A 144,179-nucleotide genomic window follows, 5' to 3' on the forward strand; every position below is an offset into this window, starting at 1 on the left:
GGAAAAAATAGATTGAATAAACAACAATTAACACATTCACTTTTCCCACATAAATAGTGCATATTCATACACATATATGTTGACTTGTTTTGCAAAGCATAAATACCATTGCCATCCTTGTGTGTGTGATACTTCAATTAAGGTTATCTTGTTCCAGTACTAAGTCCCACAATAGATTCCTCACGGTCTTCTTATTCAAATTTGGCCATCATTTGAGTGGTACTTGGGCAGGCTTCATCTCGTTTCAGTAAAGGCTAGTTGTTTTGTACCTCATGAAGCATGTATGGGACAATGACAGCTTCCTTGTGCTCAAAGTATCTGCTGATCTCACCTGCTGAACTGAAGAACTGTTTAAAATATATTGTCATCTGGATTAAAATTAATTTTGACACAAAAGAAAAAAATGCAACAGACCTGTACTATTTTAGGCATATCTAATTCATTGATCTTAGGAGTTGGCCATCGAGTTCCTTTTAGCAGTAGAAAGTAGGGGGATACCGTGGTGGTCCAAACCACCCCATTTCGTGACAAATACACACAGTATTATTTTACGCAGTTATGCAAATTGAGAGGTTTTTTTAGTGAGAAAAAAGTTAAAGACAACCATAGACAATTTAAGAGAGTTAAGTACAAGTGCTAGATTTAAAAGGGAAGATGCTGTTTCAGGATGCCAGCCATGTTTTACAGCTGTTTTTCCAAGACAGGAACGCAAGGGTCGAAGGGACCATCCAAAATCCCTTGGGGAAAGAAAGGTGAAGTGAATACTTGGTGGCTGCCTGAGAGGAAATGGGGAGCACACTGAAAGAGGGGGGAAAGGAAAAAGAAAAAATGTAGCTAGGCAATCTGACAAGCACAAAGGCAACACTACACAGACTTTGCAGAACATACAAGCGGAGAATAAAGATTCAGGTAAGAGAGAGGAATAAAGATTTCTTGACTTTTTAATGCTTTCCTGCATGTATCTCTGAATGAGTAAAAGACTGTTTGAAGAAAGCCAATTCCACATCACTGGTCATAGGTTCTTAGATGAAGGGGTAATTTTTGCAGTGTCAAATACAGCTGAGTTTATCTTGTCATGCCATCTGGAAGCAAAGAAGTGCAATCATGGGATTCAGTTTAAGATTAAAAGAACTGTGATGATATTCCTGGCTACAAAAGGATGAGAGTGCAGATTCACCCTGGAGCCCTGACAATTTTCAAAAGCTTGCCACCATTTTCATTTATCACATTAAAATGTACATTGTTTCCTTAGACTTTCAGGTTTCAGGTCATACTCCAGAGGAAGTATTCCCTTTTCCTTCCTTATTCCAAAAATTACTAAGGGATGTAACATATCTTCAGGAGCCAAGGCACCAGGAGGGATTAACCACATTGTTAACGCTTTCAAGTTGACTCTACTTACCTTTCACTGCACCATGTAAGTAAGTACAAATGCAGGTTGCAAAGGATGACTCTATCATGGAAGGTAGAATCTATATTCAGTTCCTCAGGCACAAAGAAAATCCCTGCATAGGAACAAGACATATTTGTGGTTCAGTAAAGCATGAAGTTCTCTAGTTTTTGAGCAGTGCACAGGACAATTACAGAAAGAAGGTATAGACACCTGATGACACATTTCCAGGAGGAAATGTGAAAAACATCTTGAGGAGAACCTGAAAATTTTATTTTCGTCCAGGAAATCAGTTGGAAAAGTCTTCAACAATTTTTGAAATAAACTTTGATGTGTTCCACTGCCCAAAATCATGTTTCCACAGAAGCCGATGGCAATGCTCCTGCAGATTTCAGTGGCTATAAAATCAGGAGGTGACTGTTGATACAGAAGATAGTGCTACAGAATTAATTTTGTGCTTGGAGATGCCAGACTAGATTTATTAAGATGCTTTAATTGCTCAGCTGCCATTGGACTAAGTAGAGGCAGGCAGTGTAGTAATAGTCTTCTGTAATATCTGAATCAGATTAGAGGACTTAAAGCCATTGTATAAATCCCTATGATCAACTAATACTTCAGATCACTTAAACTGATCATGTTCATATTTTTAATCTAAGCAGTAGCCTCAAATGTACAATGATTTCTTTCATCCAAGGTTATATGTTTGTTATCTATTGGTATCTATTTTCTTGGTTTAGCTTTTGCTACCTGCAGAAAACTTTGAAGAACAAACACAGCCAATCTATGGAAATGATGCATTTATTTAGACATGTCAGAATTTTAAGGCTTATTACTCTGCTAATTCCATTAACCTTTACTTATCTCCTAGTCTACATTTTTCAGACACCTATTCTGGTTTTCATGGCAGCTTATAAAATACTTTCATTAAAATACAGAAAGGAACTCTCCATCTATCATAGAGGTGTATGACTTTCTTTAAAAAATACAGCCTAGGCTTTGCTAGGGAAGAAGTACTTTTTATCTTTGTGACAGAAATCCCAGCCGACAGCCCTGTTTACGCTACAGAAAATAATGACTGCTGACAGTCTCAAGGACCACCCAGTGGGTTATTTACATTTGAAACATTTGAAATCAACTCTGTTTAGATAATGTTTCAGTTTTGCATCTGGCTTGCCTGCACATGTTGCTTGTATGCTGTATTAAAGTAAGTACATCTCATTGGAACTGTAATCAATAATGTCCAAGTTTCATACTGTCAGCCAGGATCTATTAATGTGAAACTGCTGAGTTTCATGTTAAACATTTTGTTCATTTGGATTTTGGAGCCCAGTTGTTAACAGAAAACTCTTCATGTTTAAGAAAACTGGCACTTTTAAAATGTAAGTGAATAACATCTAGGCTTTTTATTCTGACATCACCCTCAGGAGAAGAATATAAATATAATTTTTTAATATTATAACATGTAGAAGAAAGATATTCCAGGCTACCTGAGTTCCCTTAGGTTTGTTATGTTAGATATCAACAATTAATATTGTTAAATTAAGAGTCGTAGATTAAGATAATCCATTTAGCAACTTACAAATTGAACAATTTTAAGAGATAACTGTTCATGAGATCTGTATTTTCTTCAGTTCAGGAAGTTCTCTTTTCAACTCACTATTTTCCATCTCTTTCTTTTGCCAAGAATATTTCTAAACTGATCAAAAGAAGAATAACTTGAAGGGTGTTGTATTAATCTAAAACAATCATCTGAATATGAAGTTAGATAGATACATATTTTTATCCAGCATCTGTCTTAGTACCAAAAAAGGTAATGATGAAATAAGCAGATAGCTTGAGTGTGTCAAAACTAGCAACTAAGATTAATATCCTGTATTAATGCTCATTACCAAAGTAGATATGAACATATAGTGCTGTTAATTATATCTTTCCCTTTCTTAGATTTTCCATTCTTCATTCACAGTGGCAGTGATCCATAGTTTCAGTTCATGTTCCAGTTTGGAAACTTTTGTTAACAGAATTTGAAATTGTGTCTCCTTGCTTAATTTAGTGGGTCTCAGAGAAAAAAATAATACTTATTTCTGCAATGCAAGTATAAAGCATTTATATCCAGAGATCGCCCTGAAGGTTTGACAACAAAATGCCATTAGGAAGACAGTTTCAAGGAACAAGTTAATCTCTACTACAGACTCCAGAAAGCACTCTGGAAGGCATTTCATGTAAGCTACCTCTCTCGACTGACTGCTTTAGAAAAACAGGTATCTAACTTGGGACAACTTCTAAACCTACCTGAACAGGTACCTGAAAGTAGGTGGCACAAATCTAGGCATATTTTCAAAAACAAAAATGCCGTTTGGATGATACATTGGTTGGTGCTGAATATCCTTCCCCTTCACTATTTTTTTGTTTTCTTAACATTTATCAGCAGTGCAGCAATGAGCGCTACTCTACAGAAGGGGACCTTTGTGTATCAGAAGAAAAAGCCTTGCTACAAGAGGAAAATTCTTGACATCATGAAATACTCTAACTTAAGCTAAGGTAATGTTCCAAACCTTGAGAAGGCAAAACAAGGAAATGGCTATAGGATTTTAATTTTATACAGCAAATTCTTTTTTATGCTATCCAAAGAGCAATTGTCATCAGGAATCTTCAAAAAGAAAGCCTGTTTCCTTTGGCTGCCATGTTCATGACCAGACTCCAAGGGTTCTGTAGGAAAACATGCTGGCAGCCTGCACAGGAATCTGCAAAGAAGGTCAGGGCTGCTTCAGGGCTTCAGTCATAATTGGCTTCAAACATGTGAGATGTATGGGATGGCTTCTTAAATGACAGAAGTAACTGACTGGAGGAACACATAGGTGGTAATACAGGAAAAAAAATACTTAGCATGGACCGATGCAAAGTCAGTATCCTTTCTGCTAGGAATGTGAGCTACTGGAAAGCTACGCTGAGAGCATGTGTTGCTTGAGAGTGTGATGGCCATGGAGAAAATACTGATTGGATTGTTCTCAGAGGCATATAAATACATCAATAATCTCTGCCTTACCCTGTAATTTGATCAGCAGCCTGGCTTCTAGTAAAGTCAGCAGAGTAACGTAGATTTTAAGTAAATGTAGTACCATTTACCGTTTAAAGTCTACCTCAAAGCTACCAAAAGAATCCCACTGATGCAAAATCAGCTGGAACAGGCCCAAGCATTTTCAGCATTGCCAGAAGGAAACAAGGGGTTAGTCTGAAAAGCATGAAATCAGATATGCAGAAGAAGTGATCCAAAACACATCAAATACAACCTTCGGCTGCGAAATCTTAAAGCAGCTTGTCCCGGTTCGCATTTGTAAGAATCTGATGGCTGACAAGAAACCAATTAGACTAAGAGACTGATGTTTTGAATTTCTGCCTTAACTGTGGCCTTAATTTTGACATCAAATATGACAGAAGGAAATTGGGAACATTAAAATACAAGACACACTAAAGGGAATACCAGGCTGAGAGCAAGTAATAGCCTGAGACAGATTTTAAAAGGTAATGGGCAGATCTAGTTTCCACAAAAAATGACCACCACAGAATCTATGACTCAAATTAAAACCAGTACTTTAACAGACATCACCTCTGCTTAAAAAAAAGTTCATTTTGGCCCAAATTTCTGCAGTTGATAAAATCTTACAGAATGGCACCTATTTAAGTGACTTGATACTTCAGTAATCAACAATGTCTCCCAAGCAGCTGGAACTGTCAATCTGTGACAATACTTTTGCATCCAGGTGCTTTATTTATTTCCCTCAACAGCATTATCTAAATTTATTGTGAGGCATAACTCACATTTAATTGCGTGAAAATTAGAGTCTAAACCAATTTAAAACCCTTGGAGAGAAAGAATTGACTAGCATTTGCATTTGGAAAATAAAATTAAAATGTCTGAAAGCATAAAAGACACTGCAAATATTGTGAAAACAGGATGTTCAGAAACTCAGAATTCTAGTAATGTTTGTTGTGAGACCATATATCTGATTTGACAGAACAACAACTTTCATTTACAGGAATTATGTGAGAATTTAGGCTCCCAAAGCCAGTTAACTAGTCTCTTCTTCCCTCCCTCCCCGACTAACTATCTATTTGGTACAGTGGTAAGCATTACTTGGATGTTTAGAAGGAGGCCACAGGAAGGTTAGGTTTAATTGCCCTGGACACTGTCAAACCTAGTCCTTGAGCATTCAGCAAGTCAGATACTAAAAGGCCATGCATAGCACAGGAACAGTACAAGACTGGAGAAGGATACACAGGTGGAAAAGAAGAGGGGAGGGGAAATTCTTTGCTTCAAAATTTCTTAAACAATAAAATTACTTTAACTATGATTATTGCTTTTGTGAATGGAATTAATTGTATTCGAGTAGTTTATGGAAACACTTTGTATACTTAAAGTGATCTTCAGGCTCATACTACCACTACAGACAACGTTCTCAGGTTCAACAAGCAAGCAGCTCCTGGTTCTTCAGCCAGGCAGAAGTTCCCTGTGGTAGACGGCTGTGTTTAGCTCCTCCAGGCACGGCCCAGCTTGCTTTCTCTGCCTCATACACACTTTTGTATAATACAAATTCTCAAGCTGAAGGCTAGAAATATGCATAGGCATGCTAGGATTATTTGCTTTTTCCATATGTTAAACAGAACGTGAACTTTGCCAGGAAAAAGGTTAAGAACCATCGAAGAGAACTCCAAAGTCGGTACTACCTGTAAGCTTTATAAAGGCAGAGGCAAAGACTTAGCAATGCAGATGGCAGAATTCCTCTGCAGTCTACAGTTACCGGCATTTCTATTTCTACTGTTAAGAAAAAAATTGTAGGTAAAGAATTACAGAATGGATCGCAGATATAGAAGAACATGTGGATATCAATCTAGCATAAGGGTTAGCATGCATTAGTTCACACACTCCTGACATCTAAGGAACTATTTGCACTTAATTTTAGATGAAATTAACTAAAACCTTTTCCAGAGAATGAAGCTTGCTATTTCTTTTTATTTATTTTTCTTACATTAGTTATGGCATGGGAAAAGCCCAAAAGGTTTCCTTTGCAATATTTCTAATTCAATTAAGATCAAGAACCAATTAAAAACTCACAAATGCTTTCCCACGAACTTTTAGACTGAAGTGTTGGATAAATTTAGATTCTCAATACAACCTAATTTGATTTCAAAATGTTCTGGCCAAGGTTTTTAGAAACAGATGCCTATAGGTAGGATGCTGCGTTTATATTTAGGTAACGCAGAAGAAACGTCTACATTTCAAAAGTTCTTTGCATCTAAGTACCCACAATAAATCAACATAAACAGCTGCAGTTCAGCTCCCTTTAGATCAGACAATTCTTTTAAAGATCTACTGCAAAGGCTACATAAATGACTAGTTTTGGCTTCCTTATGATCCTATAGGCATAAGCTATGTATAGAATTAGTAGAAATGTACGCAATATGGATTTAAGACCATAAAGTCTGAGACAATTTGTAAAAATCTGGTTTCAAAATTTGTGCAAGCATGATTAGAACTAATGTAGAAATTTATTGAGCTTTTAAAGGAGAAACTCAGTCATTTTTCAAAGAGATGCCAGTACTCAACCCTGAGGAACTTCCGCCTGCCATTCTTTATTAAGGCAAACAGAATGGAACATCGAGGAAGATGTTCAATTGGACTGAGCTGGTCCTTATCCAAACATGGATCCAAAATAACCACCCAGTGAGTGTATGTGTGTGAGTATGCACACATACAGAAAGAGTGAAACAGAACAGTTAATCAGGAAAGACTGGCCTGAGATGTTTTTGTGGAAGGTTCAATAAATGGGAATGTTTGGCCTGATATGAGAACAGAGTGGGATTACGCGTTTCCTTGTTGCTGAAGAACTGGAGAAATTAACCACGATGGAAATTTACACCTACACCTAACAGAAATATTTTTTGTCAGCAATGGCCTGCAAGGAAAAAAAGAATGGAGGAAAATGTCAGATCAAAAGTTTTGCAGTTATACTTGTTACCAAAGTTATTTTTAACATTACAAGTTAAAGTTAAATTACTAGTAAATTAACATATTTTTGCAAAACAGATATTACAAAGAATAGAATCTGAACACACTCTAGTTATGCTTTTGGTCACGTACTTAAAAGTATTGCAAAACGCCACAAATGGACAAAATTATGTAAGCTCTCAAAGAGATGTTAGGAATAAACTGAATAAGGTTTACAAAACTTTTTAAAATTTCTGAAAGCATAGATACCATTTTAAACAGTTAATTAAAGCAGACACATTAATTAAAATGGATGTGGAAAACATATCTGTTGATAACAGTTGTACACTGTTTCTGTCTTAACAACTAGTTGATGAAATGCCTGTAAGAGAGAAAAAAACCCTTCTTTTTCAGTTTTCCCCTCTGCATTTTGTATCTTTGGCTGGTATGAGGATAAAATGAGTACTTTAGTTTTTAAGCTAATCTTAGTGGTTTAAAGACAAACTTTAAAATGTACCATCCTCTCCCATTACCAAAAGCTGAATACTTTTCTTATTTACATAATTTGTTGACAGATGGTTGCCTAAATACTCTGAATATCAAAAATTTTGGAAGCATGGAACTGTCAGATATTATTGGCTCGCCGCTACAAACATGATATAAAACTTGGTGTATTTAATAATTACGGGTTTTTTTCTGAGTTTTTTCAATGGATTCTCCTGGCAAAACTAACAGACTCTGTAGTCAGCTAATGTAAATTATGCTAAATACATATGCAATATAAACCAGGTATTAAGTCTTTTGAAGTTTTATTCTCTGGAAAGGGCGGATTTGAAGAAAATAAGCTGTCATATGACTTGAACCCACATAAAACACAGAAGAAGGAGAGTGAGTCTTGATCCAAAAGCCGATGAGGAGATTGTATGCATTAGGATCTTCCTGTGAGTTGAACTCTTGCTGGATAGACTTGGTAGATAGTCTTGTTACCATCATTATATATTCTCCAGTAAGGTTTTATTGTGGAAAAATAGAATTTTCTTGATGACAGTGGATTGGACAGTGAACAGCCTCATGAGGAAAAACTTGCACCCATTGAACAAACTCAAGACCGGCAGAGAAACTACATCACCTTAACATGCCTAAGGCTCCTGAAATGCCTTCCTACAGGTGATGGAGCTTAGGAGCTAATTCAAACTCAGGTTTGAAATTATGGGTGGAGGGAAAATACAGCTTAGGAGACTATGGAAAGTGTTAAAAGAGGAACAAGACTAACTTCCCTTTATCTTTCTCCAGTTGTAAGCAATCAAAGCTATCACAAATGGATACAGATGGTAAGGCTTTAATCATGGTAGATTTACCTCAAAAAACCATTGTTTAGTCCTCTGAACTACTACGAGAAAAATCTTTGAGTCCACTAGAAACGAAGACACAAATTCATGCTGAGGGTGAGAAAAAACTATTTTCATTCTTTTTGTCCTTCAACTGTGACATTTATGCAAGCATCTCAGTTTCAGAAAGGATGAACAGATACAAATAGCAGGGAAGATGCATCCAAATGCTTGTAGCAGACAAATCATTTGATATTTTATAAAAGGCCAGAGTTGGTGAAAACTTTCTTGCAAACCTTCCATCAGTATGTGTAAATGTGTTAGTGAATACACACCAGCTAGACATGTCAGAAGGAAGATTTTTCGTAGCGCACCTTGCAATACTGATCTGCCAGTCCAGTGACCCATCAGTAATCACATCCTGAGAAAAACGCTTGGAGGTACAACAGAAAAAATTATTTCTGGGCACCATGAAATTCAAAATTTGAAGCCTATAATATGGTAAGCCATAAGATTTCCTCCAGGAAAGAATTCTACTTTGACAACTTAGGATGGTGAAACACTTAAAGTTAAGATGAATTATGATTAAGTTACCTGATGATGTTGAACACAGAGCATACAGTCCTACTAACCTTCGGGAATTACCTTGCTCAAAGCCTACAAAGACTGACAGGAAGTCGGGCTGCCATATACAAAATATAGTCACAAAATAAATACGGAAAGTACCTGTATTTTATACAGATAAATTACTATTGTCTGATTAACTGCACTTCAGCAATAAAAATAGTTGGTTTATATGCTGAAGGTCACTGCTTATAAAAGCAAGATGATGAGTTGAACCTGCTCAACACCGCAGCAGAAGTACTTTGCCTGTAATCTCTGTAGCTTGTATTAAGTATCCCCTTGAGGGAACTCCCATGGCTCCGTAACTCATTTTTTCTCTTCTAGTACAGATACCTGCTGATTTGGTCCTACAGACATCTATCCTCCACTGAAAACCGGATGCTAGGCACCTCATAACTGGTCTACAAACACATTTAATACTTTGTGCTAGAGGCACCGTCTTCTTCAGTATCTTCTCTTTCTTCTGGATCTGGGTCAGGCATCCTGTAGTAAAGGAACACATACATGGACTTTCTTTCATAGAAAAGCTCTCTTACCAGGACATAAGTGTCTCTTGGCTGATTCTGTTTATCTCTAGGTTTTTGTTCCTAGACCTACTGCAGAGAACCTGCTATATAACTACCTGTTCCTTACAGACCTCTTAGTTTACCAAATCATGCAGACTGTCTTTTACTGTAAACCATTTTTACTGTTTTTACAAAAACACTTTTGGAATTAGCCTAAGCCCACTGACGTGGGTTGATCCAGCCCGTGTCAAAGGCATGTAGAATCAGGCCGTAGAGTTCTGTAATGCTTCAAGAAGGTTTGTTTTTGACAACCAATGGCTTTTCTTTCATTAGGCTAATCCACTGAATCTTCTCTTTCCTGTATTATATTTAGATGAAGAAAGAAATGTTCCAGGTATGAGATACGCTTCCCGTTTAATATTTCCCCCTGAAAATACAGCTTGAATTTAGTAATTAATCAGTGCTATCCTGCAGAGTCTACAGACTATCATGAACACTTAGATTAGACAACCCTCATTTTTCCCAGAACTCAGCTAAGGCAGTCCAAGAAACTGAATTTACATAAACAATAAAAAGATTTTAATGTGCAAGTTCATAAATTCTGACAGTTTCATGGAAGAAGACACTTGAGATGAGTTAAGAAGTTTTAAGAACCCTACACAAAGGCAACTACACTGGCTGAAAAAGCAGCCAGCATTCTGGAAATGACTAATGAAGTACCACAGCACAATTCTGCTAGTGGATGCTTCAGCTTGTACTGCATAATTAACGTGCAGCAACAGGGTATAATAAACGTGGGAGTGGTTCTTTGTGAATATGTGGAATATCTAGATGCTGGGTCTATGATATTATTATTAATCTTGTTTACTAAGTCTTGATATTGGATGATTCAGTGTTTTCTTGCTTAATAAGCAACAGATGCAGTCTATCTATCTGAAAGATAGGTAAACGCAGAATTTGCTTTCTCACCTCAAACTGGCAGATGCTACAAACAGTCCTTCTAAAGGCATATAACAACACTTCCACTGCAGCTGTGTAAGGTTATGTAACTCTTTCCAACTGTTTGGAAAATACTTTCTAAAAAAATACCTGCAAGCAGTATGGATCCATTTGGTGATGGCATCTATCTGAAGACAGATGCCATACATCTGTCTTGACTATTAGGCAAAGAATATGAAGGATTTTCATTGAAAGGTAGCAAACACATTTGACTATGGTTTCAGTCTCTTCTGTCTTATTTTGAGTTTGTTTATCAAAAACATGTGGCACAGGCTGCAAGAAATCCAGAAACTTTTGCCAATGAGTGGAATGGAATTATTTTCTTATGATGGTAAGTCTTCCTCTATACTAGGCTTAACCTTGCCATTCGGATGGGATAACTTAAAGCTAAACAGCACTTGATAGATTAGTAGATCATAACAGCAGATCAACTGCAACTTGGTTGCTGGAAAGATCACACATACTAATTTTCCATCTGATACTCTCAGCACTGTTAGAAGAAACAAAGACTTAACAAAACGCATTTTCAAGTGGGGAAAAGCTGAGACTGAAGAAGCATAATTATCATCTTGGCACTAACTCCATATAAGAGGTAAATTCAGCATATCCATCAATGAGAAGGAAACTAAACTGGTTCTCAAAAACTCCAACTCTCATTCTCACCTCTGCTCTGATTTGTCACATCAACTTTCAAGTTGTAAAATGAAGCTGATTTACAAAAATACTGAAAATTAAGTTGAAATCTGAGAATAATAGTGCTATACATTACTACTATATATGCCACAGAAATATTTTCCCTGTCTTACTGTTAATAATTTACTCTATTTACGCTGTAATTTACTCTATGTTGCTCTTTCCTTACAGATTAAACATTAAAAAAATCTTAAATGGGAAGAAGCAGGAATAGTTGTGCAAGCTCACTTGTGAACCAGGCAGAGATTTCTCTATCTTGCTTTCCATTTGTGGAACAAGTTCCTATAAGAATCAAGAGATAACATAAGCTTATATATTTTCTGGGAGGGACTATTCATGCATTTTATTAAACAAACTTTCAGAAGTGCTTAAATTCTTCAAAGATGAGGGCAGCATAAGACAAACTATCAGAGAAGCTGAACTGAGTTGTTTAAAAGAAGGGTCTTTGTATGCCTAACAAGGACAAACATTGGGGACCAGACCTAAAGTAGTTACTAACAAAAATTGCAATGCCTGAAGTGATTTTTAAAACCAAGTATAAAGGTAATTTCTTCTGCCATACCTGGAAAAAAAATCTGTGTTTAGTAAAAGTAAAGAACTCCAACTCAGAGATGGTTTGAAGCAAATTTGAGAGCATTTATTATAGAAAGAGACCACAAATTATAATTTAATAGAAATCAGTATTTTTCCAGCATGCTTACTTTTAAATTGTAATTTTTCCCTCATGTAAAAAATAAATCCATATAGCAAGACAGAACTGAAAGTAGACACAAACTGGAGTACTTTTTATATTGCAAACTGCTCAAAAATAATACTTCATTGCCTACTGTTTATTTAAGAAATAAGTTTAGGGGAAAGTTAATTTCATGTATTTCAATTTTGTGTTAGAATAGTCTTGATCAAGAATCTCATTTTACTAAAATGTGAAAAGTTAAAATATATTTTTCAGTGTAAATATATTACTGCTTCAACATTTTCTCCTATACAAATTTAGTTGTTACTTATGGCAACATAATTGGCTGGAAAGATGCCAGTTTGTCCTCCTATTCTTCCTTCCCACCAGTCAAACTGGGAATCTGTTTTGGTTGTGACTGTGATTTTGTCTCCAGCTTTAAAAGTCAAGTCACCTGGCTGTTGTCCTTCGAATGAATAAAGTGCTGTCACTTCTACTGGATTACTCCAAGAGTTACCTGAAGTGAAAGAAATTAAATAAAAAGGAAATTACCGAACTGCACATACAGTAAGTCCTTAAATACAATATTCTTAAATGACAGTAGAAAACAGTGACAAAGACACCAAAATAATTTATCTGAGCATGTAAAACACTGACGAAAAAACCCCTCCATACACAAAATAAAGATCAGCAATTTTTTCTATATGCCTCATACGGTCAAACAGAGACAGTGTTGACACTTTTTTAGCCAATATCTCAATGTTTATTGCTGTTGAACTTTCAATCCAAGCGAATAACTTCAGTTTGCTAATAATTATGTTTGATCTCAATTCCTTTAACTGTCTGAACTATACAAGGTAGTTGCATTTGTTTAACGTTGATTTAGAAAACAGTTAAATCTCTCACATGAATGCACCTAAAAGTGAAAAAATGGAAGATGCAATGAAAGACTAGTTAAGAGGAAATAATGAAGACGTTTACACAGTCAGGTGGAGAGATTTCAGGATGTATTGCTCCTATGGACATGATGGCTGCACAAATGCTCAAGCATGCAAGATTAAAGGCTTTTAGCATTAGCTGCACCTGCTTGCTGCCAAAACTGTTGCAAAAGGGGAAACCCAAGCTCTTCGAAGTCCACACATTGCAAGTACAGAGCTAGAAAGGATGGTCAGAGAAGCACTGATACAACTTTTATTTGGCAGTCTGTTGTCAACAACTGATACCCACAGAACTTTTCTTCTAGTTGCTTTTATCACTTCAAAAGAAAGAGGAAAACTCCTCTTTCCCCAAGCCTCCCAAATACAAACTGTAGCCAAAACAGGACAGACAGAGAAGAAAAATGAACTACAAATGTATGTATAAACAGCATAGATTTTTTTCCCCAGCATCTGTCAATATATATCTTCATTCCATAGGCCAGTTCTTTCCCTTCGTGATCTGTATTTGTAGCAATCATCAAAGATGAATATAAAATTATTTGCCCATAAGCTGGGAGAGTGTTGGTTGCAGAGAAGTCAAATGTCTTCCTTGATCACACAGTCTCTCTCCCCTGATATCTATATTCATGATCTGAAGTCACACACCACTATTTCTTTTGATTTGAAAACAAAACCAGACAAGAATACCCATGTTTATCAGGTCCTCATCTCTACCAGTTACTCCTACCAAAAAAAGCAAGGAATACAACTTTTCTAAATACCTTTTTTTACTTTTTACTTTTACTTTTTACTTTTTTACTTTGAAACCCTGACAGACTGAGTATTCAGCAATTACATGATTTTCCTCCAAGAATTCAAGCATTTGAAGCAGTCAGAATGATATGCTGTGTTCCCATACAAAGTGTGATTTGAAGCTAGATATTTTGATTGAGGATATCACAGCAAAACCCATAACAATAAAAGACACTTGAACTTTTTACTCCTAGTTTTAATAGAATAACAGTAAGAAAATACTGTGGCTCAGGACTCTTTAGGTGCTAAGGCATGAAAACAGTTATGACTCAGTTGCATATAAAAAGGAAGAGGGGGTGTGTTTTACCCCTGTGCTACATTCAGGTAGCACGCATGGGTAAAAGTGCATTTTATCAGTTACGATGAAGACTACAAATTCTTACACTTTGAGTTCTTAACCATATGTGTTTCCACCACCTAAATGTTCAAATGGACAATCACTCAAGGAGAATTAGAGTTACTATGTACTTATAACTGTCCAAACTATGTTAATATACTTGAAAAAATTAGATCATTGACAGCACAAAAGAAGAGACTGAAAGTGCTGAAAGTGATGGTGAAAGCTTCTTTTCATTACATTCAAGAAGAACGTACACAGAAGAACTGTCACCACCACTTTAATATGCTGGACTTGTAGCAAAGGCAGCAAGTAATAGCTACCTCCTCCATGGCCAAACTTGCATTAAGAGTAAGACTATAATTCCTCTTACAGAAAACTATTGAGTATACTGAAATTGGCTCAGTAAAAGTAGGAAGAAAACCAAAGGGAATCTAGAAACAAATTAAAGCATGAAAAAGTGGAACAAAAGAAGTGCATGTGAGATATTAAAGTGTAGGAGTGCATTCAATGCACCACAATCATGCCTCCAATAATTGTTTGCTCTGTCATATGAACAAGATTGTTTCATGCATTTCCCTTCCCACTTTTTGCCCCTGTGCTTGTGTAACTTTCCAAACATACAGAAACCGCAAAGCACTACAGCTGATTATGAACATTGAGTTCTGTGCCCCTGCCCCATGTGCTACCTGCTATAATTTAAAAACATTTTCCAGCTTTATTCATCAGCTATTTCATAACAACTCCTACTTAATTTTCCCTAGCAGCTCTTTCCCATACTATAGTTTCATTTTATTTCTCACAAAGATTTTAATCTCTGTCCTTTAATTCTGTATTTTTGTAGCATAAAACAGATAAAATGCATATTTATTGCCTCCAGATTGCAGCATCCCATGCCTCATATTTATTTGGTTCATCCTAACAAATAGGTATCTTAAAGGAATACGCTGTTATGAAATCTACCACATATTATAAGGGGGAGCTATTTCAAATTCTTGTTTCCCAATTTCAGTTTTACATAAAAGGGTTTTAAATAAAATTGTTATAGTTAACATGAAGATGGCTGAATGCATATACTGAAACCACATTTGCAGCTCACACAAGATGGTGCTACAGTGCTACATACAGCATATGATACTGAAATAATTGAGATTTATGAGTATGCACACTGGAATAAAAACAAATTACATTGTGGAAAATCCTTAATTAATGGTATCTGAATACACAGAGCACGCTTCTACAAACACAGTGGTCAAAACAGAAATATAGAAATTTTGGCTGAAGATCAATTAGTGCAGCAGCCAGCATACATATTTAATGCTCTAGCATACATGGGTACGGCATATGCTTGGTAACAAACTGCTCTGACCACAATATCCTTTCATTTTTATTCATCTTTACATACCATAATGACTTGAACTTTTTGCTATGGACTACTGCTATGGATTAAGGACTTGATGAGGTATAAACTAGAATAAATTTATGGCCTCTTGGGTGCGCTGCAGTACCAGCCCCAGACTGAATGAGGGTGATAAAACTATCTTTAATTACAGCATATTTACCGCAGAATGAAAGCATTCTTTAGAAAATTGTTACAGAACAGATTGTTACAGTGCCAGAGCCTTTCTTTGACTTTGAGGCCAACTGGCATAGACTGGCACATATATACTAGTAAACAAACGCTCACCATCCAGAGAGGAGACCCACAGCCAAACTACCTACTGGTTTCTATACTGGAGTAACTCCTAAACCGCATGTATGGATTAATTATCTGGTAAAGTGCTAAGTGAGATTAACACCAAGGAACTTTCTAGCAACTCAATCACATAGGTAACTGAGTCATAGCGCTTGGGCCCATGCCTTCACACTGTTTAATTTACTAGCACATGTAGCCAACGTATAAAATGTCAGTAAACCCATAGGCTGATTCTAAGACTGGTTTTTAGAGAAGAAAAGACATTTTACATCATTTTGGGTTCGGCTTATTATGCTTTCAAAAACTAAATCTGAGTTGGAAGACAGAATAGTACAGTCCAGCTGTGGGTCCTAAATTTAATTTTACTGGCATAGATGTGTATATCGCCTAGCTCTGAATGTCTGATGCTAAAGAGCTTGCAGAATAATTATATAAAAACTGTGAAGTGCTGCTTTTGGCCATTGACATAGCAATAAAACTGAAATAAGTTTCATGTGCTTGAGGTTAGTGGTGAGATTGCTAAACATCCACTTTGCAAAATTTGCTAATTGTCAGCAATTAGAGAGCTAGGATGATTTTGTGGGTCGTGTGTGAACCTATATGGTAGATACAAGTGAATTAACAGAAACTATTACTGCTGGTTTGGGGTTCATCTAAACCATATTAAAGAGCTTGTGAAAAAGGACTCTGTGACTCAATTGTCACTGCCAACGAGCCATCCGATCAAGGGTACTGATGACTGACAGGGTAATCCTGTTGTTAACTGTCCATAAATTATGCACTTTCAGCTAAATCTCTACTTTGGTAAATGGACTGTGGGTCTGGTTTCTTTTGAAGTTGAAAGGTTACAACATTGCTTCTACTGGGTTGCAACATACCATATGAAAATGTGATCGTCTAGGTAGATATATTTTTCCTTGAAACTGAATAGTCTCTCTATCTTACTAAATTTTTTTTGTGGAACCTTTAGAATGCATGGCTACAGTTTTTGTTATTTAAAAACCAATCTGAATGAGCAACACATTTAACATACAAACTTCTACTTTCTCTGTATTTTGTAAAGAAGTAGAGAGAAGTGACTGGAACTATCACACAAAATGTTGAAAGTCAGATAAATCTCCAGCATCAGAGATGACAGAAGTTGTATAGTGCTGGTATAAAAGCCCCACCAAAAAGCATCAGCTTACAGAAAAGCTGTAATAGAGTTCTCATTGTTTAAACGGAGACCTAGAATACTAAGCAACCAAATGAATCTTGTTTGTACAGCAGAAGTAAGAGAAAACCAACAAACAGACCAAATGATGGAAAACAACTAATGGATCTAGGCAGATGCAAACATCTACGCTTTCAAAAACAAATATATCAAATATCAAAAAGGTTTATTATCACTAGTACAGTGTTCAGAGGTACTGAAAGCCTTGGGTATTGCTCATAGGCTTAGGAGGAGAGCTGTAACTGACAGTAAACAGACAGAAATCTTAGTTCTTCATCTGTTATGGGACACTGGGCTTTTCTTTGGAAAGGATTAGTATTGAGTTTATAATTAAGAGTTCAGGAAAGAATCCAAAGTAGGCTGAAGAACTAGGTTAATTACTGGGTCCTGCAAAGCTCTGAGTAAAAAATGATAGTTGGTGCCAGCAACAATAAAGAGTTTTTAGAAGATTTTAATGGCCACCCTTAGCAGGTCTGGACAACACCACCTGCTCAGATACGACTGTGAGTGTAAATACTGTGTGTGTACATATATTGATTATACTAAACTTCCTGAAGGATGTTTGCCCCAAATTATTGTATTAAAAAGGAAGACTATTATCAGGACCCAAATGGACGCATTAAAGAGGAAGACAACCATTAGCTTGATTCAACAGCTTTACGCGAGCCAGCAACATGCCATTCTAGCAAAGGCGGCAAACAGTATGCTGGACTGCATTTAGGCAAAGTGTTGCCAGCAGGTCAAGGGAGGTGATCCTTCCCCTTTACTCAGCACTGGTGCGGCCACACCTGGAGTACTGGGTTCAGTTCTGAGCTCCTCAGCACAAAAGAGACATGGACATCCTGGAGAGAGTCCAGCAAAGGGCCATGGAGATGATGAAGGGACTGGAGCATCTCTCCTATGAGGAAAGGCTGAGAGAGCTGGGACCGTTCAGCCTAGGGAAGAAAAGGCTCATCAATGTCTATAAATACCTGAAGGGAGGGTGCAAAGAAGATGGAGCCAGGCTCTTTCCAGCGGTGCCCAATAACAGGACCAGAGGCAGTGGGCACAAACTGAAATACAGGAGATTCTGTCTGAACATCAGGAAACACTTCTACTGTGAGGGTGCCCAGCACTGGAACAGGTTGCCCAGAGAGGTTGTGGAGCCTCCATCCTTGGAGATATTCGAAAGCCATCTGGACATGGTCCTGGGCAACTGGCTCTCAGTGGCCCTGCCTGAGCAAGGGGGTTGGACCAGATGATCTCTAAAGGCCCTCTCCAACCTCAATCATTCTGTCATTTGATGAAAAGCTTCAAAGAAACTTTTGAAACAAAGTTACCTTGAAATATAAAAGCAGCATGAAAATTTGTAATTGGCAGGGAGAGAGTTTGGACTGGAAGAGCAGTAATCTGTGGTGGTGCATTTCTTTCCCCTTCTTTTGGCTGATCTACAAACACGGGGAGTCTCACTAGGCCTTAGTATAAGTGTAGTGAGTTGGGCGGTTAAGTGTCCCTTGACCATACCAGTGACTCTCACACAGCTAAGTCAGGGAGTCATGGGGACCATTTCAAGGACTCCTGCTGTTGGGTAACAACAAAAAAAACCTGAAAGTAGAGAAAACTGTTTCTCTTATAAGAACCTTGAGACATCCTAGCCCTCCCTTGACAACCTTGGAGCACCCCGTATCTGAATCTTAAGTCATTCTCCAACAGCCCCAGAGTATTCCTCATCTGAATCATAACTCAGGTGAAACAGTACCAATGCAGCTGGAATCCCAGTAATTTGGTGATGACTGAAGTCAATCATCTCCTGAACCTATAAGCTGTGGTACTGAGGCCCTTTGAGCTCTCCCAGACCACTGTGGGCTGCGACCAGCATCTCCCTCCGAGTGGGACACCTCTCAGAGCTTGCAGACTTTCCTGTTTGTGAAGATCAGAGGTCTGTCACCGAAAGCTGACGGGACCTGGGCTGATACTCTCTGTTCCTTGAGACTCGACCCTTCACCCATTGAGAAAGATGCCAAAGCATTCAATATGAATATTTTCACTGAACTCGAGGGGCATTTTTAACAGGTGTACCACTCCTGCTTGCTTTTATGTATATCTCTTAGTGCCTTTATGCATGAGTGTGTACTAAATTGAATATTCTATAGCAAGTACATTACAAGTTATTGCTTGTCAAATCTACACTTAAATTACTGCTGTGAACTTTATTCGACTCTGAATGAATCTCAGGCTGTTATTATACTCATAATCCCTTAGATACAAACTGTTGACCAAGTCTGGGACTAGGAGTTGATCCAGCCACACCTAGACTGCAACAGGAGTTTAGAAAGCAAGGGGGTCTTCTCTGAACCTCGTGACTCAACGGGAGGGTCTCCCTTACCCTTTTGACATTCCCCATCTCTGTACAAATCACGAGAAATGACTTCTAACTTGATTTTTCATTGTATATTTATCTTTTTTAACTTACTGCATTTTTAGTCTCTGTATAACTAATTGTAGGCTGATTCTAACTTAGTTTTCCTGCGTGCATTTCATCCATGTATTAAGTAATAGAGTGAACCTTGCCATTGGATGCTGTGAAGTCGCGCTTTTATTTGAATTCCTATTAAATAATTTTTCTTTTGCTTATACCATTGGAAGTGATTTTTAAGTGGTCCAAACCACTCCCTTTTGTGACAATTTGATACAAATGGAAGTCACCTTGCCAGCATCATCTCTGTCTATGCCAAACAGAGCAGCCTCCCTGTCAGACACTGTGACCAGCCTGTGCCCAGCTAGGGGAGCACCAGCACGGCGTGCACCTAGTAGGCAGTCACATCTCTGTGCATATGCGACCTCGTGGTGGGGCTTTGTCAACATATGGATCAGTGGGTTGTAGGGAAGCTGCACAAGCACACATAGAGCTGCAATATGCACATCTCCAACAAAAGGTTTGTGCAAGTAGGAGAACCTGCACTGCCAGAATAGACCCCTCATACTACCTGTGAGAGGGCATGTACATGAATGTAAAGCTTTGTACACGTAACACTCAATATGCATGCATACCTGGAAGTGCAACTGAAACTCTGGAGGTTGCATTTAGAAACCTCAGGTGTTTATTAACTTTTTGCAGTTGTCTAATATTGCGATTTATTTGCTGTAATGCTCAAATTGATCCTGAATGTATATTTCACAGATTACTAGCTAATTATCTGTCATTAGTGAATTAATAAAGCACTTTGATCCTGATTTTTGTTTAAGCTACATAAACTAAGTAGTCTTACCCTGTGACAGTTCTTGCAGAAGTGTCTTCTCCCACAGCAAAGATTAGGGTTCAGGCTGAATGGTGCATGGCCATTACTGAGTTTTAACTAATAATTATAATGAAAGAACTTATTTAACTGCTTGTCTAGTAAGGACGTGTGGTGGTGCATTTCTTTCCACCTCTCCAGGTAAATTTACAAACTCGGGAAGGCTTGCTAGGCCTTAGCATAAGTGCAATAAGTCAGGCAGTTAAGCGACCCTCAACTGTGCCAGGAACTCTTACACAGCTAATACAGGGAGATATGCTGTGTGTCTCAAGGACTTCACTCCCTGGTGAAGGCAGCAGGACGGGAGTAGAGTTTGCAGCCAGTTCTTTCTCATAACAACCTTGAATCTTTACAATCCTTCCCTGACAATCCTGGAGCATCCCATATCTATGTTTTGAATTATTCTCCAACAGTCTTGGAATTTTCCAGTGCAGCTGGGATTCTAGAAATTTGTTAATGACAAAAGTCAATCATCTCCTGAACCTATGAACAGTGGTACTAAGTGAGGCCCTTTGAGCTCTCCTGGACTGCAGCAGGCTGCAACCAGCATCTCCCTCTGAGTGGGACGCTCCTCAGAGCTCGCAAACTTTCCTGTTTGCGAAAAATCAGAGGTCTGCTGCTGAAAGCTGACACAACCTGGGCTGATTCTCTCCGCTCCTTGAGGCTCGACCTTTTTGCCTGTTGAGACAAATGCTGAAGCATTTGATGTGAATATTTTCACTGACCTTGAGGGGAATTTTTAACAGGTGTACCTCTTTTCTCTCTCTTTTACTCTCTTTTATTCTCTTATAGGTATTTCTCTTAGTGTCTTTTTGCATGCGTGTGTACTAAGCTGAATAGTCTATACTAAGTAAGTTACAGCAAGTATATTATAAGTTATTTAAAATTTATACTTAAATTACTGTCATGATTTTTATTCAACTGTTAATGAATTTTAGGCTGCTATTATACTTGTAATCCCTTTAGATATAAACCATTGACTAAGTCTGGGACTAGGAGTTGATCCAGTCACACCTAGACTCTGACAGGAGTTTAGAAAGCAAGGGGGTCTTCTCTGAACCTCGTGACTCAACAGGACAGTGTCCCTTACCCTTTCCCAAATTTCCTTTTACCCTATTATGTTTTCAGTTCCTATATACATAAGTTTAGGTTGATTCTGATTTAATTTTCCTGTGTGCGTTCTATCCATGTACTAAGCAACAGAACAAACCTTGCCAATGAATCCTGTGAAGTTGTACTTTTATACAAATTTCTATTAAATGATTTTTCTATTGCTAATACAATTGGAGGTGATTCTTTAAGCAATCCGAACTGCTCCCTCATTTTTTAATTCCTCCCCGTGACAGAAGGGCAACTATGCATTGTGACGATAAAGCGAGGCCGAGAGCAGGAATTCAAATACGTAATAGAAAGCTAAACTCACTAGCAGTCCCATGAGAAGCTAGGATGGCTGTTCTTTTTTGCAAAAACAAATCAGTTTAGCCTAGGACTGACAGAGCAACTGAGCTACTGTTAGGGTTAAGATGAGGATCAGAGTTTAATTAAGGGGCTGAAGAGAAAGATTCATTGATGGACAAGCAATATCAGCAATGACATGAGGCATTAAGTGGCAAGAGTAAATATCTTACAGGTATTTATGGTTTTGCTGTGCTCCTCAACCAATGAAGAGTTATATCTGGAAACTAAAAGATAACATTAGATCCTTGCAGGACAGGTGAAGCATAGAATAAGAGCAACAAATGTTAATTCTGAGGTGGATGCGAGTTACTGCATTGCAGTCAAAGTCAGATTTAAGGGTGGAACTAGGAGAACGAAATCCAGTCAGCAACAGTTATGCAGCTTCTGCACTCACTGTTAATAGGGGTTTGAACCAGTCCAGTTCCTACAGTGATTACTGCTGCCTGCTCCTCCTCCTTCATCTATTCAGGCATTCAGACTTCAGGCTCATTGAACTATATTTTGGGTAGGATTTGGGTAGGAACTTCAAGCACCACAAAGATACATCTGCTGGATCCAGCACACTGTGCATTTGAATGTGGAAGGCAAGGGGTGGGCAAAGGAAATATGCATGTAGTAAATTCTGAAGGCACCAGGGTAACTACTAATGACAGGGATAGCTTCTGAATTAATGCTAGGGCTCATGATAGTAAGAACTAAAGACCTAAAATTTTGACTTGAGGAATGCAGCAACATTGGGCCACAATGATGCCTAAAGGCAGGCAGAGAAATGGCTTTGAAGTACATAGGTGAATCCCTAAGTTCAATCTGTAATACTCACAAGAGTGGGACGAAAGCTGGATCTGGCAGGGAGTGCTTTTGGTTCTGTTTGAACTCAAAGACATACTTCACCTGAGAGTCAGTGGAGGAATGTAAAGAATAGGCAAAGTGATAGGGCAGGAAATTAAGTTTGAAGCAAGAACTGAATCTACATGAGAGTAAAGGAATATTGAATTTGCAAAGGTCAGAGAGAAGGATGTTGCAACAATTGAATCATAACAGAACAAAGCCTGGACAAAAGTGGAGATGGAAAGAAAAAGCTACATCTTTGAAATGGTACTCAGAAAACAATCTATTAGACTCCTTGCTCAGAAAGTGAGAACTTCTAAAGAAATTCAACTTGAAGTTCATACATGCTCTGCAGTGGTTAGCAACAGGCAGTTTCAGATTCTATTTGATCATTTTTAGCTTGAATTCATAGTTGGTTAACAAAGGAGTACCAGGGTAAGGCAGGAAGAGATGGATCTGGAACAAAGGTAGTTATGAGTTGTCTGCAGAAAATGTTATCTAGCAAATGAAAAGGGACAAAGGATAGCTAACTGGGAAATATCAACAGAAAAACAGAGGGCTGATAAGGACACTTTTGCAGTGACACACTGGAAACATAGATATAAAGGCAATTACAGAGAGAGCCCAGCAATGGAATTCAGGGAGCACAAGTATTACCAAAGAAGACAGAAGATGACAATTAATCTATTACCAGGTTAAGGAAGGATGTAATGGGATTTCTAATACGTGGTTATAAAGAGGTCACCAGAGACATGGAAGTAACTGTTAACATTTACATCAGTGAATGGAGCAGTAGCAAGGCCAACTGCCAGTCTGGCCCCGTGCATGCTATTAAACTCCATGTCTCCAAATCAGAGTGGCTTCATTCATATTGACTACTGGGACAGTCTCTGGCACATGCTAACTTCCAAACTACAACTACTTCCAAAGGACAGCCCGCTACCTTTCCCAGATCAAAATCATACCAGGAACCTGCTAAAAATGTAATGAAACAAATTATAAAGTTTCAGTGCCCAAGCACGTTCCCTGGCAACGTTTAATTTATCAGCACAGATAAAGCCAATGGCTTGAACTGGGTGCAAGAGAAACTGCTTTAAAGAGGGTCCAGCACAGTACTGAAGAACTCCAAAACAACAACATAAAAGAAGATTAGGTATCAGCAATATGATCAACTATGGGCTTTATAAGATGAAAGAGGATGAGATGCTAACACTGGGAAGAGATATTGCTGGATGAGATTGAGAGTTTAAGGTTCAAAAAGAAGTGACAATTTAGGATGGATACTGGGACAAATAGAGAGACAGGGGATAAAACAATGAGAATGAGAATCTTCTGCATCTGTGAAAGCTATAAAGTTGAGAAGATATGAGCTGAGGATGAGTAGAACCATCATAACTGTATCAGTTTCCTCCTGAAAGATATCCAGTATGGACTGGTGAAAGCGGACAGACACTGGCTAGGACCTGAAGAATGGTCTAGTAATAGAAGACCTCCATCCAGGTGAGACTGGGAGCATGTAACTACATAAAGCACATTCTCCGAGCCTTAAATTGGAGTCTGGTGTGTTGCCAGACATTAAACCATCTTTTTGGCCACTCCTCTTTTTGCCCTCATTAGTCATCTGGGGAGGCTGTTTCAGAGACATACTCCCCCAGGTGGTAAGACAGCTTTCTTAATGTCCAGCTTCAAGTAATTCACTACTAGTTTACTTCTAATTTTTTGTCAACATTGGCCTTTGGCTGAAACCTTTCTTTCTTGGGATTTACCTTCCTTATGCTTTTATAGTAAAAAAATGGTTTTTAAACCTTCAGACTGTTACACTAAAAATAACTTAGCTACCTCATATCAGTGACTCCTTGCTCCACTCATTATACTTAATTCTTCTCCACATCTATTCAATTTAACCTAATTTTTCTTGAAAATAAGTAAACAGAATATTAACATCAGGTAAGAGGCCTGTAAGTAACTGACTTCTCACACTCTACCATTAAGTGCAGAGCTGTTTAAATAGAAGGGTGACAGAACCTAAGGAACAGAGAGCTCATTTTGTGGACATCATGGATTTATTTCTGAATGTTAAAATAAGAAAAAAATATTTGGGATGAATCAGCACAGGAGACTGTCAGAACAGATTTTTTGATGAAGACATAGCCATGAACAAAGAAATTGGCAAAGAAAAAATGGAAGGGGAAGGAGACCAGAGAACACTGGAGGAACTGGAAGCCACAGAAAGCTGAGGTACAAGAATGGGAGAAGTGTTAGAGACGTAGTGGAGCCACCCTTTTAGCTGAAGGCTAAGCTGAACCAAAGCTGCAGAATAGGTGATAAAGTTAGACAACACAGAGCTAGGGGTCAAATGCATTTGGAAGAATGATAATGAAGTTAGAAAAACTAACAATGAAGATTGAGAGAAATGAAAATAAAGGGGATGTGCACATAATTTAAAGAAACTTCAATATAAAAAGATATAGATTTTGAATATGAATGGATGTATTCCAAATCCCAGAATTCTAAACCCAGAGCCATATTAGAATTCAACATAACACAATACTGAACACAGAAGTTACTTATTAGTTTGACAAACATTAATCCAAAAAGAAGTCATCAGTTTTTATAAACTGTTTTAGTATTAGTAGGTTTTGAAAGGAGAGAAGTCTCTGCGTACAATAATGGAACCTGTTCCAAGGTTACCGAAGACAAAAAAAAAAAAAAAGAAGCTAGCAAACAGAAGACTAGAGGGATGCAAAGTTAGGAGGGAAAATAAAGATGTCTTTGTGATTAGCGCCTTTATCTGTTCCCTGACTGTAAGAAGAAATACCAGCACATGAATTAAATGGTGCAGCTATTTCAAAGAGACTACAGAAACAGGCCTAAAACTGACCTGTTGATATTAATTTAGAAAACAGTTGAGAACAGCATTAATTAGATTGAAGTCAAAGCACTAATCGTGTGCTGTACGACCAATATGAAGAGAGAAACTGGACGGCATGTTGTCTGATATAATGCTAATTCTTCAGCTCTCTTCTCCAAAGAATTATGAAGCTGAAACTACTAACAGTCTCAGTGATACAGCACCTTTTTCAAGAACAAGGCAAATCTGATGTCTTGGTTATATGTGATCAATCATACTGGGAAGTATCTACCTTTTACTACATCTAAACTTATCCTCTTGGCTTCCATTATATTTTATGTCTATTTCTGAACTATTATGTAAAACAGTAGCTATGAAATGACTTATGAACAGAAAGTTATGCCCCACAGAGATTTTATTTCTTAGGTGAATTGTGTCAAGGACAGTCAAAGAAGCATTGGAAGGGAACTGAGAGGGAGTATGTGGAAGAAAGATGTAAGGCTTAGTGCTGGATTTTTGAGGAAACCACTAATTATTCCTACATGCCAGTTTCCTGCAAGCTGTTCAGTCCTTTAATTTTAAGGATCTCATGCCTTACATCACTACTACATTTTGTAATTGCTTTTAAGTAGGAGTTTTAAAACAAGAATGAGTACTAGTTTTAAATTCGAGATATGTGAATTAACAGTGGTTTTGATCATAATAATTCTAATGAGTCATACTTTAATGAGTTAGAACAAAGAAACAATTGAAGGCACACTTCGTTGATATTCTAAGACAATCTTAGAAATAGTTCCATTGTCTGAAAGCATGTATGTATCCGACTAAACTTGTCTCCTTAGAAACAAAACAATGGAAAACATATCATTTATGTTATGATAACAGTAAAAAATGCAGAGATTACCTCTGAAAACACAGAAAAAGATACTCTAGGATGTAAAGAAATAAAGCTACAAAAATACATAATTTTGTGTTTATTACTACCTACATGCACACATACAACAAAAAATTTTTTTGTTACAACTAATTTTTCAAATCAGAGTTTAGAAAGCAATCAAAATGATGAAAACTGCAACAGAAAACAGTATTCTGTTATTGAAATAGAAAATATATGGCTTGCAAAGGATATGACTATCACTTTGAATATTTCTTCAAATTTAAAAACCTCTGGCATACATGATGTAATTCCTTTATTAAAAAGGACTCGCTTATTTACTTTCTAGAATGTAAATAAAGAAAAAAATATTTCCAGAGTGATGTTATAAAATATTGAAACAACATTGCCTCAAAATATCCACTTTATGACCACGTGCAATAATAAAAACATGACGGATACAGTATCTTATTCCATGTGACTTTTGGAAAACTGGCATCTTGGAGATTAAGACCTCATTAGGTATAGTTCACTGGATACTTATACTTTGTAATGTTTTACGGATGTAGAAGTTTAATGCAATTAATTGTCCATGCTTTGATAATATCTGAATTTTGAAGCTTTACTATTCGTCAGTAGTTTCTAACAAATATTGTTTAGGTAATGTGAACTTTGGCTCAAAGTTGGGGCTCAGACCCAAAAAGGTGATGTGTTCACGTTCGCAGGTAGGTTGCACAAAAGCTGAGGCAGATTACCAGATTACCTAGGTTACGATGTCATGATAAGCAGAAACAACATACCTTATAAAGTTAAGATTCACTTACTGGGTACTTATTGGGCAATGTCTGTTCTCAGGCTTTATCATTCACTATGCCTGGTGACAGGCCTTAAAGCAGCATCATCTTTGGAAAGTGACAACTGGTCCGTGTTTAAAGACTTAAGATGGAACCGAAGTAAGGGAAGTCAGAGAAACTATGAAAGGAAGTACCATATGAGTTACTACACAGAGAAAAAGAGGGCAGTAAATTAAAAGATGTCATGGCTTTCTTTTCTCAAGACAAGATAAAACATCAGCCAGTGGGGGCTGGCGAAAAGGGATTAAAGCACAAGCATATTGTAGTATGTTACGCACTGGGACTCTCCGAAGAAATTAACTTTTCAGGTCCTGTATGGCAACAAAATATTACATGTGCTAATGCCCACGTAGAAGAAAAGTCTCCAAGCAACTCCCATTCAGAAAGAAAAATAGTAGCCCAACTGTATCCTAAATACTCTAAGTCATGAAAATAATTTCAGTTCTTGAATCACACCAACATACAGATCAGTTCTGTTTTCAACCTAATGTGCTTCATTTTGCATATTCTTAGATCACACCTCTCAGCCTTTAACCTAAGAAGAAAGGGTTTTATCTCAGCTTCTAGAGCAGAACAGACATATACCTACTCACAAATTCCATTTTAGTTGTTTCTGGACAAATTACAAACCAAGTATTTGTTCAATCTTACTAGTGAAATCTCAAATGTCCTATCAACATTAAACTATTAATTTCCTTAATGGCCTTTTTAATTTTGTTTTTTAAATGTAGACTCACCTCAAAAAACCCTCAGCATACACAAAACAACAACCTCAGATCTCACTGAACAGATGTTTGGGAAGGCCTAAATATGCACGGCAGATTTGACATTTTATACCTTCAGGTACTAATCTGCTATAATCAGATATAAGCATAAATCTTTCTGTACAGATACTTGAAGTATGTCATATGCCACCATTGATCCAATTAATCTCCAATAATGCTCATCTGATCAAAGGTCAGGAGACATGATATTCAGCAAATCACGCTCAGAACAAATAATCTCTTGCCTTAGCTGTTTTCTTGCCACTAGCTATGGCTTGTTTTGGGTAAGTAAACAAAACCACTTGTCTTTGTCTACTTTCTGAAAAAAAAAGCTTCTCAAGATTCTCAAAGTATTGAAATTCAGCATTGAAATCTTAAAACAATTCCTTCTTCATCACTGAAAAAATGAGGATGGACTTTCTGGGGTAACTGAGCTTCACTGACACTGCAGTAAAGCAGTACCCTTTAAATGCTCACACAAATGCCTACTTGTGCTATCAGTTACACAAATACGGTCTGAAGAGGGAAGGTGGGCACCAGTTTGTTTGTTCCATTCTACAATCACTTACAAGGCAAAGAAGTATCCTATATCCAGAAGACTTGATGTCTGTTTTGTTACAGCAGATGTAGATTTAAGGCAATTTCAAAACATTCAAGGTACCTTGGACAATATCAAGGAAGGCCGGTATCATTCCAGGAACTACACTCTTTAATACCTCTCGGAGCTAAATGTACACCCCAGTCCTGGAAAGGAGTGCAAAACCAAATGTAAAGCCCTCTTCCACTTCCATGGGAACTGTCTCAGTAAACCCTATTTTCTGAATTAGTTGCAGAGCTAGATGTTATGTATTACTTCAACTAGGTACTTTGTCCAAGTTTCCAGTGTTACAAAGTCCTCCCTCCAGCTGATTTCCAGAATAACTTAATACCTGTGTTCTCCATTAACAAAGAAACGGTGGCTGGAAAAATATATTCCATCTTTAATACCTGTTGTTAAAGACAGTACAAAGCAAAGTCAGCCACAGGTGTTCCGTACAAGGTATGCTACTCTCAGTTTTGCTCCAGAGCCTCAACAGATAAGAAATTCACCATAAGCTGCAAATCTGTATGCATGGAATGGAGGTATTATATACATTTTTATAACAGACTCATAAAATCCAGAAAAAGTATTTTTGACCTCTTCCACATAAGCTGGAAATGGACCATTCAAAAGCAGCTTCCATGTCACCAACTTGTGACACTACTGAACAGTGTCACAACTAGCAAACAAAACCAGTGGTTTTATTGGTGGTTGAAACAGACCTGACTATATTTGAAGTTTAAGTTACTGTGCAAATTAAGCTCATTCAGTATGAAATATTTCACTGTTTTTCAGTTTCTGGCCTACTAGGGAACATGCTGGCTCATCATCTTCATCTGCTGATGGAATGCTTTCTATCTTTGTTTCAGCACACTCAGCTTTTGCATTAAAGAAGTGCCTTTTTTGTCAAGCATCTGTGGATGTATTTGATATTTAGGATATAAAAAACCCACCTCCTGCTTGCAAGAGTCAATTCTGTAACAGTACTTTTGCTGATTACTTTTTAGATTTTTCTGCCTTTTCAAAAAACATTTAAATTTTCATTCAAACTGAAATGGTCAAATAAACTATATCAGTGTCAAGGGCTTTATTATGTTCAAGACTACATTAATGCAAATAATGCCTGTGCTAAAATCATACTGCAAAAGCTGAGATGCAAAAGCTGAGATGCAATGCTAAGCATAACCTTCGTATTCTGAAAAGTACAGTACAGTAACGAGAACTGAGCACTGTTTCATTCAGGTCAAACTGACAATTTAGGAATGATTTGCAGATCTTTTATTATGTTGACAAGCTTCTCCATGTTTCCTCTACACATACTGAGTTAACCTCTCAACCTGAATACCCTGTCTTTGCATTTTGCTTCTCAAATCTCTGTACTGTCAGATTCAAAAGTTCTGCTAATGTGTTATTGGCACATAAACTAGTTCACTTAATATAAGTCTTAGCCTCTACCACAGTCTGGGAAACAACCTACAGTCAGAAAAAAAGAAAAAAAAAAAGTAGTAAATCCGACTTCATTCTATATAGGTTCTGCCAGTTTCTTAGGGTAATGTTTTGTGAAATACTGATTGAAGATTTTTTCAGCCTTGCATGGAAAAAAACTTCTCTGCACTAGTTAGAAAAAATGGTTTAAAATAATAAAATTATATGAGACAAAGGTATCTCATATGGAAACATACAAAATAATATTATTGTATAAGGCCTCATTTGAAGTACTGTTGACAATACTCATCACCTATGTTTAAAACTGGACGAGGAACAGGATGACCAGGAACAGAAAGCCTGTTTTCAAGAGGAAATGAAAATGAGCTTCACAGAATAAAACTCAGATGAAAGAGGTTACTACTACCAGACAAATGAGTAAGACAGAAAAGTATTTTAGCTGAAGAACAGGAAAGCATGAGACAAAACCTATTTAATCTTGCTAAGAATAAATTTAGATGAAAAGCAGAAAGAAATTTCAAGTCATTAAAAAGAGAAAGATTCAGAAACTGCTTTCTGTAAAAAAGGCGGACAAGTATCTCCTAACTATTTTAATACAAAGTCTACCACTTTCATGATAACATATATATATTATGTGAACACCTGCAACATATAAAAGACTCTTGCTAACTTTAGTTGGGTCAAGGGGCTCAGGGGCTGTTGAAATCTATGCTAGGATTTATTCTTGCCACAATTACTTATTCTCATTGCTGTTATGCTACTCTACCACCAGTACAGCCATTATTAACTCTATACCATGGGCTCCATCAGCTTATAAGTTCAAAAGGTATTCAACAGACGTTCCGTTCCTCTGCCAAATGGTGACCCAAGCAATTGTACTTCCACTTACAGTATCCCATGACACAATCCTGTATCATTTGATCAGTGTAAACTGGCAGGACAAAGGTAGATACCCCTACTTTATCACAGAACAGCTTCAATAAGAGCTAGAAACAGCACAGACCCATGAACTAGAGACTAAACTGATCAGTGCAAACTCTGCAACTTGCAACATCCACCTTCATGAGGATGAAGCATCTTGGACTACCACCATCACCCAACCTGTGTTCACATTACGCTTCCCAGGCTAGCACAGCCAACCTTTGCTGAATACTCATTACATCAGCCAGGTCAAAAAGTACACAGTTATGATAAAGTTCATGAAATGAAACAGCAAACAGTTCTTCAATTTTCAGTTAAAATTTAAGAGTGGTATTGATGGTATTCTTCATAATTTTATGAACAAGATGCAATGCTACATATGCTTTTAGGTCAAGTGAAATATTGGATGTGTAGGAGCACCTACAAAAGAAAAAAAGCGTATAGAACTACATTTGTGAAAAAAAAAACAAACCAACAAAACAAACCAAAAAAAACCCAATCAAAAAAACATCCCTTAGTTCAAATATGAGGAAATTCTGGCTTGCAGATGGGATTCAGCCACAAATTCCAATTTGTCCAATGTGCAACAAACATGAAGGCAGATTTTTCTCCCAACAGTACCTCCAAACTTTCTCTGCTGTCCCATACCTAGCTGTACCACTAATCTCAAATTCTTCCTCATCCTTCTGTAATAGTTGACAAATGGTCAAACTGGTGGAAGGAGTAGGGAAGAGACAGTCTGAACCTTATGGCAGGGACCAATACATGAAATTGTGTACCAGACCAAGTTTCTCCCTTCTATTTTTACTTAACAGAAGAGTTTTCTATTTTCTTATTTTTTATTTTCTTTTGACACCTTCCTTGCTAAATAGCAAAGGATCTGCTAAGAACAGAAACATGCACAACTGAGAGGCAAGGGGGAAGAGGGGTGCAAGTCTCACAGTGTATGAACAAATTAATAATACCTCACTTCCTTTTCACAATTCAACACTTCCTACAAGAGTAGAGGTTGTTTCCAGCTGAGCTTCTTAAAGAAAAAAACAACTGGAAAAAGAGTATGTAAAGGTTGCCTAATATGGCAATGAAATTGTTAATGAGAAAGAGAAACCCAACAGATTTATAACCGGAGAAGCCTCAATGAAATCCTTGCCAGACCTCCCCATGAACAGATAAGAAGTTTCTTGAAACCATATCTTTTTGTAAAAGTGAGAAGCATTACTACACCACTTATAAAACAGTTATTTGCCATACTAATTCAGTTTATATCAGTGTTTGCCTTACTGATTTATTTTTGCAAGACCCTCCCATTTCTTATTCAGGAGCTGACAGTTTTTCCACAAAATGTGGATGACCTTCTTAGGTCAATCAGCTGGCTGATCTGCATGATGTAATACTGAACTAGCACAGCCAAGGTAGATGCAGGACCTGAGGTCCCTCCATGACAAAGAACACATCACTTTTTGGGGAACCATGGCACTTAATTTTACTGCTCATGGAAAAATATATTTAAAGTTGTTGTTCCATCAGGGTAAAAACTAATGAAATCCCGAAGAAAGGAAAGTATTATCAGAGTCTTCCCTTAGCACTTAGTATAAAGTACATGTTCACTACCCTTCCAGGAATAGATATGCAGCATTTCCTCCCATCTCCTTCCTGCCTCTTCACCAAAGATAAGGGGAGTGTTGGGAACTATATGGAAGTCAGGAAGTTCTCAAACATGCAGTTTTAAGATGTCATGAAGTTTCTTGGCCCTGCTGTCAAGATGGATCCGTAAAGCGTCACCCTACCATTGCTGCAAAACGATCTCCATTTCTTAGGTCAGTGTTATCTTTTGCCTCAAGCCAATCAAGCACAGGGCATTCTGCCGCAGTCTGGATAGAAATCCTGTATATCTGTCACTTCCTTGAGGTACTTAAAAGTCCTGTTTGGCTTCTATTAGTATTAATGAAGCAGAAGGTCCCACATTCCCAATGGCTCTTCTAGATAGATTGATGGGAAAGCAATTTAAACTTGCCTTTGTCCTTCTACTTGAACAATGCAGAAAGAAAATATTACCTAATGCAGTACACAACTTTGAAACCACTTTCTAAACATATCTTTCATAAATACGCTAAAACATTAAGCTGCATGCTTTACAAGGGCCTCAGATAAAAGACTTTAACCTATACCATTTAACGTTTGTATGTTCACATGAACATTTCCACATTTTAACTGATATGAATCAGAATTATCACCTTAGTGGTGCTTTACACTTAAAAAATAACCATAGATTGCACTGGGATTTTCCTATGATTTAGCTCTAATTTCCCAATTTTTTTCCAAGCCATTAAAAAATGACAAGAAAAAATATTGTTCCCCATGCCAGTATATCTGGTTCTTATTTAGCATGACGGCTCTCTGCCAATGCATACATACATCAGAAAGACCCCAATTTCATCCTAGCATGTCTGACCTCAATCTCTCTGTGCCTTGTTGTATTTTGAGTTAGCTGATAATACGCAGCAAGTTATTTGTTTCGGTATAACCAGTGAAGTCCTGCATGCTACATATTTTCCTCTCAGCTTGCCACAACATAAGCCATAAGCATCTTGATTATCTGACTTATTACATTCACAATAGTAATAGTGTGATCCTAGTAAAAGTGAATCAGGGATAAAAATAGTCTCAAAAATAATTTCCTGGGATTTCCTGGGTTTGGTTAGTATTAAGAAAGAGCTCATAATAGCCAGAAAATTAATACTGTGGGGGACCACCAGATGGATGTTTTATTTTTCCGGTAACTAAATATAAACATGTCACAAGCCTTGCCACGAAAAACACAAAAATAGACAAAGCTTAGCTAAAACTCTTAAAAACACACACACAAAAAAGGTACTTTAGTTACTTTCCAGGGGGTTAACTTCTTCATGTTTACTAAATTAGTAGACAATGTCATGAAGGATGACAGATACATCATCTATCTCACTTTGTAAAAATTTTCTAAAACAAATACCTATTAGTCACACTGAGCTGTCTTATTGATTTTACAGTTTATAATCTGCTAGAGTTCCTCCTCAAATTATAGTATAGAAAGAACAGATTACTGCACAGCTTGCCGAGGGTTCTTGCTTACAATGTGAAATAGTTCTACTTGATCCTACAGCACATCTCTGCCTTTCTTGGAAAAGGAATAATTCATGAACTGAAGAATGAAAAGTAGCTTTTTTTCAGTTCCAAATATACAGCGCACATCCACAGCACCTAAAGATATATGAACACCCCTGATTTTATCTGAGTTTATTTTAATTAATTTATCCAGTTTTCAGTTAATTATTGAAATCAGTATCTTTTATTCACCATCAAAAATTCCTACTCCACTTCCCCATGAAGACACACATGGGGAGAACAATTTCATTAACTAGTTAACTTCCTTATCTACAAGGAATGAGTAACAGCACAGAAATATCACAGGAAAATATGGGAAATTCAGCTGAAAGAATGGCTTCCATTATCAGCACTCCATCAGGTGGAGCAGATTATTTACCTCCAAGTTCTCATACCCTCATTAATGAATAGACTTTTAAAAGTGTACAGTCTAATGCCTATGAAAATGACTTGGGGCTAACATTTCTGAAATATCAGCCAGTCTCAGTGACACAAATAAATCATGTTTCTGTGGATGATTTAATTTCCAGTTCAAAAGCAAAATGCATTTTTCCCCTCATTGTGAACCACAGAGTCTTCCTCCATCCTTAAAAACAACAGGTTTTGGATTCCTTCTCCCTTCCAGGTCTATGCAGATGGCATGGTACAAAACACATTTTATAACCTTACTTAACTAAAAATTAAAAGCTTTTGATTGATTTTTACTACAATTCAAGTTGGCAAATGACTCTTCAGAATGAAGACACCATTTTAAATCATCTTGATTGAGGACAGAAAGAAGCAAAAATTGCAATATTGACAATATTCTAGAAAGACAGAATTTAAGCATATACTTCTGACAACAAAGGAAAAGCAAAAATTACAATAAAAATGCCCAAGTCAGAAGTCGCTCATGAAGAAGAGATTTGGGCACATTGAAGTTTCTCTTATAGTGTAGTTGTCAGAATTTTTTTGTCAGTGGGTATTTCTAAATGTGGAACTGCATAGCTGATATAAATAGTTGTATGTCAGATTTCCAGTTAATTTGAGTTGTTCTAAAATAGTACTAGTTTTTTTAAAACTAAGTTAAAAGAAGCGTATCAGAAAAATGAAGTGATTGCTTCAACACACATTTAGCAAAGCAAACCTATTTTAAAGTTGCAAGCAGATAAAGTGACGCTCTCTTCCAGCAGCTCTAACTAAAAATTCCATTGTTTCACTACACTGTGTTTAAACAAGCTCAGCAGTACACATAATTAGAGGTATAAATTAATGCAGAACGAGCTAGAATGGTGTCCACATTCCAGGCTATATTTTGTCTTTTCCCTGAATTTGATCAATACTATCCTACAGGGCAGCAGCTCTAAAAATAACAAGATCATAGAAGTCAGATGGAAACTGAACTGCCAAACAGACATGCAAGTAAAATAAGTGAAACAGGAGGTGAAGTCACAGTAAAAATAATGCTATTGCCCTCAGAGAGATGCAAAGCAGATTTTTTTTTAAAGCTTTTTATGTAAGAAGCAGTCTACGAATTCTTAGTCCATATAATTGTGTTGTCTTAATTAACATTTACATTTTTAACTGGCCACAAAAAAACCCATAACGTACTAACAAAAAGAAATTCACATACAGACCGTCAAGTTTCCTTGACAAAATACAATTCAGGAGGCATGAAAATCTGTCTTTGAATTCTCACAGCAAACAGATTTTCATAGATCTACTGAACCATCTGGCATTCATAGATTACAAAATGAAACATTGAGATCATCTCCAAAATCATAGAGAATTGGGCCAGACTTGATTCCTGGAGAACCGTAACCATGAAAAGCAGCATCTCTGAGAGGGATTTAGTTAACACAGAGTTTACCACAACTTCATGGTACCACCTAATCAAAAAAGGTTGACATTGTCTCAACTGTTTTAACATAGAGTAGCAGTATGTAAGAAGGTTAAAATAAATAAATGAATAAATAAATAATAAAAAAATGGTAAGGACTGGAGTTTAGTCCAAATTCATTATGGCTTTTAGGAGCCCAAATCTTATTGATCTCAATGAGCTCACATCTTAGAATATGCTATTTGTAGCACTGTTTAAAATTTGAGAGGAAAGAGAAAATGACTTTTGACAAAGAGCTCATCAATCTGTTTAGCAATCAAAAGAAAGATGAAGGAAGATCAAAAGGCGATTTGATTACAGCACAAGTGTCTCAAAGGGAACAAGAGTGGAACAAAAAACCCCCTCTGGGTAGGAAAGGGCTCTTTAATATAGTGAAGAAAGCCACAACAAACATCATTGTCTAAAAGCTGCAGACAAATTCATATGGGAAGGCATGAATTTTTAATAATGAGGTTGACAAATCACTCAAACCATCATTGAAGGAAGGAGGGTTTTTTTAGCTTCTTAAAAAGGGTGACAAATTTCTCATCTGCCTCTGTGTCTTCATCAGGCTTGACATAGCACTTCTTTCAGTATGGAAGAATACAAATATATGCCTAATGAGGTAGTAACAATCTGTTAATATTTTCATATTATTTTCAAAGTGAAAAGTTTCTGCTGAAAAAACTAGTTACAATTCATATTTTGTTTTTTTTTTTTAAAGTGCTACTGCAATCGAGTTTGGGTGTGATGTTTTTATGAACAATAGTCTTAAGAGTTCAAAGTCTGCAGATAGATAATTTATTCAGTTCAAAAATCAGAAGAAGATGGCACACGTTTTCCCCACGATAAAATTAAATTAAAAAATATTTAGTTCCAGTACTTGTGGAAGGTACGAAAGCCAGTGTTTCTGAGAGAAATTGAAAAAAACCCTTGAACACTTAGGCTTTACAGGCACAAGTTCTTATGAGTTTCTCAAGCAAATCATGACTGCTAAAAAGATGCAAACAGCATCATTACTTTCTCCAAATTATGACAAAATACTTGCAATGTTACAAAAATAACTGCTTTTGTGTTTACAATGAACATTTTGCTTACAGTATTGTAGCCATAGACCCACCCTCTTGTTCATAAACATTCCTGAAAGGAAACACATTACTGAGCAGAGGCAGAATGAAACACTAAGCAGCAAATATGCATTTTCAAGGCCAGAGCACTCAAGCCCATGATGATTTTCAACAATTGTGAATGAACAGTGAAAGAATAATGTTTGGATGGAAGAAAGTTTTTTGCATTTTCATCCCCATTCCTGCCTCAAGTCTGTTTCCTGATTGCTTCAGCATCTTGGCAATTTTAAGTGATTCTTTTGCAAACATGTGAACCAGTCCTTTTCTGATTAGCTGAGCTGAAGTAAAAAAAAAAACTGACTTCTGATTCTGAAGAAATTGCCTGTTAATGATTCAGTTCTCACCAATATTCACTTTAACCCAGCTCCTGCTTCTACTAGCAGATTGCTACTCCTGCTGTTACCAGTTCAGTTGGGAAACGACACCACTGCAACATTTACAGAATTGTATAGTATTCAGCAAACTGTTAGGAAGATAGACAGGTAAGTCAAGTAACCATTTATCTACATTTTTGGTTACTTGCTGCTCCATGGCAGAATCCCAATCAGAAACAACCAGAAATCATAACACAAATGAAAAACTATCATCTAGGATTAGATATTCTAGTGTGACAAACTATCAATGTAATGTATCTAAAAACCCCGTCCTAATAAAATAAACTCTCCTGAGTCTACAATGCCCAAGTAGTCCACTAAAGTACCATGGGTCATTTATATTACAGATGTGGTACAGAACTCTGCAGAAACCTTCTATCCAGATAAAGTAAAGCTAGATTGTGGCAATAAAGCTTGGAAAGACAGTCAGCCCTTTTATTAGATTATACAACATAGAGGGGACAAGTAGAAAAATGAAGATACAAATCCCTAATTCTAGTAAGGGAGAAGGCATGAACTTTCATACTCATAAGCAGATCTAATTTCTTTATCTGAACAGTCTCTAGAAAAACCTCTACTACTGTAGAGACTTCATACTTCACTGAATCACAATAACTGTATCAGCTATGGGTTGGTTTTGGGTTTTTTTTCCCCAGAACTGTAAAAGGTTTCTGCAAATTACCTTTTTTTTTTTTTTTTTTTTTTTATAAAATCTGTGGTATTCCCAAGTTTCTGGAAACATTTTAAAGCATTACTGAACCTCATTTTACAACCAAATGCATTACCTTAAGTATTATTCAGTTACATGAAAACAATCTACTTGCATCTGAGTTCAAGTATCACATTATCAGTTTAGAAAAACACGTTTTCCATTTAACATTCTTCTTGCATTTGAAATAGGTTATATTACATTACCTATCTAGATAATTCAGGTCTACATAAAATAATTAAAATGCTTCATCCACAAGTCTAGCTCTTCTTCCATCTAATGAGAAGAATTAATGTTTCAATCTTTCTACTACTTTTGTAATTGTTGCAAAACCAAAGCCTCATAACACAATACCAACCTCCTCCCTCCCTGCCCAAAAGCAAGTCCTTACTACTGGCAACGCAGACAAGCTTGTTGCTCAACATCAAAACCTACTCCTGCACCAGCCATTATACCTAAAATGTAGCTTTCTATAGATTAGTTTCATGCACTCTTCTATTAGTTATCTAAACCCTTTTTTTAAAAAAAACTAGAGAGATGTAAAAAATGTTGAACCTTTTTTTCAGATCACTGTAGAACACCCATTGCAGCAACTAATCCTGCAATAAAGATTGGCTAGTACGAGCTATAGCTGCTAGGCAGCTCTGTTGAAATCATCTGGACTATAAACACGCAGGAAGAGATTATTGACAGGAGGTATGGCATAAGGGGGTCCTCCTATTTCACCACCCAGCATTAATATACCCTTTGTTACTGTTGTGAAAGGGACTGCAACTCTTTCCTGGCCTCCCATCAACATGCATGTAGGCTACAGTATTGAGACACTCAGGGGAACTGACTTCAGCCTTGATTTTTCCCTGTGATAAGAACAATTCTTTAGCCTTTAGAAACATACAGTACTTCTGTGGATTCAGATAGCATTTGAACTGCTACCTATGGAAATAAAATCCACAATAGAAAGCAAAATATACCATGCCAAGCTTGTAAGGTGAACAAAAATTTACCATGAGATAACATTCCTTGCAGGAAGTGTCATTTACACAAGATCCTACTGCCTCTTGCACTTTTCAAAGATAAGCTCATATATTTCTAGAAATCGTTAGGAATCCTCAGTAGTAGACTGATTGAGTATATTTTGATTTCAAAGAATCTTGAAAGCCAGCAACAGATGGCTCTGGAAAAGTTTTACCTTGCACTTGCACCTGAATGGAAGAACACTCCCTTTAATATAGCAAACGTGTGTGCAAGTTTTCCCTACTGCTTTAGAAACCTCTTCTTAGTTGTTCAGGTTTTTTTTTTTTAAGACTGGGAAAGGTTAGTTTTAATGGCCAGAAGACCAATTTTTCTTTCTTTTTGGATGACAGCTACTGAGTACAGATCACTAGAGTAATCATTCTTTTCCTGGTAAAAGTCCTACAGCACAACAGCAAATTTTGATTCTCAGGAAGTCTGATCTGCAGAAGTCGCATCAACACCTTAGCTTAAGATCCTCCTATGTTGGTGCCCTCAACAGACACACACATCAACAGATTGTATGGAGAGAACATATGAAGGAGAATGTAAAGACAATGACACATATTAGTTTATCTTAATTTTTAGTGAAAAATCTCCAATTACATGAACCAAGAAATGAAAAATACAATAATGATTTTGGCCTTCAGAGTTTAAATACTGTGTTAAATCACAGTACTCTGCCTGAAATAGACTTTTTGCTGTGCTCTATTATCAAGCTTGATTTTAGCTCCATTTTCAAAAGTAAAAAAGAGATCTTTTGTTTCATTTTTTTTGAAGTGCATGCAATTTGTGAAAATGCTTGTACATATTCACATATGTATAAACATATACATATGTATATATGTAATATGGAATGCCTTGGTCTTCGTTTTGATCCAAGCAGAGACCACTAAAATGTTTATTTATCAAATGAACAATATATTTCATGGGAGGAATAATTTATTTCACTCACTTTGAAACAGCTACCAGTCTTTTACCTGTGAAAGACAGGACTCCTGGTGGAAGAGAACACTGTAGCAGCCAAATGAATATAACTGTTTTTATAACAAAATTTCTTCCTATCAGATCACAACTTTCCAGATGATGGCCCCCACAGTTCAAGAGTTACACTGCAAATACTACAGAGTAGGTGTCTCCCGTTAGAGCTGAAATGGCTTTAAATTTAAGAGAATCAGAATAGAACAACAAACAAGTAGTATCTTTGTAGTATAATGCAGAGTTATCTCAACTCAATACAAAAACCTCAAGGAGTATAACTGCAATGGAAACTTGTGTTTATGCTAGCATAATCAGATATGACCTGTGGAAGCACTTTTTAATTAAAGCAGGAGTTATAGTACCTTGCATAAGGACTTGGACACAAGCTTGTTATATCAGCTTTCTTTTTCACTTCAATTAGGTGGTAACATAAAACAGTTTTACTACTTCCAGTGCATTTTTCAGGCTCACTGAATAAAGCAAAAGAACTTTTGCTGTTCAGAAAAAGAACATCATTGTTGGAATGTAAAGCCAGGGAGTAAGATTCACTTTTATGAAATATTTTCAGGAGACCATACAAGAGCTGAATCTCATTTTGACACATGGACAATAAAGAAAAATACGTATGGCCAGATACTGTTAGATGTCTTCCAAACAACTTCTAGGACTTCTCAGAATCCATGCTGTATTAATAAAGTATGTGTAAGCTTAGTACTTACCCACAGAGGCATAATCATTTGGAAGTTCAGGATAAAGTTTGTTTGTATTCTTTTTAGCTGAAAGAGAAAATAAAGTAGCAAGTTATATGATATACTAACATATATTGTTATATTTCATTACTGCTTTTCTAATCCATGTTCAATAGTTATAAAACGATCGCAGTTATCTAAGGAACAGTACAGAAGAAAGAAATAAGGACTTCGCCTTATATCCTTGTTCAGGGAAATAAATCATGTTAACAACAGGAGCTGCACAGTAAAGTCTCACTTTAAATAGAAGCACTTTGTTAGACAAACTGTTACAGAGCCAAAACTCTGCCTCCTCTGCTCTATTGTAAGACCTCTACCTATTAAAAGATAATGACAACCTAAACCAGGAACCAAGTTTTCTAGAAACCAGAAGTTTCTAGCAGTAGGACTAGCAGTTTCTAGTAGGACTGTTCTGTTTACTAAGAAGTTTCATCATACCATGGGGCTTCTACGTATCCAGTAAACATGAATGCTTCCTTTGAACTATTACATGCTTCTGTAACTATACAAACGCTATTTCTATAGCAAATTTGTCAGAGAGAAAAGCTTTGTTAATATAAAACAAACAAAACCTTTACCCTTTATTGCTCGTGGCACTATCCCAACATGCTTTTAGTGTTTGCCCAAGGAAGACCATTAACAAAATATTTTTAGAGACAGCTGCTACTATAATAATTACAAAACATTCATTAGTTTTAATACTCAAATTTTATATAGAGAATAAATTAATCATTATCAAAATGTTTTTAACCTGGTGGTGTTGGTCTAACAGTGGGTTTAGGTGGCTCCGGTCTCGATGATGGTCTAGCAGGTGGGTCATTTACCTAAAATGTATAAATTTTTATAAAAAAATGGCATCACACCTGGAAGTAGATTGTAACTTCAGAACCTAGAAGTATACTGAAAGTTATACTGAAAAAAAAATACAAATCACTCTTTCTCCACTGAAATTGTATGAACTTGGGAAGCACACTAAAGAACTAGTGACATACACATGACTAAAGTAATTCACCATGGGTTTAACAAACATGAAAGTAAATGACTGTCTATCAGTAACATCAACACTGACAAGAAAACATCTTCTACACTCTTAGTATTATATTGTAAATGTTATTGAATGGAAGACAGAAAAAGTAGAAAAATGAGGAGCATCCACTTCAAACCTGGTATGCTCATTATCTGCAGATTAACTTGATTAGGAATAGCTGAACAAACTTTTCTAAGCATCGCCTCAGATTTGATTATGCACTATTATAAAAATAAAGATATACTTTTTTATTCTGGAGGATGCAAAGCAAAACTAGCAACATTCTTGTCCAGAAGAACCTACCACGGCACTGCTTGAATGAATGTATTACTCACATGCAGGATCTGCAATGTGTTACGCCTTCAAGCATCCAATATAGAAGTTAAGAATGCCACATGAACATCAACATTACCACTGCCTAGGAACAGTTGAGGAACAGAAAAAGCCTGTGTGAAAAAGAGGTGCACAAACCCTTCTTTGTTCTCTTACAGCTTTTCCTGGATTATGTTTTTGCTCTTCATTTTCATATACTTCAGTGAAAGATGCTAGAGTTTCATAAAGATCTTCTGCTTGAGCAGGAAAAGGCACATCACCAAGCAAGATGGCACTAGCACGAATATCCTGCCCATAAAACCTGATACAAAAGAAAATACGCCAGGTATTTGATCATCATTACATTTCAATGTCTAGATAAATTCATCTTGTACAAATGTTCCCCGTCCCTGGCCCTGCATTTCTCCTACTGATCATCTATTGAGAAATGACAGAAATAGTTCAACGCTGTAAATTTGCAATGATAAGTAATTGTAGCAGACTTAAATGCCTTCCTACTACCTTATTTCAAAATATTATTCACCAGTAGTATTTTGTTCCTGGTCAGGTGGTATGCATCAGCTAGACCACCTGAAAGCCAATCACACAGCAAACTGAAGAAACACACAACACTTTTGCAAAACATTGTAATAGATTCCTTAATGATGCAGTAAAATTCCTTAATGGAAACATTGGAACCTCAATTTTATGAATGGAGATATCTAAAAGTTACTGACATGCTGTCATTAAAATCAGTGTTATTCTTTGCTGATATTAGCAGAATCAAGGTTTTCATAAACACAGAACATGTAAGTGCAAGACACTCAAGAGGTTCCTTTCCTTTGATTTTAAAATTAATAGGCTGCACAAAGGAAGCAGCATTCCGTAAGCTGGGTATTTTCTCATACTCAGTGATTCTCTAAACCAGATTGTTTTGAGTGGCCTAAAAGAATATTTCTCATTATGCAGTAAATTCCTCAACACCTGTCTTCTACAATATCGTGCTGGGTTTAGATGGCAAGGTTTTGGTAAGGGGTGGGACTGCATGGGTGGCTTCTGTGAGAAGCTGCTAGAAGCTTCCCCCATGTCCAATAAAGCCAATGCCAGCTGGCTCTAAGATGGACCCACCACTGGCCAAGGCTGAGCCCATCAGTGACGGTGGTAGTGCTTCTGGGAGAACAGATTTAAGAAGATGAAAAAAGTTGCACAATAGCAACTGGGAGAGAGCAGTGAGAATATGTGAGAGAAACAACGCTGCAGACCCCCAGGTCAGTGCAGAAGGAGGGGGAGGAGGTGCTCCAGGTGCCGGAGCAGAGATTCCCCTGCAGCCCGTGGGGAAGACCCTGGTGAGGCAGGCTGTCCCCCTGCAGCCCAGGGAGGTCCATGGTGGGAGCAGATCTCCACCTGCAGCCCAGGGAGGACCCCACACTGGAGCAAGGAGATTGCTCAAAGGAGGCTGTGACCCCATGGGAAGCCCGTGCTGGAGCAGGCTCCTGGCAGGACCTGTGGCCCCATGGAGAGAGGAGCCCACACTGGAGCAGGTTTTCTGGCAAGACTTGTGACCCCGTGGGGGACCCACGCTGGCGCAGTCTGTGCCTGAAGGACTGCAGCCCATGGAAGGGACTCACGCTGGAGCAGTTCATGAAGAACTGCAGCCCGTGGGAAGGACCCACGTTGGAGAAGTTCATGAAGGACCATCTCCCATGGGAGGGACCCCACACTGGAGCAGGGGAAGAGTGTGAGGAGGAAGGAGCAGCAGAAACAACATGTGATGAAATGACCGTAACCCCCATTCCCCGTCCCCTTGTGCTGCTTGCGGGGAGGAGGTAGAGAAGTTGGGAGGGAAGTTGAACCCAAGAGGATGGGAAGGGTGGGGGAAAGGTGGGTTTTTTATATTTGTTCTTATTTCTCATTATCCTACTCTCTTTTTAACTGGCAATAAATTAAACTAATTTCCCCAAGTCCAGAGTTTTTCTGCCTGAGACAGTCATTGGTAAGTAATCTCCCTGCCTTTATCTCAACCCACAAGCTCATTGTCATATTTTTTTCTCCTCCCATCCTGTTGAGGCAGGGGAATGAGAGAGCAGCTTGTTTGGCATCTGGTGGCTAGCCAAGGTCAACCCACCACAGATATATAATCTCTAAATATTCAGCATCATCTCAATACCCATTGCAAGATGTCTAAATTGAAGAAACCTTTGCCCCTCAAGAAACTCTAAACTCAGCACAGTATGTTCTCACAAAAAACTTTTTCCAAATTGAATGCATCCTAGTTAATTTTGTCACTATGCCTACACTGAATCTTCTAGACGTGAAGAGAACTTACTTGCGATTTGTTTCTTTCCTTTCAATTAAACAGGTTCCTTCCAGAGATACACCTGCAAACAGTCCTCGAGATTTGCAGTATGTATAGACAGCAGCAGAGCTTCTCAGGGCAACATCCCCTTCTAAGTTTCTAGAAGGAAAAAAGGTTTGGTTGACATTCTTCAATATGGCTTTGCAACATGAACAGCAATTGTCTTTTTATATTAATCCTACCAAAAGTCAGCAAGAGTTTCACTTCCCTCTGTTTTTACAAACTCTATTGAATATGTTCAAGTGGGTCAGACTTGAAATCCATTTTCAGTTCTTATTTCAGACAAGACCCAGTACAAAGTAATGAAGTTGTTTGATGAGGTTTCCTCTGAACCACAGAACAATGTTGCCTTATGTGAATGCTCCACATTCAGAAGTCTGAAAATGATTAACCCATGTTTTAATCACATTTTAAAATGATCTGATTATGTTTGTGGTGATTTGGATTTCCAATCAGTATATCCAAATCCTCCTTGATTTTATGGTGCCCAAACCAGCACAAAATATTTCAAGTAAGGCCTTATCAGACCTCAATAAAATTGGAAGATTACAATTTTTGCCCTGCATGGGATCACATAATATTTTAGGTTTGAAGATACCTCAGGCAGTCAGCTAGTCCAACCTCCTGCTCAAAATGGATACAACGTCAAACTGAGATCAGGTTGCTCTGGGCTTTGTCTAGCCAGTTTTTGAAGACTTCCAAGGATATAGATTCCACAGACACTCTGAGCAACCTGTGTCAGTGCTCAATTATACTCATGTTGAAATTTTTTTTCTCATATCCAGTCAGAACCTCCCTTGTTTCAATTTATGACTACCATCTCCCACTGTCTTGCCATGCACCTCAGTAAAGAACTGGGGTCTGTCTTCTTTGTGAACCCCTGTTGGGAATGAGCCTCTTAGAAGACCTCAAGATCTTCTCTCCACCAGTTTAAGTAAGCTGAGCTCCCCTAGCCTCATTGTTCACGTGCTACATGTCCCTGGTCATCTTGGTAGCTGTTCACTGCGTGCACTCAAGTTTATAAACATCTTTCTTGTACTGCAGGGCCAAAACTGGACACAATATTCTAGCCATAGTCTATGAAGTGCCAAGTAAAGGGGAACAATTGCTTCCCTTATCTACTGGTTACAGCTCTGTCGATGCAGCCCCCCGCACTGTTCGCTGCCTTTTCTGTCAGGATGCACTGCTGGCTCAGCTTACTGTCCACCAGGATCCCGGCACCTTCTCAATAGGGCAGCTACCCAGCCTGGCAGGCTCTGCCTACATAACTGCAGAGAGTTCGTTCAACCAAGGGTGCAGAACTTAGCATTTGTCCTTGTTTAATTTCATGATTCCTGTTGGATCTTTCCTCTACACTGTCTAGGTCCATTGCTCTGAATGGTGGCCCTACCCTGAAGTATATTGGCTGCATCCCCTGATTTGGTGTCATCCACAAACGTGAAGAGGATATTTTGCATCTTTTCCTCCAGGTCACTGATAAAAATATCAAGCAGGGGAGGTCCCAGAAGAGTCTCCTGAGGAATTCCACAGAAACCTGGCTTCTGAGTACAACATGAATCATTTACCACTATTCTTCAAGCCTGATGATCTGGCTTTTCACCTATTTGCTAGTCTTCCCCACCCTGACACCTAGGCCACAATGTCCCAGCTTGGACACAGAGACGTCGCAGGACAGCATACTGAACGCCTTTGCAAGGCGGATGACATTCACTGCCCTCCTCCCCTGATCCACAGATCTCTCTCATCTGTGGAATAGCTATCATCTTATGCTTTTATTTCACCAGAAAAGATGAAAAACTTGCAGTATAAGCTTCATCATAAAAAAAATAAGAAAAAAAAGGCATAAGGAGGCATATGTTCCATGAGCAAAGTCTGAGGCAACTGGGCTTGGTAAGGCTGGAGAAGACTTAGGGCAAACCTAACAGCAGCCTTCAAGTATCTATGAAGAGGGAATCAAGAATATGAAGCCAGGCTCTTTATAGCAGTGTATGGTGGAAGGATAAAAAGCTATGGACATAAATTGAAACAAGAAAAATTTTGAGTGGATGTAAGGCAAAACTTTTCACCATGAGGGCAGTTGAACAGTAGAGCAGGTTGCCACAGAGCCTAAGCAGTCTCCATCTTTGGAGGTTTTCAAGACCCAACTGGAATAAAGGCCCAAGCAACCTGATCTGAAGTCATAACAGACCTTGCTTTGAGCAGGAAGTTGGAGTAGAGACCTTGTAAGGTCCCTTCCAAGTTAAATTATTCTGTGATTATATCATCTCATCCTTCATAGTAAGCTGGCTTAACCACTTGAGGTTTAAAAGTAATTATTTGGTGTATTATTTATTTACTGCCAGGCAGATCTGTGGTGACAGAAAGCACAGACCCATAGGTTAATGAAAATAATAGTTCAGTCAGGCACAGTAGCACCTGTGCTCTTTATTGAGCCTAGCCAAGCAGTCTCCTGCAAAAAGAGAATAAACCTCAGAACACTTTCCTTCTACCAATAAATGCCTTTAACAGGAAAGAAAAAAAAAAGAAAAAAAAACCAAAGCAACAAGTGACTGAAAAGGCATAATGCTACAAGAAAAATGTGGTCCAGTCAACATACAGGTTGCCCAGGTTGTTTTGTAATGTATTAAAAAAAGCCACGTCAATGTTTATATATAGTTAGTTAAAAACTATATAAAGACAGTTAAAAAATTATCTTCCATATTTAATTCTACCCCATATTAGTCAAGTATTTTACTCACCTCCCCAGAGGTCCAATTGCCACAGTAAGATTTCCTCCAAGTGTAAGATTCCCTCCTTTGGCAAAAGCTTCTACTGCTCTTTCATGATTCAATATTATCACTAAGTCTGAAACCTATAAAATATCAAATAAAAGTACTATGCTTTTTAAGAAGAAAGCTAGAACAGCACGGGAGAAGTGTCTTCCATTTTGCAGGAAAACAGGTGGGAGTGTCAAAGACAATTCCCTTCCACAAATGAAAACTAGCTCCAGATTTATCAAGGTTTTAATTCAAGTGAGAATCTCTCGTTCTCTCAGAGAATTTTCTTCCTTTCTTGTAAAGGATTCTTTTGAAACAGTTTTCATAACGAAGTTGATTCTTTTTCTGGAAGGTATTTTGAAACCAAAAATCCTTTCACCTACTTTTTAATCAAATTTGACTGATTTTTTTTTTTTATATTTTTTTTTTCCAACTGTTGATATGGTCAGTATGTGACAAACAACAGCTGTAACAGAAACCCTATTTTAATTCAAAATTTCCTAATTAACAAATTTTTATTTTCTACAGCTTTTGCAAACAATTGTGAAGGCGTTTTCCGATATGAAGAGAGATCAGATTAAGAAAACCATTTTGATCCTTCCATACCTGAATTAATAACAGCAAGACAGAACTTAGTAAACAAAAATTACCATCCAAAGAATAAACACCAAAAAGGATACAGATTTTCCTGTTATTGACAAAATTTTATTTTTTTGACAGAAAATTAGGAGTCTAATATATATACACATATAAAGTGTGGATATATTTACATTTTTATATATTTATATATTAATATTTACTTTTTAAAAACTTGAATATATGAGATGTAGCCACTTTCTTCAAGAAACTATTAAACCAAATAACTGAAGAATGAATAAAGTATTTTTGAAAGATTCAAATGCACAATGGAAAAAAAAAGAAAATCACTATTTTTAAAAGACTTTATTTGCCTGGATTGTGACACAGAATGGATGTATCAAAGAACTTCTACTACTGTTTAAGGTGATGCCTATTACCATCAGTACTGTAAAACTGTAACTCTCATCGATTGGAACAAATTTCAATAAAAATCTCCTACAACTCTCTTCCCAAACTAGAAAGCATTTTAAAGAAGGAAAAAGTCTTTCAAACACAAGCATGATCCTATAAATATTACTCTATCTTACCTTAAATCTCAGTAAACACCCTACATGTATTAAAAAAATGTATTAAAAAAAAACCCAAAACACACTGCAGCAGTACCAGCCTGTTCAACAGAGTAGATTACACTTTTGTACCTTACTGCGATGGATTATCTTTTCAACAGATATCTTGACTACCCAAGGATTACTGTGCCTGATCTTTCATCTGAGGAACTTGACTGAAAGCCAGGTTCAAAAAAAACTTCCAACTTACCCCAAATTCCAAACAGTGACAGCAGGGAATACAAGAGGAAATACCAGATTATTTGCAAAACAAGGCTGGCCCAGAAGTATTACACACAGCATAGGAGAGGCCTTTGTTATTAGCCCCCTGGTAACCTCCACCCCATCCCAAACAAAAGATGGCTGACATGAGTAGTTTCTGAATCATCCAGGCATGGAGAGAGAATGTCTTTCAGGATGCTGCTACCTCCTCTTACCCATTAAGAAGATGAATCCACAGCTAAAGCTAAATGAATCCATAGTGGGAAAACCTTCAAGGAAAGCATTTAGATGAATTTTAAAATTGTTCTTCAATTTGAGGTACCAAGTTGTTCACTATGACTTCTGAAGGCTGTGATTTCCTCCTTCCACCCATAAGTACCGACTACAACTATGCCAACTATAGTCTCTCCTACAGTAATAAAATTCAACCAATTTCTACAAAGTTTAAGTTTATATATGACTAAAAGAATGCTGAAATTGGACTCTGGGCTCCTAAGCTACTTAGGTATTTCTGAATAGCATCTCTTCTCTAGAAGAAATAAATAAGATTGTGTTATAATAATGCCAGAAAGGAAACAGTATTTTGTAAGCTGACTAAAATTTCAAATGAATGACATAATATTGCTCAGAAAAAACACCCTCTCAGAAATTGCTTCTATTGAAATTATTTGAGAAAGTATCAATTGTAAATGGTTACATTATCTATAATATCAGATGATTAAAGAAAAAGTTTCATAGATTAATCAAAGCACGTGAAGAGTGTTTCATTGTCATAAAAGCAAAAAAAAAAACCACCCATCCCCAACACTGGACCTCAGACTCAATGTTTTGTAATGCATTTAGATCCTGTAGTCATGAAACCCAAAGAAAAATCCTTACAAAAATTAATAACTGTGTATTCACATCCTTCTTTAAAAAGTGCACAGCAATAATGCCTGAGATCACACAGTGAACAATGAGGATACAATAAAATATTGATCCATTGCTCATTATGTGAGTGCTGGCTGACTGGCTGCCAGGACAGGGATTGCTGGTTAGTTGTAGAAGACGCACTGGGGGCTGGCATGGACCACCCAGATCAGCTATGCATGGATTCTTCTGAAGAGCAGAATGGCCATAGTAAGAGATCTTGTTGGCAGCATACTGTTACTTTGATTTTCTTTGGGAATCAGCAGAATGAATCTAAACAGAAAGGAAAGAGATGGACAGGACTGGAGGCTAGGGTAGGAAAGAGGAGGAATGACGGAAAAAAAAAAAGGGTGAAGGAACTGTGAGGAAGAGGAGACGGGAAGCAGAGGCAGAGTGCTGTCAGGGCTCAGAACAACAGATTTCTCTGAACACACTGAGAGTCCCTTACTTAACCATTTCTGCTGTCTGAGAACTGGCTAGTTTTCTGTTGCATTCCTTCAGAGAAGGCACCATCAGTTTTGGTGCTCCCAAACTGAAAGGTGAAGTCAGTAATCACAGGTTAGTTTGAGCAGGAAATGCATGAAGTACCATAAGATTAGCCAGGCTCCATTTTACTCCACCTTCAATTCCTTTCACTGTTTCTTGCCAGATGGAGTCCTTGTGCTCTTTAACAAAGCATTTGATACAGCATTAAGTATGGAAGCTTTCTGTAAGGGAAAAATTCAGTCTGCTAGAAGTGAGAAATTTGAGGAAATAGCTGTTATATCACTTTCTTTCATTTAAACTCTCCAAGCAATTAGACCGATAGGATCAAAACACCTATTTTGTTTGTCTTGTATAAATGAATTTTATAATAGCTCTTTTACACAGAAAAATAGATTCTACTATCTCACCAACATTTAGATCTTTGTCAATGCATTTTAATTTCTTGCAAAAAAGTTACCAACAAGTATTTCAAATCCAAAATTATACCTCAATTCCAATTTCAAATCCACCACCAACGCCAGCAATTCCTATTGCAGAAGGAGCAGACCAGGCTGTCATGCAAAACAAGACAAGTTTACAGAATTTTTACCACGTTACAATAAATACTCATTTTATTATTACAGTTAAAAAATGCTAACAAACTCTTTATTTAAAACCATGTTCAAAACCACTACAATGGAATCACATAACTATACTGGTTTAACCCACAGGAAGGAATTTAAGAAATACAAACCCTTGTGATCTAAACAAATCTTTGTTACAAATTATTTATCATACAGTTGTCCATAATTGGATATAATTAATTCTTCCAATGAGTTTTAAGCTATATGCTTTCATATTTCATCCTTTTCTATAAGCATTTACATCCAGTCAAAAGTAGGCACAAAATTTTGAAAACAGCTTTCAAACCAAACATTGTCACACACTGGCTTGACTCCTCACACATCTCACATTTTATGTTATGAAAAGAAATAATGAAGAAAAAAAATTTTTTTTTCCCTTTTAATTCTTCCATGAAGTACAAAAGGAAAATATCCACTTACTTCCATTAGGAAGACGAGCTAATACAATTCCACTTCCGCCTCGAGCGGTCACCAAAAATCCAGCTTTTATAACAGACAAAACTGCAAGGCCTTTGGCTTTAGCTATTACATGAGCTGAAACGGCAAAATCATTTATTCAGGATCTTGTAAGAGAAGTTCCAAGAGAAGGGGAAAATAAAACTTTACATTTAACATATATGAGTCAAATAATCGAAGCAAAAGCTTAAAGAAAATGATGCCTCCACTCCACAGTCAACCACAAAGCTAGTTACAGCTCACATTAGCCTGTGCCAATCTCTATACTGTCACAACTGCTTCACCTATCCTGGTTAGCTCGTACAGAATTAGTTTGCTTATTGCCACGAACATTGCGTGTGAGTACCCTTAGCAAGATAAAGAGGCGGTGAATAGTTGACATCAACATCTCTACAGATTTTTGGAGGACAGGAGTCTGAATTTAGATCAGTGACACACAGCAGCCTAATCAGCTCATATCATTAGGCAGTGTTTGTGGCAAATAAAGTGTCATCATCCTGCAAGTCTTATTGCAGACCTTCTGGAACATAATAGTTATAAATTCAAAGCCACAACCAGCAACACCAGATGAAGGAAGACACTAGGAGAAACACAGAATAACAATTGCAAAAATAAAGAAGACAGCAGCAAATAAGAGTGCTTAATCAGTATCAAAGGAGAAATGCACCCTGATCTCTTACCTTCAACTTATTTTCATCTAGCTAATTCTAATAAACACAGATATTCAAGAACTAGAGCTACTATTCCAGGATCTCCCTTAAGAACTGACATTCACAGGGTGAGCATGAGACAATCCATCTACTCCAGACGGAATCCTTCTTGTGCAGATACCCTGTGGTTGTAAACATGCAAAAGAGCTCTCCCAGTAAGTAATGTCTGCCTAGGATACAAACTGAACCCCTTTACTTCCAAAGCGTTTTCTCAAAAGCTATGGCACCCCAGATCTTCATTTCTCTCTAAGTTATGGTCAGTGAAAACAGAGGGAATTGGTAAAGAGAGCATAATTGCAACACAGGGGAGTGTTGGAGGTTTTCGCTGAATCAAAACATTTTCTTTACTCACGGGGTATGATTTTATCAGGCCCATTTCTGGAAGTTATTTCTGTAAATTCTCGTAATATTTTAGCTGCCTTTTTAGCTTCTGACTTCAGGTTGGAAGGTATAGGGTTATTCACTGTAAAACATGAAAGAAATAAGAAATTATATCTATGGACAGTTCAAGATAGCTCATATAAAAATCAAACAGTGTGATTTGTATGGGAAAAGTGATTCTTTACAAATAAAGAGTAAACCAAACAAACCAGAAACAACAAATATAAGAAATTATCTTCTGCATCAAACCCACATTTTGTCTCTGATGGCTGTAACAGAAGACACCGCTTAGGAAGAGCACGCAAGCCTGGTTCTTTTCCACAATCTGTTCCCCTTGTACTTCCTCAGAATCCACACTGGTAACAGCAAAGATGTTGGAGATGCATCCTCAGTTATTCCTGTCACTATGTATGTATGGGCTTGTTGCATATGAATTTGTCTAATACCTTTTCAAACCTGCTGATACTCTTCGCCTCCAGAACTCCTGCAGCAGCAGTTCACTACCTGCTACTTAAAGAAATACTTGATCTATTTTAAAGCAATCTACTAGTTGCAGTGAATGCCTGCTAGTTCAAGTCATATGAATTCTGGTGAACAACTACTGCATTCAACTTATCCACTACCTTCATGCTTTTATAAATAGCCAGAGCCCCCCAGCCTTCTCCACTTCTTCAGGAGTCCCAGCCTTCTTAGGCTCTCCTCAAGGTAGTTGCTCCATCACTCTGATCACTCTAATTGCTCCTCTCTGTACCAGCATCAAGTCTGCTGTCCTTCAAACCAGCAGCTGTTGACCAATGAACACTAAAAGCTTAACGTTTCTTCAGGAGACTTCTCTTACAGAGCTAAATTCGCAGCATGTTCTGAAAGTGAACAAAATTCTGTTTCAGACCAAGAAATTTCCTTTAGAAATCTACTTCCTGTTGAAGGGCTTATCAATATTTTATCTCCAATGCAATTCAACATACGCACCTCCGTAGATTTCAACTGAGGAAAAAAGCAGGCATTAGGGATAGATTATGTTTGCTTTATAAAGGTGTAGACTACAGTAGCAAACACAAAAAATCTTGACATTTACCCCCCAAATCCATGAGATCATAAATTCTACGGAATAGCGATGATTCAATTTAGATCTACCTGATCTGCTGTCATTAATCACTACTGAACAGAATTAAGTATCATGTTAAGATTCTGCAACAGTATACATACCACTTTATGTATGAATAGTAATGTTTCACCTGTAGATTTGCAAAAAGAGGCCCTAGTGCAGATAGAAAGATATGAGTTGGTCTTAATTCTTACAGCTACTAAAACCCCTCAAAGCTATCACTTAAATTATTCTTGTTTTCCTGCCTGGACATATCAACACCTACCATTTCTAATCTTACCAGCAACAAATTCTCCTAGTAATACATGAATATGTTGTCAGGCCAAAGATGCATCCAGCCTTGCGTCTTGTCTCTGAAAAGAACTAGTGACAGTATTTCCATAAAATTCCACTGTTCTTAAATTCACAAAAGCATAGAAAGGACCGTGCACAGAGAAACAACTTTCAGTCAAAAGTGGCCTAGTTTTTTAACTGGTGTTCCCTGAACATTCATTTACATCTTTACTCTGGACAACATTCCCACCCAAAAGCATTAAGGTGAGGTCTAAATGCATTTTGAGATTAAATCAATGAAGCTTGGAGAGCAATTGAGCTCCGACTAAGTGAAATGCCTAGTGGCAAGTCAGCCAAGTTTCTGTCCAGGCTCCATTGACCAGAATAAGAATTACATCTCTACTTTTCAAAGTTAAGTATATTCCTCTCGTATGTTCTCCAAGAAAGAAGGAAGATTCCCAGAAAAAACAGAAATTTTGACAGCTGAGTCTCTGAACTATCATCCCCATGTGAAAGCTCGTAGCCACATTTGGCTTTTGTGAAAATGCAGCATGTATAACTTTGGAGAGTTTGAAGCGACAGCAGACATCATAAGGTTCTTCAGAAATATCGGCCTCTCTGGGAGCAGAAGGAATAGATGCATAGAACGCAACAGACTCTAAACCGCATTGCAGTAACAAAGGGAAGACATACTAATTCTCTCTCCTAATCATCCCTTCTGTTTTCAGAAAGTTAAGATGATGGCCAAGTCCCCATGTGTGAAAGGATAGGGAAAGGCGAAGCTCTAAACTTTTAAGAGCTCAGGACCTTCAGAAAAAGCTACTGGCATGTGCAATTTTCTCTGGCTGCTATGGCACTAAAATTGTAAGCCAGCTTGCAGGAGTTTTGAACACACGTTTCTTCCCTGGTTAACCAGGCTGGAACCTGGCTACATGGACAGAGCACAAAGAGAGGCCAGTGTAGCCCAAACAAAACATTAACGGACAATTGCTTTTGGTAGATTAACAAACCTGGCTGGAGCAAATGTCTCCATTACTTTTGTTGGTACTTGACATTGCATTTTCAAGGTCAAAGGGGAAACACTACGAGCATGTTGTAAGAGAAAAATAGGAAGATTTTTGCTTTTGTATGGAGATACATTGAGGCAGTCACAAAAAACATTGCATCACCGTTCTTCTGAAGAAGGCATGAATAATACACACTTTCAGATAGTAGAACTTATAATTACTAAATAATATTGTAACACACAGTGCATGTCCATTTGCATAACCAGGTGAACACTTTTACATGTAAGATTTCATTTAAGATATTTTATAAGTCTAGAGACCTAGAAGTCTACAAACAAGAAGAGATGAGTAAAAAAAAAAAAAAAAAACAAAACCAAAAAACCCCCACCACTTTATAGTTTTCATATGCATTTTCAGATTCAGAATTGCTTCAGAAAGATTTGATGGTTACCAGAAATCAGGGTGTGCATGTTTATGTGCACGTAGGAGTTACTATTTAATTGAAGACAATCCAAAGCTGAACTTCATGAGCCAGCAAAAGTAATACTGTTACTGCGCCACTGTCCCTTTAACTCTCAATACATAATCGGTTTCAAAATCAGGTTTTGGTCACACCTTGGGGCAGGAGGGAAGATGTCAAAGTAACCCTTTTCAGTGTTTACTTTGAAAGTTTCACAAGATACCTAGGATGACTCCATGATTTTCCTACCTGGCTTATTTTTATCCTGGTGTTGCTATTTAGGAAGAAATTAGGAAGAAATTTTTTATGATGATGAGGATGGTGTTTTTACAAACAGGCTGCCCACAGAGGTGACAGACGTCCCATCCCTGGAAACATTCAAGGTCAGGCTGGACAGGGCTCTGAGCAACCTGATCTAGTTGAAGATGTCCCTGCTCATTGCAGGGGGGTTGGACTAGATGACTTTTAAAGGTCCCTTCCAACCCAAACTATTCTATGGTTCTGTGATTCGTCTGTGCTATGATTCTAAACATATATTCCAAAATGCAAACTTTGCATAGAAAAACAGCATTACTCGAGCAAACTAAAAATTACATATATCCACTCCAACCCCTCTAAAAATGTATTTTTTGTGCCACATGGTGTGGGATTCCTTTATTACCAGGGAACAGGGGAGATGGAGAGAGATTACTCATCTAGCTGTACATTGCAACAATAAGCAGGAGAATAACCTAACTTCCCATCCTCAAAATAACAGCAGAAACTTCACTTTCTCCCTGTATTATTTGTTTCCTACATCAACATTGCTTCTGCATTCTGCATCCCCTGGGTATCTACAGAAATTCACACTTCCATTGTCCCTTGCTTTTTCCCTTTCTGCCACCGACTGAAGCAATGGAAGATTTTTCTGGACTAAGAAACAGCAGGGGGATTTGACAACAACGTTCTGCCAGTTAACTGTGCATGGAGCCAGATTTGTGTGCTTTCAGAAGAGGACTAAGAAATGGGTGATATTTCTAAAGCACAGTAGAGATACAGAACGGGGCAGAGGGAATAAAAAAAGGAAGAGGTTAAAGCACTGCCAACTGAAGAGCTCAAAGCTACATCTTGTAGAGAAGGGTTGCAAGATCACTTACATCCAGATTTTAGTTTAGACAGCAGCAGGTATGAAAATTAAAGTGACTTTAATTGGCAAGCAAACATGGCACAGAAAGGTTTTAGTAACAATGGACAGGATCAACAAGCCAACTGATCAAACACTTCCATTGCTGCAAACCAACACAGTTACTCAAAGTGGCTACCATATGATTCTTTCCATAGGGGCTCATTTTGAGTTCCTTTATTTACTTCCATAATGTTACACAGATACTAAGGAAGTGGGCAGGATGCCTACAGGGGTCTTGAGGAACTGATGACTTGTTTAAAAAAAACCCACCAAACAACAAGCCTACACCCTAACCTTAATTATGTATAATATGATGCTTGATAAAGCCTGGCTGGACTCCCATTTTGCTAAAATTGCTAGAGCCATGGCAAGGAAATCTAATATTTTTATCACTGAGGAAAGGGGGAGGTTTGGCTTTCCCTCTTAGGCTATGCCACACTCAAGATTTTGTTGACAGTATTCAATTAAACAGGGATACAGACAACAACCAACACTAAAAAGGCAAAGTTTAATGGTTAGCTATATAGCATGGGTAAGGCCTCACTCTTACTATTAAATTTTAGATTGGTTTTGTAAAACTTTGTCCAAAGGCAAAGAACATGATGCGTTTTCAGTAAAAAAAACTAGTAAAAATATGTCAAAAACAATTCAAAACTAGATATTTACTTTTAAAAAAAAAAAAAAAAAAAAAAAGACGTACACGGAAGTTTGCACTATGAAATGGTGGTAATTGTCCCAAAATACAATACAAATAGGATGACTAAAAATTGTAGTGAAGGTTAGGGACAAAATCTTGTTTCTACTTATTTTAATCACTGTATAAACAGACAAAACCCTAAGTGGGATTTCTGTGACATCAAAAATGGTTTAAACCTCTATTCACCTATCAAATTGTCCTCCTCTCCCTCAAGCTTACCTTAGGATTTGAACTGTAAAATTATTTTCTTAAAAACTGATTTAATATTGCAAGTTTATTGAACAGATATTATAGAAATATCTGTGTTTTAATAAAATTACTGCATGAAATATTTAGAAAGAAGCAGAAGTTCCATGTTCACTTCACCCCTTCAGTAACATAAGGAATAATCCTGTAGCACTGTCTTCACTATTAGCTTTTAACTATGCATATATAATTGTCTGTTTTGTATTCAAGTAATGCTCAGGGAAGAGGTAACCAGGAGCAATAAGACAATAATATCTATCAGGAGGATATACTGACTGATGGATTTGGAATGCCATGACCAGCGAATGCCCAGCTGGGAGAAAGCTTCATTTGCACTCCTGCTTGTTGTTGAAAGAAGAAGATATTGAGCGTATGTGAGTCAGCAACACAAACCCCATGGGGGAATATCACACCAAAATTGATTAACTGCTTAATTTGTAAGCTGATGAGGCAAGTGCGTCAGCCTCTCATTTACATTCTGACTAACAGTAATAATGTGTTGGCTGAACATTTGGTGAAATTATCTAAGCAAGGTGTAATAAAGAATAAATAAAGCCTTTTTACTTAAAAGCTGTAAGTAATTCTGATATAATCAAAATTCTGCTGAATATGAACACATGAAATAAAGCATGGTGGTGTTATGAGAACCTGAACATCAAAAGTACAGTTTCAAAGAAGATTGCTGCTAAAGTGGAGACAAAGTCTCACATGCAGATTTCATACATATGTTGTCCATGTATGTATGAGCTTTGAAGTATTTGGTGAAAGGTGGTTTGGGTTTTTTTCTGGTTACAAAAAGAAGAAAAAACAATGGCAAACACCTTCTACAAGCCTCAAACAGTAATTCAGTCTTCATTTTCACTTCACTAAAAAGTTCAGAAACAGCACAAGAATGCATTAAAGCATAAATGATTTGCAAATACCCATGGTTATAGCAGCAACATCAATGCTAAAAAGCTTGTATGAACAGAGAAAATTCAAAATTATGATTGAGAACATTCATAAACATGAGAACTAGCATAGTGAAGAAAGGTTAAAGAAGAGCATCTAATGGGAAAGAGAAACCTGAAAAGCAAGACAGTGCAGTGTTGGAAAAGAGCCTAAACAAGAGATTTCAATTCAGCATTACAATTAAAGAGATGAATGTAATTTTGGTTTCACAAATGTGTAACATTGTGGTACTGTGGTAGCCAGCTCCAGCCTTGGGATTCATCTGGTATTTGGAATTCCTAGAACAGCGTGCAAGACGTGCATCGTAAGCATTTTGCCTAATCCAAGAAAAAGCGAAGCGATACAGAGCAGCGGATGACAAGCAGCAGACTATGTTAAACATGTCTCCGTCAGTCTCCCTCCATTTACTACTTCCAACACTTGAAGCCAATGGTAGACAGCAAAGCAGTCAGGTGAATGAGATGTCAGGAAAAGATCTGTGGCGTCCAAGGAAACAGTGGCAGAAGTTGAAAAGGAACCTGGAGGAAAAGGATGGAATAAAATAAAGGCAATAACTATGCCCTTTAGTTGAAACCCAGCAGACTTCTGCTGTCAGAGCCTGAGCTCCTTACTCCTTGTTTTCGAGCCAATAGCAACAAGTAGATATTTTTTCCTTGAGACTCCAAGGCGCATGAAAGAGGCAAGCCTCAGAATGCACACTTTGATCATCCTGAAAGCACTAATGGCATGGCAAAAAGGAGTCTAGGAAAGCAGTAGCAGGGAATGACAAAGTAGCAATTATTGACAGGGAGGTTCATGGCAATTATCTATGTTGTACAATTCTGCCATAGGCACCTGGAGAACAGCAAGGGAGACAAACAACAGAAAATACATCAGCATAAGGCAATGGAAGCAAAGTTGAAAAGGAGATAACAGGGTCTCTCTGTATACCGAAGCCTTATACTAATCTCATGTATTTCTACCATGTTCCCCATCACTTGGATTCCTGAAATTTTACCAACTTTCATACAGTACTGTTCCTCAACAAGCTTGGTGCGAGTAGTTAGTGCTATGTCAGAGACAGTAAGAGTTATGTCAGGGTACAAGTACTGCAGCAGGAACTATGTGGCCTTGCAGAGTGGCAGCTGAGCTGCACTGGAATACTCAAATGTGTGCTTTCACAACCCTAAAGGTTTTTGTACTGTGAATTAATATAACTACTCTTTCCTCCTTCCCCACCCTGGATAACAAGAAGTTTACTGGATGGTACTGTATTAAGCTGATGCTGGTAGTGGTGGGGGAGGGAAAACAGAGCAGAAAGGTCTGCAGAACCTGTAGCCTTCAGCATACAGAAGACAAGGAGTTGGAAGTATTTTAAGGTTTACCTAGGACAGATGGAAATATAAGAACAATCAGATTTTTTCCTCCCAAACACTGCATTGGAAGGAAGTGAAATGGTGCTTAAAAATAAAGCTGAAAATTACCCCCCCCCCCCTTATCCATATTAAAACCAGCCTGTTTTTTCTTGTTTCACCTGCAATAACCTGCTAAAGTTAGCTGCCGATGACAGCCTGTGCACAAGAAAAAACTCGTGAGCATACTAAAGTTACAACTAAACGCAGCCTTCAAGAACTCAAATGTGAAAAAGGAATGTCACATAACAGAAGACAGCACCTTCTCTAAAAGGAAAATAGCCCAACAGTTATATTTCTCAAAGAGGAAAAATCTCACAGACATTTCTATCACGACATAAAGCCAAGATATTTACAGTATTTTGAAGATTTTTTTTTTTTTTGACTAAATTGGGGAGAGGGCTATAATAAGAAATCATTCTTGAATTTATGAAGCTTACATTTCCAAAATTACATAGATATATTTATATATTTAGATCACAGTAATTTGAGGGGGCGGGGGGGGGGGGGGAATGACAAATGCCATTTTAAAGATTAGTGCTTCTGAAAACCTGTTTGGAAATCTTGCATTGTATCTGTATCCTTATTCCAAGACAGCTAGGAAGTCAGACAACAACAACGAGAAATCCAGTCATCTATATTTGGATTTTGGTATGCAAATACACAGCACGAAGCCAACCCAAAACCTACAGAATCACAAGTCTTTATTCAAAGTAGAACCACTTTGAACGTAGAAGCCCTTCCATTGACTGAAATGAACTAATGGAGATAGAGAGCAAACTTCCTTGTTTGTTCTCAACTCTGTAAGCCTGTGTTTTTTGGTTTTGGGTTTTTTTAAAAATATTACTATGAGTTATGGAAATTAAAATACCTCTAAAGATAAATCAAAGGAAGCCAGTATTATTGGAAGCATGTAATTGTGGTAACTCTGAACCTGGAGAGGAATACTGCCTCAGTCCCAACCTGGACATATACTACTTTTACTACTAACCCGTATTCCAAGGCAAATTGCTCTTTGCACCTAACTTTGGTTCAGGGCTTTCTGCTGTGACTTATTTAAAGTAGAAAACTTCTCCTTCCTTGTCAAGTTTTTAGGCTGTTGTCCCCTTAGCAGAGGGATTTTGTAAACTCAAGCTTACAGAGATACAAACCCTTCTGAAAGCAAAGCAAAATTTATTTGATATGCAGCAAGTACATAAAATAACACATCCAAAAATAAGCTTAGCCTCTGCACCTCAGAATTATTTAATCTGAATAAACTGAATTATACGAAATGTGGTAAAAGTATTTATGCCTGTTAGCTATGTCAGTGAATATTGTCATGTATAGTGTCCAAAAACATACAACATTTTGGGTCAGCTGCTAGTGTTGACAAGCTGCCTTTTCAGATTTTACTACCGATTATGAATGCACTTCTAGACCATGGGAGCTCACTATTTTTTGTATGGAATATCCATTTTATTAATGCTAAAAAAACTCCACAACATGCAAAAGCCCCCATGCCCACAGTTTCATTGTGTGTATATTTTTTTTAATCACTTTTCTCAACAAAGAGGAAAGGACTTAACTAATCCAAATGCAAAGTATATCTCTTGGTAATTTAATGGGACATCAGTCCTCAATGCCACTTTGAATTAACTATTTTCTTGAGAAAAGTCAAAGAATTAAAAAAAACCAAACACCTGTAACACACAGAGCCACCCACATTATCAAAGGCATTTGATGAGTTGGGTTCCCAGCAGTTTTTGTATGGAAGTCAGCCTGGAGGAAATTCTAATTTGAGATGCTGAATTTTCTCTCATCTCCTAGAAAGTTGAACTTTCTGATGAGAGCTGTAATACATGACGGCAAAATGATACTGACATAGGTGAATGACACGCTTTAAAAATGTGTTCCCTTTGTATATGCAAGATGTTTCAACTAGGTGACACCACCTTATTTCTAAGGAACTGTATGGCATGTGAAGACAGTCGCTAACTGCCTGAGGCACAGCTGAATCAGAGGATTTGTTCCAAAAAGCATATCAGACATCTGTTCAACTGCACTGGAGGCAGAGCAGCGGAACACCTGTAGCTAAAAGTCTTCAAAAATCCTTGTAACTTTTAGCAATTACAAGTATGCTTAAATCCCGAGTCCACCGTTCTACGACTGAGTTGTAGCCTTTGCACTAGGAGAGAGAATAAACACAAGGTGCATGGGGAAGAAATCACTCAGTTTGTACAAAGATAGTCAGAAAACAGTATTTTCAAGAGTATAGAGACAGTGGTATGCTCTACAACAAGCACCAAAGGCACAGTTACCCTGGGGGTTGTCTGAGACTAACCAGTGAACTCTTCCAAGAATTTGTACTACAAGAATTGCAGGCTCTTGCTCAAAACACCACCCCACCTATCCACCCTGCCGCCCAAGTCCTGGGAAACTGTCTATCTGAAACCCTTTTAGCAAGTCTTTCATATACACTTATTGTAATATGTTTGATATGTAAACAGTTGGTACCAAAGGGGTTGGGTGCTGCCCACCAAGCAAGATAAGCAGCATGACCGAAGCTAAATCAGAGCTAGGAATTCAGTTCTGCCTGTCTCTCCTCATGTTAATACAACAGTTGGTACGATACGTGAAATTTAGACACGGGAGGTAAGGGGAAAACCCCAAAGGTAATCCCAACTTTGGCTTGCTAACTCTACTTTAATTGCAAAAATACACTTCAAGGCAATCCAAGCAGGTAGACAAGTACATTAACCTTTGCACAAGAAAGCTTTAACTAAAACAAAGCTGTGCTTTTCAGAAAAAAAATCCTAAAAACCATCTTGTTTATCTTCTCGCCAGGGACAGAAGCATAGAGAGAGCAAAAAATGTAACAGACTACAACCCCAATGTGCACTATACAATAGCCCTGTATGCTACAATGATACATGAAAAAAATATTTGACTACCTTAACAAAATAGAATACAACCATTTCTTGCAGAAAATATTTAACACCTCTATCAGTAAAACTGTTACTATCATTCTGACCCGCTCATTTCCCCATTGCATAGATGTTCCAATTCCCTATGCACATGCATCTAATCTAAGTTACTAATTTCTACAATGAATTAATTTCTACAATTAATCACACAAGAAACAGTTCTTCAAACTAAAGGGAATAAACATTTTAAAAAAGAAGTGTAAGTACTTGATATTTATTAATGAAGAGCCTGAAGAGCCCTAGTTGTACCTAAGCTCTTAGATTGTCTTGTTCACATAGTGTTTCTCTCCTACTAAGCCCTACAGCCTACTCTCCATAGCAACTTTGCATTACAGGCTCTTTTACAACAACATAATGGATGTTTAAAAAAACCCCCAAGTATAGAGAGCTTTCACATCAGAAATAGTAATTCTTAGTGGTGAGAAACCACGATACAAGACAAAGAACAACAGTGAATTCCATTAGAGTTCATTTCAAAGGTATGAAGTTGACATTAACTGAAAAAGGTACAGACTGTAATTCTCCTCCACTACTGAGGGCTGAGAACGTAGAACAACCCTTAAGACAACAACCCTGCCCACTCCCCTCCCCAAGACAGGGAAACATGAAATGCTTCCATCTCAAAGTTAGAGCTAGGCACGTACCTACATGTAACACAGACACACACAAATACTGGATTTTATACGAACTCCAGAATGGCCTTTCAAACCACTCACTTCCATGCACAGCCTCACTTTCCCCTGACCCACAAGTGCATAGAAAGGTGGTGGTGAATCTATTTCCTATACTGACACCTCAAGGCACTCCACTTGATAGAAAACAGGAGTAAAGGCACTCTACACTGCTCAGGTTATACAATATGGCAGAGCTACAGGCAAGAATTAAACAACCGACTCATCTCGCCCTTCTTTCCTTCACCGAGGCCACATCTGGTAACTGAGCAGTGCCACGGCCCCTTTCTGTCTTCACCACCTTGCACTCCTGACACCTGCAAGCAGACCTGTGTGACAGCAGAGTGCTGCAGTGCATAAGGAGGGGAACGCTGGAGAGAGAATCAATCTTTCTGAGTACCAACCATTTCCATTGCAAAGTAAAATCAATAGATATTAAAAAATGCAATTGCACAACTGCATTTATAAAAATAGTGACATACGCAGGCCAGCATATGAAGTTGCATAAAAGGCTGCACGCTATTTGTTCCATTCCGCAGAAAATATATTGTATAAGCTCTTCAGGTTATAACTGTTAGTCAGTCATCATTTTCATTTGAAAGTCACAGATCTGGCACAAAATTTAGAATCTGGGATTTTTATTTAACCTCCAAAGTGCCGCGCTTTGACTGAAAGGCAAGACAAACAAGTCTTAAAAGCAACAGAGGAATCCAGTCCTGGCCACACCCGGCCACCTCGGGCCGGCGGCCAGCGTCACAAAACCCAGCCAGGTACGCGGCACGTCCCATCAGGTGAAGCCAGATAAAAAAAAAAAAGAAAAAAAAAATAGTTAAGCTCTTCTGGAAAACGAAGAGTGCGTGTGCTTAACCTCACCAGCAGCCTGGTGAGGCCAACACCATACTAAACGCTTCTTAAATTTCCCCTTGGAGGATGCACCACACGCCGCAACATCGGGCGAGAAGGGAAATTAATGGGGAAACCAAGCGTTGCTCGCAGTGTCAGAGCACGCTCGCTTAGTTCTCGGGGACAGCCTGACCGGCCCCGGGCGCCAGATCCACGGGGCAGCACCGGCCCGAGCGGTCCGCCCGGGGCTGACGGCCTCGCAGCGCCCCGCGCCCTCCTGGGGGGCTTCTGCACCGACGGGGGAGCCGGGCGGCTCCCCCCGCGCCATGCCCGGACAGCCGTCCGCCCACCCGGGAGGAGGAGAAGAAGGAGGCGGCGGCGGGCAGGACGGAGCGGGCCGCCGCCACCTCAGCGGGGGAAGCCCCGGCGGTTCCCCCGCCAAGGAGCCCACCTGCCCTCCCGCGGGGATACTCACTCCTGCCCGGGCCGGGGCACCCCCGCTTCGCCTCGCCTCGGCTCGCTTCTCCTCACGGCCGCCGCCGCACTGGGCCGCGCCGGGGCGGCCCCGCCGAGCCGCGCACCTGCCGCAGGTGAGGCGGGCGGGGCCGAGGCGGCCGCCAACCGCCCTACTGCCCGCCCGCCTGCCTGCCTGTCTGCCGCCCCCGCGCACGCGTGCAGCGCGGCGCCGTCCCGTCCGTCCGTCCGTCCGTCCGTCCGTTCCCCCCACCCCCCCCCCAGCGCAAACAGTTGTGCTTGGTAGAGTTTCACAGTTCGCCCCTTTTTTTCCTCAAATCAGGCAAAAACCGCAGCCGGCTGTAACGGCCGGTGCCGTAAAGCGAGGCGCAGGCGGCGCGACAGGCGGGAAGGTCCCCTTCCCGCGTGCCTGGCCGGCCGGCCCCGAGAGAAGATGGCGGCGGGGGAGGTGAAGTCGGTGCTCTTCGTCTGCCTGGGTGAGCGGGGCCGGGGGAGAGGCGGGTCCTCCTCCCGCCGCTCTTCGGTCAGGGGCGTCGGGAGGGCGGCGAGGCGAGGGCCGCTGCCGGGGGAGCGGTCCCGCCCGGCGGGGTTGCGGGTGGGCCCGTCCCGGCGGCCGCAGGCGTCCCGGCCGAGGGGGGCTCTGGGGATGTCTGCCTTCCCGGGCAGGGCGGGAGTCGTGGCCGGGAGGGGAGGCAGGAGGCGGCCTCCTTCTCCTTCCCGCTTGCTTTTGTGGTGGCTCGGGGCAACCAGTGGGCAATAACACGTGAAATCCAGCACGGGTAGAGGCGAAGGCTGTGTGCGGAGAAGGCGGCCGCGCATAAGGGTCCAGGACCGCCGCTCCAGAGCGGTGGCTGCGAGTAGCCTTCCGAAACGGGCTGCTCGGGGCTTAGCTTCTCGACCAGCGGGGAGGGAATGGAGAACCCCCCCCGCCAGTCTCCCCGGCGACACGGCGGCAGCCCGACCTCCGGGAGGCGGGTTGCGGTTCCCGTTAAAAAGGGAGGGAAAACGGTGACAAGCGTGACTGAAGTTGACGGAGCAGCCTCTGTAAGAAGAGGGAAAATATGTAAGGCCTTGAAGTAAGAAGAACTTGGTGGAATGCAGAGGTGGTGTTGGTCTATGAAATCATGGCCTACGTGAAAAGGCTGTGACCTTTTTGAAGGGCTACCTAAATGAAGAGCTAGGAAACAATTTTTATTTTTTATTCTTTTTTAAAAGGTATTCTATGTGGTTAAGTTGTGCATTTCATGTCATGAGAACTGATGGAAACCAGACGTGTAAATGAGATCAGAAAGAGTTTGGATGCTTTCCTGAAGCTTAGGACAATTGATTACTGATAAGCAAGATGATCTTCTGCATCTTCACAACCAACGAATTGCTAACCCGACTACACGGATTACAGGGCTGTGCCCCATTTTGTACATGCTTTCTCTAAACATCTGCTTCTGATCCCTTTGGGGGATAACAAGCTAGATGGCTCTTTTCTCTGATCTAGGAGGGCTTTTAACATTATCTGCTTCCTAGCCCTTATAATCTTACCTATGTGCTGAGAGTTGATCCCTGCCAATCCTTGGCATTTTGCCAGTTTGGTTACAAAACCATTGATTAAAGTGGGTTTTTTTTGCTATCTGCTTTTCTGTTGTAATAGGAGAAATGCAAATTAATTGAATAGCAAAACAAGAGCTTAGTTTTGTGAAATATGTTCTGATGTTTACCTTACAGTAAAATCAGCCCCTAATCATAATTTAGGGAAAACATCCTTCAGTAAGGGATTATCAGTTGCTGTATGTTTGGGATCCAGTGGCCTAGACAAATGTTTTTGTATTAAAACATCTAATTAATATTGTCATGGTTTAACCCCAGCCAGCGACTAAGCACCACACAGCCGCTTGCTCACTCCCCCCCCATCCAGTGGAATGGGGGAGAAAATCGGGAAAAGAAGTAAAACTCGTGGGTTGAGATAAGAACGGTTTAATAGAACAGAAAAGAAGAAACTAATAACGATAATGATAACACTACAACAGTAGTAATAAAAGGATTGGAATGTACAAATGATGCGCAGTGCAATTGCTCACCACCCACCGACCAACACCTGGTTAGTCCCCGAGCGGTGATTCCCTGCCCCCACTCCCACCAGTTCCTATACTAGATGGGACGTCCCATGGTATGGAATACACCGTTGGCCAGTTTGGGTCAGGTGCCCTGGCTGTGTCCTGTGCCAACTTCTTGTGCCCTGGCTGGGCACGAGAAGCTGAAAAATCCTTGCCTATAGTCTAAACATTACTTAGCAACAACTGAAAACATCATCAACATTCTTCTCATACTGAACTCAAAATATAGCACTGTACCAGCTACTAGGAAGACAGTTAGCTCTATCCCAGCTGAAACCAGGACAAATATGCATCCTTCTTTCCAAACACTATGTTCTAAAGGCAGTAGTAATCTTCACGAAATGATTCATATGTATCTATGGGTGATAGGTAAGCCCGTGATGGTGATTTGCACTGTAACGTTAAAGTTCCTAATCCAGTTGAGTCTCTGAGGAACTGTTATTAGTAGATGATAATGTCATAATTTAGGTATGGAGTGAAATTACTAAGTTTGAGGAAAGGGCGAACAAGCCAGGACTGATGTTTAATGAGATGGATTTTTTTAAACAAATGTTGTAAATACCTTTTACATTTCCTTTTCTATGTTACTGGGTTATAAAAAAAATAACCATAATGGTATGTGGCATGTGACATAAAATCTAATTGACGTGACAAGCACTTCTTTTTTCAGTCAGATATGTACTCTTCTCAGTTAAGTTTTGAAGGCAGCTTGTTTCTTCTTCCTGCTTCATTTGCTTAATTTTATTAGTCTTGAAGAGCAATGCTTATGCCTTAATAGATTTTTCCTCCTAAATTTTATTAGAAATAATACTTATGGTTATTGCTGAAAAGAGCACTAAACATATTTCTAGAACTGCATTTATCTGTAGTATTCTGTGCTGGTTAACAAAGCACATTAGTTCTGAGGTTTGCCACTTTCAGTGAGAGCTGATCACTGAAAGTACAAGCCTTCATGAAAAAGATTTCTTTCTACATTATTTTGAAAGAAACCTATTACTGAAATATCTGTTGACTGTGTTCTTTGTAATGAGATAAGAAGATACTCATTACACAACAAAATCAATCTAGTTAATGTGCATAACTACATTAATGATAAGGGTTCTTCATCGCTGAGAAGTAAATGAAGCACCCAGCAACATATGTAATTACAGTATATGAAAAGGCACCGGGCAAGAATTTTTTTTCATTTAAGGCAAAGAAACAATTAAAACTGGAGGTGAACCAAAACGCAGTTTGCTCTTTTTACACCTACGTAGTTCATCTAATTAATGGCTGAGCTCCAGAAATGAGCTTAATATGATACTGTGTTACATAAGTCAGCCTCTTTCTTTCTGATGACTTGTCCACTGTAAGATAACAAGCTGCATGGGCATCTTAGACTAGGCATTGGCTTACTGATCTCCATGTGTGGAGGAACAGTTGTAAGACAGGTGAACAATAAGCAAAGTGGTTTTGGCTGGGTCCTCAGAAAATTGATGCTTGTTGTGAAGCACTGACTATGAGTATTGCCATCAGAGATTTAGACTGCATAAAATAATTCCTAAAATGACAATTATTGGGTATGAGGAAATTAGTTTACAGAGAGTCTTGAGTTTCCTAGTTCAGTTGTCACAATCCATTATATGCATTTAGATATAGCGAAATACAAGGTTTCATGGGGCAAAATGCCATTTATAGCAGCAGAATCGGAAAGCTATAGGTTGGATAAGGCATTGAAGAAGTCATGGAAAACTTATGTAATGAGGGTTCTTAGCAAGATGACAAAAAGAAATAATGCCATTTTTTGGATAAAGAAGAGAATGTTAGATGAATGTAAGGGAAGTACCTTTATTCTGTGCAGCATTGGTAAGCTAGCTTTAAGACTACGATGCCTTATTTAATCTGTTTCAGAATGATGCAGAAGTACTAGAGAGTCGAAAGCATGGTTGTAAAAGCAAAAATAAAAAAAATTGGAAAATAAGATTATAAGGTCTATGCTTAAAACGTGTTAAGAGATCTTGAGCAAAAATTGAGTTCTGCTTAGAATTATATACACACACATATGCTAATATCAACTTCTGAGAGAAATCTCTCACTGTGTGTTGGTAGTGGGGGGATGTATGGAAGTTAGATGATACCATTTAGGTAGCTATATACTTAGGTTTTTCAGATAAAGAGTGTAAGTATTCAATGAAGTTGACTGTGAAGTGAAAGGCCAGGGAATCTGGACTAAAATCAGAGCCTTGAATGGTTCCTTACAAAGCTACCTGAATGCTAAGTGTGACGAGATAGACTTAACTGGAAAGATCTAGGACTCATGATGAAGTTCAGACAGGAATCTGGGTAAGGAATGGAATAAAGTGAGTAGTGAGTTTTAAACACTCACTTATGAAGGGGACCTGATGGATGATGCTGTATTGGGTTTGTGTGGCAAGGGTTTTTTTGGTAGTGGGAGGGTTACAGGAGTGGCTTCTGTGAGAAGCTGCTAGAAGCTTCCCCCATGTCCAATAAAGCCAATGCCAGCTGGCCAAGGCTGAGCCCATCAGTGACAGTGGTAGTGCTTCTGGGAGAACAGATTTAAGAAGATGAAAAAAGTTGCACAACAGAAACTGGGAGAGAGCAGTGAGAATATGTGAGAGAAACAATGCTGCAGACCCCCAGGTCAGTGCAGAAGGAGGGGGAGGAGGTGCTCCAGGTACCGGAGCAGAGATTCCTCTGCAGCCCATGGGAAAGACCATGGTGAGGCAGGCTGTCCCCCTGCAGTCCAGGCAGGTCCACAGGGGAGCAGATCTCCACCTGCAGCCCGGGGAGGACCCCACGCTGGAGCAGGAGGATGCCCGAAGGAGGCTGTGACCCCATGGGAAGCCTTGTGCTGGAGCAGGCTCCTGGCAGGACCTGTGGCCCTGTGGAGAGAGAAGCCCACACTGGAGCAGGGGAAGAGTGAGGAGTCCTCCCTCTGAGGATGAAGGAGCAGCAGAGACAAGGTGTGAGGAACTGACCCCAACCCCCATTCCCCATCCCCCTGCACTGCTGGGGGGGGGGGGGGGGGGTAGATACAGAATTCAGGAGTGAAGCTGTGCCTGGGAAGAAGGGAGGGGTGGGGGGAAGCTGTTTTAAGATTTGGTTTTATTTCTTATTACCCTACTCTGGTTTGATTGGCAATAAATTAAGTTAATTTTCCCCAACTTGAGTCTGTTTTGGCCATAATGTTAATTGGTTGAGTAATCTCTCCCTGTCCTTATCTCGACCCACGAGCCCTTTGTTATATTTTCTCTCCCCTGTCCAGTTGAGGAGGGGGAGCGATAGAACAGCTTTGGTGGGCACCTGGCATCCAGCCAGGGTTAACCTACCACATTCTGTTACAAGCAGACAGAAAAACAAAGGAAGAAGATAAAAGCATTTGTCTGCATTTAGGGAAGGTCTGAAAGAGTGAGAGAGCTGAATAAGGAACAATGAAGATACAAAAATGATTGAGAGAATAGATGATTAGATCAGTATTACCTAGAGATGAGCTATGGACCTGAGCATGAAATGGATTCAAGTTGTCTTTCCTGTCTGTAGAAGCAATGCTTCCATTTCTGTATGGGAATGGGTCAAAGATTAATGCAGAGACTGGAGTAAGAACTGAAAAAATTAAGCATTGGCTTGGATAACCGTCACTGGAAGCCATGTTTATAGAAAATGAGTGAGAAAACATGATACCATGAAAGTGATCAGCAAATGGTTCCTGTACTGATTCTGTGATTGAAATTTAAGTCTCTTAACCTTGAATCATCGTATTTGGAGATGTTTGTAGGATTTATTTCGATGGACGGACTGTGTCTGCGTTCCTTGGGTACTAGTTTTTTATGACTGAAAATGTTACTACAACTTTAAGAGCTTGAAATTTAAAAAAGAAGGGAGAAGATGGAGATTCAGAGAACTTTATTACTGTTATCTTCTACATAAAAAGAGCATGATTAGATCAGTCAGAAATACAACAGAGGAGGATAGGTAGCAAATATAAGGTGTTGGTAACATTTAAGGAAAATACGGTTCAATCCAAGGAGGAAGGTAATCTCCCTGTTAATCTTTTTGTGAGATATTCCCCTATTGTGGCTGTCAATCCATAACTTAGACTGTGCATCTGTTAGGGACCTCAACAAAGCCTGGAAAGACAGATGTGGGATGTAAAACTGGATATGAAATGGATAGAAAATATCATGGGAAAGGGACAATGACTGGAAAATAAGGATGGAAGTTTGCATATGTCAGTGAGATGAGATCAGGCTTTACATTAACGATGAGATGAATGATAACAGTTGCAAGGAGTAGCGTGGGTAGAGTTGGTTAGGTTGAAAATAATATTGCAGAGTATGTGGAGAAAAGAGTTTCTATTAAGTCAGTTCTGGGATTCTGTCCATAGTCCCCAAGAATAGATTTGAATGGTGATTGCAGTTCTGCAATACCATTAATATCTCCGGTAATATCTGGAATGTGTCATCATGGAAGACATTAATTTTTAAGTCAGAGCAACAGAGAAAGAGAGGGAATGGACAAATTAGAAGTAGGGGATTATGATCGCAAATTTGATACTTGTGAAGGAGTCAAATGTGATTGTAGAAGTTATCTCAGGTTATTTTCAAAAGAGCTAAGTAAGTATATCAGACTTTTTTTTTTTTCTTTTAGAAAACAAGTTGGTGAAATCTTTTCCTGCAGTGTGGTCTGTTGTTTTATTTGTCAGTATTCAAGAAAAATAAATTCAAATTAGAACAAGTGCAGAGCTGGCTTAACTGGAGTGATTAGATAAGGGTCAGTTCATTTCATGAGCAGACTGAGAGCTTGGTTTGTTTAGTTTAGCACAACTATGCTTGACAAGGGTTCTCTATCTGTTGAAGGAAAGAAAGGTTTTTAAGATAGAGAGTGATGTTAACCAAGATCAGATGAGCATAGACTTCCAAGAATAAAGTGGGAACTGGAAGGTTTCAAGCTGCCACAGGAAATGAGTATCTGGAATAGCCTTTTAAGATAGATGATGCTTTTTAAAAGAGAGCTGGATATGTTTTTAAGAGAAGTGATGCTGTATGTGCCTGCAGTATCAAAGGATTGGGCTCACTGATAATGAAGGTTCTTTTCTGTCTTATGCTGTATGTTATCATGTTCCCTCTGTTTCCTATTAAAATTACATTGTTTATTGCCCAACTCGCTTACTCAATTAAAGAAGTGAGCTTTATTTTTTTAATTTATTAGCATATTCTTTAACATTTTTATAATTAATAAGCCCTAACCTGTTTTCTCACTTACTTTATAAATAAAACCAACTTTTTCGTGCTTTATTTTTCTTCCAAGACCAATTTAGTTTCTCTGCTTGGAATAAACTAGTTCAAACAAAGGAAATGTATGCTTTCTCCTGGGAGAAGATCTACTGCTATCAAAATTCACTTAATGCTTCAGCAACATGAATTTCTCAATGGTTAGCCACATCCTTTAGTGATTTGATGTTCTCTCAAACTTTGACAGATAATTTGTATTACTTCAGTGGTTCACTTCCCGCTTTGTTGTTGTTGTTTTTGTTTTCTATAGTTGGTATGATTGACAGGAAGTTACTAAATGCCCAGATCATAGTAGCTTCTTTCTCTTCAGCAGTGAAGTATCTACCTTGATATTTTGTTTGAAAATATAGGCATGAAAATGAGGCAAAGTGCTTGATCTGAAAATTTCTTTTTGCTGCTGGAAACTTAGCTTTGTTCATGGGCATTTCATTTTTTTTTTTTTCTGTTTGAGATTTGGAAGTAATTTAATCAGTAGTAGAAGAGTGATTTATTTAAAGGTATAGAAATGAGTGTTGCCATTTGTGATATTTTATACTTATCTGTTCAAAAGTCAGAGATAGCAAAGTCATACATTCTCTTTGATGGAAAGTGAAGATTTGTTTGTATGATTTATTGTGCATCTGGGTGACATATGAAATACTGTGAATATCCATCTAGTTACTCAGAATTTCTGAAGGATGAAAAGGTAGAAAGAATTAAAATAATAGTTGAATAGACTTTTTATTGTTGTTGAGACATTTCATTCTTTTTCAAAGAATATGTATTTCTGCATTTAAGTTTGAGAGATCTACCTTAGATGGTTAACTTAGTTACATCTTCAGCAGTGGAGCAAAAATGCTGTAGATCCATTATTTCTAGTTTTTAACAGGGCACTATTTTCATTGTTGAAATAGGTTCTTATTGAAAATAAAGTCAGCTCAAGTGGCTAGAGCAATTGGAGGCCACCGGAAGGGAAGACAGATTACATATTTATATAATTAAGTACCTTAACTGTTGGCTGTTTGGCAGCACTTCAGCTTTGCATTCAGTTATGTTTTGTTCCTAATCCTCCATATTTTGGACCCCCCCCCCCCCCCCCCCCCAAAAAAAAAAAAAAAAAGGCAAATTTATGTTCCTGAGGTGTTTTTAGAGCTTGTGTAATTGATTTCTCTTGGGGGGGTTGGAATTGGTATCTGGAAGCTGCTCTTGAGGAGGGCTCAGTTTGACCTGCAGTGGCTTCACTTCAGTGGTCAGGAGCTTTTCTACTAGAGGTTGTTCAGCCATTTCACTACATGGATTCCACAGTGGTCGTGGCTATGTTTTGGAATTGTCCAAAAGTTTTTGTTAACAAGTAGGTAGTAATGTAAATACTGCAGGCAAATATTCATGATTCTCCAGTAAAGCGTTAGTTGAAATTTGCTGGCGTGTAGGAAGATTTGAAGATAATGATGATTTGCTGCCATATAAATTCTGGAATTTTGCCTGATCTTTTGTGATCATGGATTCTTTGTGGAGGGAAAGAAAAGAGCAATGTTCTTACACAATATTCCTCCTATTTATTTTAATAAGTTATATTTTCATAGAATGATATGCATTTCAAAAGACTGATGGATAGTATAGAATCATAGAATGATTTGGGTGGGAAAGGACCTTCAAAGACCATCTAGTCCAACCCTCCTGCCATGGGCAGGGACACCTTCCACTAGACCAGGTTGCTCAAATCCCCATCCAGCCTGACCTTGAACACTTCCAGGGATGGGCCATCCACAACATCTCTGGGCGACCTGTTCCAGTGCCTCACCACCCTCATTGTAACAAAATTTCTTCCTTATGTCCAATATAAATGTAACGTCTTTCAGTTTAAAACTGTTGCCCCTTGTCCTGTCGCTACAGCCCCCTTTATATATAGAAGGGCCACAATAAGATCTCCCCAGTCCTTGTCTTTTCCATGCTGCGCAACTCCAATTCTCAGTCAGAGGTGTTCCAGCCCTTTGACCATTTTTGTGGCCCTCCTCTGGACCCACTCTAACAGGTCCATGTCTTTCTTGTGCTGGGGACCCCAGAGCTGGATGCAGTACTCCGGGTGGGCTCTCACCTGAGCGGAGCAGAGGGGCAGAAGCACCTCCCTTGACCTGCTGGTCATGCGTCTTTTGATGCAGCCCAGGATATGGTTGGTTTTCTGGACTGCAAGTGGATGCTGCCAGCTCATATCCAATTTTCACCCACCGATAACCCCAACTCCTTCTACGCAGGGCTGCTCTCAATCCCTTCATCCCCCAGCCTGTATTGATACTGGAGATTGCCTCAACCCAGGTGCAGGACTCTGGGTTTCCACCCTTGCAGATTCTCTTGGGTTATAATAACGTAAGCAATCCACATTCTACCTAGAGTAAATAAAAATCTTTAATCTGGTCTGTGCTGACAAATCCACACAATTACTGATTTTTTGTTTTAAATAATCTGAAGTTTCACTTTCATCTCCTGTTTCTATAGGAAACATTTGTCGCTCTCCAATAGCTGAAGCAGTTTTTAGAAAACTTGTAACTGATGAAAAAGTTGAAAATAAGGTAAGCTATTTATTTCTGTTCCTGCCTAAGAAATAACTGTCTCATAGCCAGTTAGTAGAAATATAAGCAGTGAGAAAGGAAACATAAAAACATAAATTTGTTTTTCTGTAGTGGAGGATAGACAGTGCAGCGACATCTGCCTATGAAATAGGAAGCCCTCCTGACTATCGAGGACAGACTTGCATGAAGAAGCATGGCATTACCATGAATCATATTGCGAGGCAGGTACTGTATTTTAATTTCCTTTAAATGTGTGTATGTATTTGTTTTGTTGTTACAGTGGATGACAGACAGTGCTGCTGTTTCAGACTGGAACGTGGGGCGCTCCCCAGATGCAAGGGCTTTAAGCTGTCTAAGAAATCATGGCATTGAGACAGCACACAAAGCACGGCAGGTAGAAGAGAGTATATTTTTCTTTCGTATTCATACCCATGCTTTGTTTAGCCCTAACCATTACAGTCACAGAAGTCGTTTTACTATTGCATGTTAAGCATCAAGTAATAAATACTATGTGCAGTTTTTCAAAGGACTCCAAAGTGGCCTATCTCTTCTAGTTGAGGTCAGTGAGTTTCTTGTTACTAAGCTTCATTAGAAGTATAACTAGAAAGCATTGGAGCAGTTTCTGCATTATAGAAAAATCCTACTTTCAAATGTTTAGTATTTTGGGCAGTTTTCTGAAACATTTTTTTAATGCTTTTTTAAAATGGACTTACTCTAGTAATCTGTGATGCTTCTTTCAGCAAGGAATTGTATTTTTATTTAGCAAGTCCAAAAAGAAGTAGAATACCTGTTCATCCATCACAAAAAGCTTCTACTCTTGCATGAAGATCTTTAGAGTGCTAAATTAGAATGAAAGCACTCAAACCCAAGATTAGTAGCACAGTTACTTCAAAGGAAAACGTACCCTTGAAACATTCTTAAGTCAAAGACAGGTTTGTCACTTTGTGAAATCCTCTAAGTTTTACCAAAACTCATATCAGTTTTCATTAACAAAAGAACGTGTATTTCCATCCTGCATTCCAGAGAGATCGGAAATAAATGTGTCTGCATCTATTAAAATCATTCAGACACTCAAATAAATGCACATAACTTACTTCAGTTAGCTATTCTCTGGACATAAGATATTCCTTTAGGGCTTGACCTTTACTTAGCTTGAGTTTATGCTACTAGTTCTTGTACTGACAAAAAGATCAGGTAGTCTTGTTACTATCTTCCATTTCTGTTCCCTTCAGAATTTTACTAGACCTTGCTGAGGTCATATTTACATTCTTCACTTTCAAAGACTACATGTTTAGTTTTTTAACTTTTTAAAATAAATTCCCTCAATTAGTCAATTGCCCTCTGCCGACCTCTCCTGATGCTAATCTTCATTATAGAATAAAACAAACAGGATTGAGCACAACATTGTTTTAGATTTTTCAGTGTTTTACTATTAGAATAATTACTAGAAAAGGTCTGTTGTGATCTTTTCCTGTTACAGGTTCTGGATTTACTATTCATCAGTGCTTACAACCAGCATTATTTATCATTGTACAAGCTAAATGGTACTGAAACTAATCAGTCAGTGTTTCAGTCGCAGTAGTGTAACATGTTGGTATTCTTAAAAGATAAGCCTTGGAAACTTGAGAACTGTTCTTGGGTATTTACTGGAGTGGTTTATGAGCAGCTAAACTAAAGCAAAGCATCTAAAACCAGTTGTTCCTCTGCCTTGAAACAAATCTATATAGCCTTCTTTGGCAGAGGGAGAATGAAAACCCTTTAATGAAGACATTTGCTAATACATTCTGACAAATTAAGGGATGTTTAAAGCAGAAGAGCCTGAAATGTTACATATACAGGGAGAGAAAATTAACAAGAATGAGACAATAAAATGGAAGACTAACAGAATGAAAATTTGTCTAAAACATCCCAGTACAAGCAGTTTCTTTTATAAAGAAAATTTTCAAATCCTTGAACTACAGGTAACTGTTCATTTTGCACTGAATGTTAGCTATTTAACTCCAGTTTTTTTCAGACTTTGTCAAATGGTCTCTGCTGATTCTCTAAACTGTGAACCTGATAGGGTCTCGTAGTACTTCTGGAAAGAGAGGAACTGAACAGTGTAGAATAGGACTTCTCAGAGTAGTCACATTAGTACAAGTAGAAGTGTATTTGTTTCACTATTAGAGACAAACTCAAGGATAGAATTTTGTTGTGTGACTTGTTTCAGAACAGATTAAGGAGGATTTAATACAGAAGCTGCAGAAATAGAGAGAAGGGATTTATCTTCTGTTGCCTTCGAAATGCTGTCATAAGATGACTACCTCATCCAATTATCCTCTTCACTCCTGTGCAAAACTGTTACCCACCCAGTGAAAGGCACTTTCTTTCATGTAATTTTGTGCATAATTATGATAATCATGGATTGTACCTTTTTTATTCAAAACTGACATAAATGCTACAAGAATGATTTATGTAAGAGAAAATGTTAAATTGGTTACATCGTACCATCGTATACAGTGATCGTTTAAGTGAATTTTAAGTGAAAAATGAAGTATAAAACTAAGTGTATATCTTTATATATAAAATAAAGAGTTTGTTAACTTTTAAGTTGATGGTAGGTTGCTGTATGTTTATGCACCTGCTGAAATTCTCTAAGCTCTTAGTCTTCATGCACAAAACAGATAGGTATTAATCAGTTTCACTTTTATTCATGCTGAGGCCAAAATTGATTTCTGTATGACTCATACCGTGCATTTGCCTTAAATGCGAAATTGAGATTAGAGGAAGGTTGTATTAAAACACTGTTTCACAACTGAATAAATTTGAGGACTACTGCCTGTCTTTGGTTTTTAGACACAGAAAAGGAGATTTCCCTTCTGTAAACAAAGGGAAGTGTTTAACAAATAAATTTGAGTGATCATGTGTTTCTCCATTGATGGTCTTTAATAATGGTTACATGCTATTTTTTTAATGTAAGGTTATTGTTGTCTGTGTAGTTCCATCCAAAGGCGACTTCTTGAGCTCTCCACTACTCTTCTCAAAATGTACATCAATTTTTATGTCCTCAATTTCTTCCCCCCAAATACTAGTTTTCATAGTTTTGAGGAATATCTTCAGTTCACTAGAGTTTGCTCAATTAAGCTTTTTGTATCTAATATTACAGTAGGGCTTAAGACCACAAGCTTCTGGTTCATAGGGTAATAACTGTCAAGTTGTCAAGTATACAGAGTGTGGGAAGTGTGGGAGGTGTGTTTTTCCTTTTCACTGGTTTTTATTCTTACATATGTCTGCACTACAAAGAAATCTATGCCCACGTATTTTCACAGGGGCCAGTGTTTAGCTGTGTAGAGCAGTCAGAAGCAGTTTGTAGAGGTACCGCTTAGAGTTGCCAGGAAAACAGAGCTATTTCCACTGCAAAAATATTTTCGTAGGTCAAAGGCACTGCATGAATACAGCAAATATTTTTACAGTGAAAATAAACAAGTCTGCATTAGTTTTCACCATTAACCCTTTCTTTTCAAATGTTCCCCCCCACATATCTGACACTTAATCAGTATCTATTTGCTGTTTGAACAAAAATAAGTGGGTTTTTTTGCCATCTAAACCTTTTTTTAAAAAATGTGTAAATAATTTTTACAATTTAAAACTCTGACTTAGAGGATAATGTATTTTGCCTTTTTGTCTGTTCACTTGCTTACTCACTTCTTAAGCCCATCCTTCCAAGAGACACCTGCCAGAAAAACCTGTACTGAACAAATTTTGCAAATTTCTTGGTTGTGATACTACACATAGGACTATGCATGAAATGCAGTCTTAATGTGAACTCATTATAGATTTTATTCCCTTCATTCATCCTCATTATGGACACTTGGTTCAGATATCTTATACTAGCATCCTGTGCATTGTGGGTGTGGTCTGGGAAGATTTTACCTGAAGCCAAGTCTTAAATGTAAACTAAAAATATAATTATACTTGTAAAAATCTGCAGCCATCCTTATTCCCATACATATAGCATTAGTACTTAAGATAGTGGTTTATCTGCAATGTTTGCCTACCTGACTCTGAACTCAGATCTCTGAATGTAGTTTATGTTCATGTTTAGGAGTCAGTAAGCTACAGGAAAGACAAAGAACAGATGGTATGATGGTAGAAAGATGTACAATAGATCCCAGGTTTTTTCACATCATACCATAAATTTTCTGAACTTACATGGCCTAAAAGACTGTGAATACATTTGTTTTTAAGAGATTGTAACTCATACCATCATACTTCAACTTTGAATTTCACTTGGTATCTTCTGCTGTGTAGTGACAAATTTCTAGCTTGGAAGTATTGCAACTGATTCCAGGGTACATACATTTTTGTTTTCCTATCAAGAAAGTAATTTGTTTACATTTTTATTGCCTGGTTTCCATGACAGGAACCTGCTTTAGTTTTCGTAATCGGAAAGCATTAGAAATGTCACTTGTAATGATGTTCTAAGTTGATGCATGAGATATTTAAAAAAAAATAAAAATTGGTAAAATAGCTAACTTGGTTGGGTTTTTTTGTGGAAAACTTGCAGAAATGGACAAATAATTATGGCAGAGTATATTTAAAATGCCTTAAGTTATTGTAAAAGTTGATGAAGGTACATGGTTTTATTCTTTCCACCTGCGTCTCTAAATTTTGTGGTTCTGATTTATTAAAAACTACTTTTTCCCCCTTTTTATAAATCAAACACAGTTTGTAGGCTAAAGCACATATTTTTAATTCTAGGTTACTAAAGATGATTTCCAGACCTTTGATTATATACTTTGTATGGATGAGAGCAATCTAAGGTAATGTATGAAGAAATGGAACAAATAGATATGGATTACTTGTAGTGATGTCTCTTAAGTCACTTTGAAGATGGATGTCACGTTTTACTGCTTGGCTTGGCTTGGGTTGTTTTGTTTTATGGGTTGGTTTTGCGTGTGTGTGTGAATGATATCATACTAGAGAGATTCTTCACTTCTGCTAAGTTTAATGAGCTAGAACTGAACGGTTTATTTCTGTGATACATGCCACTCAAGGATTAAGGACATGGAGATTTAGTATGCTTTGTGCTATAGATCTGCAGCTGATGCCTGTATAGTTAAGAATGAGGACATACTGTGTTGATCGAAGCAATCTGTTTTTCTAATTGCATGGGATCTAAAAGACACTACAGAAACTTGGAAGGGATTAAATATGGTGTGGGTTTTTTTCTTTTTCAATAGGAATAGAGTAATCTCTGAAATAAGTAATGTTAGCTGGCACAAATGTTGTTTGTTACTGTTAGCATTGTTCTACTTAAGTGCGTCTTTGAGACAATTCATGCTTTAGAAAGATTTGGTGAAGTAGCTGCCTAGTGTGAAAATTTGGGTATCATTAGCAAAATTTCTACTTAATTACATACATCTTGATGATTGAAGTTAAGGGGCTGAGCTTTAATAAACTGCAAGTGTCAAAGTGCTTGTAAGGACTATTACTTGTAAAGGTATTTAAAAAAACCACCAAAACCAAAACACCACAACCAACAACAAACCAAACCCCAAGTAAAATCCTATTAGTAGCATGTAAAGACTTTTAGAAGCAGTACCACTTAACTGATATAATTTTATTGAATTTTCTAGAATGAGTTGCATGACCTCTCTTACACAGCCTGCATGAATGAAGGGTATATAACACTTGGCTTGATTGCAGCGCGTCAGGCAAAGACGTGACTAGACTTAATTCTATTTTCACTTGAATTCTTAAATGGAAACTTAGTTCTGTATTATCAATTTATACGATATGAGCTGCAGAGCAGAAGAAACGTCACGACTACAATAGGGATGTTGCTACTGCTACACTTAAGTTTCACCTTAAACTTGCACCCAGTTCAGCCATTTTCCCTGGGAATGCCTATTTGTAGAACTAGGAGGACAAGCTGATTCCAGGTATTGATGGAGTGCCTGTTATATCAGAAAAGGAAGATTTGGGACATCTCTTTTCCTTAGTACAAGAGCAGCCTGGCCCTCTCCTGTTCATTAAGCAGTATGCCAAAAGCCTCGAAAAAATGATTAGATGTTTTTTTTAATAAAAAAAGGCTAGAAAATTTATTGAAAATCAGTAAATTCAAGCAGTAACTTATTAGTTGATAGAGGGGTCCTGATATTTGTTCAAGGAAAAACAGTATTGTGGTCTCACTGCTATTTCTAAACCGTCTGAAATTAATTTCGTAACCAGAATTAATTGATAATTAGAATTTAAGTTCTTAAAACTGATTATGCTTATGACTAAGTATTTATAGGGTTTTTTGCCTTTTTTTTTTTTAATGCTGGGTAAGTAAAATGATTTGGTATGGAGATGTGTAATATTAAAAGAATTGAGTATGTTCTGGCTGTTCAGCATTGTGAAAATCACAGTACTGAGCTGCTTTTAATCTGAAGATGATGCGAGGTACATTTTAACTGCATTCGGGATAACGGACAGCCATTTGTAAGTAGATGGAGATAATACCATCTCAAACCCAGTATGTTTTATCAATGGGAGGCAATGTAGAAGAAAGAGGATATGACAACTGATGAAATGTTATAGTATGTCAAAGGGAAGACAGATCTTGCTCACCAATTTACCATTTTCTGTTAACTGAATGTAGCAGGGCTTCACATGAGTTAGAGGCAGTATTGAAAGAAATTGACACATACCAATTTAAAACACCAGGGTTGGACAGATGGGAGAAGCTTACTCATACTTATGGCAAAATATCTAGATAATTTTCATTATTTTTGTTCAATACAAGCTAAAGGTGGATATTGAAAGTAGTAATGATTGATTTGAGAAAGAATTTGATGAACTTACTGTCAAAAAGTTCTGTTAAGCCTTAGGCCAAGTGCCTGATGGCTTGTTTATGCTCTGAATTAAGTTTATGTATATGTCCTCCATACTCAGTTAAAAAAAAACAACCCATACAACAAGAAACAAATGAAAATAAGCAGCACCATAGAGAGTCCACAGAATTGACTGAGTCCAGATGCATATTGTTTTCCTGTGTTCTCTAGAAACAGTCATGAGCATCTCATGCTGATGCCAAAAATGTTCTGAAGAAAAACTTAAGGGGAAAATTTTATTCTCTTTTACAGAGATCTGAAAAGGAAAAGCAATCAAGTTAAAGACTGCAAGGCCAAAATTGAACTACTTGGAGCTTATGATCCACAGAAACAACTTATCATTGAAGATCCATACTATGTATGTATGTAAGAAATTCTTTGGGTGGCTTGATTAAAAGTTGTGTATGTCTAGTATATAAACTTCCCAGATCCCACAGTTCACATGTGACATATAATCTGTTGTTATACAAAGCCAAGTGTAAACATTTTTTTTTTAATGACTTAACGAAACAATATAAATTATTGGGACAGGAAAAGAAAACATGTCTTTATGCTTATAATAGTTATTTAAATTTAAATAATGCAATGCACCTATATTTTCAATACTGGGTGAAGCCCTGGTTGGTCAGCCTCCTTGCAAAGAGGATGTAATCAGGAAAGATAGAGACAAAGACATGGACTGAGATGGTCAAAGAAGTTCAATAATACCAGCCAAGAGCAACCAATTAGATAAAGATTCTTCAGTTTAGGAAAGATAAGTGGATGAAGATGCAGTAGTGTTCTATAAAATCTTGATATCATGGCAAAAGGTGAATAAGGAATTTCTGTTCATTATCTAAGAAGTAGAGAATATCAAATGGTATTAGTGGGAAGCGGGTTCAAAACAAAAAGAGGTTGTAGGGGTTTTTTTTTCTTTACACAGTGCTTCATTAAACTGTGAAACTCAGCATGACAGGTTACTGTGAATGTAAAGAAAAAAATAAATGGCTTATAAGGGCTTAAAAAGCGAAGGGAAGAAATATGTGAAGGAAAGTTCACCCAGGACTGTTGAGTACAAAGTCACAATGTTTGGCTTTCGAAGTTCCTGAGCTGCAAGTCGTTCAAATCAGGGACAAATATGCAAAAACTATCACCAAGTATTTGTACTGTTCTTCTTCTACTTCTTACTGTCTAGTGTCAGTTATTTGCCATTTCTGACAGTGGGAAACTAGTTTGCAAAAATTTTTTGTTTGAGCCAGTATTGCTATTCTTACGTTCTTTTTCCTCTGTTCTTTTCTAGGGGAATGAAAAGGACTTTGAAACTGTTTACGAGCAATGTGTTAGATGCTGTAAAGCATTTTTGGAGAAGTCTCATTAATGCTTCATCATTTTATTTCTAAAAGAAAATAATTAGCTTCTCCTGAAATATGTAAAGTTTACTTGATTGATGTATTTAAATTGTAAAATTACGTCTCAGTAGGTTCAAAACTTTTTCAGTTTAATTCTATGTTTTAGCTTTTCTGTCATCTAATTAAAAACTATAGCAAAGTTTTAATTGGATTAGATGATCAACCATTTTGTCACACATCAGTGTAATAATGAAGTATATAACTCAGAATAAATTTATCTGTGAGCTCTTCCAGTGCTTTCTCACAAGCACTGCAAAAGTAACATCTTGCTTCTTCATGTGCTGTACTAACTAAACTGAGGTCGTCTTACTGTGCCCTTAGTGAGTTCATTTAAATCAACTTTCAGTGGGAGTCTGTGAGGTAATAGTTCATGTATGATAAGTTAGGCCTGTCATCCTAGTATCATTAGACAGCCTTTGGGCTGAAGCTGTTTCACGCTGAGCCTACTAGACTAAAAAACTGCCTGCCCTGAGAGCGACATTGCTCGTAGCACTATTTCAAAGCTTAAGTAAGCAAAACCTCTGAGTGTGTCATCAGTATCCTGTGAAAATGGTTTTTTATATCAGTTTAAATGCTCAGTTATTCAAAGAAGAAATAATTTCTGTTCTATTACATTTTTATACTAATTAAGATGAACTCAGTTCAGAAATAGTGACTGATGTTAATAGGACTTCTTTGGCTAGTCTTCCTTTGGTCTTGTGGTCAATTCCTAGCACACTGATACAAGTACATGTAACAGTATTTACTTCGAGGACAAAAAAGGTCATCTTAAAAGCCTAAATGTGAAATGTACATTTTGTATCTCATAGTAGTAAAATACTCAAATCAATGCAATATAATCAATGAGAAATTTGCTATTAATCCCAGTTCCTATGTGGGTGTCGGACAATATTTTCAGATTTACTCAGGAGAATGGATAGCCTGTCAACAGTGATCTCTGAGAGTATAGTTCAACCTGAAGACAGTCCATCTGTAACATAATACAAAGTTAACAGAAGGCCAGTAAGTAGAAAGTTCTGCTCTTGGACAAAAATTGAATGCTTTGTAAAAATCCATGCCTCTTTGTCCGAACATCACCTTTCATTTCTGCCTTAGAAATGTAAACGTACCGAGATCAGTAATGTAACTGATATTCTTATTTTGAATAATACCAACATTGGTATGAATTAGCATTACCACATTATTTGTAAAACTGGATCTGTAAAACTTGCTTTCTCATTTATTTAGCCTTGTTTTTCCCTGTCCGCCTTCCAAACTAATAGAGTAGTCTCTGTATTTGTCACCTACTCTCCCTTCTGGGAGAGGGATGCATTTCAATAGAGGACCCCGTCATTCCGGGGGAGGGAGGAATCCTGATGACACTCTGCGTGTGCTGCAGCCTGCACAATGGGGATTAAGTTTCCTGGGACTCTTGCTGTAGAACAGCTGTGTTTGTGTTAGTGAAGTTTCTGTTTTGTGCTAAAATTTCAGACATAAAACTTAAGAACCTACTTAGAAAAAGACAAGGGGTAGATGGAACACTTAAATACAGAAATCAGGTTCTTTGTGCGTTATTGCATTACCAATAGTTTTGATTTTTAAAGAACAGGCTAGGAATTTGCAAGTTAATAGCCGTTTTACTTCAGGGACAAAGAGTAATATATATAATATTTCAGGTCAGATCAAGCACTGACTGTGGAAAAAATTATTTTCCACTTATGAATGCTTTGACAAAATAAACGAGGGAAAATAATGGGCAGTAAGGGACAAACAATCTTAAATGTGGTTTTATGCACTAACCTCAGAAGTATTTAGGCGTAATCTAATGTTACTCTCTGACAGAATGACCATTTAAGATATTCCACTGAAAGTAAAATAACTCTGAAGATTGATAACATGATGGTTGGTGCTTTCCCATTCATGGCTGAGTAGGAACTGAACCTATAGTTCCCTACATAGTAAAGCTAAGATTTAAAAGTCTTAAATCTTTACCTTTGAGCTGCTGGGGTAACAGAAAAGGAGATAAAAGGGTATGGTTGTTTACCTTCACTAGGCTTAGGAATATTCCTGTAAAGTGATACTAAGTCAAAACTATTTGTGTTAAATTCAGTTCAGATTTAAAAGTTTCAGCCTTGAGGAATATTTTCAGCAAGTAATCTATTGGCTAAATAATTCACTAGCTGTATTAGGAGGAAAAAGCTGATTGATTCATTTGATTTGATCCTTTATATTTTTTATTTAGTGGGTTTCTTTTGGAGGAAGATAAGGAGAGCACCATGGTATTTTAGAAGAATTTGTAGAATACAAGAATACAGAAGAGGAATTGCTTTCAGGAAGGACAGTTTTACAGTACCATTATTTGGGTTCCAACGGAAACAGTGAACATAAGATCAATACGCAAATTGTGGATTTTACAGATAACGAAGCTCTTATGGGTTTAAAATACCACTCATGAAAAATGAAATGTTGAATGAAAAAATACCGACCCGATTCCTCCTCTTTCCTCCTTTCCCCCATCACAGCTTGTTTTAATTTACGTAGTAAGCATATACCTAAGACTAAATAAAATAAAATCTTCTCTAGTATAGTTCTATCTTCTGTCAAAGCATGCTGACTTCTGCTAAATCTAGAGAAAATTTATATGGGATTAAATTATTAATATTCATTTATCAAGCCATTAAATAAATTATTTTTTTCCTTTTACAAGGAATTTTTCTGGAAAGTTTTTATTTAACCAGATTTCAGGTGTTCTACTACAAAAAGAAAGATTTATGCTAATTTAAACTCCCATGTTAAGTAACATGCTGTGATCTGATTTCAGCCAGTGGAACCACAGAGAAGCACAGAGTTCCATGCACATGTTTACTGCAGATAAGCAGCTAAGTGAATCCTGTAGCAGTAGATCCCTTTAACTACCAGATTTTCGGTATGCATGTATTACTCCCATTGAGAAATGAAACTTTTAGCATTTAGTGATCACTGAAAGCAAATAAAAAATATGTACTTCTCCCTTACTAAATACAGCCATGTTCTAGGATGGGATTTTGTACTTCTGCCATTTTTTAATTTTTTCTTCTAAAGAGCTAGATGCTGATGGCTCTTTAGTGTATTTCCAGAATCCCAGCTCCTAGCTATTTCTCAGGGTAGGGAGGGGTGTGTTTGGTTTTCTTTTTACATTGTGGTTTGAATTCAGGATAAAATGGAAGCTAAATGCCCGTATTAAGATAAAAGTACCTGAGGTTCATCTATAAATGACACGTAAAAATTTTCTTCCTGTTTGAGCCATTTTATTACGACAACTGGATTTAATATCTGATTTAGGGAAGAAAGGGAGATGTATATCAAGGCTTCTTGAGTAAGTGTTCACTGACTCCTTAAAAATTTTACATTACTAAAATGATTTATTGGACATATACTGATTATATTGCCTTGCAGTATCTTGAATAGACTGAATATTTAAAAAAAAAACAAAAACAAACCAAAACCCAACCAAACAAAACCCAACAAAAAAAATCAAAACAACTGGTTGTCATAAAAAAAAAATTCAAATTTATAATGCTGTAGAGAATTGGAGCAGCCTTGTGGTCTGGGCATTTTGCGGGACTGGCACACACAGATCTGTCCGTCCTCACAAATCCATAGAGAGTGTCCAAATTACTGACTTCTCTGAGGTGGGTGTACCTTTCTTTCTTACTCTAGTGAAGTCTTACTGGAAAGAGGCTTAAACGTGGATAAGTGATAGTAGCTACTGGAAGATAGCTTGTTTATCTGTATTCAGTGAACAGAAAGCAAACAGAACAACTTAATACCAAACACTTTATTACTTATGCTTGTTATTTACAGTATTTACATATTGCACGTTTGCTGGAATGTTTTATATATTTATTATATAAAGTAAATTAATGGCAGCTTGTGTTTGTGTACAAAATCCATGCTCCACAGTCCCAAAAAATATGTCTACTTGGAATTACGTTCCTGTTTGTCATGCAATTTGTACTCCTAGGGTACAATGTGACCCCAATGCAAGTCTGTTTTAACCAAACTTTTAAAAAATTGCATAAGCATGAAGGATATCAAGTGACCACAACTACTGTGGAGCAGATCTTTAGTAGTTCTAGATATACAAACAAACATTCCTTAAAATTGTAGAATTAAGCAATAGAACATCAATTTTCTTGGTGAAATACTTGTGTATACATAATTTTTGGCAGCATTACACATCAGTTGTAAAGTGTGTTTTTAAGAATGGAGCGTTAAGTACTACTGGCAGTTATGCTACTGTAAAGAATGTCAATCTGCAAACTGTTGATGACATACAAAACGCATGTTAAAAGAATTATGGGAAGTAGTCTGTCAATCTGCAAAAATAAATCTCTTGTTCACAATGGAATATGTTATAAAGGTAGTAAGTTCTATTTCCCTGTTGGTTTCCAAGGCACTTCTCTTGGTTCTTGGTGTTACTTTTCATGGTAATAATCTGGTGGATTAAAAGAAAGAAGAAGATTGCCTTTCATCATTTTTATACTCACATACATGTGTTTAAGAATGTATTTGTCATATTGAAAATAGTAAATAAAATCAGAGAATTTAGTAATAACTTTGGAAAGATCCAGTAGTGCATTTCTGATTTAGCTCAGTTTATTTCATATCAGCCTGACTTCTAAATTACTGTTTTGTTTGTTAATCAAGGCTGAAATTGGGAAAGCGTCCCTTTTTGTGCTTGTTCATTTTAGGTAGACAGATTTGGAAAATACAGTTCTACCTATTCAAAATGTGCTCATAATTATGTTTAGCCTGTTCCTATGAGTGCACCTGTGAAGTCAAAAAGTAAATAAACCTCAAGAATAGTATGAACAGATTGCAAATTTCTGTCTTAATGTCTTGGTGTCAGGAAGCTGTTGATACAATGCCCAGTAATATGTATCTGTCAAGGTGAGGTTTGAAGGATCTGGGAAGGATATGATGTTTCACTGGGGCCCACTAGTGAAGAAATTTGGACTCGTATAAACAAACAAACAGTAACTTTCTGAGATGTGGTCATATAAATATAGCCCCTGGGACGTGCAAACACTGAGGCAAGACAAACTGAGTAGGAGCTGCAGTGGTTCAATTTTCTGCCCATTCTATTAACTCTTCCCAGAATAGTATCTTGGAATGAAATCAAAACCATTTCTATGACACTGGTATCAAAATCACTGATACGAAATTACAGGTTTCTGCATTGCTTATGTACAGATATTGTCTATACTCTACAAATGTTAATTCAAAGGTTGGGTTGTGAAGGTTTCCACGACCCTTTTCCCCTACACCTTTAAGCCTTCTGAGAAAATGTAACGTGACCATATCTGTGTACACATATCTAGAAATCCATCCTCTCTCCAGTAACTTCTGAGTTTGTTTTGTGCAACTGCATTTTCTAGACAGGTGACCACTGAATGCTGCAAGACTCTACCCAGCTTCATGTGTTTCTAAGACAACCTGTTAATGCCCTTTTTTTGGAAGTAAAAAATGCACTATGTCTTATTAGTCAACAGGAACTGCACGGGTGAAAGGCACTGCTCTTGCATGCAAACAGATTCAGCTGAAGCTTGTGTGTCTCATAGACACCAGAAGTCCATGTGGGAGATAAAAAACAGTGGTTCTCCGATACTAGACTTTTGCCGATGTCATTTTTCACAGTTAAAATTTTCATATTGTCTGTCTGAACATACGTAACTGTCTTTCCCGTGATCAGTGTGAATTCTCTTGAGTTTCTCTACATTTTCTACTGCTTAAGTATAATTTGTAATAGAATCATTTGAATGCAAAGTCAGTCAGACTTGACATAATCCATTGGAAATCAAGCTATTGGTGCATACAGAAGTACTTGTTAGTAGTATTTAAACATTTAGTTTTGCAATTTTTTTAAAGCTATTAGGAAATGTAATAATGTTACAGAAAATCTTAATGTAATTTAGTTTTTTTCTGGCTTTGCAGATAGGACAAATACATTTATTTTTTTTTAAATATCCTTCCTTAGAGGGGAAACTGACATAAATTTTCCTTGTCTTCCATTTTCATCTAGCTTACTTTCTGTATGTATGCCCCCGCTGTACCCTATTTAAGCTGTGATGTTTAAAAGTGATGTTTAAAAAAAATTAACATGCTTTTGTTTTCATCAGTGTGTGGTACAACTGACAAGTTAAACACTGAGAATTTAATAAATAGTTTTTTCATTACTAATACTACTGGGAATATGTAGCTCACTGAGGGTGAAAAACTGGAAGTGGATAGGAAGCTCATTTGTCATCTCAGCTATACCTGGATCAAAAGCTGTGGGTCTTAGATTCCCAGTGCTGAGCTAAATGGCAGTTTCCTAAATCTCTGGCGTTTTCAGAAACCCTTGAAAAGGCCCCAGATTTTTAGCACTCATCAATCTGTTGCAATTTTATTTATTTTATTTCACGTAGTCTATGTTATATGCATCAGCAGAGGAAAATTGGACTGGAATTTAGCTGAAGGATGGCAGGTAGTCTTAGTGGAGATCCTGAATACGATTTGACTAGTCTCTGTTGAGAACATAGGTAGCTATACAACTCCTTTCTCCTCTTTCATTTGATTCTTAGTTCTCCTTTGCTAATAAAAAGAAAAAAAAACAAACCAAAACACAAACCCAGCCAGCAACAGTAGCTGAAACCAACCAAACCATATGATTGTTCCAATTTTAAAAAGCACAAATGAAATCTCTTGTAAAGGCATATTACAGCTTTCCAAATTTGGTTCTAGTCATTATCTATGCATGATGACAGAGAGAAACTCTGTTAACAACTCATCTATATAAGAGAAGAATTTAGTGGTTTAAGTATCAATATAAACCTTAAAATATTGTGTCAGTAGGATTTTGCTAAGATCAAAAAATTCCTTCCCCAAGTGTGAACACACAGGTGGAAGTCTGCTCTAATGTGAGCATCACATCACAGAGATCCATGCATTGAAGATGTTAAAGCTCTTAATGTTTCAGCTGGTGCTAGCCACAGAGATCCCATAGTAAGGGAAACTCAGAACTGCCTCTCAGTAAAGCTGGGCTATGCCGCACGAGTAACCATGTATGCTGGCTGCCTCTTTAATCCAAAGCAAGAGTTCTGATGAAAGTCATAAATTAGTTAGTTACCTTGGGAGCTACTTCTGTCACCAAGCAGAGGGGATTGAACATGTCATGGGAAGTTGAATATGATGGATCAAGCTATGCTTTCTAGAAAAAAAAGTCTGCCTTCACTGAATAATATGCAAAACCCACATCTTAATTCCACCTTCCCTTCTTTTATGACATGAAAGTGTCTGACATTTCTTGTTTGCACTGGATGTTAGTCAATAAGAAACTGTAAGAAAGCAAGCAATTAAGGGCTGTTGTTTCCATTGTTACAAAACACTTGAAGCAAAACTTAAGAGCCCAAATATTATTTTGGTTTAAGAATAGTTTGCAATAATGGATATTTGATACAGTGTACAGGAATGGGATATTTAGTGTGGTATTTCAGTTTTCTCTTTATGTATTTAAAGTTTCCAGGTTTATCTTGTATTTTCAGCTTTTTTAATATATATTGCTAGGATGGTCAATATGTCTTCAGGTGTTTACACAGATTTTTCTGTGTTCCAAAGGAAATTTCAGTTATCGGTGTGCTTTAGCTTATTAGGAATTTTATAGAGAATCTTTGACCTTCTTATGTAGATCTATTTATTCTTACTCTATCATGTACTTTAAGCAAGAAATATTGTATCTATTGCTTTTCCTTTAATTATTAATTATATCTGCTTCTCTAGGAAACAAGCAACTGGTAAATTTTTTTCATAGGCTTTTTATAGTTTATAAAGCTCGTTTTCTCTGCTTAGCCTGAGATTCCTACTACTTGTACTAGTCTTGTGTTTATTAGGGTAGAACTGTTTGTGTCACTAGTTTTACTTTGTTCATTGGAAAGAACTGTAGAAACTTTAAAAAAGTTGAAAATACATAAATACTGTCAGTACAGTAATTAGAAGAAATCTTCAAAACGGAAGTATGTAATCATACATAATAATGCAGTCCTTGGTCCTTGAACTACTCTTTATGGTACAAGGAGGTTTTAAGCATAATTATGAGATCAGTGTTGGTCTCTAGCAAACACTTAAAGAATAGGTAATGGAAAAGGGAGGGCACCAACAGTAGCACCTGCAGTTTTCAAACAAAAGCAGTAAAGTCTGAATGACTGTAGCAAAAGTGATTGTAACAAATGCTGTTAAAGGGGCCAGATTTTCTTTTCCACATTCATCACCATCTGTCACAGGAAATCTGCAAGATCTGAATCGGGAACTCTAGGTGAAGACTTCAGGAATCTCGTCTCTGACGTTTCTTACCTGCTGCAGATACGGACAACATAATGGTAGTTGGATGTATCTGCATGGGGTGGAGCAAAGCAAGCACGGACTATGGGAACTATTAGGAAACTGGGAGAAGGATGAGGCTGAAGAACAGAACAAAAAAGAGCATCAAGGACAGGACATAGCTGTGTTGAACATGAGAAGGAGAAAGTGTTAAAGAATAAAACTAGTTGGAGATGGTGCTGGTGGCAACCAGGGAACACAGCTTGGGTTGCTGATAGGAAAAAAACCACCACCCAAAGGGACTACAAAGGACTACTGCGTGATGTGGTAATACAAATATATGCTGCTCTGGCTTCACTTGTGCAATCTCAACAAGTAAAAGGGCTTTTACTGGGCCCTTGCATTGCTTGTATCTGTGGGACAGGCAAAATGTGAACATACGCTCTAAAAAAAAGAGACAGAAGATGGAGCCCAATGAGAAAAAGTGAAGACTCCATGAGGCACATGGTATCACACACAGACCCTTAGGTATGTACTGTGACAGTCATAGATGCCTAATTCCTGTTTTCGCATCTTATTTTCTTGTTTGATCTTAGCACTGAGTTTCAACATCTTGTGTGCTTTAAAGCTATGATAGTCCAAAATGCATTTTAAGTGCAAACAAAACCTAAATCTATCTTTTTTTTTTCTTTCTTCCCACCCAAATTGATCTCTAAACATGGCAGATGTCCATCGATCTGAAAAATGCACCAAATATACTAGTTTTCCAAAGTATCAAAAAGCAATAATTCATCTATAGCCCAGCCCACCCGTAAGCCTCCAATAAAATGAAAATCAGCCACAGAGCAAAACAGGAAATCTGATTTGTTGGGGGAAAAATGTAGGTGTGGATAATTAAGCATATGTTATTTTACTAGTTTATAATATCAGGAGTTTAAAAAGATTCTTTTAAATGTATTTGTGATTGTAATTAATATAAACAGTCAAATTCTACTTGTGAATTTAGACCTTTGAGGAGTAGTACCATGAAAGAAAATTTCGTTATCTTAATATTCAGGAGTTACTCTGAGCTTTCGAACTACTAACTAGTAGCCTTATGGCAGCAACCAGAAGTGTGTATTTATTGCCAGACTGTAAATAAACCCTTCTTACACGAGAGCGCCACCTTAAATAAGAAATGGTTTCAAAATCATCTTGCTCTGTATAAGTGGTACTATGTTCAGAACTTTCAAGCTTCTTGAAAACACCTTGGACTAATGGTAACTGTGCACTTTGTGGAGAAGAAGGATGGTTTGGTAAGTGGAAAAATGTAAAAAGAACCCATTTTTCTACAGCTCAGTCCATGAAATGATGAAAACAAACCAAGCCTTGCATTATGCTTTCCTGTGAGAGAGGATCTTACCCACACGAACTGAACTGATGCAGTGGAAAAGCTCTGAGGAGACAGGATGCTTAATTTTACGGAGACACCTGTGGATCTCAAGGCATAAGAGGTAGAGAACAGCCTTCCTTTCTACTAATAGAGGTTGCTTAAGAGTGCTGATACTATTAATGATTTGTCTCTGTGTGGAGAATAACAGAAGCAGAGGCTTGTTACTCACCTTGAAACATGCCTGCTGGTTGAGCAAAGGAGTTGTTTGGCAAAATGAGATTACTTTTTTTTTAAATTGACTCCACACTTGAGCTGTGGACTAATTTAGTTACCGTTCCTTCATGTTATAAGTTTGTGTTTGCATGATAGGATGTAAAGATACAGATAAAAATTTCTAAGGAAAGGGAGAAAAGAATTCCCTACTCTGATGTATCTGCTTATTAGTATTGGTAATAATGTTATTCACCTATCCTTCCCAGGTGAATATCATTATATAATAGCTGATTTTTTCCTTGCTTTCCAGATTTTACAATTGAAAGGTTGAATCCCTGGCATTTCTCTTAATTAGATCAAAGGATTTACCTATTTACTTACTCTTATTTGTCCTAATACCATTGTATTAATTGTACTATTAATTAATTGTTTCCACAATGCCATCCCTGAACACAGTGTATGGATAAGAGATTCCTCTTCAAGGCTGCATGTTTCAGATTAAGACAAGTAATGTAACAGTTATTGGATATTATAAACATTCTGCATTGAAGTTGGGCTAGTTTAGGTTTATTTTAGGAAGTCAAGCAGGAAATACGTAAATGTTGAGGAGTTTAGCGTAAAGTCAGGATGCTGAATTACATCAAATGATTTAATATATTACCTCTGCCCTTGCGTCTAGCTTGAATCCTCTCTTGTTGCAAAGTAAAACAAATGATGTCTTAGCCACACTGGGTAGAGAAAATGGCTTGTAGCCACTTTTTATGAAATGGAATAGCTCCATCATATTTCCTGCAGTCGTCTGTTCTTTAGATTAAATAATCCCAGTACCTTTTATCTGTTCTTGTAAACTGAGTTTTCTAGGTCTTTGGTCATCCATGTTGCTCTTCTTTGGACTCTTACAAGACGCACCCATAATGGTGTCCTTAATTAAATACAGTATTCCAGCAACAGTGATTGTTTCAGGTATTTTATAAACAATGTTCCTATTTATAAATTCCAGTATGTTGTCTTTTTTCAAGTGTGACATGGTTGACATGCTTAGTTTGTGATCCACTACAACCCCTACATTTTCTACAGAACTATCTGTCTAGCTATTCACAACTTGCTGTGTGTTTCGGCAGTTGATTACTCCTGCGTGACTTCATAATTCTGCTCTTTCCTTTAAATTTTGTCCTGTTTTTAGACTATTCAGCTAATTTTCCAAGATAATTTTCAATTCCAAGATTGTACTCTATCATGGTTGCTTCTCCTACTACTGTCATCCATAAATACGCTGTCTTCTATCACCCAAGTTATTTATGAAAATATTGAATAATACCATAATGAAGCTGTGTGACTCTGCTCCATACTTTTTTCCAGTTTGACAGTGAAGCACTAATAACTTATTTGGGTTTTTTTCCCAGCCATTCTTATATTTATCTTGATCGTATTTCCCTAGCTTGCATTTAAGAATGCCATGCAAAACAGGCCAATGCTTTAAAAAAATAAACTAAGATGCTTAACATGTATTGCTTTTTCTCACTGACTTTCTCCACAAGATGTGTATTTTGTTAGAGAGTTAAAATATCTTGGTTTGACAGTATTTGTTACTGACAAATCCATACAGGTTATTACATATGCCTTTGTCAGAAGTCACATTTTTGTCTCAGGTAAAGGTTGAGAACAGAATGTAAATTAGTCCTTTTGTAGTCTTACATGTTAGTTTTCTAGAAATACAGATAATTTGGATGTACTTTTTTGTTTGGTTGGTTGGCTTTTTTTTTTTAACTTTGGTGCATGGTGAAATTCCCATGCAATGAAAATCCCAAGAAATCCGAGTAGCTTAAAGTTAGTTTATCAGTGTTACTAATAATACATTTTAATTGAATTATTATAAAAGCACCTGCAACCTATCTGCATTTATAAAGCTTTCATGTATATAGCTTTGTATATATTAACTCATACTAAAATGTACACCATAAATCCACAGCTGCACACATAAAAGGGCGGCTGCTGCCAATGCAGGCAATTGTGTACTGAGTCAACTTGAAAAATAAGCTACAGCTGTTGTGTTTTGTTCTGTAACAACAAATTCACTATCTCCTAACTGTATGCTGCTATGAATAATTCACAGCTAATGCACGTGGAGTTTTATATGATGACTTTCCATAGGGTGTACCCTTTATTTATTGCCAATATTTGCCAGATTAAGCCAGTTACTTCAGGTACTCTGAAAGAGGAATACCTTAGCCAAAGGACAATTGTTATTATACTCCCATGAATTTTCATGTATGAAACACAAAATCCACTGCTTTGCTATGCAGTAGAATGTCATTACTGTTACGAAAAAGCTTACCTTTATCCTTCCATGCACATTGGGCTTACTGCCAACCGAGTAAGAAGCCTGGCACATCTTTTATAGTCTGTCATGAAAAAAGAGCATAAATAGATTACTAAAGTAACCAATTTGGCCTTTAAAAATCAAAATTGATAACAGCTTGCAAATTATTGTTTTAATAAAGTTCAATGAACACCTTAGTTTGCAGCAGTATAGAAATTGGCTCCTTGGACTTAGAAATGGAGTGTGTAAAAATTGCGTAACTGAAAGCCATGTCTAATGGCACATGTAACTATGCAACTGACTTCTGCGTATGTACTATCTATAAACAAATAGCATGAATGTGGTTGGAGGCTCTCCAAGTGTATATATGTATGAAAATTGATACATCTGTGTTTGTGCTTAAATGTGGGATCTAAATGTGACTGCAGTATTTTCATACTAGAGGAAGAGTAAGTAGTGCTCATACCTCTTTGAAATCCAACCCTCAGTGAGCAAGTCTATCATCTTAGTATTAAGTAATGCAACTCTCCAATAAATTTTCTTCCTGGAAAAACTGTTAAATTAGGCTATATCTCCTAGTCATGGGAAGGTTAAGTCCAACCCGAGTAGGTGACCACATCATACAAATTCACTCATAACTATATGGGGTTTAATCTTAAAACTAGTAGAATTGTTTTCTCCACAGTAGTCCTATTGTTAGTAGTTCTTATTTTACGTACCTTCTGCTTTTTGATGCATTCATAATAAGGGGCAGAAACAATGCAAAACTAAAAAATTGATCAAGATTTTTTTTTCTTTAACGTGGCAAACTGAAAGCAAATATGGTGAAAGTTGGTTATGGACAGACAGCAGAGTAAATTACTTTTTAGGTGTCAATGCTAATATGCTGTACAAAGTACTAGAAAGTATGCCAACACAATGCTTTTGTACTGGCCACCACTGTGTTGCAGCATCATAGATGCTTTTAATTTCTTTGTTGTTTGGCCTTTTAATTTTCTACATAGAATGAACAGTATTACTGGAAATCAGGGTATGGTCAAAAAGTAACATCATACTGTGCATGAAGAATTAAAGCTGGTTGTTTACCTCATTTTCTTAGAAGAAAGTTACTTTAAGGAGATGCTAGTCAGTCCAGTCTGGTAACTGATGTTGATTTTCGTTAGGCATTATTTCATTAATGAGTAACTACATCTAATGTTTCCTAGAGATGCAATGTTAACAATCCCTAACTCACAGCATAGATATGCTGTAATTGCCATTCATACAAATTAACCTCCATTATCTGGACATTATGTTGGTGGGTATGTCACCTGTCAGGAGGAAAAGGCTAATTCAGACTTTAAGACCAACTAGTTTTTAGCTTCACAGCTTGGAGTACTCATTAGTGCTGAGTCAAATGATGTTTGTGTTGCAATCCTTATGAAGAAGGTAATACGACCATTCGCTTGTTCAAAACAGACTAGTTAGGAACAACTTCCATCTCCATCCATGTAAACAGAACGTGATCCAGTTATCTATTATCTATAAATCCTTATCTTTCAAAGGTATTCCTAATCTAAAACCTTACAAATGGGGAAAAAGTCTGAAGTTCTTACCAAATATGCCTTTAAAATACATTGGGCTGAAATATTTATTAATACTTGAAACTTGGAATCTGTAACTCTTGTTTCTATTCCCAGCTCTGCTACTGACCCAACTGGTTGACCTCAGACAAGTAAAATAAAATGTGCTTCCATTCTGAAGAGGCTGTACTAAAATAGCATCTGCTTACTTAACAGGCCCACCTCAGTATGAATCTGGAGTCACATCTACTGACTGATAAATATCAATGTTTGATTATTTATTTTATTTTAATTCTCTGTGCTGCTAACACTGATGAGGGATCATAAGCTGCATTTGCTTATTTGTCCATCAGCACTTTTTGTTTGTTTGTTTTTACTAAGCCTTAGAACTTATACTTTTGTAATTCACTGAAGACAAGGGTTGCAAAGATTCACTGTCAGCATCACTGGTAGATTGGTAGCTGAACAGTCAAAATATAAAATGTCTATAAAATATGTTCTACGTAAATAATCAATGAAAAGGAAATAGCCCCACCTGGATTTCTGATCCTATCTTGAATTTGCAGCACTAAAAATAAAATATGAGAGGTTTGCGAGAGGAATCATGTGTTCTTATGAAAAGCAAACACCCTTGGTTTGGAATGAAAGAGGCGTATACATCAGTACCTAAGGAAGCAGTGTTTATAGCCATTCTATGCAGTTTATTTGCAATGAAAAAATTCTGTTTCTATTTTCCACAACATAATGCTGATGCTGTTCTAGCAACACTGTAAAGCGTACTTAGTACATTTTAGAGCACTCCAAATTCTTCACTGCAAGGAATGTATAGTGCCACTACTGGTACCTCATAGAGCTACTAAATTTTAAAGTTTTCTGTAGTTTTATGCAAGTCTCTGGTTTGGACACTTACATGCTGGGATGGTGCAGTCCCTTGTATTGTGATAAAGCCGATGAAAGTGTTTACTACATTTTGGGCTGAAGTAGAGTGGACCTGAAATATAAAGAAAAAATAAGTTATGAGTCAGCACAGCTCACAGGAATAGTAGTGCAGCCTTATGGTACGTATGTGAAGCGATGGATACCAACACAAAATTAAAACTTACCTGTTAAATGCTTTAAGAACTTGTCTTTCATCCTCAGATCTCTGGGAACTATTTCTGTTGGACAGAAAAAATAGTCAGTCTGCTGCACTGGAACTATGCTTGCCAAGCATAGTATGAGGACAGGGAATAAACTCTGTCCAGCAAACATCACCACTACATCTTGACAGATGCACAGAGGTCAAAAGTCCTTTGCATACAGTAGGCAAAGTGGCAAGCATTTGTTTTACATAAGAAGCCACTATGAAACACACTGTGATGATGAAACAAGTAACGTCTGTGAGGTGTGCAGTCATTAACGATGATGACAATTAACTGAGAGTCAGATTTTGGCTCTCTATGAATTACATTATCAAGTTCATCTAGATTTGAATTCTTCCAGAAGTTTTAGTTCATGGTTGCTCAGAAATAGCATGTTCTGCTAGCAGTTAAGACCCAAAGATACATTCAAGTTTGGGTTTGTGTCTTCTAATTCTCTTAGGCAAATGTATCCACTCTTCTGTCACAGGTATGTTTATACAAGCACTGTCCTGCTGTAAACGTGAAACGGGATTGATCTACTTACAGGAATCCCCCCCTCCCCCCCCCCCCCGCCTTTAGCAGTAAATAAAATTCACAGGAAACGATCCTAAGCAAATTGCTCTCTTCTGGCTCCCTATGTTTGTGGTTTACCGCCTTGTGTTTTGTGTTCAGCAGATGGCAAAATGAAACTGGTTTACTGAAATCCATTTTAGCCCTAACCCTTGCTTATGTCTTCCTGATTTACAGCTATCTTTGATTGCTTTCCGTTATGAACTCTATGCTGATAGCTTAGTGCTGATTGTGTATGATACACTACATGGTGCTTTATTTATTTGACCATAAATGCCCGAGCAGCCTTTTTCATTCCCCTGGCACCTCTTATCAGATATAAAGCAGAGAGCATTTCCATCCAGATCTGATTCACTTGTGAGGTTAGACACTTCTCGAAAGTCATTCTTCATTTACTTCTAACTTTAGTCAGTGTAAGTAAAATTGACCTTATCATATTTGACCTAATTATGTCATGAAGAGCATTAAAAACACACATGCTTCACTCAGAAATTTCCCATGGGACAGGCTCACTGGGAAAGTGATGCCAAAGCTGAAATGAAAGACTCTTAAGCAGTAGTTATTTTACGGAGTTGCTGGGAATAACTCCATTATAATAACAGAATGAAAAATCCTGCTTAGGAGACAGTGACACTGCTACTAACTAATCTGCTCTAAAGTAGGTTTATTATTTACATAGATAACTGTTCAGCACAAATCAGATGCTTCACACCCATACACTGATGTAGGGTGGCCAAAAACTATGCCCCTGTTCCACGCTGAGATTTAGAATTGCGCAGATCTGGACTCCCTGCTTAGTCTAGCCTCTAACTTTTCAACATTTATAAAACAAAATGTTCTCGCTATGCTGATCTTAAGTGGAACAAAATTGTCTTCCTTTGTATATTCATTAATGATCCAGATGGAGAAGTAACACTTCCGTGACGACTACCAACAAATGCAAATCATGAAGATACTTGAATAAGAATGAGGAAAAGGTACGGTGAAGCTTTATGAGATCAATAAAGGCAAAATAAATAGCATGCTAGCAAAATGAAAGCCAGGTTGGAAAAAGGTGAGTAGGGATCTGCTGGAAAATATTGAGAAAGTCACTTTCAGCAGGAGAGGTAAGATGAGCAGCAGTAGTGCTGTAGGGGTTTGGGACTGACAGCGAGCAGTAAATTAGATATGGCAGCAGGAGAAGCCAAATCAACTTTCAACTGGATGCACAGAAGTACATCACGAAACTGAGCGGTAACTATCCATCGCTACGTGGCTTGGTACGACTGCTTCCGGAGCGCTCTACGCAACCCTGAACATCTTGCAAACAAACCTGGGCTTTTCACTGGGACGTTAGAGAAGAGCCATTCACGTGAGTAGGAGGATGACTGCAGGAGTGTCCCAAATTGGTCGGAGCTGGTACAGTGACAGAGGAGTACTCTGTTTCAGTCCCCTAGTATTTCAAAGGTGCTACCTCGGGGCTACAAAAGGGACTAAGAAATGGGGCAAAAAGTTTAATGAAGCTGAGCTGGAGGCAAGGCTTCTAGATGCGAGATCTACAAGGACATACTATAGTCCTGCAGGGGAACTCTTGCTAGGGTAATTTCCAAGAAACACTGAAACCAAGCACATTTTAAAAAGTGATAAACTTCCAGGAAAAAAGAGCGTTTTCATCCCTTATTTCTTTGATCTCAGCCCATTTCAGTCTTTTCCCTTATTAAAAGGTTTCATTCAAAGCCAACACACAGGAAATCGGACGTTCAGTTAAGCACGTTATCCAGAGAGTAAGAGAGACTCTAGATGTGAATGGAGTTTTTCTATTCCACATCTGCCGTCTGTGTCTGTTTCTGATACCAAAGGGAATCTGCAGGTATTTTGAGCGGTGAATTCTTGACACAAAATTAGTAACCTGATGTGATGTCTCATGCACCGAGGCACCCTAGATTTATTAAAAAAAAGAAAAAAAAAAAAAAAAAAAAGATCTCCTAAGTCATGGACTGTGACTTACCGACTCTCTGCTCGTCCTGGTATCCTTCGTAGTCAGCCACTTCCCTTCGATCCAAGTTGTAGTCGTGCTTGGAGAAGTACTGCACCCCCCTGTCCTTCTCCAGGTGGTACCTCTTCAGTTCCTGAATGATCTCCATGATCAGATTTAAGAGACTCTGCCTGTCCTTCAGATCTGCGGAGTCGGTTTTCTCTTTGCAGTACCCTGCCGAGAGCATTAAGAGCACCAGCCCCAGCAGCCCAGGAGACCTCAGTCCACTCATTGCAGTCTGACCCGAAGGGCGCCCGAGCAGACGAAGGGGCAGGATCCGCCGCTGCGGGACGCCTCCCGTGCCGCTGGAAGAGAAAACCGGGGGCGGCTCGGAGGCGGGGAGACTCACGGGGGTGAAGTCGGAAACGGGACGGGAGGGAAGCGCGGAGACCGCTTCGCGGGTTACGCGCGGGGGACCGCGCCGCCGGGGGAGCGCCCCGTTCAGCCCCCGCGCCCGCCCCGTTCACGGGGTTCCCGCGGGTGGGCTGCGCGGCCGCGGAGCGGCGAGGGGCTGCCTCGGCGGGGCCACCACCCCCCAGCCCCCGCGCCGTGCGCCCCGGCGGACGGAGCAGATCCCCGCTCGCCAGGGGCTAGCGGCGCGACAACTTTCCCCGAAGTTCTTTGCCGGGGAGCCGCGGCAGCTGCGCACCGAGCGAGGCGTCCCGTCCCGTCCCGTCCCTCGTTCTCTCCCCCCCCCCCCCGCCACTCGCTGCGGGGCTCCGCGCCGGGGCTGCGGGCAGGAGCGGCGGGACGGGCGGGGGACGGCGGGGCAGGCAACGCCAGCCTTGCCCCGTCTCTGTCCGTCTTCCCTCCCAGCTCGGGGAAGGGGCGCGGGCGGCCGCGGCCACCTCCACGGGGAGCGGCAGCCGGCCGCGGCGGGGGACGCTGCCTCACCCCCGGAGCCGCTCGCCTTCGGGCGGCTGCCGGCCCCGCTCCGCTGCTCCGCCGGCGGTTGGGGGGGGGGGGGGGGGGGCTGCCCCGCGGCGGGTCTCCCCCGGCAACTTCGTCGGACGCCCGCCTCCCGGCCGCCGGCTGCCACCGGCGCGGCCCCGCAGTGCCGCCGGCCCCGCCGCAGACAGCGCTCCGGCCCCGCGGGGCGGGAGGGGCGGGGGCGTGGGGCGGCAGCCGGGGAGGAAGGGAGGGCTGCGGGCCCTGGCCGGCCGCTTTACCTGTCTGTCCGTCCCAGAAGCCGAGGCGTCTTCCCCCCCGGGAGCCGCTCCCCGGCTCTCCCCGGACGGCAGCAGCCCGCGAGCGGCGGGGAGTCCGAGTTTTCCGCGGCTGGCTGGCCAGCCCGGCCCCCCTCCCGTCCCTGCGCTCCCGCCGTAGCCACAAACTACTCCATCGCCGCCAGCCCCAGCGCAGCCGCTTATATAGGCTATAGGATGGACATGAGACGGCAGATAGTATCGACTTGGAAGTGGGTGGAAAACAATAAAAGTCCACTTGGCAACCTCGGGAGCGTCGCTGCTCGCACAAGCCCCCCCCTTCCCGCCCTCCCTCCCTTCCCTCCCGCCCCGTCCCCGTCCCTCCCCCTCGCTCGGCTCTCCCGGGCAGGGCTCAGTCACTCCTTCGCCTCTCTCCGACGTAAGGCGACGGTCCCCAGCGCCTCTGTGTGTGTGTGTGTGTGTGTGTGGAGCGGGAGGGGGCGGCCGCGGGGGGGGGGGGGGGGACGACACGGGGACGCGCCTCGCCCGAGCCTTTAATTAGAAGCGCGCTGAGGAGCCTCTGAAATATTCATGGCCTCGGCGCGGCTCCCCGTCAGGCGGGTCCCCGGCCCCGCGGCCGCAGCTCCCCGCCGCCCCCCGCGGGGGGCCGCCTGGCGGGGGCGGGCGGGGAAGCCGCCTGTTTACCGGGAACTCCGGGCCCGGCTGCGGCGGGGAAAGGGGAGGCGTTGGGGCGGGGGCGAGCTGCCGGGGGAAGGGGAAGGCTATTTTCTGCTCCCACCGGCCGGGAAGCCCGCGGAGAGGTGGCCGGAGCGGGGTGTGCGTGGAAGAGGCGGGCGTGTCGCCTCCCTCGCCGATTCTGGGCAGGGGCAGTCCCGGGCGGCCAGGCGGCTTCCTGGGCTCTCGGTGCGGCGCTGCCTGGAAGCGCTCCCGGCGGGGCCGGGGGGAGGAGGAGGAGGAGGAGGAGGAGGAGGAGGAGGAGGGCGAAGGCAGCGCCACCGGCAGCAGAGCCCTGCCCGCTCCCTCAGCCGCCGGCGCCCTCACGAGAGGCTGACGGCCCGAGGCAAGCGGAGGTGGGCGGCGGGGGGGGGGGGGGGGGGGCGACAGCCTGCTGGAAACGTTATGCTTCCCTGGAAAAGCCAGACCCGCTCCTGCGGGAGGTACCACCACCCACCCCCCCAACCTCCCCCCAGGTGGATAAACGCGGCCCAAATCCGCCGCGGAAGGTGCGGGGCGCGGGGGGTGAAACACGATCCGGCTGAACTTTCCTGTTTACTCGGACCGTGTGGATAAACCTCTCCCTCGGCAGCTGGGACGGGCGCACGCGGAGCCGGATGGCGCAGCGCGGCGTCCTGCCCAAGCCCCGAAAGACGGCGGGGTGGCGGCGGCCGGGCGGGCGGGCAGGCAGGACCGCCCGCCCCGCGTTGCCCCGACGGCCGCCGCGGGCAGGTAGCGCGCGCCGCCGCCGCCCCCCCACCCCCGCCTCCACCTCCGGCAGCGGCGACAGCGACCCCCGGCGGCCGCTGCCCAGGCGGAGCCCGGCGCTGCCGCCGCCCGCCGCCAGGCGGCGCTGAGGGGCGCGGCCCGCGCGCCAGGGCCGGCCGTTAACGGTCGTCGCCGCCCCCCCGCCCCGCCCCGCCGCGAGGAGCCGCCGGTGGCCGGCGTGAGGAGAGCGGGCGGGGGGAGGCGCGCCAGGGGGGGGGCTTCGTCGAGGAGCCGGACGGAGTGCAGAGAGCGGGACCGCTGCCTCTGCGTCTCACCTCACGCCACTGCGGTCCCGAACTGTGTTATTTTTACCCAGATTAGCCGATCTCTCTCTCCTTTCTGAACAACGTTTAAGTGGCACATGCGTGTCTGTTGCTCCAAAAACCTTAGCCCGTGCTCTCTCAATGAAGTTACTAAAAAAAAGGAAGGGCGAGAAATACGCCACATGATGAAGACAGACATCCAGAGGCAAGACTGAGCAAGAAGGCTTTGTCAGGAGTCCAGAACCCTACCTCCTCTTTGGCTCCGTGGTTGGTTTCCAGTCACCTTAGGATTCAGGGAGGAAAAAATAAATTGAGCGAGCAGTTCAACAGCGGGAAGGAACGGCCATTTGCACGACATAACTTGGTATGGCTGTGTTTGCAAGTTAGTCATACCAAATATTGACACATTAGGGTTACCTCATGGAGATAGGGAAGGTGGAAAACGAGCCAGGTAGTATACAGCCTGCTGTTTTGTTTCTACCATTACATTTCAAACAGTCCTTCATCCAAAGTAATCTCTTTGGAAAAAGGTAGCTACAGCTGCAGAACTGAAAGAGGTGTTTGAGGAGTCAGCTAAGCACCTGGATGGATTATCCCCTAGCTTACAGTTTCCGTGTCAGTTTTGGTCACCATCCCGTAAGGAAGGAGCAGGCTGTGTTTCGAGTGCACACCAGTTCAACTCAGGAGTGTCGGGCTGCGTCTTTCCTAGTAAGTTAGATGCACCCAGACATGTCTCTCATGTCTGGCACGGAGACCAGCTGGCATGGAACAACCTGCGCGTTGTTGAATGGTGCGGCTAATGCAGGTTTCTTCCTTTTGAAGAGACTGGACATTATCAGAAACTGCGTTAATCCCTCTTATGATGCAACTCCACCGTGAATCTGGGAATGGGATAGCTGGCCTGGACCAAAGACACACCAAGGACAAATGAACATCATAGACAATTTCTTTCCAGTGGTCAGGAATATTCCCTTTAAATTTACTAATGTAGATGTAGACTCAAAGTACAATGGAGATACTATCTGAGATATGAGGTAGATAAACAGTCTGCTGCCTTTTTATGCATGCAGAAGCTGAGGCAAGGGTCTGTTCTGATGTGTTTACACTGAATTATACAAAGATATGTGAGAGCTCCCATAACTTCAGTGGAGGTAACTGAAATTCACACTGATAGATTTAGGATGATAGTCTAATGTTCCAACAGGTTACATTTTCTTAAGTACATTTTCTTAGGGCTCCATCTAAGCTAGCCACCTAGATGCTAACCACCTAAATGCTACCAAGCTCCTATTCCGCATATGTATTGCCAAAACTGTGATTCCCAAGACTTCCACCCACCCCCAGTCTGACTCCTGAGGCTTCTAAAGTGAGTAGGTGCACTGTTTGCCATGACCACTCACGGGTTCTTGGACTTCATCCCTGGATACCAGGAAGCGCCTGACTCTTGTCAACACTAAGCATCCAGGATGGTGAAGAAAGCATTCTTCTGGGATTTACAAGATGTAAATTTTAATCCCTTCAGGCAGAGATGAAAGATGAACGCACCTTCCCAGCCAGGACAAAAACCTGCTTGCTTTCCTTGAAAGAAGACGGAAGAGGGAGATGATGAAACCCAGTCTCAAAAAGCAACATGAACCTGGGAATGCAGGTGGTAGAGGTAGTGCTGTACAATGAGTATTTTGGCTTGTCCTGGAGGGGTAGGTTTCATTTTAAAACACCTGGTGTGATTTTTTTTTGCTTGTTTTTACAGGACATCAAGTTAGTGAACTCGTCTGCAATCAAAATCTATGAATAGATCAATCTACAATGGTGTAAAAAAATGCCCTATCTTTGAAGTAAACATCGTGATCCTCAGAATAAGGACCCTGTGAAGTAAGCATACACGAATGAGAAGATCAAATGCAGTATTTGGTGGATAGTTTTAACTAGTGTGCTGTTCCATGTTCCCTTGGTGGTTATGAAACAGAGGCACTGCATTTTGGGGTTCGGAAAAAATGCCAAGCAGAATTCTAGCTTTGTTAAATAACACACATTAGTCACTGTTTTCACCAATTCCATTCTATTATGACGTGCTGAGACAGTAAAGGAAAGATATTTTGACTTCTTTTACTTACATGGGGTATGTGAAAACAAGAAAATGTGTTGCCTCTGGTTCTGTCATCTAAGACTGGTGAAATTTTCATGCTAAGAGCCCTACAGTTTCAAGCATGCTCTTGTTTCAGCTGATTATAACAGACATAAGGGTTCCTATCTATATTTAATAAAAGCAAGTGCAACATTTTCTGAAGTGATTGTAAGAGCAGAGCTGATGGTCTAAATCAGGCTCATAACCAATACATGAACTGAGTGTATGCTTAGGAGAAAATTCCAGTGGACATTAGTAATAAGACTAGACTATAAAAACACTTCTTGCATTGCTCTTTATTGACCTCAGAACCTCAAAACAATATTCTGAAATACATTTTTTCCTTAAACATCACATCAACTTACAAAAATCTTAAAAAGTCAAACCGCACTGTTGCTTTAAAACCCAGACTTTTCACTCCTCACGAAAGAAAAGCAGCATTTAATCTTCAGGTTACATGTCAATCCCGCTAGAGATAAATACGATGGAATGAGATGGGGTTGGTAATTCTGTTGGGTTAATTAAGTGGGTATCAGTTGGTTGACAGGGCAACTGGGCTTCCAAAATACTGACCACACACATGGAACCTACCTGTGTAATAGTTACTTTTTAAATCTAGGTAGAAAAATACATACATGGCATCCAACAGACGATACTCTCCAAAATATCTGCTCCAAGTTATGGAAACGCAGAATATGTTTTCAATATAATGCATTGTACATAAGTATAAAATAATATTTATGCACCTGGCTCAGTCATCTCTGTGAGCCTCCAACTCTCAGAGGCAATGCCCAATGACAGCTGCTGGGGAGAGTAAAGATGAGGCATTAAGAATTCCTGTAGCATGGAAATCAGCCAGAGAACATATATAACTAGAATAAAAACTTCAACAGATGTTAAGGGTATGAAAGCCAATTGAGCATTTTAAGGGCTTTCCCCACTTCCTACCTGATGCAAATGCCAACAGGATTAAAATCCCATCAATCTTTGCTGCAACCAAAACTGAAGAACTTTGATATAGTTCCCAAATGTTTTATCAGTAGTACAGACAGGGCCAGCTTGATGTTTGGTAGAAAGCTTAAATAAATAAAAAAACCCCACAATAGAAAACCCAAACCAGATTTCTGGCAATAACTTTTCTCTGCATGTAAATTCAAGGCTAAAGACAGCTCTGATTTGGCCAGTGCATCAGTTATTGGGCCAGTTTCAAAATTATCTTCAATCAGCTTTGCAGTGCTGCACCAGTGCAACAGTGCTGCAACAGTGCAAAGCTACTGTGGAAATGCTACTGAACCAGCCATAGGAAATTTAAGTCTTATGAGAATAGTCTCACTTTTTTTAGTTGCCTTTCGTGGTCTTCAAAGTATCCCCTGAAATCTCCAGAGTCCACCCTTCTGAATTATTCTGTATTTAGGTTTTCAGAGATACTTTATGTTGCACGGTAAAGATAAATGCCCCAGAGAAGCAAGTCAAACCTCTCTGGACTGTGGACTATTGCCTACAGGAGGACACTAACATAGACCAGACCCCTAACTTTAAGCAGCTAAGGGAGGGTTGGGGGGTTAATCCCATTCTAAGAACCTATCTTTCAGGCCATAAGCAGTTTTATAGCTACTGTGCAGCAGTGAGCCTACTCTGTGTGTGTTCACTGTTGACTCCTATCTGTTTCACTTAGAGTTATGTAGCTGCAGCTGCAGCAACTGCCTTTCCACATCAAATTGAGACTACAAGCAAAAGCCCTAGCTGATGTCTCATTAGCTGATAGAGTGCATTACATTTTCTGGCCTGCTTTGATCTCTCTCTGCCAAAGGAAGGAGGACGGCTTCAGTGTACATAAGAACTCAGTAGTTTTAGAGGCAGAGGAGCTTCCTCTTTCATTCCCAACCATGGTTCTTAGTTCGTGGAGACAAGTGGATCACACGTGTTTTTTAGAGCTGATAAATGATAACATGTTTTGATAGTATAGCCTAAATTTGAAGATGTTCTCTCACTGTGTGTTTGCACTACTTCTTAAAAAATGGATGCTGAAAAACAAATGCCGTCTCAGGCAACATAAGGATATCCCATATGATTCACTATCAGCATCTGAATGCTAAGCCCAAGCTTTGAAAACTTTAAAAAGCAGAGGTACTTTTTTCCTTCTGTGGGTCATCAGTAGGCAAGCATGCTGCTCACCCAGTGAGCAGGCCCTGTGACTACCTGGTGGACAGCTGGGTGACTTTTTACAGATCAGATGTAGAGCAGGCCTGTCGGCAAGGTTATGGTCTAGAGACCGCTTGTAGGCAAGCATACTCTTTGGAAGATCATGTGCCTACAAAGGCAGCTGAGGGAGGGTGGGAGGTCAATCCCATGCTAAGAAACCATCTCTCAGGCCACAGGCAGCTCTGTAGCTACTGTGCAGCAGTGAGCCTACTATATGTGTGTTGACTGTTGACCAGTGGTTCCCTCCTTCCAGAAACCAGCACTGCAGTCCCGACTGTACCCAGGCAGCCTCCTTGTGACCAACTTCATAATGAAATGAGCTGCCTTCCAGGGTAAAGGCAGAAAGGTTATTCAACAGCAGCAGAAGACTGTAAAGAGCAGTCTATAGGTTTAAGATTCCAACTCCTAGCCTTTCTTGATTCTGTACATGAAGTACAGAAAGATAGGAAAATGCAGAATATGTTTTCAATGTAATGTATTGTACATCCACTAGCCCAGGGCTGCGAATGTTGTCTCTTCTTGTCTGGAAGTCTGCTGTCCTTTAGAGGAGAGAAGACATCCCGAGTCAGCCAAACTGCGGGAAGTCCAGGACCTGGCATACAGAGGCTACGTCTGCAGGAGTAAATATAATGTGCTCAAGAGCATTGATAAAGTCTGTGGCACTTAAGCCAGCTGGCAGAGGATAGGCCACATCCATTCTGTCCATCCTTCTTACTGCCTGTGAGAGGACAGCCTTATGCAAACTACTCATTAGGAAGACTTCCTGGGCTGCCTAGCTTCCCAACAGTATCCAGGAATTGATCAGGAGAGTTGTCACAGACAAACCACGTGCCGGGGACTACTCTAGCAATTTAACAGTATCCATGCCTGGGTGCCAGTGCCAGGAAGCCTCCCTGGCAGCGTTCAGTTTTCTCTTCTGGTATAGGCACAACCTGTGGGTCCCACCCATGTTGCATGGGATAGAGGCAGCTGCAAACTGGCCATCCCTTTGGGAACTCTTACCAGTTGGTAGAACTGAGAGGAGCTTTTTTGCATCATGACCTAAATTGGAATAACATAAGCATCGGAATCTGGGAACAGTAGCAGCTTCAAAACTTGAAAGCAGCTTAAAAAAACAGTTCCATGTCTTTATGGTCAGGCAGCTGTACACAGCTTCCACTGGAGGCAGCAAAGAATCAATGTAAATTGGGCAGAATCACAGTGAAATCAACTTAGTTACAGAACAGAATGAAAAGATCCGCCCCCCCCCCCCCCCTTCATGTGCGTTGTCTGTATAAATGCAAGATCTTTTAGATCTTGTATGGCAATGGACCAAAATTGTCAATATCTTTAGTTTTAGCCCAAAGGAAAAGAAAAGGTTAAAAAATAATTTTATACAACCTTTACAAGGTGGTCTTTCTCCTAAGACAGAAAATTACTTTGCCTCACATTAGATTATTTTTAACAAGCTATAACATACCTACTGAATATTTTGCTACTGTGATTGCTCTCTTCAGTCTATTTCCTGACCTGATTTTCCCCCCAAAATTACTAGTCTGTTTTTTAATGGAGAAATTTTCACACGTAATAGGATAATACCATTTTGAGACCAGTGAAAATGTTCTATTCATTTGAGGGTTGTTTATTATTATTCATGTTTTTGTCTTACTCTAAGCTAAAATGCCAGGTTTGTCCAAGTTTGTCTCCCAGAACTTTAATGACAAATGGTTCTGAAACTGAAAACTGGCTTAGATTTGACATTCATCCCAAAGTGGGACCAATCTTCAATTTTTATGGGTTGTTTTATTGTTGGTGTTGAAGTGTCATATTCAAAAAAATCACTTTATAAAAGTCTTTTCTACAATTTTCACTCTTACTTGTTTTCACTCTTACTTGTTTAGGAAACACAGATAAATGGAAAAAAAAAAACCAAACCAGGTATAGCTATGAGACCTTCTGTTGCTGAATTAGTGCCTATTTGCTATCATAAAAGATAAAAATCTAATTGATGATTCACTGTTTGTGTTATTCATATAGATTTTGCATTGAGCTCAGCCTGAATAAAAGAAGCAGTGCAATTGTTTTCACCTTTTCAGGTTGGCGTAGTCATCTGGGGAAGTCTTCATGCATTTTTATAACGATTTAGTGACAAATACCACAAGGGAAAGGTTTCTGTCTTAAAATGTTAATTTCCAATTAAAATATTCAACCAAGAGGTTATTTCTCTTGTATGCAAATTTTAGAATATGTTGTTCTGATATTCCAAGGAATTTGTCTCTGTAATTAAAGGAATACAGATGGACTTCTATCACTGCCATCAGGTAATGCACATATATACGGCTATTTACATCCATCTTCTTACTTGTTTTTGCAGTGCTAGTTTAGTGGAAATATCACTTTGGTAGTTTCCATTAAGTCAGGAACTGCAGTCAGATGTTTCTGTTGGAGGCTGTCATAGAGTGAGAATGTTCCCTGGTCAATGTTGCCCAATGCAGCTGTGACCTCTGCAATTACTCTATTTGAAAAGACAGGATTCAGAGTAAAAAAAACCACCTCTTGTTTCAGACATAGCTATTTGTCTCCTTTTCTTTGTCCATTCCTCAATTGTTAGAGGAGCAAGAGGACAATACTCTTAAGGAAAAGGGTTTTGACCATAGTAATAGTGATTAGGAGCTAGATAAAATCTGGAACTTCCTTTCTCTGAAAAAGTCCAACATTTCAAAACAGCTTTCTTTTTATTTGAGATAGTCTCACAAACTATTCAGAAATATTCAGAAATATTAATGGTGGAAAATAGATATTAAAAGAATTTCAGGGAATCAGAATATCCTATGATTTTTCCAAAATTAAATGGTGCGCCCAGCTAATACAGAAGTGGGAGCACTCTTGGGAGTTCCCCGGAATTAGGACTAGCACAAGGAACATGTGGAACAGGATGTCTAACAAATCAAGTCTTGAAGGGCCTTCCAGGGTCTTTAACAGTCACTAACTAGATTTCCCAAATCTAACTAGATTTCCCAAAGCTACTATGTTCTTGGCTCCATGATGTCCTGCAACTCCTGACTGTGCCAAGAAACTTGATCTTGAGATTGGCTGTTTGGTCTGTTAAGTCCCCAGTTGCCTGACTCTGAAGCAATCTGTTTGGTGCAATCTACTAGGGAGCTGCCTTTGTAATTTGTCAACGGTTGATAGAAAGTAAGATATTGCTGCAGAACTTTGTTTTTAACAAAGGAGTGCTCCTCTAATGAAGTATTGCCATGTTTGAAAACATCTTACTAGCTCTCTTCATGTAGTAGGAAGTTCTCAGTCTAAGAAACTGGGTGAAGGAATAGAAATTAAAGGAACATGATCCATTTAGGGTATTTCTTAGTAGTAAAATGCTAAATATTGCTGCCTTTTTTTTTTTTTTTTTTTTCCTACAGACAAGGTAAAACTCACTGTGTTCAATAAGCAAGTCCTTGTGTAGGCAAGAAGTTATCTACTGAACAGTGAGGCACAAACAAACATCAGAAGGAGTTCTGTTTTTTTTGCGTTCATGGCAAAAATAAGTATTTTCATCTTATTCATCTTAATCTATATTCAGGGTGAGATGGCCCTGACAGCAGAACAGTTATCTGTCAGCAGTGTATCCCAGGAGAATAGCAAATGAATCTGGCAATTTTCTGTAGCATACTGTAGGAATGAAATGTTATTCCAGTATTGATCATCTATGTGTCCAGAATAATTGGATGCTCTGATTAGTTGCTCCAGATAATGTGGAAAACAGGTACATTTTTGTTGCCATGAAAGGGGTATTGCATGGTTCTTTCTTATCTTACCCAAAGGAATACATATAGAAGATCAAAGTCAGGTTATATTTAACTCAGCAGAACCACATTAGCCTTGGTCCTAGTTCTCTCAGTTGATGAAATATCCATATACTTTATGTCTCTAGAAAAGTTCTTAAAGAAGCCAGCCCCAATTAACTATTCAGACATCAGGGGATTAATTATAGGTTAATGGAAGATGACAGAGATAAGTTACTGTGTTTACTTGCCCCTTTTAACAGATTTTCATGTTATTCAAGGCAAGAACAACTGACTTTTGTTCCTATTTATATTGGAATGCTTCTTTTGACACTTTCTACAGCACTTAAATTATTTTTTTTGTGGTCCTTCCACTTTTTTTCCCTACATCCCTTTGTAAAAGGAAATATCAAAAGAGTTCATAGCATGCCAGTCTCACCACTGCTGTATCTGGATTTACAGCTGCATACCTCTTATATTGGCACCTCCAGTGCCAATTCATTCTGTCATTTTTACTAGAGGATGGCATTGGGTTATTGTATTAGTAGCACATACTTAACTCCTTAACAATATGATATTTGGGTGGTTACTTTTGTCAATAAAAATCTATTGTCTAAAAAAAAAATAAATCCATCCCATCTTGTTTGACAAAACCTATTTTTTTTTGTAAAATCCATGGCGACTGATATTAACTAGATTCCCATCTTTTATTTATTTATTTATTTATTTATTTGACAATATTTTTCTATTAATTTACCTCTGACTGGAATCAGACTAATCAATTATCATCCACGTCACTCTATTTCTTCTTCCTGAATGGTGACAAAAAAAAAATCAGTGTTTTCAGTCTACTACAATTTCATTGTAACTGTAATAAATAAATAAAATTAAAATCAAGAGGCCAGATATTTCCTCAGCAAACTATTAAGTGTTACTGGAAGCATCTTATGCGCCTGTAAGATGCTTATCTGTTTTTGACGTTGTCTAATATCTTTCTCAGTTACAAGTGAATTAAGAATCTTTCCTTTATTCCTGTGTGATCCATGTATCTTATCTGGCTTTCTTCTAAAGACAGAACAAAAGTATTAATTGAAGAAATGTTCCTTTTCTGCACTATTAATAATTTAACAATTCATGTCTAGTTAAAAGGCCCGTTTCATTGCTATGATTCATTTCTTTTTCAGTGCATTAGAATTCCTCACTCTTAGCCATGCCACAAATGGATTATTTTTTTTCATTCCTGTTAGCTTTCCTATAGTTCAGGTGGTTTTAGCTACCTATCATTGTGTTTCAATATTATTAACACAAGTTTTGTAAAGGAAAGTCATGTATTACAAATCTATTGTGCTTTTTTGGAGGAATCAGCATGCATTAGGGAAATCTGGCTGATACTGTCAACAAACTCTCTCAAAAGGCCTCTACATAAATAAAGCATCCACTGAATAAGACTGAAAGTTGTTACATAGGTAAATAATTGCCTAGAATACAGAAAATGGAGATTGGAATAAGGAGTAGATTCTCACAGGGCAAGAAGCTTATCAGTAAAGCCCTTCAGGGACCTGTGCTAAGATTGATAATTTCCAGCATATTCGTAAATGAGGCATTCCTTGGAAAATGTGATAGTGTTTACTGATATTAAGTTATTCAGGAAAGCCTGACCATGAAAAATGAGAAAAGAGCCTTAGAAGACTGAATGGTCAGTGTAATGGCAGGTGAAACTCAGTACAGATACATCCAATGTTAAGTAAAATATATGGGGAAAATAATCTAAATTTTACACAGAAAGCAGATTGATTTCTGAGCTGATTACTATTCTTCTGGAATGATGTCTTGGAATTAGAATAGATCTGTTAAAAATGTCATCCTGGTGCCCAAAATCAAGTCAATATTAAGAACTATTTAAAAAAGAACAGAGAACACAGTGGAAATGACTCCTTCATTCTCCATGGAGTAAGGTGGTCTGTCTGCAGCTGTGTTCCTTCCCCCCTCCCCACTGCAGAAATACATACTAGTACTGGAGAAGGTTCTGAAAAGTTTAACAAAGGTGGTCAGGTGTGTGAAATAGCCTCTATAAAGGGAACAGCCAAGTGGATTAGGGCTTTCAACATGGAAATTACATGAGTGAAAGGTACGTGGTAGAGGTCTATGTAATCAAGAGTGCCATGGGTAGAGTAGTAAATAGGGAGTGATTGTGCCTTCCAATGCATGGTCTGGGGGACTTAGAATCAAAACAGGTCAGAAGAAGTGGTTCTTAACACAACGTGTGGTTTATCTGCAAAACACCCTGATACAGGATGCCTCAAATGGCGAGTGTGTTCAGAAGTGCCTGGAAAAATTTATGGAAGAAAAAACTAAAATAAAAGCCTACTAAATTGAAAAAACACTGACACCTTTGTCCTCTGAAGTTTGTGAATGAGCTCCTGGGGATTCCAAGAGTAATCTTTTCTGATAAACGTATCATTAAATGCATGCACTTCTCTGCTATTTCCTATGTGTCCTCTTGTCAGAGTCTGGATGCTGGTCTACGTGGAATCTTGGTTTCAACAGGTATGGCCACTCTTCAGGAATGTTATGGGTAAGAGCAAATAATTCAGCCTAGGACATTATGAAATTGAAAATGCATTGCAGTCCAGATCTGTCAGAATCAAAATTTGCAGTTGTGATTGTAGTTTGGTGCTACATTTTAAGCCTATCCAAAGCCTATTTGCCTTCAATTACCTCAAGATCAACTACAAACTGTCTTCAAAGTGTTCACCAGTTCAAAGCATTCACATATTTTTTGTTCTTGTCACCTTTTAAAAATTTTTTCCATTTCTTTGAGGCTGGTAATGTCTCCACTCTCAGTGGTTGCTGTTTCTGCACTGACTGTAATATTCTTTTATTCCTCTTTCCAAGGACAATTTCTCAGACTTTCCGTATCTTATTCTGTTGTTGTGTGTCAGGAGTATTAAACTACATAATGGCAGCTACTCTACTCATTTATGGGGGGAGGGGGAGAAATGTAGTTACAGGTTATTTATGTTGTTACTCATGACAGCAACAAGTTACTTTATATTTAGAATTTAATTCAGAAAATGTTAACCGTAAACCATGCTTGTTAACTCCAGCCTTCACCCTACTCAACCAAAGATTTGAGTTGTACAGCACTTGTCCCTCTTCTTTGCAGACTTGAACCCTAGCGCATCTCCAGACCAAACTATTTTCTTAATGGTAGCCAGGGATCCCATCCCATGTGTTATAACCTATTTTGAGTTGTTGAAAACCAACTATTTCTTATATGATATGATGATCATACTTGCTTCAAAAATAAACATCAGTTTCATGGCTCCAGACCTCCAGCTATTGCTGAAAGTCTTGTAAAATCTATATTAAAAAAAAAAAGATTTTCAGCAGTTTCTGTTGAGAAACCTTAATTGGAAGCAGAATTAACTCTACTGTAGGTCAAATACCCATGACAGTTATGATCTCTGACCCTTATTATAATCATATAGGTGACTATGCTTTGCTCTTCAGCTCTGTTACCCTTATAAACCACCTATCAATACTTATGAGAAAATAAAATAAAAGCCATTATATGCCTGCTGGTTCCTGGTTTTATCCTAGCTGTGCGAGCCTTGCAGGGTTCAAGTTTAAAGCTAATTAATCTATTCTTCCTGTTCTGAATACTTTCACTTTACCAGCAATGCAGTGATGACTCACAAGAACTAATTTTGTTAGCTCCCTCAAATAGAGTTCATGTGTCTTTTTCTGAATCTAGCAAATCAACTGTTTGTGTTCCGTAATAAAATGATACACACATGCTTGCAGTAAGCCCAGGAGGTTAATTCCTACCTCAGTGAATTAAGGTCCAGGCTAGAAGGAGTAGCCTAGCTTGCATACCAAGTTTTCAAATATTTGTGGATTTTAAAAGAGTGGGGGTGCCATTGTGTGTGTCCTGTTTCTTCTATCACAGCTGAAAAAACTTCTTGTTTACTCGAGGAAGAAGGGCTTTGTTGTTGTTTCCTGGGTAGAATTGCTACATTTGCTTTGCATTGAAGCAGTGACCAAGAGTTGTTCAGTGGAGTGATGCCAGCAGTCCTCCTGCGATGACTGTAGGCAAAGCCACTCCATCTGAGATGGAGAATGTGTGCTGCAGGGCTGCTGCCAGTAGGAAACACCGATTCCGAGTTCCTTGGAAAGAAACAAGGAGCTAGCAGCACACAGCCAGCAACAGTTGCAGCAGATGTACCTGTAGCCAGTTACAAAGGCGGCAGCAGCAGTCCCAAGAGGAGCTTCAAGAAGAACCCGTGAGCAATTGCAAGAACTTTTGGCACAGTAAGAGCTGTAGTTACAGGAGCAACATTGAAAAGAAGAGGCTTCAGGGCTAAGGAAAAAGATTAAAAGCTGTTGTTCTGATCAGTAGACCATGATAAAAAGAAAACCAACACATAGGGCACGTGCAATGATGGTGAAACTCACAGGGAATGATTGACTCCCAATCAAATCAGCCTGAGGGCAACCTAGAAGTCTTGCTAGAGCTTTCAAGGGCCTTACGGAGATCCAGACACCCTTGGGTTCTCAAACCATCCAATTTGTGGAAGGCAGCTTAGGGAATCCCAGGCCTGCTGCAGGAATTCTTGCAGGCATGGAAGATCACAAGTCAAAACATGGTCTAGCATTCAGTAAAACTGAAGGCTGGATCTTACTAGTTACTTGAAATGAACATGATATGAAGAACACTCTCAGGAACTATTAGAGTATCCATGAACCAATACTGTATTTTAGTTCATTAAGAGAGAGCAAGTTGTTGATCTTCATGGAATTCTGTGGCATGTTGCAAAGGATGACTATAATATACAGGGCCTGGAACTATTATGTTTAGCAAGTCCTTGATGCTTTCAACTGGCTCCTGATTTTCAGGACTGAGGCACAGTAACAGACGTGGAGATTCTGTCCTCAGGATAATAGGGGAAGATAAGCAGCTGCCTGGGAAGTTTTCAGAGATGTTTGTTTTGATATTAAGGACATGAATTTATTTGGACACTTCTATACAGGTGGTTGCACAACTTCTAATTATAGAAAGCCTGCAGCACACAATAAAAGAATAGCAGAAGATGGGTGTTAACAACATTGAAGAATTAGATAGTGAATAGGATCTCTCAGCCATATTAGTTACACACTGTGACAGAGATCTGAGTCTGTATTCACTGTGACACATCCAGTGCCACAATTATCTTCCATGGACATTTGAAGATTTTGATGTCGTTATCTCAGCTGAACTATCAGCAGGCTAACCTGGGTTTTACCTTTTGTATGGGCTGCAACAATGTTAACAGGGAATAATACTGCAAGCGTAACTGAGAAATGAGCTGAGAGGCTGATCAGCTTTCTGAGGGGCCTCTTTCCTGTCCGCACAGAGCTGTGTGCTCATAATAATATTCAGCTCTCATGGTAGGAGTTTATGGCTAAAACGCTGGCGGGGTGTTCCCCACCCACTCTTGCTGTCAGGGCCCTGAGAGCACCACTGGCAGCCCCTGCGTTCTTTTCCCCTCTCCGAGGTGTTTGACCACCTGTGGTCAAGGCCAGCTCTGGTGCAATGCAGTTGTGTAACCTGGGATCAGACTGCCATGAAAGGAGTTGTGACAGAGCTGTGAGAAGATGTGTTGGAGGCCTCAGCTGGCTCAGGAGGGGAATTTCACTTCAGACCCTTGTCCCTGGTCCTTATCGAACCCTTACATTCACCCCAAACCCATCTTTACCATACCAAAGGGTACCTCTAGTAGCTAGAGAAAGAGCTCTGAAGCATTTACCTGTATCACATTCAGCACCTGTCTCATTTTGAATTTATGTCTGTTATGCTCCTAAGTGGAACCCTTACTAAAACTGTAAACTTATAATTTTCAATAAATCAGTGATCCTGAGAATTCAATAGACTGGAACTATAGATTGGAAAGAGCTACATTGAACCCATCCACCAGTACAAGTCAGTTCAAGTTTTGCTTTTGCTGGCCTTTGAGAACTCAGGAAAAGTTAAGTTTTTACTGTGTCTTATATAAGAATTTCACACCTTTTCCAAAAGCCTAGGCACTTAACTGCGGCCAGGAGATTTATTCCTCCCTAAATCCTTAGGTAAGATAATAGTGCCCACCAGTTTCATTACTTAACATAGTGTTATAAAGTGAGACCAAATAGCTGATAATACAGTATTGGAATAAAGGCTCATGCTATTGGAATAAAAGCTGGTGCCAACAGGAGTGGGGGAGTCATGGTTCATTCCGTGGCAGTTATGACTAATAGATGCAAATTGAGAGCAAAGATTAGGAACAGTGATGCAGTTAATGCTGGCAGAATAGATACTGAAGAATTTGATCTTGCAGGCATCTTGCAAGCTATGCAGAGCTAAGATGAGTGTTGAGGGCAAACACTTTATTTTTGTTTCTCAGTAAAGGTAGATGTATCCTTTGATATCGGGTTCAAGTTAAGGAGAAAAAGCATACAGGCATTCCAGACCCAGCCTTCATCCAATTTCTGCACGTTTAGCAAGATCTAGCAATAATCTGAAGAAATCAATCACTCCTATTCTTAAATTTAATCTCAAAATGGGGGGGGGGGGGCGGGGGAAGAGGGGAAAGCATGAGGGATGAGAGGAGGGGAGGTAAAAGCACCATGCATAATATGTCTATATCCCCAAATTTCTATAATCTCCTCTCCCCAGTAGTACTACCAACACCAAACTCAAATCTTATTTCCAGGCTTATTATCAGCCTACCTTAACCTAGGAATTAACTGTGAGATACTAGACCTTGCCAGGTCCAGCCCAAGTCCCATTTTGCCAAGTAGCATGCCTTGACAATATAATGCATTAAGGTTTTCATTTTGCCATAACCCCAACCTTTTCCTTTGTCTTAACTGCACACTGGCAGGCTGGAATAGCCACAGGGCTATCTCCTAGATGATGCACATTAGAGACTCCTTCTTATGGATCACACTGCTGTTAACAAGTTTAAAAATAAGAAGCAGGATTATGATAACAGGGACTACAGAGTTGTGATAATGGCTTTATCTTTCCCGTGGGGTCTGTAGGACCAGAATTAAAGTTGCTTTTGGTCTGAATGAGAAGTTAAGGTTAGTTCTGCAAGGGAAGGGAGCATAGTTCTATGGAAAAGGTAAAGTCTGGTGCTAATTTTATGGTATGGAGTAGTATTAAGAACAGCAGGGACTGAGGTGTTTTAAGATGTATTTTGCAGAGGCAGAATGAGGATGAATGCTATTAGAAAAAATAACTTCTTTTGAGTCTTTAGGTCTGATGGTTGCATTGGAGAATTTACTGTTTTAATGAGGTTTAGGAATAGAAATAAGTGTAAGGTGAGGGAATCAGATGAAGAAATTAAATTTAGTGCTAAACTAAGCAGAGCATACAGAGCCAAGATGTTCTGTTAAGGAGTTTACAGGCACTTAAAGCATAGCTGAGGGAAGGGCTAGAATTGAGGCTAGGGAAGGGTTAAATGTGGGTTCTGTACAAGAGGTGCTGAAAAGTTTTGAGAATTTTGTGTTTTCTAATGCCTGCAGAATTAGGATGATCCCACAGCTGGCCTGGGTAAACGGTTTTATTTCTGGTTTGAATATGCTTCACATAAATCTAGGATGGGTGTTGTAATGAACATAAGGGAGTATAACAGTTCATCAGTGACTGAAAAAAGTTAATTGTTGCAGCCTGTGTAGACTAAAACAAAGACTGGTGTTTAAAGAAAAACTGTGGTTAAGAGAAGAGTAAGGGCTGATATCCTGGTTAGGGAGTAGTACAGAAGATACCCAAAATCTATGTTTATACTGGAACTGGAACTACAAGTCTCACAGAGCTGGGATAAGAGTTTAGCAACAGAGGCAAGCAGGTTTTCCGTAGATTTAAGGCAGATTTAGGTTGCATATCTTATTTAAAGCTATATTTATGCTTGTTTTAAACATGTCGGTGCTATTAAGCGAGATCTCTAGAGCTAAGCTGGTTACAATGTAGTTCAGGATCTTCTGAGCCAAGATGAGGGATGGTCTTGGAAAGCCTAATGTCTAATATTGATGTGGGCATCGATTATTGGTAAAAGGAGGTTATTTATTACAGTTAGGTTTTTTAAAGACAGGATATCAGCTATAAGAGATTTGTTTCTACAGTTTCCAGATCTTGTTTTCTGCCTTTTTTGCAGCTTCCAAAAATAGTCTTAGCCATTTAACACTTTCTGTCCCTGACTGTGAGTCTTATGGGTTATATGTAGCCCACATCTTCAGTACTTCTTAATCCTAATCTTCAAACTGAAATGAAATCTAGATTAAACTTTAACAATACACTTGCTGGTCAGGTCCATCTCATTCTGACCTATTTGACCCTGCTAATGGCACCATCTTAGGCCTGCAAATAACACATAACGAACTGAAAAACTAAGTTCCTGCTTTGCAAAGCTGAATTGCCACCCAAAATAGATATTTTATTTGTATTCTACAGTTGTGGACTATACCACGCTGTGTATGTGACCCACTTCAATCCTGTGGTTCTGTGCATTCTAGAGTGCAGGGCTACAGGAATCTGAAAAGAAATCTTGTTCATCACTTCTTTATATTCTCAAAGTTCAGTCAAGCCCTCTTTAGGTATACTCTAATCCATACTTGTAGGTAGCATTGCTGGGAAGCCCTTCAGATTCTGGAGAATTCTGTTTATACTGTCAGAACCAAATTTTATCCCTATTGATAACTATACCCAGAACCCCCTAACATCTAGAAAACTAACCAGAACCAATTTGCTTCTCCAGCATCAGGTTGTTCACAGCCCTTTGTGCTTTTCCAGTGCTAGCAATAACACTATGCTCCTTCATGCTTCTAGGTCCTGATCTTACACCTCTTCTTAAATGAGCAGTTCAAACTAAGCAGAAGCCATTGTCCCTGCCACTTACATGACCCTGTATTAGCTCTCTAGGCACTGAAGGATGCAGAAATTAACCTAGATCTTCAGTCTTCTTGTCTAAGACACTAAATCTATTTCTAATCCAGCCCTAGCCTTACCAATAGGCTGAATTCCCTTCCCTAACTTATTTGCTACTATTTTCTCATGTTCTCATGTGCATAAGTATGTTCAGAATCCAAAAATAAAACTAGATCTTCAGTCCAACAGGCAAACATCTCAAAAAGATAAGGAACTAGCTGGAATTATTGTTGGCTTCTGCTGTTGTACCAACTCTACAGGCCTTGCAAATGCAAATAAATTAACTTTTCAGATTCTTCTCTCTAGGACTTTGAAATGTATGATAGGAAATCTTTTTCATGTCTAATGAGCAATTTGTTTTAAATGTGGGTTAGGTTATCATTATTGATACTTATGCTAGGATAAATCTCTGCTGGTGCCAAACCTGGCAGCAGTGTCAGGAATTTGCCAATACTACTACAGGGAGTGCAGTGCTGGGCTAAGCCTTGTTTCTGTTCCCAGCTGCAGGACTTGCTTAATATGTGACCTGCAGTAAGTTTACTTCTGAAGTGCATCATGAGGTTCCCTCCCACTCGGTGTCTATTTAAGAAAAAGCTGTATGAAGCAAGGGTTATCTTATAGATACATCTTTCCTATATATGTATATCTCTCTTCATTACAACATACATGACTCTCTTTTTCCTAATAATATGATTAAGTTTTAAGATATTCCATGGTCTGAAATGTTGTCAAAACTTCTCACATGCATTAAACAATAGACTTCGCATGCCCAATTCACTGTGTAAACAAGGCTGCTTCCCACCTTCAGAATAAAATTTCAGTACTCAGCTGCCAAACTTAATTAAAATCATGCTATGTTTTCTGTATCAGAGTTAAGTTTTTATCTTTTCACAGATGTTTCCTTGTGTTTTCTATTCATGAGTGAGGTCTTAAATGATATAACTTGCCCAGGAGACTTTGTAATCCAGAATTTATGCTTACTGAAAATACTTACATTCTTTTGCTTACTCTTAAAAAAAAGCTACACAAATCTCAGAATTCATGGACAAAATCAAGGTGTGTTGGTTTTTCTTTTTTTTTTCTCTATAGAAACTCCATCGAAATTGTTACTAGATAAAATGTCAACATAAGGTGCTACCTTTCATTTCACTATGGCAAAGTATACACAAATATCTATTTTGTGCTATGATAAAATACCAAGTTTTAAAATACTTCCTCCATTCCTCTACATTGTGTAATTAAACCAATTTTGGTTTTATTATGTGGCTGTTCAAAAAAAATATTGATTTTTTGAGTAATTGAGAGTTAGAGCTTTAGATTCTGAGATGTTAATTTATGTTACCAATATATGTTACATTTAAAATGATGACTTAGTGGTCGGTTGAACTACAAGATTACTTGTAGACCGTATGAAAAATTGCAATGCTTTATTAGCATTTAATTTTTGTTCTCCTTTTTTGGTTTACAGTTACTTCAGTTATAGTGTTTCTCTACTTCCCTTCCCTAAAAATAATCCCAAACAACAGAACATAGTTGTAAGAATGATCTATTTAATATATAGGCTCAGTCCTAGAAATGGATGAAGCATACTAACAGCTGCTGAAAAGAAAGTCATCCCAAGACTGATATTCTACCCACAACTTCAGTGTCAATAAACAAGTAAAACAAAGTTACTACAAATATCTATTGATTCTGTACTTAATAATAATTGGATATATCATTGCATGCTTTGCTGACAAATGAATAAATTTAGGAAAAACAAATGATAATTTAATAAACATAAAGAAGTTAAACTGAGATAACACAGGAAACCTTAATGTAGATATTTCCAAATTTGTTATTATATGACTTTGAAACCAAAATAAGGATATTTTTCTGTAGTTCTTTTTAGCTACCTGAAAGTAAATTATTCATTTGTATTAGATCTCCATGAATGTCTAAGTAGAGCCAGGTCTTTATACAAGAGGATTCATCTTGGAGAGATCTGAGTGCAGTTTTTACGTTTACCTTAGACCCCCTAAGACACAGTGGGTGCTTCTTTATGTCTTTTTGCCTCTGAGCATGATTAAGTTCAATTATAGTTGGGGTCTCTTTAAGTGTCACTTACCTACATTCAGTCTCTGGTCTGGAGAGCATTTAATAAAACATACAGCCCTCTTAAGCTTAATGAAAATACCCTTTTCTTATGAAAGCCTATTAAAAAATTTCTTCCAACCGTCAAAAACCCCCTAGACATGGGAGTTCTTTAAAAATAAAAGCATGGAAATGCATCTTTTTAATATTTACCCCACAATAATGCCAATAAATACTTGTGTTTTTTTCAGTTGTATTCAAATAAGATGAAGTTATTAACACTATTGCAGTCTAAATGTGCAAGGCCCTCTACTAAGAACAGTAACAACTATCATAGTTAGTCCTCACTTGTAAAATAACTGTATTAGGTCTGCCAACTGCTCTTCCTCTATATAGCCAATTTCACCCCCCACATTGACCCTATCAACTTTTTTGTATTTAAATTCCCAGTTGCCTCCACTTTTGCAGTCAGTAGCATGGTGCCAAAACTGCTTTTTCATATAAGCTTTTTCCACCTTATTGTATTTCTTCATTTAGGAAATAGAGAATTTAATGGCCTAAATGCTAAATTAACATGCAGCCTCCCTTTTCCTACACTTTGCCTGTTTTGTACATGTTTAAAGCACTTGGATGAAGTGTGGAGAACTCAGAAAGCAAATCTCTTGCTTCTGTTCCACCATGTGGCTGGGGTTGGTGCTGAGCTGGCACAAGGTGCCCTGTATGAACAGAAGCCTTTGCAAACGTGAGTACAATTTTGTGCCAAGCTCAGCCAAGCTAGTCCAATCCTTCTTTCCCTCTGTAGAGTAGCACATAGTTACAGCCTCCACCAGGAAAGCAGAGAACCTGAATTGCATGCCATGTGCAGCCCCAGGGGGGATCATGCGCTCCGGGAGAGTACGTCTGCATGAGAATATTATTTTAAGGCTGCTTTGGGTGGTTTTGGCTAGGCATTTTGCATCTCTTCAGAAGTTGTGCTGCCATTGTAGAAAGAGTTCAATATTAAGAGAATAAGAGAGAGACAGAGAGAGAGCCCGGAGGATGGACTGTGACTTCATAGCCTAGTGACCAGGCATCTCTGCTGAGGAGGCAGCTCTGTTTTAATCCTGCTCCTTGTTTGCTTCCTACATTTTATACTAAACAGTTACTAGTTTGATAAACAACCCTCCTCTTTTCCAGAAGATTGTCCTAGCCACCTGATAACAATGTTATATCTTTACTTCTCTGATGAAATCTTTATTTTTTGAAATCATGGATGAATCTTAAATCCTTCAGTGGAGAAAAAGTCTATGGGAGATACGAAGACCGTCCTTTCTTCTTGCAAAGCGACAGCTCTTGGGGAACTACCTGAGTCACTCTAAGGTGTGTGTGTCTGTGTGTGCATGTGAGGCCCCTTCAGACTGAAGAACAAAGTGAATTCTTCCCACACTTCACAAGGGGTGTTTGAGTGTGCATGCACATGTGTGCACACACAGGTGTGCACTAATCAGGAGAAAAACGGAAGGATGACATTCCTAGTATTTCTCTGGAATAAGGCATGACGTCCCTCTTAGCTCTTTGACAGCATAGAAGTAAGCATGTTAGGGAGAATTTGGGCAATAGAGATGTTCAAAGACACATTTTCCTCCTCATAGGTTTACTAATAGCTGCTTTGAGCTGGCTTCTTCTGTGTTATTTATTTTGGATCCTATTCTGGGGCGTCCAGCATCCACAAATACTATTGAGATACCAGATCTGAGTTGAAGTTTCACAGGTCTAAAAGTTAGCTGCAACATGTAACTTTATTGGACCTAACCTAAACTTGACTGTAAAAAATGTGGTTTTGTTTATCTAAATATAAATAATCAACCAATATTTGTGTTTTCAGATTCATGTGTTGTTTCAAGTTCCTTTGTCAGTATCACAAAGGGAACCTTACTAAGTGATATATTTTCTGTCTTCTGAATTTATTTTTTTTTTTCAGGTTTGTTTCCCTCATTCCTGTGTAAATTATCACTGAAGTTCCATCATAAAAATCCTGGCAAAGTATCTGCATCCCTTATATGTCCACGTTTAAAGAAGTTTGACTAGACAGGACTTACACCCTACAGGCATTCTCTTCCTAATAGAAGACATCTGTTGAATGTGTTACGGGAGCAGGACTTCATAAGGCTAACAGGAGTTTTTCTTTATTTAGTATGAAAAAGAATGGCAGAAGCCCCTTGGCAATTCACAATGCAAAAATATATTTGGACTGTTTTCTTCAAATCCCTCACAGTATGTCATCTAATTTTCTTTGGGAAGTAACGGGTTTTCGGTGCCTTTTATTTAAATAAACTTTCATTTGGCTTTACACTTTTTAATGGGAGAAAAGAGACAAAATGCACATGTGAGAACCATACTTTAATACCTCAAGATTTCTCTAGCTGCAGTTTGGTTATCTATGCTCCCAAAATATTTCAATCACCTCTACTGTTCTGGATTACGTGGTAGAAATAGTAGGGTAACCCTGTATTGTCAGATGACTAGTCTCTTGGAAAACTCTTTCCCCACTCTCACATAATTGGCTTTATTTTGGGTCATGCAGGGTGAAAAATAATCTCTGCAGTTTTATTTGTCTACATTCAGAATGAAACAGGGATTCATTAAACCAGAGCCATCAGAGAAGGTAACAGAAATCCTGCACTGTAACCCCTAACTTGGGGACCAAGGGGAAGTGATGAGAACCCTCTAATACCACTTTTCCTTCTCTCTCTGTTGCAGTCTAGTTGCACGCCACAGGGGACAGGTGTCTGCTGCATTCTTTGTGAGCTGGTGAAGCTGCAAAGTTCTGGAAAATCACTCTTTTGAAAGCAATTTTCATCACAAAAAGGTCATCAGTCTGTTATTAAGGGCTTCGAGGTAGAGCTAAACTATACTGACTTTGTAAATAACCTATTCTGTTATATCTAACGAGAACTAATTTGACCAAGCTTAGCCCTCATGGAAGAAATTTCTCAAATTATCTTACTAGCAATATGTACTTACCTAACTTAGAAAAAAATGTTTAACAAGGCAACTTAAACATGTTCTGAAGTATGCAGATTCGAGTCAATCTCTCATAAAAAGGGATTTTGACATTGGAGAACTGCATTCAGAAAACTCAGCATGGGCGGAGAAGGGAGAGAGCTGTATTACAGCCATATACACAGAGTATTTGAAGATGTAGTTTCATTAGGACTGTTAGACTTAATGTCACTGTCTTGCAATTAATGGAAAGTGACTGGTATAAACTATGTGGTGACTAGGTAGACTTACTCCGCTTTGGAATACGGCAAGCTGCAAATATACATGAAAACAATGTTTGACCTCTTACTTTGATGGAAGAGGTTTCGCTATACTGGTTTGAAACTGCCTACTCTTAAAAATAGTTGAATTCATTTTCACAGTTTTACATCATTATATTATATAATTCTTTGAGCCTTTATTGAATATTAAGTTAATTTTAGCTCATTTTGTATGGCACATGAAGATACGTGACTACTATTGCCATATGTCTTTCTAAAATATACTAGTATTCGCTCAAATTTTTCATTGGTTTTTATTGTTAAATGAAATATTCAGAGTAATCAATGAAAAGCCTCAGTTTTCAAAGGTAACAATAACTTCAGTTATGAATACTTGTTACAGAGAACTTGAAAGGCAGCATTTAAAAAGGCAAAGAACAGCTTTTAAAATGTCTGCCTTGTTTTAACTTTCCAGAGTTTTCCTTCAGGCTATGTTTTGGAAACTGAATGTGAGAATGAGGTACGGAGATGCATACCTTTGTGCGCAATATTGGATTAAAGCATGGAAGCCAAGGCTGTAAGTGTGCAAAAACATAGAATAGAAGTCTAAGAGCTATCTGATTGTGGTGGGTTGACCTTGGCTGGATGCCGAGTGCCCACCAAGCCTCTCTATCACTCCTCTCCTCAGCAGGATGGGAGGAGGGGAGAAAATACTCATGGATCAAGATAAAGGCAGTTTAATAAAAGCAAAGGCAAAGGCCATGTGTGGAAGCAAAGGAAAACAAAAGATTTATTCTCCTCTTCCCATCATCAGGTGATATCCAGCCACTTCCCAGGAAGTCGAACTTCAGTACGTGTAGCAGTTGATCTGGAAGACAAACGTCGTAATAACAAATGCCCCCCTCCTTGTCCTTTCTCTTGGCTTTTATAGCTGAGCAGACGTCGTATGGTATGGACTATCCCTTTGGTCAGTTTGGGTCAGCTGTCCTGGCTACGTCCCCTCCCAAGATCAGCCCCAGCCTGCCAGTGAGGGGGGGAAAATGTTGAGGAGACAGCCTTGATGCTGTGCCAGCACTGCTCAGCAGCAGCCAAAACACTGGTGTGTTATCAACACCTTTCTAGCTACCAATACAGAACACAGCACTATGAGGGCTGCTGTGGGGAGAATTAACTCCATCTCAGCCAGACCCAATACACTGATAAAGAATGAACCTCATTATAAAAGTGCTGCCTCAAAATCCAGACCTAATCTGTGAGAACCCTGATTTTTAATAGATGTGATCTCTGTCTTTAAAACTGAACTTTGTGTATTTTTAAACATATTTGACAGTGTAAATAGGATGAGGTTGTTTTGCTTAGATTCTAGTATAAATCTGAAAAAAAGTTCTTGTAACTTAAACTTTTTTCAATGATATCCGGTATAGTCCTCTTAGTTTTGAAAGGATGCTATATCTAAGGACATCTGTTCTTTTCCACTATCTTTTTTTATTACCCGACTTAACAACACTTATACAGCTCATCCTTAGCAGTAGCCACAGAGAAGCAATTCAGAAAATCAGAGAACAAAAGAAGCTAGATCACAGTGTAAGAAGTTGCAACTGTTCAGTTTAGCACCACTTCATCATTGATGTATCTTCAAAGCAACAGCATCATGGATGAGACAAAGTTATAAAGTACATCTGAATCATCAGAATGAGTGTTTTCCTTTAATGGGCGGTGTAGAGGCCAAGATATAATGGTCTGGAAAAGAAGACGTGCTGAACTTATGTAAGTAGGGGCAAATAATGAGATTTAATCAGAATTAGGGTTCATTAGTTTGTCTTTCTCAAGACTGCTGCTTGAACGCTGTCTTCTGAGTAAAAGATTTCCATACTTTCTCTGGGTTAACACTTTGTTAAGATCACACACATTTGCCATTTATAAATTTGTTACAGTTTCCTTGATATACTAGGCAAGATTCATGAAGCCTTAATTGACATGATTTGCCCATAGCAAATTTGAATCATACTAGTCTTTATTTTTTGTTAGTGTGATACAGAAAACCTTGTAACGAAGCATAAATCCTTGCAGAAGATCAGAGGAAAGTACCTTGTTCTGTATGTGTCCTTTACTAATAATGTGTTGAAAGCTCTCATATATAGCTTCTATCCTAAGTTAGGAACGTGCTAGGGTTATAGAATTGATAAAATTTATGAAACCTGAAGCTTTCTTATGATGCATGATTTGTGGAAGACTGTAATTCAGTGTTAGGAATTTTCAGGGTTCAGATAAATGTGTCAACAGTCAGGATGTCTGATATACAAAGGACTTATGATCCCGTTAATTGACAATAAATTAAATTAATTTTTCCCAAGCTGAGTCTGTTTTGCCTGTGGTGGTAATTGGTAAATGATCTCCCTGTCTTTATTTTGACCTATGAGCTTTCCATGAGCTTTCCATCTTATTTTCTGCCCCCATCCCATTGAGGAGGGGGAGTGAGAGAGCAGCTGGGTGGGGGTCTGTCTGCCAGCCAAAGTTGAACTCACCACAGTCCTTTGTCTTCCTGCAAGATGCAGATGGAAAAAAAGTTGCCCACATAGCAGCCACAGCAGGGAGGAGCTTGTAGGCCAAATTATTTATTCCTTATACTTGACTTCCTGTATAATTCCCAAATAACTATATGTGCAATAAGAGCTGAACAGCATATTTATGTTACAGTTGCATTGATTGGACATGCGTTGCTGCTATATCCAATTTTTAAGAGGCAGGTCCTTCTTAAGAATTCCTGTCTTGTATTATGTGTCAGGTTTTTGTGTCAGGTTTTGCCATCTATCATACATAGATGAATAGAAAGTTTTTGGCATAGAGAAAGACAGTCCTATGATATGACTCATTGCTCAAAGCCGAGTTTTGATTACTCATCTTCCAAATCCATGGCTAAAGAAAGTATATACTAACTTAGCTATATCATCCATGGACAGATGGCCAACAGGTTACAGCGTTTGGGTGTTAAAGTAGATTTGATGTTCAGTATACAATTTTGCTCTTGCTGTTCTGAATGGAATAAGTAAACAAATGACCACTGGAAAGTCTGATTAGGTGTGTAAAGAGAACATTCAAAACAGATGTTTGACTGGGTATCACTAATGTAAAGGACAATTTATTTTGAGACTTATGGGGAAATTTTCAAGGTGACTAGGAGGGCAAAAGCAAATTATATGGCTCTAAACCTGATTTTGTTTGGAATGATGGCAAAAACTTTGATGATAAGTCACAAAAAGATGACAAATTAATACACAAAGAGATAAAAGATTGAATGAAATGCCTGAGATGGTTGTCGAGCCATTAAGTTTGTAATTACAGTCATAAGTATGTGAAGATGGTCACTGAATTATTCCAGGGAAAAGTATTTTATGTTTCTTAATTAAATGTCTTTGAAAAATTGGTATTTCAGTGCTGATACGAGCCAGGGACTTGTGAAAATACTTGACTTATGAGCTTGCAATGTAAGAAGTGGCATAAAGTTGCAACTGATTTTGGTTTGCAAAATATTAGAAAGCGCGGGGGCGGAAAGTAGAATTATGACTATTTTATAACAAGGAAATACACATACAATTGCACAATCAAATGCAGCCAATACAGTGAGATTCTGGATGCATTGAAGTAAGCAATAGTTTTCCCTTTTAGTAGGAATTTAATTTCCTGATAGTTGTCAAAGAATCAAGGGACTAGCTGGAACTAAAACAGCGCTCTTAAATTCCTCATGTAGCTTTATTGATTTTCAACAGGGTATGTCAGACTCTGTATGTTTAAATTTCCAGATTTGCATGTGTGAAATCTATCATATTCCAACTAAACCTGAAGTATGAAATTTAATCAGTTAGTAAGTTTTATAGCAAAAAAAGAAAGATAGAATTAATCCAGTCTGGTATTAAGTGTAATAATATCAGAATTTCATCCAGTCATTCCTGTGTTAATTAAGATTTCTTAATCATATCTTGCTCAAAAATGCAAGGTCTTATTTCACTTTCTCAAAATTTTAACAGAGATTGTTCCAATTGCTTATTGTTTCTATAATATACTGTAAATTATACAATGTATTGGAAAAAATTCTGCTTGAGAGTGTACCAGTAAATAAACATGAAAGATTTTGGTATCAACAATACTTCATTTTATAACAGTTTGAAGGTTTTTGGATTTCCTCATGAGTCCTTTGTTTTTATGTTAGGAAATGATTTGAGGGTTCACAAAATTAATAGGTGTCATGACATTTTTCTATTTTTACACAGGAAGTTTTAATGTGAGAGCACTAAGAAACTTCTTCCATTCAGGCTTTCCTGCTGAGGGGAGGGACATGACATTCTAATTTTTCCAAAATATAAACAATATATATATTCCAAGACAAGTGATCTTGGCAAATGACAAATTAATGGACAAAATCTTACCAGATCTAGATATATGGGACTATTTATCTTAAACCTAATGTTAATTCTTGTTAAGTTTTATTACTTTCAGTAGGCTGGTTTTTGCTATCTTTTCACAGTATTTTTTTCTTTTGCAGATGAACAACATGAACTATATGTGTCTGTGAGACACCTCCATCTAATGCACAACTGATCTGTTTATGTCTTTATATGTTGTTGTTCTATCTTCCCTATTTTCTTCCTCCCTACCTGAAAATTACAAGTTTTAAAATGTGCTGTTTGGCCTAGTAGCAGACAGTTTTGGGTTCACACCAAAACCCGAGACATCTAGCTTATCTAAACCACTATCTAAGATAGAGGCCAAGAGTGGATGCTTAGGAAATAGTATTCCTGAGTATGTCCTCCCATGAATGTTTTTCATACAAACTTCATGAGGCTCAGTTGTATCCACACCATTATTTTTAACACTGCTAGATTAACATTTCTTCCAAAAATATGCCTTATTAATTTTGAACCCATTTTTATATCTTTATTATCCAGCATTTGTTGTGCAATAAGTTAATGTTGTGAGAAAACAGGGTTTTTTTAGACTTTAAAGTGATTGGTTGTGATCACTTTGACTACTTGTAAGTATTCATTGGTGGTTTTCCACCTAAGGAGTGGTACTGAAATGCTTAAAAGCCTATAGGCATGGTCCTGATAGACAAGAAAGAAGTTTCAGCAAATATATATCAACCTCAGTCAGTATCTCCCTTCTAATTCCTCTTATGGTTTTATCCTTAAGAGGAATTATTAGGGAGCCAATAGAAACTCACCCATCTAAATCCCTCTGGATTTTTAAAGCCTATAATGAGCATTTTCATTTCCCATCTTGAGGCATTGTGTGGTATCTCTTTACATTCCTCCATTGTGGCCCTTCACCCTTGTCAGAAATGGATGGATGAAACTATCTTCTGTCCTTCTAGCTTCTAAGGGCATTGTTCAACTCATCTCATTAACATTTGTACAGTGGTTGATCAGGACTACTACAGAAAGTTGAAGTACTAATCCAAAGCTAACTGAGGTTAATGAAAAGATTTCCATTGACTCCTTTGGGTGCCTTGTGGCTCTCAGGCTCCAGAAGGGCAAGTACCTGACAGCCTTCTTAAGAAGATTTCCTTTTATATGTTTATCATAGGCTAGAGGCTTTTGTTACAAGGCTAGAATGTCTAACAGCTGTTCTGGATGCTACACCTGAAGATATTGCATGAGTGTAAATAATGACATACTGTAAAGGCTGCTTAGCTAACGATAATACTGAAAATATAAAACTGTGCCGATACATCAGGGCAAAACATAGTGTGTCACTTATCTAATGCATCATTTTCTTGCAGAAGCCAGACTGTTAAGGGCACGATATCTTTCCAATCTGCTCAATTGTATTATCTGTCAGTTAGAATGTTATAAACACAGAATCGGCGATCACAGTCACAACACAGCTGACATTGTAGTATATACATGTAAATGATGTAGCTGATGCCAGAGCTGTAAATTTACCTTGATGTTTATCTGGAAGGAGAAGCAGCAGCTGACCTTGAAATTCATAATGCCTCTAAATGAGGAAGTAGTAAGGAGGTAAAAGGTATAAGGAAGAACAATTTCACGGTAATTTTCTTACTTGTCCTATCTTGACTGAACTGAATCATCTGCTAGGGTTGGCTGTCTTATCTCCACAATTGGAAAAATCTATATTTTGCATGTAACCCTAGCCCAGAGTCCAACACAGAACTCACAATGCTAGTGTTTGTCTTTCAGAAGGATGCTAGGTAAGGAGGGGAAAAGATCCATCCGTGTGTTGTATAGGAGCCTGGCACAAGAGTGCCCAGGCTAAGGGTTGCAGCTAGGTTTAGAGGTATGCATGCACCTTTAGAATATGAATAACTGATTCTCTGTCTTCCCAGCATTTTGAACATCCTACTTCCATTTGCTGGCAGAATATCCTCATTGCCAGGTCAAAAGTAAGACTGAGAAGATGTGAGAATAGAACCCTAACCATTCTTCCTGAAGAAGTTGTGCCACTAGTTGGACAAGAAAAGCAAGAAACTATAGTGTGAGAGACAGTAAGGATATGGGAGCACACGTATCTGCTGCCCAGTGATAGGTTGCTCTTCTTGGAGGAGGGAGTCTTGATAACTTCCTCTTTTGCATACTAGGACGCTAGTTTGAAACTTTAAACAAAAAATTTGCTTTTGACCTTTGTTGATAAATGGATCAAAAGAGGAATCCAAAGCTATTTAAAACTGCAGAGAAACCTCCCCAGGGAAAACGTGTTCTGCCAGCATCTGCTGGCAAGTAAAGGTAGCTGCCAGGGTAGGCTAATCCTTATTTGCAATCAAGTTATGTAAGGATTTAAGGCATTATTAGCATTCCAATGCATTTTGATGCTTGAGTTTTTATTCAGAATTGAAAATCTGTGGCAAGAGATCTCAGTTCAGTGTACCTGGGTGAACACATAACCACGCTGCAGGCTATGACAGGGTCAAGTTTAAAAACAGTAAAATTGAGAAAATGGGAAGGAAACACCAATTTCTTTTCCCTGTCATGTTAAGAGTTTAGTCAGGATCCCTGGGTTGCTCTGCAAGAGACGAAACCCTGCTGGATTTGCTGGAAAAGGTGGGCAGAGGAGAAGGGCGGTAAGTGCAGCAGTAGAGACAAGTGATGACAGTAACATCACGACCAGGGCAAGAGGTAAACCATTCCAGCAGTGGGACTTTCTATCATAGACTACAAAATGGAGGTGGGGAATAGTCTAACAGACATACATAGTCATTGGTTATTTTGCCCATTCAAACACAAGAAAGCCCTTTCTTTTCTTTTCTTTTCCTTTTCCTTTTTTTTTTTTTTTTTTTTTTTTTTTTTTGCAAGTGGGGAAATATTCTTCGTTACTGAGTAACCAGAGAGTATTGTTTACTTTCTCAAGTTTCTTCAGGGTTCTTGAGACATATTATTCATATCTTTTGGGGGAAGAAATGTCTAGAAAGTCTACCCCCAAATGGTCAAAGGACAACATGCATAAATGCAATAACAAAAAGGACAGATGTCTGGGGTTTCCACGGCAGATGGCATCTAGTATGTGGGTATTGAAATCTATTGCTGATAACCATGTGCTAGGCAATACATAAAGGGCAGGGAATAAAACTGGGAAAAGTTTTTTGAACAATTCTAGAAGAAAGAGAAGTCATCAACTTGGTTTGAGAGAAGGAAAGGTAAAATTGATTTCGGGAAGAAGAAAAGATGTTACTGGTTTCACTGTTTTTAATAGCAGGAATATGATTCGTGCTTGATCAAGAGTGATTTTTATCTACTTAGCATGTAGTTGGGAGAAAATTGAGAAATGAGCACTGAGAGAAGGGAATTTTGGTTATACAGTGAGTTTTCCTACATGTCTGCCTTTCAATTTTGAAATCATGCTGCTCTTGGATCATAAATGACTAATTCACTATAGAACTAACTAATGGACTTGCAATAGTGAAATAGTATTTTTTTGTTTATTTTATAAAGTTATTAATCATTTTTAAAGCCTTAGTATGAAACTTCAAGGTCAAGGAATGATGGCAAGTTTTATTACCATAACCTGAGTATGAAAAAATCTGAAAAGTATTTAAAAATACTTAAGCATTGGAAAACTAAAATAATTTTTTTTCACTAGAGCATTAAGTAGAAAATTAACTCTTCTGTAAGCATTTCTGATCTCATAACAGTACAACAACCATTATCAACTGTAATTGTGGCAGCATTTGGAATTTGAAATCTATGGCACTTTTTGATGGATTATGACACTCAGGAATATTTTCATTTTATCAGTGCTACTATGTATGAAAATGTGAGTAGCAGAAGCCTTATGCAGCCACTCAATGATAGCCTAGGGATCAAAATGGCAAAGTAAAAGAATACCTGATAGGAAGCAAAGGCTGTGGATCTCAATTTGTAATGTGGAAATACCAAACAAGACTGTTTTAAATATTAATAGTTCAATTCCATCAATGACATTCTGCAAAGTAAAATGTATTTTCTGAACTTTTTTTTTGGAAGAGATTTTCTGAAGTAATTAAGTATCTTGTTTGTACCAGTTTCAGTTTCAATATTCAGTTTCAAACACTTTTTTTTTTTTTTGAAACTACAGAGCATTTTTCATCTAAATTGCTGGATTCCTTTATGATATTATAAAATAGGCCATTAAAAATGGTGCCACAAAGACCAGATGATCAAAGCTCTTCAGCCAACAGATTCTTTCAGTGAAAATAAGTTTCAAAGAACTCAACCCTAGTTACTTAGCAAAATCTTGACCTTCATTCTTCGCAGAAGTTGGCCATTAATTTGTTTTTCAGTGTGATGAAGTTAAAATGCCCATTAATTGCCCAAGCTGAATTTTCCTGTTATAACAAAAATTAACAATTATAATTAAATTGAAAAACTGTGTATGATGCAGAAAATAAAATCTGAACTAATCATTCCAAGGTTTCTCTCCAGAAAAGGAGATGTTAATCAAATAATGCACAGTGAACCATTATGTTACCATTCTGTAGTTTTCTGGAACGTAGTAATGCTAAGTAATACATATTAAAAAAATCCCATTTATCTCTGAAATGCTGATCCATTCACAGGAGTTATGAAGTCCTGACAGGAAGCCTGGCCATAGCAGCTGCTAAGGGGGTCATATAGATACCATTGAGGAGATATGTAATTACATTAAATAGTATTTGAATGGTGGCTTTTGTTCAAAGTATGCTTGATTTTTTTTAAGTAAAATTATATTTCTCAATAGATCATTTTGGTGGTATGTCACATATTTTTCATGGATGTTATTTAAAATTATTATTTGGTTAATGTAACTGTCCTTAATAAATGTGTATCTGAATAAATATCTAATGTAGAATATATACAAATGAACTTTTTAAGGGACTGTTCCTAAAAGAATATGGCTGAAAACTAGTCTATGAATACCAATTTGTAATATACAGTTGAATATGCACAATTCCTTTTCTTCAGCCTATTCAGAAGATATGTTATAGATAAGTAGTATTCTCATATTCGAGAAGACAAGGCAGTTTCTTTCTTCATTTTGTGAAATTAATCTTAGGGAGATGAATGATGTCATACACAGATCCTTCATGTTTGTGGTCACACAGGTTAGTGTCATGGTATCTTTTGCAACCGTACTACATCACAATTCTGTATATATGTAGAAGTAATATTTCTACATTGCTAACTATCACTATTACAGTGATGGTGATGATGAAGCTGGAGTCTTTAAAGAAGGAGATTAAACAATCAGCTATTAGAAATGTTAGTTCTTTCAGCCCTTACCAAGCCTATTTCTGATGAATCTGTAATGTTGCAGAGGGTAGCTAGCCAACTGTGCGTATACTTGCAAAACACAACAGAACAAAGAGAGGAACTTTTCACACAATAGAATCCTGAAAACAGAAAGTTTAGGTCAGTAAAGAAGCAAAGGTAGCAGGAGACCTGCATGGATACACAAGGAGATCCTCACTGAACTCCATCATAAAAAGGAGGCATACATGAGGTGGAAGCAGGGACAGATCACTCAGAAGGAATACAGGGGTATGCCAGGCTAGGAAGGCTGAAGCCCATCTGAATCTGGTAGGGGATGTGAAGGACAACAAGAAGGGCTTCTGCAGATGTATCAGCAGCAAAAGGAAGACTAGGGAAAATGTGTGCCCACTGCTGAGTGGGGCAGGGGCCCTGGTGACAAAGAACAAAGTTGACGACAATGAGCCAAGATATACAATGACTTTCTTGCTTTGTTTTTTTTTAATGGTAAGACCACACTTCAGCAACTCCAGGCCCTTGAGATGTGGGAGAAAGACTGGAGCAAGGAATACTCGCCTCTGATACAGAAGGATCAGGTTAGGGAACATTTAAAAAAATGGAGATGCAGAAGTCCACAGGATCTGATGGCATGCGCCTACAAGTGCCAAGTGAGCTGGCCCATGCCCTTGTAGGCAACTTTCAATTATCTTTAAAAAGGCCATCGTGATTGGGGTAGGTTCCTGAGGACTGAAGGAGAGCAAATGTCACTCCTGTCTTCAAGAAAGGCAAGAGGGAGGATCCACAGAATTACAGGGCAGTCAGTCTCAATTCAGTATCTCAGAAGGTGATGAAGAAAACCTTTCTGGGAACCATTTCCAAACATATGAAGGACAGAAATGTGACTGGGAGTAGTCTACATGGATTTGCAAAGGGCAAATAATACCTGTCCAACCTTCCACAATGAGATGAGTGCCTCAGTAGGTAAGGGGAGGGCCATACCCGTTGCTTATCTTGACTTTAGTGAGGCTGTTGACACTCTCCATCACATCCTCATAGACAAACTGATAAGACGTAGGCTAGATAAATGGACAGTGAGGTGGACTGAAAATTGGCAGAACTGCTGTGCTCAAAGGGCTTGTAATCAGTGATATGAAGTTGGGCTTATCGCCAGTGTACACCATGGGTCGATATTGCGTCCACTACTGTTTATCATCTTCGTTAATGATGTAAACGGTGTAGCAGACTGCACCCGCTGCAAGTTGTCAGGCAATACAAAACTGAGAAGAGTGACTGGTTCACCAGGTGGCTGTGCTGCCCTTCAGATGGACCTCAGCAGGCTGGAGAAATGGACCTGCCGGAGTGTCATGACTGAGGGTCCTGGTGGACAGTAAGCTGATCATGAACCAGTAATGAACATTGGTGGCAAAGGCCAACAGCATCCAGGGCTGCATTGGGAAGAGCACTGCTGGCAGGTTGAGAGTGGCAATCGTCCCCCTCTACTCAGTACTAGTGAGGCCACACTTGGAGTACTGTGTCCAGCTCTGAGCTCCCTAGTACAAGAGAGACATGGACTTACTAGAGCAAGTCCATTGAAGGGCCACAAAGATGATTAATGGCTTGGAGCATCTGTCAGATGGAGAAGAGAATCTGGGAGAGCTGGGATTCCTCAGCTTGGAGAAAAGAAGGTTCGGGGTGATCTTATTAATGGGAGGAAATGAAGAAGAAAGAGGTAGACTGTTCTCATTGGTGCCTGCTGACAGGACAAAAGGCAGAAGGCACAAACTGAAAAACAGAAAAAGCTGTTTAAAGGCAAGAAAAAACCTTTTTATAGTGAGAGTGGTCAAACAGTGGAGCAGGTTGACCAGAGAGGTGATGGAGGCTTCATTGTTGGAGATATTCAAAGCCAAACTGGACATAGCCCTGTGTTATCTACACTAGTTGAGCCTACTTTTTGCTGGGTGTTGGACTAGACAGTCTCCACAGGTCCCTTCTAATGTCATCCATTCTGTAATATGATGATTGCAGTTCTACCTTGAGTATTTTTATCTTGTTTGGCACATAATTAGAAAACAAAATTAGTGTTAAAAGTAAATGGTATGCCCTGCTGATTGACAGAACATCATTATTCTTGAGGCACTGACTCTCTGTAAACCATGATTCTCTATCCTCTCCTCAGTCTATCAAACTGATGATATGCATAAGGTTTTTTAGGTTTATGAGGTTTGGAGAAAAGGTTAGAATGTTATTGTACACGTGTTGTGGTTTAACCCCAGCCAGCAACTATGCACCACTCAGCTGCTCACTCAATCCCACCCACCAAGTAAGATGGGGGAGAGAATAGGAAGGAAATAGGTAAAACTTGTGGGTTGAGATAAATACAGTTTAATAGGACAGAAAGAAAGAAAATAATAATGATAAAAATAATAATAAAATGACAACAATAATAAAAGGATTGGAATATACAAAACAAGTGATACACAATGCAATTGCTCATCACCCACTGACCAATGCCTAGTTAGTTCCTGAGCAGCGATCCCCGGCCAACTCCCCCCAGCTTATATAATGGGAATGATATAGAATCATAGTATCATTTAGGTTGGAAAAGACCTTCAAGATCTTCAAGTCCAACCACCATCCATGCCCACTAAAACATGTCCTGAAGTATCCCGTCTATGCGCTTTTTGAATACCTCCAGGGATGGTGACTCGACCACTTCCCTGGGCAGCCTATTCCAATGCCTGACAACCCTTTCTGTAAAGAATTTTTTCCTAATATCCAGCCTACATCTCCTTTGCCACAACTTGAGGCCGTTTCCTCTCATCCTATCTCCAGCCACCTGACAGAAGAGACCAGCACCCACCTCACTACAACCCCCTTTCAAGTAGTTGTAGAGAGTGATAAGGTTTCCCCTCAGCCTCCTTTTCTCCAGGCTAAACAACCCCAGCTCCCTCAGCTGCTCCTCACAAGACTTGTGCTCCAGGCCCCTCACTGACTTGGTTGCCCTTCTCTGGACACGCTCCAGCACCTCAACGTCTTTCCTGTAGTGAGGGGCCCAAAACTGAACACAGGACTTGAGGTGCGGCCTCACCAGTGCCGAGTACAGGGGGACAATCACCTCCCTGCTCCTGCTGGCCACACTGTTTCTGATACGGGCCAGGATGCCGTTGGCCTTCTTGGCCACCTGGGCACACTGCTGGCTCATATTCAGCCGGCTGTCAACCAGCACCCCCAGGTGTTTCTCTGCTGGGCAGCTTTCCAGCCACTCTTCCCCAAGCCTGTAGCGCTGCATGGGGTTGTTGTGACCCAAGTGCAGGACCCAGCACTTGGCCTTGTTGAACTTCATACAATTGGCCTCAGCTCATCGATCCAGCCTGTCCAGATCCCTCTGTAGAGCCTCCCTACCCTCAAGCAGATCAACCCTGTGTCCCAACTTGGTGTCATCTGCAACTTGCTGAGGGTGCACTCAATCCCCTCATCCAAATCATTGATAAAGATATTAAACAGAAGATATTAAACAGACATCACATGGTATGGAATATCCCTTTGGCCAGTTTGGGTCAGCTGCCCTGGCTGTGTCCCCTCCCAACTTCTTGTGCCCCTCCAGCCTTCTCGCTGGCTGGGCATGAGAAGCTGAGAAATCCTTGACTTAGTCTAAAACCTACTTAGCAACAACCAAAACCATCAGTGTGTTATCAACAGTCTTCTCATACTGAAGCCAAAACATAACACTATACCATCTGCTAGAAAGAAAATTAACTCTATCCCAGCCGAAACCAGGACAACATGTTAACATGTAAGAAGGTCAGCTATTGTTCATAGATCATAGATTACTACTGAAATTTGAGAAGTAACTACAGAATTAATTATGTAATGCTGCCCACATATTTCTATGTTCATGTGGAGAAACTGGTGCAGATGTGTTGTAGGTGTATACAGTGTCTTTTGGCAGTGCACCTGGTTTTCTCAGAGATGTTTTGTTTTATTAAACAATAGATAACATTTCATTCATCTCAGATGACTTGTGTGCAAAACTTTAAACATAAGTCTTTCAAGCAGAACTTCTATAATAAAACCATTTCTTATGATTTCTTAGTTTTGTTTATAAGTAGACAGCCCCTAATTTAAGATAATTAGATGCTTATTTCGTGGTCTTTTGAAATCCTTTTCATGAATAGCAAATGAACATCTCCCTAGATAGTCGGTCACATATTCTGGCTATGTTCTGGGCATTTCTGCACAGTCTAGAGGAGTGCAGTGTTACAGTTTAGGACAGATCTTTTCCTACCTCTCTAATTTGGCACCAGATTCCAGAGAATGTTTCTTTTGCATGGTACTGATATTCAGACAGCAAGATATATCAGCAGCAAGGCATTTGTTGGCTCCTTATGAAAGGACAATATTTCTTTTGACAATGAAACACAGTCATGATGTCTGTATAAAGGGAAAGAGGTACATAACCTTGGGGACAGACTGTTAGGTGTGCTCCCTGATAAGGCAGCTTGTTATTAGCAATGAGAAGGTAGCTAAGGCTGGACTCAGAGTACCTAATGTCAGGATGTCTTGACCCAGGAATATTGACCCATATGTAAAGTTGGTCTTTGTAGCTGTTATGCCAGTAGGCAGTCTGGAGATGCACTAATAGGAACCAGTTAGGATATTCACAGTGATGCTCAGATACATTTTGAAAAATGTATGGGACAAGCTAGGAATATGAGCCTTTTTGGTGCGTCCAAGACATCTGGAAAAGTTCTTGGATTTGCTGTTGGGATGGTCACACCCTATCCTGTTCAGTCAGCTTTCAAATCTGTGTTCAATGACACTGTGCACTGACAAAAACATAATAGGATGGTTTGGGTACTTTTCTCCAGCCTCTCCTGCCCTGGACCTGCCTGCCTTGGCCTCACCCATCCAGTCCCTGTTGCAGGTCCTGCTCTCTTTCTATAGCTGTGCCACTCCCCTGTTATTGCTGTGTTCTCACCTCTGTCTGATATTCTGTGTGCTACTGGCATATCTCATTAGTTCTTCTAGCTTCTACCTGTCCAATGGCACAATATCCAGATCTGGAGTTCCCCTGCAAAACCTGGTCATGCTTGTTCTTTCCCCCTTTCTCTCCTACAGTCTTAGCTCATCCTCTCACAAGTCCTACAGCCAGGTCAAGCCAGTTCTGAAAGCTGAAATATTTTAACTTCATCATTATTATTGTAGGGTAGCTGAAATGGCAGGCAGAAGTTCAACACAGCCTATATGGAAGTTGTTTCCTGGAAAATTTAAAACATTGGTTTCTTCCTTTCTGATTTGGTGCTTTTCTGAGATGTGAAACCTGAATGTTTAACAGAAGTTTAGAGAAACTATTACAATTATTACCCACTGTCTACACCAAGGACTGGAAATAAAGGCTTTAGGGATCTGAGTGGGAAAGAAGATAATAGTTAAAATATTGAAGGACCTAAGTAAGTGAATAGGCAAGGCCAAAATATTGTAGTAGCAGGATAAAGATACTTAACTGAGTCTTTTCTTCCAAAGTTCTCTTATTCAGTCTGAGTCTTTGGGATGTTACAGAAGAGAAAGTTCCCAAGAGACTAATCAGTCTTAACTAGCAATATGGATTCCTGTGGCATTCAAATGAAGGTGAAATTAATGTAAACTGATCACTGTAGGATCCCTTTCTTTTATGTAGCTATCTTCAAGAAAATTTATGTAAGGGGCAGCTTCCTTGCAGACACTTTTGACTGTCTTGGAGTACAAGCCCATAGCACATGGAATGTGTGGAGAAAAGGTCTCATGCTGCTGTAAATATGTGTGGTCTTCCATGCTAGATTTCAAGATGAATTGTGTTAGAAGATTTTTAAACACTAGTCAGACAAAAATATCGCTTTCTCTCCATCCTGTATGATATGCATGCAAAGTGGCAGCGCAGGCACTATTTTAAGGTTTAAATGGTAACTGTCAGATGTTGGCCAGTCCATAACTTTAATAAGATATGTTTTCATAATTGTACATTTTTAATATGATAGATTTTTAATGAGAATATAAATTCCACGCCCACCCTAAGCACGACTAAGCCTTGTCTCATTACAGTGCTGTAAGTACCGAAACTCGTACAGGTATGTATCTCCTAACTTCTGAATGAATTTTATCTACTGTTTGAAGTCACCCAACATGATCTTTTATATGCATCATACATGAAGAAAGAACAAGCCTGCCAGTCATGCAGTATCTCATGCATGATCAGAAGTTCACCTGGGGTTTCCTATTGTGTTCTTAATCTGTTCTCCAAAGAGCATTCATTTTAATTTGCCAGCCTGCTTAAACAGGAAGATGCCTATGAAGATTAAACTTGTATCTTAAAGGAATGACTGAATAAGATAAATGTATAAAGCTATACGCAATTCTGAAACTTCATCATGATTCCTGTGGGGTGATAGAAACATCAGGCTCTTGTTACTCATTGAATGAATTTGAGCTGTATTTACTGTAATACTGAAAGAGAACTCACTCACTCTTCAGGAAAGACTCACAGTAACATAGCTGTGTTGGTATCTTTTTTTAACAATATCTGTGTCTGTTAAAATGGCAACTACTCTGCATTTTTAATTTAATGTGTGTGAGACTGCTTTGTCAGTCTCTCTAACAAGACACCTACCGAAAACATTCAACAAAGAGCAAAAATTCCATATTTCAGTCAAAGGAAACATGATCAAGTTTCAGTATAACATAATGATTTTACTCAGGTAAATACTTAATCTAGGTAGCCCTCTCCTTTACATATGGCTTTTGTTTTGGGTTCCGTTGGTCCATACGTGTGCACGCATAAAAAAATATTTCCATTAACAATATTTAACATGAACATACAATTTAAAGCCTATGTTTGTATGGGAATCTAAGTTAGATTTTAGTAGTGCTAAGTCAGTAAAAAATGATATTACTTGAAGCATTTTGCTACAAGAATCAGTGCTCTCAATAGACCATATTATATTGCATGCCCTGAACTATATACGAATTAAGAATAAAGACAAAGACAGGAAATGAGGTTGTGAATATTAGCATGAAGGTGCTATACATGGTGTGTATATATTTGAACACTAACCTTGTTAAGGATATTGTGGACTTTCAGAATTTCTTTGTGGAAAAGATTTGTGCTTGTTCATATTTCGCTAGACCGCAAGTTACACTCTATTTAATTTAATCAATCACTTTCTAACAGTAAAGGCACAACCCTATATCACTTGAAAACAAAATTTGTTGACTTCAGATCTCTATGTCAGATTTTGAGAAAAGGATCAAGAGTCTATATTTTTCCCAACTCAGCATGTCTAGGTGCATATTTCAACAGAACACTTTGGGGGGACTTTAGTTTGTATAATTTGCTATTTTAATTTAGAAAAACAATGCAAAATAAAATAGGAGTTTATTTGGGGGTTGCATGAGATAAGGCCAACTCTCAAAAAAGTCAGGGCCAATTTGCTGCAATTTGGAGAATAAAGTGGTGGGAGTTACTATGTAATAAATCCAACTGAGTGCAAGAGAGCAAAACTTATTTTTCGTTTTTGTTTCAGAGTTCTGAAAATTAATCCTCATCCTCATTTAGGAGACACTCATGTAATAACATAAAGCCTCTTAGTCCTTAGGGAAGTGCCATGGGCAGTGCTTCCCATTACATCAGAGATTGAGCTGTCTGTACACTGAAATCAATACAGCCAAGAGAATGATTTGGTATATCCCCCTTCTCAGCTGTGATTCATCATTACAAGTCATTTTGCTTTCAAATATTTTTTTTCCCCAGTCTTACTGTCCAGAGCAACCAAAAATAAAGGCTTTAGGAGAACAGCTTTATCAAATTATTTCTCTGTTGAGAAACCAAGACCTGTTTACCTATTTCTTTTTGAAAATGGTCTACAGAAACTTCAGAAAAAATTGAGACAATCAGGATATGGCCCTATTTATTCTTTTTTCTACCAATGCTAACAATGTTAGCAGGGAATTCACAATGTAGCAGAGAAGTTTGAAGAAATAATGGCCAAAAGATGAATATGAGAGGGAGACAGAGATAAAAGTTTGCAATAAAACCAGTGAGATTGATGTCATCTAATTCCAACCATGTAAGAATTAGGCTTCTGAGCTAATCTATTTGTCTAGGCTGTTTCTGTGGTCAGAAGGGACAAATAATCACCTCATAGGGGTGGCTCAACTGTTGATAATTAGTGATAGTGTTCAACGATTCAGCTCCAGATTACACCACCAGATATCTATTTTATGGTGACCCTAATCACTCTTTGTTTCTATTGATTCTGTTGAATAATAGTCCATTGATGATAATGAAAGTTTAAGAAACAGCATACCTGTAGATATCTATGTGTAAACACTTGCATTTGGGTCTCTCAATTCTGGATTTCCTCCAAGGTTGGGTAGCAGGTAGGGAGAATCACTGCAGAGACCTCCATTGCCAACGGATCTGTTGTGCACTGCCATCTGCATACTCTTAATTTATCATAAATGCAAGACAAATGTATTATCTTAAGTTTCAGTGAAAGAAGTTTGATCTAATGCACTTTAAACACATTTGAGAAGGCTAGTAATACACACAGGGTTGGGTACCTCAGTGCAATAGGTTTACTCTGATCCATCAAGCCATGTTAACTCAATCTGACTTTGAGCAATAATGCTGAGTTAGTGCTGGTTTTTTTCATCAGTCCCATGCCTAAACCAGAACAGGTCCTCCCTGAGTGGGAAGAGACAGAAACGTGTCTATTTAAGCTCATTCTCCTTGTTGCCAGGAGGAAATGCAAAGCTTTTCTACTTTGCGTTATATAATCACTATTTATTGAGCAGAAAGGAAGGAGGAAAAGGAAAAACTGATTCATTATCTCAGTGATT

General features: G+C 38.8%; 3 protein-coding genes across 6 annotated transcripts; 1 reads left to right on the forward strand and 2 right to left on the reverse strand.

The window, feature by feature from the left end:
• Positions 1-12,150: 12,150 nt before the first annotated feature.
• SH3YL1 (SH3 and SYLF domain containing 1) lies at positions 12,151-64,783 on the reverse strand. Of its 2 annotated transcripts, none has more exons than XM_049818642.1 (10): positions 64,649-64,783; positions 52,370-52,480; positions 51,272-51,385; positions 50,715-50,779; positions 47,410-47,522; positions 44,642-44,770; positions 42,493-42,637; positions 41,728-41,800; positions 40,947-41,003; positions 12,151-12,713 (listed from the first exon to the last, which is right to left on the reverse strand). In XM_049818642.1, coding segments are annotated over exons 1-10 (1,008 nt in total). In that variant the 5' UTR covers positions 64,650-64,783; the 3' UTR covers positions 12,151-12,513. The 2 variants fall into 2 exon arrangements, with proteins under 2 accessions (XP_049674599.1, XP_049674598.1); XM_049818641.1 differs by having other exon boundaries at positions 42,475-42,637.
• Positions 64,784-65,004: 221 nt separating this feature from the next.
• ACP1 (acid phosphatase 1) lies at positions 65,005-87,206 on the forward strand. Of its 2 annotated transcripts, none has more exons than XM_049818652.1 (6): positions 65,005-65,123; positions 74,519-74,592; positions 74,704-74,817; positions 79,333-79,394; positions 81,702-81,807; positions 82,729-87,206. In XM_049818652.1, exons 1-6 carry the CDS (start codon positions 65,081-65,083, stop codon positions 82,804-82,806), a joined length of 477 nt encoding a protein of 158 aa, XP_049674609.1. In that variant the 5' UTR covers positions 65,005-65,080; the 3' UTR covers positions 82,807-87,206. The 2 variants fall into 2 exon arrangements, with proteins under 2 accessions (XP_049674609.1, XP_049674610.1); XM_049818653.1 differs by lacking the exon at positions 74,704-74,817 and adding an exon at positions 74,873-74,986.
• ALKAL2 (ALK and LTK ligand 2) lies at positions 87,179-103,257 on the reverse strand. 2 transcript variants are annotated; one of them, XM_049818655.1, is made up of 6 exons: positions 103,249-103,257; positions 100,299-100,630; positions 97,724-97,777; positions 97,531-97,611; positions 95,074-95,140; positions 87,179-87,293 (listed from the first exon to the last, which is right to left on the reverse strand). In XM_049818655.1, the coding sequence occupies exons 2-5, from the start codon at positions 100,555-100,557 to the stop codon at positions 95,076-95,078; spliced, it is 459 nt and encodes a 152-aa protein (XP_049674612.1). In that variant the 5' UTR covers positions 100,558-100,630; positions 103,249-103,257; the 3' UTR covers positions 87,179-87,293; positions 95,074-95,075. The 2 variants fall into 2 exon arrangements, with proteins under 2 accessions (XP_049674612.1, XP_049674611.1); XM_049818654.1 differs by lacking the exon at positions 103,249-103,257 and adding an exon at positions 101,495-101,785.
• Between the last annotated feature and the right edge of the window lie 40,922 nt (positions 103,258-144,179).

The sequence above is a fragment of the Accipiter gentilis genome, chromosome 16 (genome assembly GCF_929443795.1).
Source record: "Accipiter gentilis chromosome 16, bAccGen1.1, whole genome shotgun sequence".
Taxonomy (NCBI): domain Eukaryota; kingdom Metazoa; phylum Chordata; class Aves; order Accipitriformes; family Accipitridae; genus Astur; species Astur gentilis.

Excerpts from the sequence above, each read along its gene's own strand:
- SH3YL1 (XM_049818641.1), bottom strand. Across the intron at positions 47,523-50,714 it reads GATTTGAAATTGGAATTGAG|GTTTCAGACTTAGTGATAAT; the intron begins GTATAATTTTGG and ends GATATTTTATAG. Across the intron at positions 42,638-44,641 it reads AGGAAAGAAACAAATCGCAA|GTTTTATGGGCAGGATATTC; the intron begins GTAAGTTCTCTT and ends CTTTTGTATCAG.
- ACP1 (XM_049818652.1), top strand. The coding sequence starts at position 65,081 with ATGGCGGCGGGGGAGGTGAAGTCGGTGCTCTTCGTCTGCCTGG. Across the intron at positions 65,124-74,518 it reads GGTGCTCTTCGTCTGCCTGG|GAAACATTTGTCGCTCTCCA; the intron begins GTGAGCGGGGCC and ends CTGTTTCTATAG. Across the intron at positions 81,808-82,728 it reads TCATTGAAGATCCATACTAT|GGGAATGAAAAGGACTTTGA; the intron begins GTATGTATGTAA and ends GTTCTTTTCTAG.
- ALKAL2 (XM_049818655.1), bottom strand. The coding sequence starts at position 100,557 with ATGAGTGGACTGAGGTCTCCTGGGCTGCTGGGGCTGGTGCTCTTAATG. Across the intron at positions 97,778-100,298 it reads CCAGGACGAGCAGAGAGTCG|AAATAGTTCCCAGAGATCTG; the intron begins GTAAGTCACAGT and ends TCTGTCCAACAG. Across the intron at positions 97,612-97,723 it reads GTTCTTAAAGCATTTAACAG|GTCCACTCTACTTCAGCCCA; the intron begins GTAAGTTTTAAT and ends TTTATATTTCAG.